Source organism: Mustelus asterias, chromosome 9 (assembly GCF_964213995.1).
Source record: "Mustelus asterias chromosome 9, sMusAst1.hap1.1, whole genome shotgun sequence".
NCBI classification, from domain to species: domain Eukaryota; kingdom Metazoa; phylum Chordata; class Chondrichthyes; order Carcharhiniformes; family Triakidae; genus Mustelus; species Mustelus asterias.
In genome coordinates, this window is record NC_135809.1 from 5230819 (window position 1) to 5374997 (window position 144179).

A 144179-nucleotide genomic window follows, 5' to 3' on the forward strand; every position below is an offset into this window, starting at 1 on the left:
TTCCCCCTTTTACCTTAAACCTATGTCCCCCAGTAATTGACATTTCTACTCTGGGAAAAAGACTCTGACTATCCATTCTATCCGTGCCTCTGATCATTTCCTAAACTTCTACCAGGTTGCCCCTCAGCCTCCAACATTTAAGTGAAGATAAACCAAGTTTATCCAATCTCTCTTCATAGCCTCCTCATACCCTTCAAACCAGGAAACATCCTGGTAAACCTTTTCTGTAACCTCTCTTTCCAAAGTCTCCACATCCTTCTGATAGTGTGGCGACCAGAACTATACTTTTTGATTTTTGATTTGATTTATTATTGTCACGTATTAACACACAGTGAAAAGTATTGTTTCTTGCGCGCTATACAGACAAAGCATACCGTTCATAGAGAAGGAAAGGAAAGAGTGCAGAATGTAGTGTTACAGTCCTAGCTAGGGTGTAGAGAAAGATCAACTTAATGCAAGGTCGGTCCATTCAAAAGTCTGATGGCGGCAGGGAAGAAACTGTTCTTAAGTCGGTTGGTGCGTGACCTCAGACTTTTGTATCTTTTTCCCGAGGGAAGAAGGTGGAAGAGAGAATGTCCGGGGTGCGTGGGGTCCTTAATTATGCTGGCTGCTTTTCCGAGACAGCGGGACGTGTAGACAGAGTCAGTGGATGGGAGGCTGGTTTGAGTGATGGATTGGGCTTCATTCACGACCCTTTGTAGTTTCTTGCGGTTTTGGACACTTGGATACTTTCTGAATGTGATCACTGATTGGAAACCCAGCGGCCAGTTTGCACACAGCAAGTTCATACAAACCACATGGATCGGATAGCTGTACCAAAGGGCCAGCACAGGCTGAATGGCCTTGTTCTTTGCCATATCGTTCTACCATTGTTGACTGACTAGATTACTCGTTATTCAGATTTGTGACGCTTCTCTCTTGAGTTTAAATCCTGACAGTGCTCACGTGTTGCTAAGAATATGATTTTGTTTTAAATTTCAGGTTAGAGATTTGGCTTTAGCCTTTTGCCAGCAGCTGGAGTCAAAGTTCCTGGATCAGACATTGGGCGAACAGGTATGCAGAGGCCAATCATTACTGTCCTGTCGCTTGAGAGAGCAGGGGCAGCGGGCGGGGTGAGATTGGAACGGGACATGGTCAGTGTGGAAGCGGAGCAACTAATCATTCAGTTTGCATTTTTCTTAAAGTCATCTTCAAACTCTTAACTCTCCAAATTTCCTTTCGCTTTGCTGCTCACCTTGTCTTAGAATTATCAGTCTCAGATTTTGATAAGGTTGTAGTTCGTAAGGAAGGAAAACACTGCATTACATTAGCGCCTCATTCTCAGAACATCCCAAAGCAAAGTATTTTATTGAAGCATGCTCGCTGTCCCGATGTAGGAAAGATGGCAGCCATTTTATGCGCAGCAAGCTCCCATAAACCATGATTCTTTTTCATTTGTGGGACATGGGCGTTGCTGGCTGGCCAACATTTATTGCCCATCCCTAGTTGCCCTTGTTCAGAAAGGCACTGTTACTGTGGCTCTGGAGTCAAATGTAGGCCAGGCCGGGTAAGGACGGCAGATTTCCTTGCCTAATGGGGTATCAGTAAACCAGATGGGTTTATCCGACAATGGTTTCATGGTCATCTGTAGATTCTTAATTCAAATTCCATTATCTGCCGTGTCGGGATTCGAACCCAGGTCCCCAGAACAATAGCTGAGTTTCTGGATTCGCGATAGCCATCACCTCCCCATATGACAATGACCGAATACTCTGGTTTAATGATGTTGGTTGAGAGGTGACCAGGGCAGTGGAGAGAGTTCCTCTGCTCTTTGAAGAGTAACGCAGGATCTTTCATTTCCACCGGAGAGGGCAGCGGGGCCGGGGTTTAATATCCTCTTTGAACATTACAGCACAGGTTCATGGTGTTCCGATTATGTAACGTCTAGAAGCTCTGTGTCGGTTGCAATGTTATCCTTGTGCGCAGTGGGTTAAGTGTGGCTTCATCAGCTTGCTCCTAAATCCCACTGAAGGGCAGTCTTGTGAAATTCGGCCTTCTCGTTGGCAAACAGGTGATAAAGAATTTGCTGTTCGTGGCCAAAGTCATCTACCTCTTGGGGCCTGTTGACGGTGGAGGTGAGAAGAAGGAAGAGGAGACGGTGGAAGGCGATGAAGAAATTGAAGCTGAGGAGACTGGGGAAGAGGTAGCAGAAAACGGAGCTGCCAAAGGCACCACCCTGATGTGGCTGATCAAAAAACTCTGTATTCTTGCTAAACGAGAAGCAGCCTACACCCCAAAGATTCCTTTGAAGGTACTGTTTGCATTTCTGTGGCGCCTCAATAAGTAGAATCCTTACAGTGCAGAAGGAGGCCATTCGGTCCATCAAGTTTGCACCGAACACAATCCCATCCAGGTCCTATCCCCTTAACCCCACACATTTACCCTGCTAATCCCCCTGACACTAAGGGGCAATTTATCATGGCCAATCCACCTAACCCGCACATCTTTAGACTGTGGGAGGAAACCGGAGCACCCGGAGGAAACCCACGCAGACGCGGGGAGAACGTACAAACTCTACATTCGGGTTGTTTCACATCAGACAGAGCACTGTTATGGCCCAGGCCAGAAACTCCAAAGTGTTTTATGAAAATAGCCTAGACATTTGATTTTTGGCACGGATGAGCATCAGGTGTTTCACTCCAGGTATGATTCAAGTGACCCAGTCGGAAGCTTTTATCAAAACAGAGTTTATTTAAGAACACATTTAACATATAACAAAAAGATTTAGCATAACTTCTATCAATTACAAGAATCAGACATGATATAGTATAAACCTTAACAGCTAGCTATCTATGATGTTCCAAGTCAAACAACATCCCACAAACATACACCCCTTTCTAGACTTGTGTAATAACTCCACGGAGGTCACCAAGTTACTTTATTTACACCATACATCTGTACACAGCCAGCTCTCCAGTTGCTCCCTGCTGAATGCAGGCTGGGCACACCTGCTTTAAATAGGGAGCATGAGGCTCCCTAATTTAACCATCAATTTGGACTCATCGTGTATCTCTTTTAGGTACCAAACAAATAAACTAACTCAAATTAACTTTGGGACAAGACTCATCAGGTATCTCTTTTCATACTCTAGCAAGCCAACCTCATTAGCCTGGCTGAAGTCATCACAACTTGGCACAGAAAGCAAGTAAGCTCACGTGATGCTGGATTCTGCAGCTTTTTAACACGTGCTGTGAGTGTTGGATTAAAACTCTGAAGCTTCCCAGTCCTAGAACTTACCAAAAAGCTTCTGGAGAGAGAGAGATGGCGGCCATGATGTGGAGATGGCGGTGTTAGAGAGGGGTGGACAAGATGAGGGGTCACATGACACCAGGTTATAGTCCAACAGGTTTATTTGAAATCAGAAGCTTTCGGAGCACTGCTTCACCTGACGAAGGGGCAGCGCTTCAAAAGCTTGTGATTGCAAATAAACCTGTTGGATTATAACCTGGTGTCGTGTGACCTCTCAGCTTGAAAGAGAGAGAGAGACCGATAGATACACTGCCTGCCTCCACCAGCTTCTAACAGCAACTCTCAGACAGCAGAATATCCAACTCTATAGAAAGAGGGGTAGAGCATTGTTGCTCCTCTCCACCTCAGGCTACTGCTGAGAAGCAAAGACTTGGATTTTTCTGTGGAAAATATTGTCCCCAGGCATTAGCTGACCTGTCAATCAATCCCCACCCAGCAATTCCAAAAGGATCATAAAACCCCAGGACACTGCATTAGTCCAGATGTCCATTATATTGCTTCAGTATCGATTAGAGGACACCAGTTGCAGACAACACGGTGCCGATAAAATGCTCGGAGCTGCTTGGAAAACCTGCAAAGTGTTGTCTGCAAAGTACGGGTGGCACAGTGGTTAGCACTGCTGCTTCACAGCTCCAGGGACCTGAGTTCGATTCCTGGCTTGGGTCACTGTCTGTGTGGAGTTTGCACATTCTCCTCGTGTCTGCGTGGGTTTCCTCCGGGTGCTCCGGTTTCCTCCCACAGTCCAAAGATGTGCGGGTTAGGGAGATTAGCCATGCTAAAATTGCCCTTAGTGTCCTGAGATGCGTAGGTTAGAGGGATTCGTGGGTAAATATGTAGGAATATGGGGATAGGGCCTGGGTGGGATTGTGGTCGGTACAGACTCGATGGGCCGAATGGCCTCTTTCTGTACTGTAGGGTTTCTATGATTTCTATGTTTGCCAACTCCTCCCCTACCAGTGGGAAAGATTTCTCTCTATCCTGTTAATCCGATCCCAGGCCAGTCGGTGAAGTATGAAACTCGGCATCACTGCTTTCCTGGATAATAGGTTTAATTACAGAACGCAGCGTAATATGTAAAATAGAAACAGAAAATGCTGGATGAACTCAGCAGGTCTGGCAGCGTCGGTGGAGAGAGAAACAGAGTTGGCGTTTGGAGTCCGAGGGTCAATGGTCTCAATGTTGACTCTGTTTCTCTCTCCACCGACGCTGTCAGACCTGCTGAGTTCATCCAGCATTTTCCGATTTTAATTCATATATGCGGCACCTGCAGTGTTTTGCTTTTGTTACAGCATTATATAGTTCCACACCCTACCTCCTGTTCCCCGTGTCCCCGTAGCCTCTCTCTACACTAAAGGAGCCCGTAATGGGCACATCAGTAAAATAACATAGTCTTAGAGTCGTACAGCACAGGAAAAACCCTTCGGCCCACCAAGTCTGCACTAACAATATCTACCACTAAAGCCGCACTAATCCCATTTTCCTGCACTTGTCCCAAATCCTTAAATGTTACGATATTTCCATTGCTCATCCAGATATTTTATAACGGTTGTAAGGTTTCCAGCCTCCACTACCTTCCCAGGCATCGCATTTCAGATTCCCACCACCCTCTGATAGACTAATTAACAGACTTTTAATAGGACACAGTCTCTCTTTATGAGTGCGGTAAGCCCTTTACAAGTGATCTAACTTTATATTTAATACTTCTAAGTGCTTAACTTTTATTTTATTTTTTTACTTTATAAGTGCGCTTCACTTCTGTATCTTAACAATATAATTAACAAAATATTAACATACTCCCTATCACCGTGGGTGGCACAGTGGTTAGCACTGCTACTTCACAGTGCCAAGGACCCGATTCTCAGCTTGGGTCACTGTCTGTGCGGAGTCTGCACATTCTCCCCGTGTCTGCGTGGGTTTCCTCCAGGTGTTCTGGTTTCCTCCCACAATCTGAAAGACCCAAGTGTGGCGACTAGGGGAATTTCACAGTAACCTCATTGTTAATGTAAACCTACTTGTGACTAATAAATAAACTTAATTTTAAACTTTCTTATCAAAAATCCACAAGTGAATCTCAGCCAACGCATTTCAGTCCTCAAGGCTTGACTGACCTCTCGCTGATATCCTTTAAAACTGAGTGGAGTCACCCTGTGACGGGTTGGATTGATAGATTGTTATTTCCAGATTCCCAAAGCAAACTGCGTAGGCTGTGGACACAAGTGGGGGGTGAATCTGTAATTCCTGGTGGGAATATCACCCGAGGGAATATATGTTGTGGACTGTTGGGTAAACTTGCAAGATGCGCTGCTTTTAAACTCCTCGCCCCTTGGGGGGACCCGGGTATTTTTGAGACTAACTATGTTTCTTTTAATTTTTTTTCTCCAGAGGACATGTGTTTTTAAGTTCCTTGGAGCGATTGCGGTAAACCTTGGAATGGACGGAGTGAAACCTTATCTGCCAACAATTATTGCGCCTCTTTACAGAGAATTAAACAGTACTTACTCAGAACAAGGTAACTGTAGGGATTCTAAGGTGGGTTTAATCTGTGGGAGGCATGGTGGCACAGTGGTTAGCACTGCTGCCTCACAGCGCCAGAGGTCCGGGTTCAATTCCCGGCTTGGATCTGTGTGAAGTTGTGTCTGTGTGGAGTTTGCACTCCCCGTGTCTGCGTGGATTCCCTCCGTGAGGAGTCTAACAGCAACAGGTTAAAGTCCAACAGGTTTATTTGGTAGCAGATTATTATGCTACCAAATAAACCTGTTGGACTTTAACCTGGTGTTGTTAGACTCCTTACTGTGTTTACCCCAGTCCAACGCCGGCATCTCCACATCATTGATTTCCTCCCACAGTCCAAGATGTGCGGGTCAGGTGGATTGGCCATGATAAATTGCCCCTTACTGACAGGGCCTAATGAGGAGGGTAAATACGTGGGGTTATGGGGACAGGGCTTGGGTGGGAGTATGGTCTGTGCAGACTCGATGGGCTGAATGGCCTCCTTCTGCACTGTCGGGAGTCTGTGTGTTTTTCTTGATGTGTTTCTGGATTGGCTGGTTTTGAATGTGTTGCATTTGAAGTGTCACAGTCTTGTTATTTGGTAAGGCCACTCACTGCTACATGGGGCATCCGGTGTTTATGATTTGGTCTTTGGACGATCCGGTCTGATTGTGCGGTTTTTTAACATTGCCTTTTCAGAGCCGACACTCAGGAATCTTTCCCAGGAGATCGTTGAGTTGCTGAAGAAACTGGTGGGACTGGAAACCTTCTCCATGGGCTTTGCAGCTGTCCAGAAGCAGGCGAATCAGAAAAGAGCTTTGAGGAGAAGTCAGAAGGCCTTGCAGGTAGGGATTCAGTCAGAGGAATCGCTTCCTCGCATTCCCAATGGGATAGATTTCTTTGAGATGCTTTTTAAAGCCTTCGTCTTTATCTCAGCTATTGGCCACATTTTCCCGCCAAATCTCACTGCAACTCTCCCGATCTCTGCAACCTCTTTCACAAAGTCTCTACGCTCCTCCAGTTCTGGCCTCTGATATTCCCAGCACAGCAACAGGCCATTCGATCCAACAGTTCAGCGCTGGTGTTTATTCCACATAAGCCTCCTCCCATCTCTTCACCATCCCGATCAAAATATCCTTCTATTCTTTTTAACTCCCGTGTTTATACAGATTCCCTCAAACTCTCCATCTCAACCGCTCCCTGAGATAGCGAGTTTCACTTTCTAACCATTCTCCTGAAGTATCGATTGCATTTATTGGTGACTGTCATATATTTATGACCCCTCCTCCTGGCCTCCTTATAAAACCCTTCCGGAATCTTCTATATCAGGTCTGAGTCCTGGTTTTTGCATGAGTTCATTTCTTTCTGTCTCCCTCGGAATGAATGCCAGTGCCTCGTCTGCTCTTGTTGGGACCTTGTTATTTTTAGTTGTGTATTTGTACAGCCAGATCCCTTGCTCCCCTGCCTCATTTACCCTCATTATTTTCCAATGAGTGTAGAGACACCTTGCTCTTCCTCCCAAACTGTGTCATTTCACCGTGTCATACGTTCCCATGTTATATGGGGATGAAGTAGAAAGGGTCGAGAGCCTCAAGTTTTTAAGTGTCCAGATCACCAACAACCTGTCCTGGTCCCCCCCATGCCGACGCTATAGTTAAGAAAGCCCCACCAATGCCTCTACTTTCTCAGAAGACTAAGGAAATTTGGCATGTCAGCTACGACTCTCACCATAGAAAGCATTCTTTCTGGCGATATCACAGCTTGGTATGGCTCCTGCTCTGCCCAAGACCGCACGAAACTACAAAAGGTCGTGGATGTAGCCCAATCCATCACGCAAACCAGTCTCCCATCCATTGACTCTGTCTACACTTCCCGCTGCCTCGGCAAAACAGCCAGCATAATTAAGGATCCCACGCACCCCGGACATTCTCTCTTCCACCTTCTTCCTTCGGGAAAAAGATACAAAAGTCTGAGGTCACGTACCAACCGACTCAAGAACAAGTTCTTCCCTGCTGCTGTCAGACTTTTGAATGGACCTACCTCACATTAAGTTGATCTTTCTCTACACCCTAGCTATGACTGTAACAACACATTCTGCACTCTCTCCTTTCCTTCTCTCTGAACAGTATGCTTTGTCTGTATAGCGTGCAAGAAACAATACTGTTCACTGCATGCTAATACATGTGACAATAAATCAAACAAATCAGTTTCTCCTCCCTACCATTGGCAGCTGCCTGGACCCTGAGCTCTGGAACCTTTAAGATGCTCCTTAAAATCTACCTCTTTGACCAAGCTTTGGGTCATCAACCTTAACATTCCCCTTTGTCGCTTTGCCAGAGGAAGCGTTACCATCCTCCTTGGCTGTTACGATACAGAATTTTCTGTAACATGTACGCATGACTAGTCATCGAGATTTACAGCATGGAAACAGGCCCTTTGACCCAACTTGTCCATGCCGCCATGGACTGGGTGAAGCCGTAAAAAATTTGCATCAGAGAAAGAGGCTATTTTGTGCCAGTGCCAGCTGGAAAGAAACCTAGTCACCCATTCTAATCCCACGATGATAGGTGGAGGGATTTGAACCCGTGTCCCCAGAGAATGAACCTGGCTCTCGCGATTGCTAGTCCAGTTACACTAACCCCGTGCCTCCACCTGCTACTGCACTTAATGCTTGACATCCCACATCGTAAGGTGAGAGATTGCCATTGGTGATTAAAGAGGGTGAACCCTTGAAGAAATTGCAGGGCATTCCTCCATTGGTAACTAAGGCAGGCATAAACACGTTTATCAGCAATGGATTACCGGCCCCTATAGTAATGTTCAGATGGGGGCAGTAAAGCCATGCCTACGTAACTGGGTTAATAACACAGGAAATGTTGGTTAAAATTCCAGCACGGCAGTTTGAGAATCTGGATTAGGTTTAGAATGAAATTTTATGACTGAAATGTTGGCGAGATAAAGCTGTTGGATTGTTTTGAAAACTGATTACCCAGGGAAGGAAGCCTACCGTTTAACTGCCCTCTGAAGTGGCACTGTTTTAAATTCATTCATGGGGCATGAGTGTCTCTGGCTGGGCCAACATTTGTTGCCCATCCCTAATTTTGATTTGATTTATTATTGTCACGTGTATTAGTATACAGTGATAAGTATTGTTTCTTGTGCGCTATACAGACAAAGCATACCGTTGCCCTTCAACTGAGTGTCTTGGACATTTCAGAGGGGCAGTTACAAGTCAACCACATTGCTGTGGCTCTGGAGCCACATGTAGGCCAGACCGGGTAAGGACGGCAGATTTCCTTCACTAAAGGGACATTCGTGAACCAGATGGGTTTTTCTGACGATGATTTCATTAGGAATGATTTTTATTGAATTCAGATTTCATCATCTGCTGTGGCGGGATTCGGACCCGGGTCCTCAGAGCTTTACCCAGAGTTAAAAGCAAATTACTGTGGATGCTGGAAACTGAGACCTAAACAGAAAATGCTAGAAAAGCTCAGCAGGTCTGACAGCATCTGTGGAGAGAGAATAGAGCCAACGTTTCGAGTTAGATGGCCCTTCGTCAGAGCTGAAGTCAATAGAGGATAGGATGAGATTTATACTGTTGTGGTGGGGAGGGAGAGGGGGGCAGCTGTGAGGGCTGGATTGCCCAGAGTCTCTGGATTACTAGTCCAGTGACAGTATCACTACACCACTGCCTCTGCACAGTAAGCCACTCAGTTGAAAACAGGGTGGATAATAAATACAGGCCCTGCCAATGACGCCTAGATAGACCGGTTAATTTGTTGACTTTGCCGCGTAGAGCTACAAGAACTCAGAACAAGAGTAGGCCATTGGGCCCCTCAAGCCTGTTCTATCATTCGATAGGATAATGGAAAATGAGGGAGGCGATGGCCTGGTGGTATTATCGCTAGACTATTAATCCAGAAACTCAGCTAATGTCCTGGGGACCCGGATTCGAATCCCGCCACAGCAGTCAGTGCAATTAGAACTGAATTAAAAAATATCTGGAATTAAGAATCTACTGATGACCATGAAACCATTGTCAATTGTCAGAAAAACCCATCTGGTTCCTTTAGGGAAGGAAATCTGCCGTCTTTACCCGATCTGGCCTACATGTGACTCCAGAGCCACAGCAATGTGGTTGACTCTCAACTGCCCCCCAAGGGCAACTAGGGATGGGCAATAAATGCTGTCCAACCAGCGACGCCCATGTCCCACAAATGAATAAAAAATAAATAAAATGGCCGATCTGATTGTGGCCTCAACTCCAATCAGGAATCTGTCTAACTCAGCCCCGAATACATTCACTGACTCATTTCTCAGAGTGACCACTCTCTGAGAGAAAGAGGAAATCTGTCAGACGCCCCGCGCTCACACTAATCCCGTTTTACATTTGACTCAAACAGACGGTTGCCAATCCGGACATCGCCGCGAGGAAGAAACTAAAGAAGCACAAAAATAAGAGCGAAGCCAGGAAAAGGAAAATAGAAGTGCTTCGACCAGGCTACAAGGCGAAGAGGGCGAGGAAGCAGACGCTGAAGGACTTGGCCATCGTGGAGTGAACTGTAAAAATAACCGGGCTGTTTTAGTTCGATCGTTCGTACAAGAGGATTTTAAGGTGGAAACTGAAATAACGCTTCTGATGCCAAATGTAAATTGTCTCCCTTTCCCAACAATGTCATTGGAACTTGGCGCAGGAGTATTTAACACGAGGTACAGTTTAATGTACTGTTTATCCGAGAGCCATCTATTGACAATTTTTTCCTTGTGGATAGCACCTGTTTCTAAACAACACGCAATTGTTATTGGCTCTCAGCTATCTGGGAAAGGAGAATGAAAGCTGGATGTTGACCAGTGGCTGTCTTTCAGTATAACTGTGGACCCTCCCCAATTAAAACATTTTCTATCCTCATTTTAAACCCAAAGTCTTCTCTCCCTCACATTTGTTCACCTTTATCTCAAGTCGCTTTACTTGCCATTGCCACATATCCCTCGATATCCTTCTCCAAGGCCCCCAGCAGCCTTCTTGGAGCGAGATTACCAGAACACTTTGTGTGAAGAATCCTGCAGGATGATCAAGGCTTTTTTTTTTAAAGCTTATTTATTAGTGTCATAAATAGGTTTACATTAACACTGCAATGAAGTTACTGTGAAAATCCCCTGGCCGCCACACTCCAGCACCTGTTCAGGTACACTGAGGGAGAATTTAGCATGGCCAATGCACCTAACCAACACGTTTTTCAGACTATGGGAAGAAACCAGAGCTCCCAGAGGAAACCCACGCAGACATGTGGAGAATGTGCAGACTCCGCACAGACAGTGCCTCAAGCTGGGAATCGAACCCGGGTCTCTGGCGCTGAGAGGCAGCAGTGCTAATCACTGTGCTGCCTGAGGTTATTCTGGATTCGCTCAGCAGAGGAAATAATCCATTCGTCACTTTCAACATTTCAAAGAGATCTAGGGGTACATGCTCATAGCTCCTTGAAAGTGGAGTCACAGGTGGACAGAGTGGTGAAGAAGGCATTCAGCATATTTGGTCATTGGTCAGGACATTGAATACAGGAGTTGGGACGTCTTGTTGAAGTTGTACAAGACATTGATAAGGCCACACTTGGAATACTGTGTGCAATTCTGGTCACCCTATTATAGAAAGGATATTATTAAACTAGAAAGAGTGCAGAAGAGATTTACTAGGATGCTACCGGGACTCGATGGTTTGAGTTATAAGGAGAGGCTGGATAGACTGGGACTTTTTTTCCCTGGAGCGTAGAAGGCTGAGGGGTGATCTTATAGAGGTCTATAAAATAATGAGGGGCACAGATCAGCTAGATAGTCAATATCTTTTCCCAAAGGTAGGGGAGTCTAAAACAAGAGGGCATAGGTTTAAGGTGAGAGGGGAGAGATACAAAAGGGTCCAGAGGGGCAATTTTTTCAGATAGAGGGTGGTGAGTGTCTGGAACAAGCTGCCAGAGGCAATAGTAGAGGCGGGTACAATTTTGTCTTTTAAAAAGCATTTAGACAGTTACATGGGTCAGATGGCTATAGAGGGATATGGGCCAAACACGGGCAATTGGGACTAGCTTAGTGGTAAAACCTGGATGGCATGGACAAGTTGGGCTGAAGGGCCTGTTTGCATGCTGTAAACCTCTGACTCTGAACAAACTTCTACATTCAGTGGCGCAAGACATTAACTCTTAATTTAACCCTTTTATCTCCGGTATTAATTCAGGTAAATCTGCACTGCACCTTCTCCGAAGCCAGTGCTTCCTTCCTGAGGTGGGTTGCCCAGAACCAGATGTATTTTCTGCAAATGAGGTCTGAGCAAGTCTCTCGCGCTGACGCATCACCCCCTCCCCTGGGTGTTCCAGCCTGTTTGTAGCGTAGTCGGTGTCTTATGGACTGCTTGATATTGTTTGGATAATTTGTTGATCACACTCGAAGCTTGCGAACCTTTTGTTCAATGGCAATTGGTGATATATCTTTCACGATATTTTAACCCTGACATTTCCGTTACTATCAGTTGACGTTTGGCAGATCTCCATCATTGTTACTCAGTCATTGTCTATTAGGCTCACTCTGATAGGCTCAGCTGTTGACTAATCCCTTGGACACGGATGGAGGGTTTTAGCCAATGGATAGCGCATTCACCTCTGAGCTAGAGGATCATGGGTCCAAGTCCCACTTCAGAGACTCGGATTGGACGCATTATTCAGGTTGGGACTCACAGCGTTGCACCATTGGAGGGACAATACTGAAAGGATGCTGCACTCAGAGGAGCAATGTGAGGGAGTGCTGCACTGTCAGAGGGTCAGTACTGAGGGAGTGCCGCACTGTCAGAGGGTCAGTACTGAGGGAGTGCTGCACTGTCAGAGGGTCAGTGCTGAGGGAGTGCCGCACTGTCAGAGGGTCAGTACTGAGGGAGTGCTGCACTGTCAGAGGGTCAGTACTGAGGGAGTGCTGCACTGTCAGAGGGTCAGCGCTGAGGGAGCACCGCACTGTCAGAGGGTCAGTACTGAGGGAGCGCCGCACTGACAGAGGGTCAGTACTGAGGGAGTGCCGCACTGTCAGATTGTCAGTGCTGAGGGAGCACCACACTGGCTGAGGGTCAGTGCTGAGGGAGTGTCGCACTGTCAGAGGGTTAGTACTGAGGGAGTGCGGCACTGTCAGAGGGTTAGTACTGAGGGAGTGCGGCACTGTCAGAGGGTCAGTGCTGAGGGAGTGCCGCACTGTCAGAGGGTTAGTACTGAGGGAGTGCGGCACTGTCAGAGGGTCAGTGCTGAGGGAGTGCTGCACTGTCAGAGGGTCAGTGCTGAGGGAGTGCCGCACTGTCAGAGGGTCAGTACTGAGGGGGTGCCGCACTGTCAGAGGGTCAGTACTGAGGGGGTGCTGCACTGTCAGAGGGTCAGTACTGAGGGAGTGCCGCACTGTCAGAGGATCAGTACTGAGGAAGTGCCGCACTGTCAGAGGGTCAGTGCTGAGGGGGTGCCGCACTGGCTGCGGTCAGTGGAATAATCATTAGAATCCTATAGTGCAGAAGGAGGCCATTCGGCCCATCAAGTCTGCACTGACCATAATCCCACCCAGGCCCTTTCCCCGTAACCCCACATATTTACCCTCGCTAATTCCCTGATACTAAGGGGCAATTTAGCATGGCCAATCCACCTAACCCACACATTTCTCGGAGCGTGGGAGGAAACCGGAGCTCCCGGAGGAAACCCACACAGACACGGGGAGAATGTGCAAACTCCACACACACAGTGACCCAAGCCGGGAATCGAACCCAGGTGAGGCAGCAGTGCTAACCACAGTGCGGAATCTCCAATTATTTCTAACTTCTCACTGGAAATAAAATCAATAAACATTGGTGGAAATTGTTTAAAATCTGACTTGAGTGAACGTATGACTATCAGTGTGCTGGGGCAGTTCTTTTAATGGACTTCACACCCTGCACAGAACTGTGTCTTCGATGACTTCTTAGATGATTGGCAGCACTGTCCTCTACTCATTCCCATGGGCCTACGTGTTCTACTAGTCAACCGTGTCAAGAAAATGCAATGCAACCTTCCAGAAAGCCAACTGGACAAAATACAGCAAAACCTTTGACTGCAGCATCTCAGCAATCCTGCTATGAAACATCACTGTTGATGAAGCACATAACTGTCTCAGTGGTGCCACCTGCAAAGCAGCCTGCAGAGCGATTCTCCAAGGCTACCAACCCATCGACATTGTATGCTTAGATGCAGAGCGTACTGCCCTCCTAAAGGCATATGGAGCATCGGGGAGTCAGGGGAGGGGACCATCTGATCGAATCCCTCAATGCTGCGTGCCGCACCAAGTGGGAGGAGACTAGCAGAGCTAAACTTCACACACTCCAGCAGGAAGTACTGGAGCTAAATCCATCGTCTTCAGCAACCCAAAAGCCACCCACTCAAAACAGGCTACAAGATGAAGCCGTGTAAAATCGCCGGCTCCAACGCACCCCTCCCTGATGAGCTCAATGCATTCTACGCCCGTTTTGAGCAAGAGGTCAGCGACAGCATGCCCTCCACCCTGGAAGCCCTGCATCTGTATCTGGGGTCACCGTTGCAGATGGCAGAGCAGCCTTCTTGAATGTCAACCCACGGAAAGCGACTGGCCCGGATGGGGTACCCAGACGTGTAGTCAAATCCTGTGCAGATCAGCTGGATGGGGTATTCGCAGACATCTTCAACCTCTCTTTACAACAATCTGAGGCCGCTATCTGCTTCAAGAAGACGACCATCATCCCGGTACCTAAGAAAAGCCAAGCAGCGTGCCTTAATGACTATCGGCCGGTGGCTCTGACACCCATCATTATGAAGTGCTTCAAAAGGTTAGTCATGGCACCAATCAATTCCAGCATCCCGGCCTACCCGGATCCACTATAGTTTGCCTACTACTGCAACAGGTCCACAGCAGACGTCATCTCCCTGGCCCTGCACTCAACCCTGGAACACCTAGATAACAAGGACACCTATGTCAGACTCCTATTTATTGACTACAGCTCAGCCGTCAACACCATTATTCTCATGAAACTCATTTCCAAACACTGGCCTGGGCCTCGGCACCTCCCTCTGCGACTGGGTCCTGAACTTCCCAACTCACAGACCACAATCAGTAAGGATAGGTAACAAGACAGAGTACACAAGACAGAGTACAGGAATAAGATAGAGAATCTGGTGAACTGGTGTGACAACAATAATCTCTCCCTCAATGTCAACAAAACGAAGGAGATTGTCATCGACTTCAGGAAGCGTAAAGGAGAACATGTCCCTGTCTACATCAACGGGGACGAAGTAGAAAGAGTTGAGAGCTTCAGGTTTTTAGGTGTCCAGATCACCAACAACCTGTCCTGGTCCCCCCATGCCAACACTAATAGTTAAGAAAGCTCACCAACGCCTCTACTTTCTCAGAAGACTAAGGAAATTTGGCATGTCAGCTACGACTCTCTCCAACTTTTACAGATGCACCATGGAAAGCATTCTTTTTGGTTGTATCACAGCTTGGTATGGTTCCTGCTCTGCCCAAGACTGCAAGAAACTACAAAAGGTCGTGAATGTAGCCCAATCCCTCATGCAAACCAGCCTTCTATCCATTGACTCTGTCTACATTTGCAGCTGCCTCGGCAAAGCAGCCAGCATAATTAAGGACCCCACGCACTCCGGACATTCTCTCTTCCACCTTCTTCCGTCGGGAAAAAGATACAAAAGTCTGAGGTCACGTACCAACCGACTCAAGAACGGCTTCTTCCCTGCTGCTGTCAGACTTTTGAATGGACCTACCTCGCACTAAGTTGATCTTTCTCTATACCCTAGCTATGACTGTAACACTACATTCTGCACCCTCTCCTTCCCTTCTCTATGAACGGTATGTTTTGTCTGTATAGCGCACAAGAAACAATACTTTTCACTATGTTAATGCATGTGGCAATAAATCAAATCAAATCATCAGTTGCTCCGAGCCATATTTCCTACCACCCACTTGCCATAGCTAAGGTACCCCTGGACAAAAACACCCGAAGAAACATCCAGGGTGAATGGAGACAACACTCAGCAACACAGAAAGACATTACACCTGTCCGCTTTGACGTTTATTTTTATTCATTCATGGAACATGGGCGTCGCTGGCTGGCCAGCATTTATTGTCCATTTCTAGTTGCCAGAGGGCAGTTGAGAGTCAACCACATTGCTGTGACTCTGGAGTCACATGTAGGCCAGACCCAGTAAGGACGGCAGATTTCCTTCCCTAAAGGACTTTAGTGAACCAGATGGGTTTTTACAACAATCGACAATGGTTTCATGGTCATCCGTAGATTCTTAATTTCAGCTATCTTTTATTGAATTCAAATTCCACTATCTGCTGCGGCGGGATTCGAACCCAGATCCCCAGAACATTAGCTGAGTTTCTGGATTAATAGTCTAGTAATAATACCACTCGGCCATCGCCTTTGTGCAGAACTAAAGGTGGTCGTACAGGGCTTGAGGTGGGGCAAGGAAGCAGGATATGACAATATTGCACCAGAATTTGCAAAACATCTGGGGCCCGGAGCTCTGGACTGGCTGACCCAGTTTTACACGATTGTTGCAATTTCCAACACCATACCAAAGAAATGGCGGAGAGTAAGAAGTCATCACCAGGCCAAAACCCGGAAAAGACCCCATACTTGTAGCGAGCATCTGTCCAATCTCTTCCCTCTCAGTCCCATATAAAATCCTTGAACACCTCATCCTTCGGCGCTTACCTCCAATTGCAGAAGCGTCCTTAGTGTTGACCAAGCTGGTTTCTGTAAGGACCACAGCTCAGGGGATCAGTTACTGGGCCTAAGCACTCGCATCAAAACTAGAAGACAGGTGATCCTTGGTTGTGAAGAAGCCTTGAGCCATTCTGCACGGAGGGACAATCGGCCGAATTTAAAATGTGTAACCAGAGTCAAAGTTTGCGGATGATCGCTGTCAAGGGACTGAACTTCTCTCCGGCTGAGGGGATTAATCAGCATTGTGTGACGGTGTACCGGACTGATTGTGTGTCTGCCTTTTCTGGGACATTCAGAAATGACACTGGATCCTTTGTTTTTGAAATTCAGTTTATTGAGAAATTCAGAAAACTTGGTACAATAACAAAAAGGTTCGCGATTTTGACGCTTGTCAAATATCACTTCAGCTACGTAACACATTTACGAAACAAAGATTGTAACAAAAGATTAATTGAAGCAATAAGTGTCGCGCTGCGCGCACACACAATTCATTCCAAAGTCATCCCTCAGGCAATCATTCTCTTTGACAGTCACTAACTATAAATTAAATTATATTGTCAGGTATTAATCATACTTGGCTAAATTATTTCCAAACTCTTTAAATAACCTTTGCATTCCGTCATAAACTACAAGAATTGTTCATCTCTTAAATTTAATGAATGAGTAGTTCATGTGCTATTAAACACCAGAATCTCTTGTGGTATTACTGTAGACGCTGTCACTGGACATACTGGCACACGGAGAAATGGAGTTGTACTGTCACTGAATGGCCAGAGCTGTTTGTACATTGTCACAGGGCCCTGTTTACATAGGGAATTCCAACTGTTGTCATGGTTTCTGCTCATGCCCTGCTTCCAACGGGAAGTGAAGTTTGTGGATAGGTACTGAATATGCAAGATGTCATGCAATATAGAGTTGGGCAGTGCGGTGGCACAGTGGTTAGCAGTGCTGCCTCACAGACCAGGGAACCTGGGTTCGATTCCATTCTTGGGTGACTGTGCAGAATTTGTTCCCATGTCTGCATGGGTTTCCTCCGGGTTCTCCGGTTTCCTCCCGCGGTCCAAAGATGTGCAGGTTAGGTGGATTGGCCATGGCTAAATTGCACCTTAGTGTCCAAAGATACGTAGGTCAGGGGGGTTAGCCATGGTAAATGCACAGGGCTACGGGGAAAGAGCGGAGGGGACTGCTCTTTTGGAGAGTTGGTGCAGACTCGATGGACCAAATGGCCTCTTTCTGCACTGTAGGGTTTCTATTCTATGGAAGGGGCATGGGATTGATTTTCAGCAACTGAATCAATTCACAATTTGGGTTTTACTGTATTTGCTGTTCAGGGAACTCCTGAGCAAGAGAACATGACCTTCAAGTTAGAACCAGATCATTAGATGATGTTAGGAAGAACTTTATCATGGAAATTGGCAATGGCGCCCTCTGGGGGAGTTGTGAGACTGGGAGGACCAATCCAAAGATTCAAATTGAGGTTTACTGGCCAACTGATCAGCACCTTTTTCACATGCAGTATGAATTGGTGCGCCCTTTGAAATTTGGTGTTCTTGTATTTGTCCTGATGAGTGCAAGATGAAAAGCTTTGACAGCATATGTCTTTTTCAGCAATACTGCAATTGATAGATTTTCGTATTAAGAGCTATGGAATCGAGACAGATAAATGGAGTTAAGATACAGATCGGCTATGATCTAATTAAGTCGAGGAACAGGCTGAGATAGTCTCCTGTTCCTATACATTGTTCGACAGAGACAGGGTACGAGAACGTGATGTGGGGATACTCCATTGTGGTTTAGTGCAGTCGAAGGAAGCGTCGATTCCATTGGTGCAGTCCGTGCTATCCGTTGCACATTGGCTACACGTGCAGCTCAGGATTACCGGGAACCTGTAAAAGGGGTCAACATTTGGGGGGCACCCAGGGAGCTTGATGGAAATGTACTTGACATCTTGGTAGGTGCAGACCTTTTGGATCAGAACAATCTTCGGCAGTAGAGATTTTGTGTTGACATCCTGTAACAATACATCATTATTCATCCTCTATGGCAACGCACTGGGCCACAAATACAGCTTAACTTTTCCGAAAAATGGTTTGAAATTGGTATTAAAATTATTGGTATTCATTGAATGGCAGAGCACTGGATGGGCTGAATGGCCTCCTTCTGCGCTGTAGGATTCTATGACGGGCTGAATGGCCTCCTTCTGCACTGTAGGATTCTATGATGGGCTGAATGGCCTCCTTCTGCACTGTAGGATTCTATGATGGGCTGAATGGCCTCCTTCTGCACTGTAGGATTCTATGATGGGCTGAATGGTCTACTTCTACATCTTATCATCTTGTATGACAAGACAGAGTTATGAGGAACAGTGTGGAAAAGCTTTTGGAATTATATCTGTTAACTTAGTTAATGTGATGAAGTGGTTACCTACTCTTGGTAATGGCTATGTTACCAGGTTAATAACTCTGGGGGGCGGGGTCACCCTGGTAAATTGTGAAATTAAATTCAATAATTTTGTGGACTCGGGAGGGACAATGGACACTGAGGCGCATCCAAAATATCTTCAAGTCCAGCTTTTGGTGTCGGGGGTGCAATAACGGTTGTGGTCTTGAACTAGTAACTCAGCAGTTAGGGGTTCAAATCCCACCAGGGAAAGGTGAATTAAATGAAATTTTATGAATTAGTCTGGTGTCAGAATAATGGTTATTCTACATTGTTTTGAAATCCCAACTGAATCATTAATTATATTGGATGCTGGCCCGGTCGACACATGTTTCCAGTCCCAGGTTGTGTATATTAATAGCCCTTAGCAATGATGGTCCTGTAATGCAGCCCAGGTTACATTTACTATTGAGAACTTACAAGACATCCTGCACTTAAAACCTACATCTTTGACCAAGTCTTTGGTCAGCTGTCATATTGACATAGAATGATACAGTAGGAGGCCATTCGGCCCATCATTTAAAAAATAATAATTTGTGCAACATGGGCATCGCTGGCTGGTCAGCATTTATTGCCCATCCACGATTTCCCTTGAACTGAGGGACTTGTTAGGCCATTTCAGAAGGCAGTTAAGAGTCAAACACATTACTGTGGGTCTGGAGTCACATGTAGGTCAGACCGGGCAAGGACGGCAGATTTCCTTCCCTAAAGGACATTAGTGAACCAGGTTGCGTTTTAAAAGTTAAAAGTTTTATTTATTAGTCACAAGTAAGGCTTACATAAACACTGCAATGAAATTACTGTGAAATTCCCCTAGTTGCCACACTCCGGCGCCTGTTCGGGTCAATGAACCTCACCAGCACGTCTTTCAGAATGTGGGAGGAAACCGGAGCGCCCGGAGGAAACCCATGCAGACACAGGGAGAATGTGCAAACTCCACACAGACAGTGACCCAAGCCGGGAATCGAACCCGGGTCCCTGGTGCTGAGAGGCAGCAGTGCTAACCACTGTGCCACCGTGCCGACCCAATTACTACAATCGATAATGGTTTCATGGTCATTAGACTTTTAGTTCCAGATTTTTATTGAATTCAAATTTAACCATCTGCCATGGGTGGGATTTGAACCCAGGTCCCCAGAGCAATACCTGGGGTGTCTGGATTACTAGTCCAGTGACAATACCACGACGCCGCAGCCTTAGAAAGAGCTCTTCAATTAGTCCCACTCTCTGCTCTTTCCCCATTGTCTTGTAATATATTTTTTTCCTTTGTCAAGTATTTTTCCATTTGCCTTTAGGAAGTTGCTACTGAATCAGCTTCCACTTTTCAGACAGTGCGTTCCAGATCAGAACCACTTGCTGTGTTAAAAGAATTGACTCCATCACCCTTTCTGACTGATCTGCCTTCGAATCCTTTGGCAATGTGTAATTAGTTTGTGAAGTGTGTGGGCATATTAATGCGAGTTAGTTTTCACAGTGACCATGGGCAGGTAAGACATGAAACCGTGCCTATATTCAAAGAGCTGGTATGAGCATCAAAAACACCTTACCCGTGACATACAGAAGCCAGCACAGATGGTGGTGTTGATAGCCACGCAATAGCCGCACTCTTCATTCTCCACGTATGACACATACCTTGTCAGGGAGCACTGGGAACCAACCTGATGACAACTCAAAGACAGGACAAGAGGCAACAGGTGCAGAGCGTTCATACTGGAACAGAGAAAACGGTGATGAACATTGTACTCATATCAATATCACTGAAAAGAGAGGGATGTTGCTGAATCGATCTTGAGTCGGTTGGTACGTGACCTCAGACTTTTGTATCTTTTTCCCGATGGAAGAAGGTGGAAGAGAGAATGTCCGGGGTGCGTGGGGTCCTTAATTATGCTGACTGCTTTGCCGATGCAGTGGGAAGTGTAGACAGAGTCAATGGATGGGAGGCTGGTTTGCGTGATGGATTGGGCTACATTCACGACCTTTTGTAGTTCCTTGTGGGCTTGGGCAGAGAAGGAGCCATACCAAGCTGTGACACAACCAGAAAGCACTCATCAGGACAAACACAAGAATACCAAATTTCACTTAGGGAGTCTATAGTTCTCCATTGCTTTCTCCATGGCAACACTTCAGTCAATCTGTGTCAACTTGCCAACCAATCAGCACCCTTTTCTCCTGCAGTATAAATTGTGATTATTTGAAATTTTGTATTCTTGTTTGTCCTGATGAGTGCAAGATGGAAAACTTCAGCAACATGTCTCTTATCAGCTCGATTCAAGTTCTGTATGACCAAGCGACTGTTTATATTTTTATAAATTTATTAGTATTTCATTAAGTGCATTGTTTTTTTTATTGTGATCGATGTATATTACATAGATTACAAAGCCTGGCTCTGGGTGCAGTCACACCATGCGAGACAAACCCAGAACAGGCTGGTAAAGTTACCGCCATTATCACCAACGCCTCTACTTTCTCAGAAGACTAAGGAAATTTGGCATGTCAGCTACGACTCTCACCAACTTTTACAGATGCACCATAGAAAGCATTCTTTCTGGTTGTATCACAGCTCGGTATGGCTCCTGCTCTGCCCAAGACTGCAAGGAACTACAAAAGGTCGTGAATGTAGCCCAATCCTTCACGTAAACCAGCCTCCCATCCATTGACTCTGTCTACACTTCCCAATGCATCGGCAAAGCAACCAGCACAATTAAGGACCCCACACACCCCGTGCATTCTCTCTTCCACCTTCTTCCATCGGGAAAAAGATACAAAAGTCTGAGGTCACGTACCAACCGACTCGAGAACAGCTTCTTCCCTGCTGCTGTCAGACTTTTGAATGGACCTACCTTGCACTAAGTTGATCTTTCTCTACACCCTAGCCATGACTGTAACACTACATTCTGCACTCTCTCCTTTCCTTCTCTATGAATGGTGTGCTTTGTCTGCATAGCGCGCAAGAAACAATACTTTTCACTGTATGCTAATACATGTGACAATAAATCAAATCAAATCAAACTGCAGCAGTTCAAAAAGTTGCAGACACTCCATTGTATAAGGTATCCAGGGGAACATCTGCAGTTTCCATTGTTTGCAGGGGAACATCTGCAGATGCCACTGTATCCAGGGGAACATCTACAGTTTCCACTGTATCCAGGAGAACATCTGCAGATGCCACTGCATCCAGGGGAACATCTACAGTTTCCACTGTATCCAAGGGAACATCTGCAGATGCCACTGTACCACAGAAACATCTGTGGACACCACTGCGCTGAAGTACGTTTCTGCAGTTTTTTGAAGCTGCCTCAACCCAATCACATGAACATTCTGTGCCACATCCCCACTTTTAGAAAATTAAAATAAGACTTGAACACAGGTTGTTAATGTCACACACTATCATTTCAAGGCACTGGTGTAGTTTAACGAAGCAATGATTTCCACCATTGTATTAACAAGACACCTATTTCAATTCACATCCAATTCAAAAATTCTATCTCTCGAGTCCTCTCGCACAACCTCCTCTCTGGAGACCTGTTGATCTACAGCCCTGTCTTTGACTTAAAACAGTCCTATCTCCAGCCCGAACTCCAGCAAGAAAATCTTCTGGTGGGAGACAAGAATTATACATTCACAGAATTTGATGAACACACATGAACATTCTAGAAGAAATATTTTGCTAACCAATACATTATTACCTTGCAATCGAGTACTGCAGATGGAGAGCAAGCAGCCTTGCATCTGCTTCACAGAACTTTCAAGTATTTTTATACTGGTTAGTCTAAGCTCAATACACACACACACGCAAACAATGTGACACACTCCCCATCTGCAAAGACAAGCTTTAAGCTATTTGTGTTTAGCTGGAAGATAATTAATATTCTATAAACAAGAATCTGCAAGTCGGCAAAAAGGAAATGAGTTGCAACAAATCCCAACCCAGACAATCATTTAATAAATAAAAACACACTCACTTAATTATCTGTAATGTGATTGCTGCATTTAGCTTCATGTTTAGCTCTGGACCAACAACTGTTCACTAGCTGAACAGTAATCGGGTAAGAAAATGTAAATGAAAACAGAAGATGCTGGAAATACTCAGCAGGAGAGGCAGCGTTGTGGAGAATTTAAATTTTTAAGTTTATTTTTGGGCCAAGTGGGATTAGGTGAACAGGTCAGGATCTTTCACGCGTTGGTGCAGACTCGATGGGCCAAAGGGCCTCTTTCTACTGCACTGTAGTATTCTGTATGATTTATTAGTGTCACAAGTAGACTTGCATTAACACTACAATGAAGTTGCTGTGAAAATCCCCTAGTTGCCACAGTCCAGCGCCTGTTCGGGTACACTGAGGAAGAATTTAGCGTGGCCAATGCACCCTAACCAACATGTCTTTCAGACTGTGGGAGGAAACTGGAGCACCCGAAGGAAACCCACGCAGACACGGGGAGAATGTGCAAACTCCACACAGACAGTGACCCAAGCCGGGAATCGAACCCGGGTCCCTGGCGCTGTGAGGCAGCAGTGCTAACCACTGTACCGCCCGTGAGAGAAACAGAGTTAGCATTTTAGGTTGTTGATCTTGGAGCAGCAGTGGGAAATTTGATAGGTTCTGAACAGGCGAAAGGGCAGCAAAAGAACGACGGGGAATGTTTGTGGGCGGGTGGAAGGCAGGAAAGAACAAAAGACAAAAGAATTGGTGGTTCAGGGCCAGGGTAAAGAAACAAAACAGCTGCCCAGAGGAGGTGGGAATGGCAGAACAAACAGCTGCCACCTGAGAGCACAAACAGAATGGACAGACTGAAACAGAAACCTGCAAACAAAGCGCAAAAAAAACAAGAGGCAGAGATTATAATCTGACACAGTGCGGCACTCCCTCAGCACTGACCCTCTGACACTGCAGCACTCCCTCAGCACTGACCCTCTGACAGTGCGGCACTCCCTCAGCACTGACCCTCTGACAGCGCAGCACTCCCTCAGTACTGACCCTCTGACAGCGCAGCACTCCCTCAGTACTGATCCTCTGACAGTGCGGCAATCCCTCAGCACTGACCCTCTGACAGTGCGGCACTCCCTCAGCACTGACCCTCTGACAGTGCGGCACTCCCTCAGTACTGACCCTCTGACAGTGCGGCACTCCCTCAGTACTGACCCTCTGACAGTGCGGCACTCCCTCAGCACTGATCCTCTGACAGTGCGGCACCCCCTCAGTACTGACCCTCTGACAGCGCAGCACTCCCTCAGTACTGACCCTCTGACAGTGCGGCACTCCCTCAGCACTGACCCTCTGACACTGCAGCACTCCCTCAGCACTGACCCTCTGACACTGCAGCACTCCCTCAGCACTGACCCTCTGACAGTGCGGCACTCCCTCAGCACTGACCCTCTGACAGTGCGGCACTCCCTCAGCACTGACCCTCTGACAGCGCAGCACTCCCTCAGTACTGATCCTCTGACAGTGCGGCAATCCCTCAGCACTGATCCTCTGACAGTGCGGCACCCCCTCAGTACTGACCCTCTGACAGCGCAGCACTCCCTCAGCACTGACCCTCTGACACTGCAGCACTCCCTCAGCACTGACCCTCTGACAGTGCGGCACTCCCTCAGCACTGACCCTCTGACAGCGCAGCACTCCCTCAGTACTGATCCTCTGACAGTGCGGCAATCCCTCAGCACTGATCCTCTGACAGTGCGGCACCCCCTCAGTACTGACCCTCTGACAGCGCAGCACTCCCTCAGTACTGACCCTCTGACAGTGCGGCACTCCCTCAGTACTGACCCTCTGACAGCGCAGCACTCCCTCAGTACTGACCCTCTGACAGTGCAGCACTCCCTCAGTACTGACCCTCTGACAGTGCAGTGCTCCCTCAGCACTGACTCTCTGACAGTGCGGCACTCCCTCAGTACTGACCCTCTGACAGTGCGGCACTCTCTCTGTACTGACCCTCTGACAGTGCGGCACTCCCTCAGTACTGACCCTCTGATAGTGCAGTGCTCCCTCTTTACTGACCCTCTGACAGTGCGGCACTCCCTCAGCACTGACCCTCTGACAGCGCAGCACTCCCTCAGTACTGACCCTCTGACAGTGCGGCACTCCCTCAGTACTGACCCTCTGATAGTGCAGTGCTCCCTCTTTACTGACCCTCTGACAGTGCGGCACTCCCTCAGTATTGACCCTCTGACAGTGTGGCACTCCTCCTGTACTGACCTTCTGACTGTGCAGCTCTCCCTCAGTACTAACCCTCTTACAGTGCGGCACTCCCTCAGTACTGACCCTCTGACAGTGCGGCACTCCCTCAGTACTGACCCTCTGACAGTGCGGCACTCCCTCAGTACTGACCCTCTGACAGTGCAGCACTCCCTCAGCACTGACCCTCTGACAGTGCGGCACTCCCTCAGTACTGATCCTCTGACAGTGCAGCACTCCCTCAGTACTGATCCTCTGACAGTGCAGCACTCCCCCAGCACTGACCCTCTGACAGTGTGGCACTCCCTCAGTACTGACCCTCTGACAGTGCAGCACTCCCTCAGTACTGATCCTCTGACAGTGCAGCACTCCCTCAGTATGACCCTCTGACAGTGTGGCACTCCCTCTGTACTGACCTTCTGACTGTGCAGCTCACCCTCGGTACTGACCCTCTAACAGTGCAGCACTCCCTCAGCACTGACCCTCTGACAGTGTGGCACTCCCTCAGTACTGACCCTCTGACAGTGCAGCACTCCCTCAGTACTGACACTGACAGTGCGGCACTCCCTCAGTACTGACCCTCTGACAGTGCAGCACTCCCTCAGCACTGACCCTCTGACAGTGCAGCACTCCCTCAGTACTGCATTGGAAATGGTAGCCTGGAGTCTTTGCAATGGATCTGAAACCCCATCCTTCTCACTGAGAGGTGACGGAGTTACCCACTGGGCTGCACTAGTCACTCGGCTGCAGAGTCTAACTATAGTTTAGACCCCTGAGACTGGGGTTTGTTATTATGACTCCTCTCTGTAAATCTTCCAGTGGTTCCCTGCTGTGCAGAGCTTAACCGGGATCGAGTGTGGATCTGTGTCCAGAATGGAAGTTCCCTCACTAGTCCACAAGATGGAGATGTTTACTTTTCAATGCGTATTGGTGAGAGGACTGTAAAGCAGTCTGATTGTCGTCACGAGGGAAGATGTTTGATGGAGATATTGTGAATTGATATTTTTATTGTGGTGAGGGTTATCACCCCTCCTCCCCAGGCTGTCAATCACACTCCAATATGAGCGCCCAGGGATGGAACCTTCTTGCTCAGCCAACAGTACGAAGCTTGTTGGGCCGGGGCAAAGAGAACAAAGAACAGAACTGCACAGGAACAGGCCCTTCGGCCCACCAGGCCTGTGTCGACACATGATACCTTTCTAAATGTCGGGACACTAATCATTTCCCAACATTGAATCATAGAAGCCGTACAGTGCAGAAAGTGGCCATTCAGCCCATCGAGTCTGCACTGACCACAATCCCACCCAGGCCCTATCTCCATAACCCCACCTATTTACCCTGCTAATCCCCTAACACTAGGGTCAATTTATCATGGCTAATCAACTTAACCCGCACATCTTTGGACTGAGGGTGGAAACTGGAGCACCCGGAGGAAACCCACGCAGTCACGGGGAGAACGTGCAGACTCCACACAGACAGTGACCCAAGCCAGGAATTGAACCCGGGTCCCTTGCGCTGTGAGGCAGCAGCGCTAACCACTGGGTTGAACTATCGGGTCCTGTTCTCGGGAATCTCAATGGAGGGCCGAACTTCCCAATAAACAATGTCGGGAAGTTCCTTCGAACGTTCACCTTTGCGACTGTATATAAACGGCCTATACTCAGCAAACTTTGCTTCTTCCTTGAATTTGAGGTCAGCAGATGCTGTGTAATGGCTTCAATGAGGCCCAAGAGGTGGGCCTATTGGAGTATGAGCTCCCTGATTGAGGTCATGATTGTCTGCCTAATCGGGGAGCCTTACCTGTGTATATACTGATATACTGATGTATTTGTTATCAAATAAACCTGTTGGACTTTAACCTGGTGTTGTTAAACTTCTTACTGTATATACTGAGGAGCCATGATGTGGAGATGCTGGCGTTAGACTGGGGTAAACACAGTAAGAAGTCTAACAACACCAGGTTAAAGTCCAACAGGTTTATTTGGTAGCAAAAGCCACTAGCTTTCGGAACAGGCTGTCCTTTTGTCAGGTGGGTGGGAGTTACTGAGGAGCGTCAGGGCTACTGACACTCCAGATTCTGACTGTATATCTGAAGCACTCTTGGAAGTGGGATTGAGTTTGTAAATAAAGGGAATCTGGTGCGGGGACACTGGCCTTGGAGGATTAATTCATCACAGAATCCCAGGATACTGTAGTGCAGAAGAGGCTCTTCGGCCCATCGAGTCTGCACCGATGCATGAAAGGCCCTGACCTGCCCACCTAATCCCAGTTGCCAGCACTTGGCCCATAGCCCTGAATGTTATGATGTGCCAAGTGCTCATCCAGGTACTTTTTAAAGGATGTGAGGCATTCCACCTCCACCACCCTCCCAGGCAGCGCATTCCAGACCCTCACCACCCTCTGAGTAAAAAGGGTTTTCCTCAAATCCCCCCAAACCTCCCACACCTCACTTTCCACTTGTGTCCCCTTAGGACTGACCCTTCAACTAAGGGGAACAGCTGCTCCCTATCCACCCTGTCCATGCCCCTCATCATCTTGAACACCCCGATCAGGTCACCCCCCCCAAGTCTTCTCCACTCCAGAGAAAACAACCCAAGCCTCTCCAACCTCTATAACTTAAATTTACCTTGTTGCTGATTGCACAGAACTTCTCCTGTATCGGGTGCTGGTAGCAGAGATTGGGTCATTGTTGAGAGGCATCCCCTTAAAGGGTAGAAGCAGAGTCTGGGCCTGGAGGCAGGTCAGGGTGTGTAGGGCAGGGGGCGGGTGGGGGGGGGGGGGGGGGAAAATGAGACTGTTCCTCTGCCCTTTAAATGTGGCTCGGAGAGTGCCTCCCTATCCGTCCCCACTGTGAGATTCACCATACTCCACATGGAAGCATAAGCAATGTACTGCCCAGTGCAAGGTCACGCATGTTCAACTGTCCCACACCCCCAGCCAGAACCACTCACACTTCAGTGTCCTTCTCTGAACTGAGACTTCAGAACGGAAGGTTCTGCCCACATTGGCATTCGCTGCGTGCGGAGTTAGCTAACTCTCGCAGAAACCCACAGGAATGTGATTGAATTTTAATTTCTGTTTGAAATGGCCTGATGAGTCATTTAGTTATATTTACGAAGCTGCTTCACCATTTCCGCCTTCACATTGGCGTTAGCAATGTGCAATCCATTCTGCCCTCGCCACTGACGCCTGGAATCGGGTGAATGAATTAAACAAAACACACCAAGTCTCTGGAATTTCAAAACCTCTGCATTAAAGTTAAAATAAATGTTTAAAGTTTATTTATTAGTCACAAGTAGGCTTACATTAACACTGCAATGAAGTTACTGTGAAAAACCCCTAGTCGCCACACTCCGGCGCCTGTTCGGGTCAATGCACCCTAACCAGCACGTCGTTCGGACTGTGGGAGGAAACCCACGCAGACATGGGGGGAGCGTACAAACTCCACACAGACAGTGACCCAAGCCAGGAATCGAACCCGGGTCCCTGGCGCTAAGAGGCAGCTGTGCTAACCACTGTGCCGCCCCAAATAATTATTTAATTAATTACAGAGTGAAATTCCATGCATTCTGCTGCAATAATTTGGGGATGGTTGTCTGCTGGAGGATTGGGAGAAACAATCTGTGTCCCAACTTGCTATGACGCAGCTGCATGACATATTTCCATCTGACACACCATACCAGCATGGACTCAATGGGCTGAATAGCCTCCATAATGACGCTATGACCATCCATCCCAATGAGAACACATTGGGAATGACTGGTTCATTAGGGATGAAAAACAAAAGACACTGGTAAGTCTCAGGAGGTCTGACAGCACCAACGGAGAGAGAATAGAGCTAACGTTTCCAATCTGGAAGATACTTCGTCAGAGCTGTTATTTTTGTGACAGTGAAAGAGCTGTGGGAGAGGCCCGGGATAGGACTGGAACAGGGAATGCTCCACACATCCCGTAAAGAGAACAGGCATAACTGGGACCCCTGCGGGTGTCCAAAGCCACACCTTTTATTTGGAGGAAGTGAGAAGGAGTTCAAGGAGAAGTTGTTGAGTGAGGGAACCAGTTCAGGCAGATGGAGGAGAGCGGTGATGGATGGGGATTATTCAGACCACTGTTCGAGGAAGAAGCGAAGAGCTCTCAGGCCATCCTGGTGGGGAATGGATTTTCTTTGCCGCCCCCCCCCCAGAACACTTTCATCAGTACAGAGTAGGAGTGGAACACGAGGGAGTTTTGTGTTCTACGATTTCATGTTCTTTATTTGGAGTCCTTACAACCAACAGATTGAGGGGTTTTCCTCCATTGATCTTGAACTCAAATCCGAGCGCCAGAGTCCCCCAATGTCCAAACTCTGTTTGAGATGCCACTCCTCACCCCCCCCAATCCCAACCCATCCTCATAGATGGTGGTGTGGTTGTGGTTAACCCCTTTGTACCGAGTATCAAATGAAGAGAGAAATCCAAGGAAGATTTTCATAGAATCATTGAATCCCTACAGTGCAGAAGGAGGCCATTTGGCTCATCAAGTCTGTACCGACCACAATCCCACCCAGACCCTATTCCCATAGCCCCACATAATTTTTGATTTGATTTCATTTGATTTGATTTATTGTCACATGTATTAACATACAGTGAAAAGTATTGTTTCTTGCACGCTATACAGACAAAGCATACCGTTCATAGAGAAGGAAAGGAGAGAGTGCAGAATGTAGTGTTACAGTCATAGCTGGGGTGTAGAGAAAGATCAACTTAATGCGAGGTAAGTCCATTCAAACGTCCGACAGCAGCAGGGAAAAGGCTGTTCTTGAGTCGGTTGGTATGTGACCTCAGACTTTTGTATCTTTTTCCCGACGGAAGAAGGTGGAAGAGAGAATGTCCGGGGTGCGTGGGGTCCCTAATTATGCTGGCTGCTTTGCCGAGGCAGCGGGATGTGTAGACAGAGTCAATGGATGGGAGGCTGGTTTGCGTGATGGATTGGGCTACATTCACAACCTTTTGTAGTTCCTTGCGGTCTTGGGCAGAGCAGGAGCCATACCAAGCTCCTTGCCAAATTTCCTTATTTACCCTGTTAATCCCCCTGACTCCAGGGCCAATTCAGCATGGCCAATCAACCTAACCCACACAGCTTTGGACCGCACATCATTTTACGCAGGAACGATTGGTGGCTGGAGGTGAGAAAGGTCACTGAGATTTGGGCAAATAAATTTCAACTGAGATAAATGTGAGGTATTTGGATTTACAAAGGTAAATAAAGTCACAATATAACTTGGAGGATAAATACCGGGAAGTAGTGGAGGAACAAAGGGATCCGAGAATACAAATACACAAATCACAGGTTAATAAAGTCATAAGACAAAGCAAACCAAATGCAAGGATTTAATTCGGGAGGGTTAGAATTGGACAACAGAGGATTTATAGTGAACCTGTGGTGAACTTTGGTTAGACTATTATTGGAGTAACATGTAAATTCTCGACACATGGAGGCTTGGGAGATGTCAAACAAAAATCCAACAAACAAAGAACAAGAACAAAGAAAATTACAGCACAGGAACAGGCCCTTCGGCCCTCCAAGCCTGCGCCGACCATGCTGCCCGTCTGAACTAAAACCCCCTACCCTTCCGGGGACCCTCTATTCCCATCCTATTCATGTATTTGCCCCTTAAAAGTCACTACTGTATCCACTTCCACTACCTCCCCTGGCAGCGAGCTCCAGGCACCCAGCACTCTCTGTGTAAAAAACTTGCCTCGTACATCTCCTTTAAACCTTGCCCCTCACACCTTAAACCTGTGCCCCTGAGTAATTGACTCTTCCACCCTGGGAAAAAGCTTCTGACTAACATTACCAGAGCAGTTAGGAAAGAGTAAACAGACTCGGAAAAAAGTCACTGAGATATGACCTAGTGGAGATTTTTACAAGTGTATTCACAGGATGTGGGTGTCGCTGGCTGGGCCGCATTTATTGCCCATCCCCAATTGCTTTTGAACTGAGTGACTTAAGGGCAGTTAAGAGTCATATGTAGACCAGAGCAGGTAAGGACAGCAGATTTCCTTCCCGACCAGGTAGAAAATACAGTTCAGAACCAAGAGGAATACAAAAGGTTTAAAATTTATTGATTTGTGTCACAAGTAGGCTTACATTAACCCTGCAATGAAGTTACTGTGAAAATCCCCTAGTCGCCACACTCCAGCACCTGTTCGGGTACATTGAGCGAGCATTTAGCACGGCCAATGCACCCTAACCAGCACGTCTTTCAGACTGTGGGAGGAAACCGGAGCACCCGGAGGAAACCCACGCAGACACGGGGAGAATGCGCAGACTCCACACAGACAGTGACCCAAACCGGGAATCGAACCCAGGTACCTCGCACTGTGAGGCAGCAGTGCTGAGCACTGCGCCCACCATGGTTCCAGGGTGATGTGTAAAAACACATTAGAGAAGCGGAGAGGGATTATGAGAAAAGACTAGCAGCCAACATAAAGGGGAATCCCAAAGTCTTCTATAGACATATAAATAGTAAAAGGCTGGTAAAAGAGGGAGGAGGGCTGATTCGGGAACTAAAAGGGAATTTACACATGGAGGCTGGGGCATGGCTGAGGTATTAAATTAATGCTTTGCATCTCTCTTTAGCAAGGAGGTAGAAGCTACCCAGGACATGGTGACAGAGGAGGAAACTCTACCCCTAGAAGGTTCAAAATTGATAAGAAGGGAATAGACTGTTGTTACTGAAAGTTGACAAGGCACTGGGAGCAGATGGGATACATCCAAGGACATTGAAGGAGGTGAGAATGGAAATTGCAGGAGCGCTGGCTATAATCTCCCAGCCTTCTCTAGACTCAGGGGAGGTGCCAGAGGACTGGAGAATTGCAAACGTTACACCCTTGTTCACAATAGGTTGTAAGGATAGACCCACCATTACAGACTAGTCAGTTTAACATCAGTGATGGGGAAACTAGAAGTAATTATTCAGGACAGAATTAGTAGTCATGTGGAAAAATGTGGGTTGATTAGGAAGAGCCAGCATGGATTTCTAAAGGGGAAATCATGTTTTACTAACTTGCTGGAGTTTTTTGAGGAGGTAACAGAAAGGGTTGATGAGGGTAATGCTGTTGATGTGGTGTACATGGACTTTCAGAAGGTATTCGATAAGTGGCACATGACAGACTTTTGAGAAAAGTTGGAGCTCACGGAATAAAAGGGACAGTAACAATGTGGATACAAAATTGGCTGAATAATAGGATCATCGATACAGATGCCATCATCTCACGTGAGAACACCATCCACCAGGTACACGGTACATACTCTTGCAACTCGGCCAACGTTGTCTACCTGATACGCTGCAAGAAAGGATGTCCCGAGGCATGGTACATTGGGGAAACTATGCAGACGCTGCGACAACGGATGAATGAACACCGCTCGACAATCACCAGGCAAGACTGTTCTCTTCCTGTTGGGGAGCACTTCAGCGGTCATGGGCATTCGGCCTCTGATATTCGGGTAAGCGTTCTCCAAGGCAGCCTTCGCGACACACGACAGCGCAGAGTCGCTGAGCAGAAACTGATAGCCAAGTTCCGCACACACGAGGACGGCCTCAACCGGGATATTTGGTTCATGTCACACTATTTGTAACCCCCACAGTTGCCTAGACCTGCAGAGTTTCACTGGCTGTCTTGTCTGGAGACAATACATATCTTTTTAGCCTGTCTTGATGCGCTCTCCACTCACATTGTTTTGTTTCTTAAAGACTTGATTAGTTGTAAGTATTCGTATTCCAACCATTATTCATGTAAATTGAGTTTGTGTCTTTATAAGTTCTGTTTGTGAACAGAATTCCCACTCACCTGAAGAAGGGGCTTAGAGCTCCGAAAGCTTTTGTGGCTTTTGCTACCAAATAAACCTGTTGGACTTTAACCTGGTGTTGTTAAACTTCTTACTGAATAATAGGAAGCAGAGAGTAATGGTCAATGGATATTCTCCAGGCTGGAGGAAGGTTTGTCGTGGAGTTTCCTAGGGGTCAGTATTGGGACCCTTGCTTTACCTGATATATATTAATGATCTCGATCTTGGTGTGCAAAAGTCGGAGAATCCGGCCCATAATCTTACATCCAACTCATGAGCCCTTACCTTGTGTAAAAACCTTTTATGTGGCACTTTGTTTAGTGCTTTTTGGAAATCCAAGTCTAACACATCCATTGGGTCCCTTTGTTTACCCTACTAATTACATGCTCAAAAGCACAAATTAAGTTGTCAAACACAATTTTGATCCCTTAGAACCACAATGCCAAATCATGTAATAGTTTTCTTAGTGTCCTTTTCCCATTTTCTTAACAAGGGGAAACTGTTTCCAAGGGAGGAAGATTGTTAATCAGAAGATTAGCTGAAGGATGAGAGTTTTTCTTTAACACAGTGAGTTATTGTGATCTGGAAGGTGCTGCCTGAAAGGGCAGTGGAAGCTAATGGGTGTGGCAGAGTAGCACAGTGGTTAGTACTGCTGTCTCACAGCGACAGGGACTTGGGTTTGATTCCGGGCTTGAGACACTTGTCTGTGCGGAGTCTGCACATTGTCTATGGGTTTCCTCCGGGTGCTCCGGTTTCCTCCCACAGTCTGAAAGACGTGCTGGTTAGGTGCATTAGCCACGCTAAATTCTCCCTCAGTGTACCCGAATAGGCACCGGAGTATGGTGACCAGGGGATTTTCACAGTAACTTCATTGCAGTGTTAATGTAAGCCTACCTGTGGCACTAATAAATGAACTTTAAAAAAATTCAATAGCAACTTTCGAAAAGGAATTGAGTAAATACTTGAAGGTGGAAATATTCTCAGGGGCAGTTGGTGAAAGAGTAGGGTGGGGGGGGGTTAATTGGATAGCTCTGTCAATGGAACAGCGCACGCGTGGCGGCTCCGTCTGTGCTGTTTCATTCTCAAACATTGGGTGGGATTTCTGCTCCCTCCCCCACGGTGTATTTTCTCGTAGCGGCCTGCCATTGGCTGGTGGCAGGATCTTCTGGTCTTTCTGATGTCTGTGGGCTTTTGTATGTCCCACACCTTCTGCCGCAGGGGAATACGTCACTAGTGGTGGTGGGGGAGTGGGCAGGGAGGGGTGGGGGGGGCATTAGCTGGAGATTCCGCCAAAGGGAAGGGCTGGAAGATTTTGGCCATTACCTTTTACCAGCTATTTCTGCTTTTAGTTCCCTTAAAGTTCTTGATCCTGCGCGTTGCCTGGCATTTATACACATGGCTTAGAGCAAGCTGTTGATGAAGGGTATATACTGACTGATCCCAACTTTTAAGCTGGATAATTGAGAAAGAATTCACGCTTGAACCCTTTGGTTGTTTTGGGCTAATCTAAGATTTATGCTTCATTTCAACCGTCTTTCCTACTCTGTTGTTTCAGACAACCTGCCTGAGGCAAGAACTGTGCAAAGTCAAGGGACAACTGCTTAAGAGTTCCTGACAAGAGAACGAGATGAATAATAGACATTGACACCGCGATATGCACCCAGGTGCTCTATGTAAACGAGTATGACAGCACTAAATGATTTGCAGGTGAGTTTTACTGTGGATAATTGGGCTGTTTTGCTTATTTGATGTGGTTGTTGCCAAGAGGTGTGTACACCGTGAAAGATTGGATAGTCATGGAGGGGAACAGAATTTGTTAATTATCCACGGAGCGTTTGGGGAAAAGACCAACCCAGTATTGAACAATCCATCTCAAAGACATTCAATAATTTAATACGTCTGAATATGCTTTTCCCGCTTTGTATAAATGATTTGGATTAGATTATAGTTTTCTTTTTGCATTCTATCTTCATAAGTTATTCACTGTATATTATGGTCTGGATTAATCTGTTGGGGAAAGTTAAGCCCACCCTTGCGAAGGAGTGGAGACCAATCTCATTGCAGATAGTCTACAAGACAATGAAGGAGTGCTTAGGAGGACAGATACATTTGGAGGCCATTCAGCCCATTAGCCTGTTTCACTATTCAGTGAGATCACCACAGTTAATCAGCACAGCCGTTGTGCCATATCCCCAAGGACCTTTGGCTAAATGCTGCTTTAAAGAAAGGCATTTTGCCAAAGATTTCACCTTGCACTCATCAGGACAAATACAAGAATGCCAAGTTTCAAACAATTCTCACAACAATTTGTACTACAGGAGAAAGGAGTGCTGATTGGTTGGCAGATTGACTCTGATTCGTTAAGCCATTGCCATGGAGAAAGCAAAGGGGAACTATAGGTTCCCCAAGCTCCTAAATAATTCAGGAAAGGCATAAGGCTTGAACATATTCCTTTTGTTTGATTTTGATTCGATTTGATTTATTATTGTCACATGTATTAGTACACAGTGAAAAGTATTGTTTCTTGCGCGCTATACAAAGCATACCATTCAGAGAGTACATAGGGGAGAAGGAAAGGAGAGGATGCAGAATGTAGTATTACGGTCACAGCTAGCTTGTAGAGAAATATCAGCTTAATATATGATAGATCCATTCAAAAGTCTGACAGCAGCAGGGAAGAAGCTGTTCTGGCAGAGAACGCATCCCCTCAGTATGAATGGCTGTCACTTTTGGCAAGTGTAAATGATCCATGTTATGAACTCAACGGATTATCTTAAATTGGTGTTTGTGTTGCTGTTAACGCACTCAGGATTGTTCAGTTTAACCTTTGCTGAACAAAAATCTCAGATTTAAAATTAGCAATCGATCTGGCATCAATTGCTGTTTGGTGAAGAGAGTTCCAAACCTCTCCCATCCTTTGTGCATCAAATTGTTTCCTCATTTCAGGAATAAAATGCCTGGTTCTAATTTTTGGTCAATGTTCCCCAGTGCTGGACTCTCCAAAGAGTGGATAGAGTTTCTCCAGAGTCACCCATATGACCCCCTTAACAGTTTGAAAGTTTTTGATCAAATTACCCCTTATCGTTCTGAATGAATTCCAGGGAATGCAATCCTAGTTTGTGTTAATCTCTCTTTGAAATTTAACTCTTGGATTCTAGGTTTCATTGTGGTAACTCCACATTGCATTTCCACAAAGGCAGGCGTATCCTTCCTAAGATGTGGTGCCCAGAACTGCTCACAATAACTCCAGCCGTGATCTAACCAGGGCTTTGTGTCACTGAAAGATGATTCTACCCTTTTGGATTCTAATCCTCCAGACGTGAAGAGCAGTTTTCCATATATCTTTTTGATTGTTTTCTGTACTTGCTCATGATGTTTTAATGATCTGTATACCTGGGCCCCCCCCAATTTGTTTGGACCTCCACTGCTTCTAGCTTTTCACTGTTCAGAAAGGCCTTCATTCGCACAGTGTCACAGTGGTTAGCACCACTGCCTCACAGCACCAGGGACCCGGGTTCGATTCCCGGCTTGGGTCACTGTCTGTGTGGAATTTGCACGTTCTCCCTGTGTCTGCGTGGGTTTCCTCCGGGTGCTCAGGTTTCCTCCCACAGTCCGAAAGACGTGCTGGTTAGGTGCATTGACCGTGCTAAATTCTCCCTCAGTGTACCCGAACAGGCGCCGGAGTGTGGCGACTAGGGGATTTTCACAGTAACTTCATTGCAGTGTTAATGTAAGCGTACTTGTGACTAATAAATAAACTTTAAACTTTGGTGAGGCTGAGTTTTCCTTTAACCGTTGCTAACCAACATTCTGGGTAAAATCTTATCAGCCTCACGCCGGTGGTGCAGGGAGTAGGGGGGATGGTGGGTGAGTTTTTTTGAAAATCTTGTACTGTGGAGCTACTTCAGCATGTTCGTGATCTTGCTCTCAGGGGCAGGGTGGGGGGTGGGGGGGGGGGGGGGGGTGGGGGGGAGGGCGGGTGGAGGTGGGTGGGGGCAGTGGGACCAGCATCGAGTGTCCCCCTAGGAACATCGGAACCTGAGTAGGCCATTCAGCTCCTTGAGCCCACTCCATCATTCGATAAGATCACGGTAAGAAGTCTCACAACACCAGGTTAAAGTCCAACAGGTTTATTTGGAATCACGAGCTTTCGGAGCGCTGCTCCTTCATCACCTGATGAAGGAGCAGCGGTCTGAAAGTTCGTGATTCCAAATAAACCTGGTGGATTTTAACCTGGTGTTGTGAGACGTCTTATTTGATTTTTGATTTGATTTGATTTATTTTTGTCACATGTATTAACACACAGTGAAACGTATTGTTTCTTGCACACCATATAGACAAAACATACCGTTCATAGAGAAGGAAAGGAGTGCAGAATGTAGTGTTACAGTCATAGCTAGGGTGTAGAGGAAGATCAACTTAATGCGAGGCAAGTCCATTCAAAAGTCTGACAGCAGCAGAGAAGAAGCTGTTCTCGAGTCGGTTGGTACGTGACCTCAGACTTTTGTATCTTTTTCCTGACGGAAGCATTGTTAGAGAGTTTAAAAGAGTTTGAATAAAGTTTTAGAAACATAGAACTGGAGTAAAAGATAGAATTAGAAGGTATAGAATCATAGAAACCATAGAATCCCTACAGTGCAGAAAGAGGCCATCTGGCCCATCGAGTCTGCACCGACCACAATCCCACCCAGGCCCTACCCCCTTATCCCGACACATTTACCCGCTAATCCCTCTAAACTACGCATCTCAGGACACTAAGGGGCAATTTTAGCATGGTCAATCAACCTAACCTGCACATCTTTGGACTGTGGGAGGAAACCGGAGCACCCGGAGGAAACCCACGCAGACACGAGGAGAATGTGCAAACTCCACACAGACAGTGACCCGAGCCGGGAATTGAACCCAGGTCCCTGGAGCTGTGAAGCAGCAGTGCTAACCACTGTGCTACCGTGCCGTCCCACGGTATGCTGGGCACAGCTTGCAAGAAGCCCCCTCACTCCAGCGCCATTTTGAGCTTTTACTGTATCCACCCCAGTCCAACGCAGGCATCTCCACAATACGATCATGGCTGGTCTGTAGCCTAATTTCACGTCCGAGGCCCGTATCCCCTGATAACCATGCTCTGTAAAAATGAGTCTATCTCAAACTTACACCGAACAATCAAACCAGCATCCACCACTGCTTGAGGAAGAGAGTTCCAAACTTTCCCCACTCTCTGTGTATAGAAGTGTTTTCTAACATCTCCCCTGAACGGTTTGGCCCTAATTTTTAGATTACAGCCCCTGGTTCTAGAGCCTTCAACCAATGCAAACAGTTTATCTTTATCCAATCCTTCCCTGTGGATATTTTGAAGACTTCCATCAGATCACCCCTCAGCCTTCTGAATTCGGGGAGGAAAGTCAAGTACTCGGGGACATGGGTTTAAGGTGCGTGGGGAAAAGTTTAGAGGAGATGTGCGAGGCAAGTTTTTTACACAGAGGGCGGTGAATGTCTTTTTCCGTCAGGAAAAAGATACAAAACTCTGAGGTTACGTACCAACCGACTCAAGAACAGCTTCTTCCCTGCTGCTGTCAGACTTTTGAATGGACCTACCTTGCATTAAGTTGATCTTTCTCTACACCCTAGCTGTGACTGTAACACTGCATTCTGCACTCTCTCCTTTCCTTCTCTATGAACGGTATGCTTTGTTTGTATAGCGCGCAAGAAACAATACTTTTCACTGTATACATGTGACAATAATAAATCAAATTTTAAAAAATCAAATCAATGTCTGGAACGCGCTGCCCGGGGAGGTGGGGGGAGCTGGAGCGATAGCAGCATTTAAGGAGCAACTAGACGATTACGTGGATAGGATGGGAATGGAAGGATACGGACTCCGTAAGTGCATACGGTTTTAGTTTAGGCAGGCATCATGATCGGCGCAGGCTTGGAGGGCCGAAGGGCCTGTTCCTGTGCTGTACTGTCTTTTGTTCTTTGTTCTTTGAGAGAATAAGGGCCTAATTTGTCTAATCTGTTCGCATAACTTAACCCCTGCAGTCCAGGTATTGTTCTTATAAACCTGCGTTGAACTCAATGGCAGTGAGTGACAGAATTAGAAGCAAGTTAAGCAGTCACTCTGGGGCAAATTGGTGAAACTGCCGGGATCTTGCTGTGCACCCTCTGACAGAAAGGACCCGAGGGAATCCTGTTCTGTTGCTGCTCCTTCCGATGGATTGACATTCCTGAATGAAAAGTTGAGGATTAGACATGCGTCCAGTAAGGATATTTCTGCCAATCTGCTGATGCTCAACTTTGGAAACTTGTTTTGCCGGTTTTTGGGAGGTTTATCGGAACGCCTCAATCTTCACCCAAATGTAAAGAGCGTTGAGATTGTAGACTGGCCCTCCCGGGGGCATCAATGATCTGCCCCTCCTTGTGCACTCTGATCAGAATCCATGACGAGTTTAGTCGTCTCTGCTAAAACTCCCCCATTAAACAGTTTCATCATTAAAGACCTCAATCAGTTGGGGTCTCCTCTCGGGTCGGAGCAGGGAGCCCCAGATTGTAACCCCACCCCCTCCCCCTTGCTGTACAAGACACACATCGACCCGGCCACACATCGTGAGCCAGAGTGTGTCACAGCGTGTAGCATTCTCCTGTTCACACAGTCCCCGGAGACATTTACAAATGAAGACAGCTGCAGCGATGAACAAAACAGGTTTTATTCAGCTCAAGAGTTCAGCCGGTGTAAAGTGTGGCAGTCTGACTGTACAGAATGTAACTTCAAATATGTTTCAATACCAAACAAATGCAAAAGTTAAATACACCCAAACTCCAGCCTGGAGGTCCTGGAAATACTTATTGTTCCCTTCCCCTCCCTGGCCAAATAAAACACCCCCTTAAATCCTCCAAAATACTCCACTGGAAACAAAATCGAAACGCAAACTAACACAACAGAAAATATGAACATAAGCCGAGTGAGAAATACCAGTTGGTGTTTTTTATATTTACAGGGTCAGAGGAAAGGATTTCTGCAAAATCTCCCTAATGGGAATGCAGTAAGTCCAACAGCAAACACGGCCTAGGAATGGGAATGTGCTGTGTCTGCCTTAGAGACTGTCTGGCCATCTGAGGGTCCAATATGGGGGGGGGAGCAGGGATGGTGCTGCACTCTGTATCCTCACCCTGTGACCCCCCGCCATGCTGGTCCAGGCTACTCTATGACACAGGCCTCAGACTGGCCCCTTACACACGCGTAAATTGGGGGCTTCATGTTCACTTGAGGCCTCCTATGCAAAATCCATGAGCAACTGATCTCCATGGGGAATGGGTATGCGTTCCGTGTCCCCCACACAGCAACTGATCCCCGTGGTAAAGGAGCCACAAGACACAGTCACTGGAAAGGAAGTTTGAATGTTTGTAACATACCTCGTTGTGATTAAGTTCAATTTTTCAATCAAGTTAAATTTTAAGTCCTTCGCTCACCTCCCACCCACTCCCCCTACTCCCTGTGTCAGGCAAAATCCAATTTCTGCGCTGCAGAATCTGACTGGACAGAAGGAGGCCATTCAGCCCACCATGTTTAAACTATCTCTCTGAATGAGCTACCCATTTAATCCCACTCCCTCTGCCCTTTCCACATGGGGCAGCACGGTGACATAATGGTTAGCACTGCTGTCTCACAGCGCCAGGGACCCGGGTTCGATTTCTGGCTTGGGCCACTGTCTGTGCAGAGTTTGCACGTTCTCCTCATGTCTGCGTGGGTTTCCTCTCACAGTCCAAAGACGTGCTAGTTAGGTTGATTGGCTGTGCTCAATTAACCCTCGTGTCAGGGGGTTAGCAGAGTAAATATGAGGGGTTACGGGAATAGGGCCTGGGTGGGATTGTGGTCAGTGCGGTCAGATGGGCTGAATGGTCTCCTTCTGCACTGTAGGGATTCTATGATTCTATTCTATGATCCCAAATTCCTCTCTTTCTGATATTTACTCACACTAACAGCACCTCTGAACCCATGACCCCCAGTACCCAGCGGGACCAGGGCGGCAGACACATGGGAACACCACCACCTGCAAGTTCCCCTCCAAACCATTCATGATCCTGACTTGGAAATATATTGGCCATTCCTTCACTGTCGCTGGGTCAAAATCCTGGAACTCCCTCCCTAACAGCACTGTGGATGTACCTACACCACAGAGACTGCAGCGGCTCAAGAAGGCAGCTCACCATCACCTTCTCAAGAGGCAACTAGTGATGGGTGACAGATGAACCTTGCCAAGGATGCCCATATCCTGAGGGCTAATTACAAAAGAAACCAACTCTCTCTTCAAAGACTAATTACTGATAAAATGCAAATGATGTAAATTTGCATATTCTAAAAGATACAAGCAGTCACGGAAATTCTACAATAAAAATACAATACTGAGGATACCGGAGGTCTGAAATTAAAACAGGAAATGCTGGAAAAGCCCAGCAGGTCTGGCAGCATCCGCGGAGAGAGGAACTGAGTTAACGATTCGAGTCAGGATGACTCTTCTCAGTAATTCTAACTCAGTCGATGTATTTGGATATGAAAAATTGTCCAATAGAAAGTTAAAATGAATCATGCCTCGTACTAAACCTGGTGAAAACAGATAACATTGGAACCAGGATTATTCTCGTATATAATGCCCTGCGCAATAATGTCCCTCATTACGACTCTTCTTTGCTGATGACTAGTGGCTGGAGTGCGAATCCATTGTTACTTGTTGCCGAGATGAGGGTTATCCAAACAGTGCAGGAGTAATTGGGGTATCAGGATTAAGGCTGGTATATTTGTCCAGAGGCACTGAGATTGGCTCACTGGCGCAGAGTAGAGCTTTGGAATGTCCGGAACTGGTCGCTCAGCCGCTTCCCGGATAAACCTGCGGAGGAACGGCTGGATTTTTAAAATACATCCAGCATCCCTCCCACTTCCTTCTTCCCTCAGTCAGTCAGTCGGCACCACCTCTCTCTGGGCACTGTCCATCTCAGTAAAACGACCTGCGTTCCCGGGCCGCGTGATAGGCCTTCGTTGTCCGACTGTTGATGAAATCTGACTTTGTGAATCCAGCCTTCGAGGAAAGAAAACGCATTCTCAGTAACTTACAGGGTAAATAAGAAAGAACTTCCATCCTCATGGCATCTTTCTCAACTTCAGGCAATCCCAAAGAGCTCTACAGCCAATGAAATACTTTTTATTCTGTAGTGTAGTCATTGTTGTAATGTGGGAAACGCAGCAACCAATCTGCACGCGGCAATGTGATGGTGACTAGATGATGTGCCACGAGGAGGCTGATTGAGGGGTAAATATTGGCCGGGACGCCAGGGAGATCTCTGCTTTGAAATAGGACCATTGGATCTTTCGTGGGTGCAATTTAACGAGTCATCTCAAATACAGCATCACTGGCATCGCAGCACTCCCTCAGTACTGGCACCAATTATCAGCTTTGAGGATGGTGGAGAGAAGGGTGTTGTGTTGGAGAGGGAGGAGCCTTGGTGCGGGCAACTCAACCAACATAACACAAAATGGAATCTCTGAAGGTGGTGGGATAGGAGCGGATTAGGGATGGTGGGGGTGGTGGCTTGTGTAGCTTACCCCATTCCCACTGGGTCAGGCAGATTAACATTGCCCCTCTGAAACTGAGCGAGGTATTTGAGACCATGAACGTAACTGGAAGGAGAATGGGCATGTTCTATTGTGTGAAGGTTGACCTTCTGTACCTGACCTTCTGAGTGGCTTATGAGGCGATCTGAGAGGGCATAGAGTCATAGAGCTTTACAGCAAGGAAACAGGCCCTTCGGTCCAACTTGTCCATGCTGCCCTTTCTTTTTAACCACTAAGCTCGTCCCAATTGCCCGTGTTTGGCCCATATCCCTCTATACCCATCTTACCCATGTAACTGTCTAAACACTTTATAAAAGACAAAATTGTCCCCGCTCTGCTACTACTTCTGGCAGTTCGTTCTAGATACTCACCACCCTCTGAGTGAAAAGAATTGCCCCTTTGGACCCATTTGTATCTCTTCCCTCTCGCCTTAAACTTATGCCCTCTAGTTTTAGACTCCCCGACCTTTGGGAAAAGATATTGACTATCTAGCTGATCTATGCCCCTCATTATTTTATAGACCTCTATAAGATCACCCCTAAGCTTCCTACGCTCCAGGGAAAAAAGTCCCAGTCTATCCAGCCTCTCCTTATAACTCCAACCATCAAGTCCCGGTAGCATCCTAGTCAATCTTTTCTGCACTCTTTCTAGTTTAATAATATCCTTTCTATAATAGTGGGACCAGTTGACTGTCTGTGTGGAGTTTGCACATTCTCCCCGTGTCTGCGTGGGTTTCCTCTGGGTGCTCTGGTTTCCTCCCACAGTCCGAAGATGTGTGGGTTAGGTTGATTAGCCATGATAGCCCCTTAGTCTGTCAGGGGATTAGGAGGGCTATGGCGATAGGACCTGGGTGGGACTGTTATCACTGCAGGCGCGATGGGCCAAGTGGCCTCCTTCTGCACTGTAGATTCTATGATTCTATGACCAGGTAGTCATCAAGGGTCATCCAGACAGGGTGGGCTTGGAGTCACGTGCAGACACAGAGCGGATAAGGATGGTTTGTTGCCATCCCAGAAGGAGGTTAGTGTACCAGTTTGATTTTTAAACTAATTTCAAGGTCATTTTAACCCACTTAGCCTGACATTCCTCGAGGTTTTGCTCTGGTTTCACTGATCTCCTGCTGTAGTCCCATTGGCACCTCCCCACCTGGTGAAGCCAGGAGACGTGGTGCTGGTGAACTTTCCTAGTTCCCTTATAAAGGTGCCCACCTCCTTGCAAGGCAGCAGATGGGAAAAACTGTTCAATATTGTCATAACCAGTGCTACTGGATTTGCATTTTAACGTATGCAAGCCCGGGTTGGCAACATTTTACTGGTGCCAGTCATTTCCCAGTTTTACTGATTTTCCTTTGGGGTTTATGGAGGGGATTCCGGAGCTCGGGACCCAGTCAGCCAAGGGCACGGCCACCGATGGTGGAGCGATGAAAGTCAGGGAGTCCGGTATTGGAAGAGCACAGAGATCTCGGACGGTTGTAGGGAGGTTACAGAGATAGGGCGGGGTGAGGTTACGGGGGGGGGTTGAATGCAAGGAGAGTGATTTGATGTGTCAATCGGATGCATAGAATCATAGAATCATTACAGTGCAGAAGAAGGCCATTCAGCCCATCGAGAATGCACTGACCACAGTCCCACCCAGGCTCTGTTCCCGTAACCCCACACATTTACCCTGCTAATCCCCTGACACCACGGTCACTTTAGCATGGCCAATCAACCTAACCCGCACATCTAGGTGGATTGGCCATGCTAAATTGCCCCTTAGTGTCAGGAGGACTAGCTAGGGTAAATGCATGGGGTTATGGGAATAGGCCCTGGATGGGATTGTGGTCAGTGCAGACTCGATGGGCCGAATGGCTGTACTGTAGGATTCTATGATTCTAATAAGTGTTGTTGGAGTGGCTCTCATCCAGGCAAGTGGAGAGTATTTCATCACACTCCTGACTTCTGCCTTGTAGATGGTGAACAGGCTTTGGGGAGTCAGTGGTTACTCGGGTGGGTTTCTGGGGCACCCGGAGGAAACCCACACAGACACGGGGAGAACGTGCAGACTCCGCACTGACAGTGACCCAAGGCCGGAATTGAACCCGGGTCCCTGGCACTGTGAGGCAGTAGTGCCAACCACTGTGCCACCGTGCTGCCGGTTGTGGGGGGTGGGGGGGAGGTTGACTCAACGTGACCTGACCTCGGGACTCTGGCTCTGGTGGAGGTGTGAAAGAGGCAGTTGGATTGCAGCAACATGACGCAAAGGAAATCCACTTCACCTCAGCACTGCCCACAGTGAAAACAACCCCGGTATAAACAACCCCGGTAAAAACAACCCCGGTAAAAACAACCCCGGTATAAACACCCCCGGTAAAAACAACCCCGGTAAAAACAGCCCCGGTATAAACACCCCCGGTAAAAACAACCCCGGTAAAAACAGCCCCGGTATAAACAACCCCGGTAAAAACAACCCCGGTGAAAACAACCCCGGTATAAACAACCCCGGTAAAAACAACCCCGGTGAAAACAGCCCCGGTATAAACAACCCCGGTATAAACAACCCCGGTAAAAACACCCCCGGTAAAAACACCCCCGGTAAAAACACCCCCGGTAAAAACAGCCCCGGTATAAACACCCCCGGTAAAAACACCCCCGGTATAAACACCCCCGGTAAAAACAGCCCCGGTAAAAACACCCCCGGTATAAACACCCCCGGTAAAAACAGCCCCGGTATAAACACCCCCGGTAAAAACACCCCCGGTATAAACACCCCCGGTAAAAACAGCCCTGGTAAAAACACCCCCGGTATAAACAGCCCCGGTATAAACAGCCCCGGTAAAAACAGCCCCGGTATAAACACCCCCGGTATAAACAGCCCCGGTATAAACACCCCCGGTAAAAACACCCCCGGTATAAACAGCCCCGGTATAAACACCCCCGGTAAAAACACCCCCGGTATAAACAGCCCCGGTATAAACAGCCCCGGTAAAAACAGCCCCGGTATAAACAGCCCCGGTATAAACAGCCCCGGTATAAACAGCCCCGGTATAAACACCCCCGGTATAAACACCCCCGGTATAAACAGCCCCGGTAAAAACAGCCCCGGTATAAACAACCCCGGTAAAAACACCCCCGGTATAAACAACCCCGGTAAAAACAACCCCGGTAAAAACAACCCCGGTATAAACAGCCCCGGTATAAACAGCCCCGGTAAAAACAGCCCCGGTATAAACAACCCTGGTATAAACAACCCCGGTAAAAACAGCCCCGGTAAAAACACCCCCGGTATAAACAGCCCCGGTAAAAACAGCCCCGGTATAAACAGCCCTGGTAAAAACACCCCCGGTATAAACAGCCCCGGTATAAACACCCCCGGTATAAACAACCCCGGTAAAAACACCCCCGGTATAAACAGCCCCGGTAAAAACAGCCCCGGTATAAACAGCCCCGGTAAAAACACCCCCGGTAAAAACACTCCCGGTAAAAACAACCCCGGTATAAACAGCCCCGGTATAAACAACCCCGGTATAAACAGCCCCGGTATAAACAACCCCGGTATAAACAGCCCCGGTATAAACAGCCCCGGTAAAAACAGCCCCGGTATAAACAACCCCGGTATAAACAGCCCCGGTATAAACAGCCCCGGTAAAAACAGCCCCGGTAAAAACAGCCCCGGTATAAACAGCCCCGGTAAAAACAACCCCGGTATAAACAGCTTGATCAGTTACCTTTTTATAGGCAGCATGAAGATCACGATGTAACCACAGGCTGTACAGCAGATTGGAGGCAGCTTTCCCAGCGGAGGTGGAAACATTACTGAATAAAAAAGAGGAGAAATGATGTTCCAGATCTGGCTGACAGAGGATTTCCAGCACAGAAACAGGCCATTCAGCCCCACTGGCTCATGTTGCTGCTGCGTATGAACCTCCTCCCAAACTGATTAAAGAAATTGACAAAAAACCTTTGACCTGGACTCTTTAATCCGCTCACTATTCCAGCTACTCCGTTCCAGCGAGGTGTGGGAACAGATGGGCCTGTTCGGGAGGAATTACTGGATAAGAAAAGAGTGATGTCCATCTGGTTCTGATAGTCACTTGATACAAGGATAACGGGCAAATCATAGAATCCCTACAGTGCAGAAGGAGGCCATTCAGCCCATCGAGTCTGCACCAACCACAATCCAACCCAGTCCCTATCCCCATGCATTTACCCTAACGAGTCCCCCTGACACATGGCCAATCCACCTAACCCATGAGTGATTGCATTTTGTTGCAACTCACAGCTACAGTTCAATATCTAACACGTTTCCCTCTCTTTAGCTCTGATGAAAAGTCAAATGCACTCGAAACATTAACTCTGTTTCTCTCCCCTACAGATGTTGCCAGACCGGCTGAGTTTTCCCAGCATCCTCTGGTCTTTTTTCATTGAGTGGTTAATTGGCTCAAGATTCAAAATCCATTACTCACCAAGAGGAGACGCTGCCTCGGAGAGCTGCTGGCCGGGGGGGGGGGGGCAGCAGCAGGGGTGTTGCGATTCTCATATCCCAGCAGTGTCATCAGGAGTGGTGGCCACCAGAGGGACGGCAGCAAGGCCGAGAGGGAGGCACTGGATCTGGGATACATGTTGAGTAGGGGCTGAGTTGATAGGGTCCAGTGAGGGGGTAAGGGGCTGGAGGAGGCATGTTTGGAAAGGGTGGGGGGTTAGTTTGCAGTCGGGGTAGGGAGAGGGGGGGCTCCGATGGGCAGCTTTCCCATCAAGGAGGCACCTCTCCCTTCCCCCCATCCACCCCTACCGCCCCCCTCAATGGCGGAGAACCCTGGCAAACATTGGTCCAAAGTTGCCTGTTGCCCCTGCACTGCATTAACACTCTGGGTGGAATTTTACAAGACTTTTTCTAAGTGTCCAGCTAGGCTGAAAATTGGGAGAGTTCCAGATCCATTTTTGGGCGCCCAATCTTATGCACTGTGTCTCTGAAAAGATGGGCTCATCAGTTTCTAGCCAGAAAGGCTGTGGGCGGGGCTGAACTCACCAGACAGCCTGTAGAGGGAGCTATTGCGCATGTGCAGACCTCTGATGCTGCACACGCGCAATATCAGTAGCGGGGGTCTGACAGGCAAAGAGAGAGCTGTCAGGCCCCTGCTGCTGCAGGCAGCCTCAAAGAGCAACTCCCCCCCTCTCGCAACCGCGGGGGCCCGTGGCCCGAGATGCAGCCCCCATCACCCCCGTGCCACCCAGACCAATCGTGGCCCCCCCCATCCCTTCCCCACCAATCACAGGCAGAGAGATTCAATTGGAAACAATGGGAATAAAATTTGGGAAAGGTTTAAAAGGAACTGTGAATGCTGATTGGCTGTTGCCCAATTTACAATACTGCTCAAAATCAAAATGACCGCAATATCTGGTGCGTGTCAGACACATGTGAAACATTAAGACCCGCGCACATTCCTGTGTGGTCTCGCTCCTCAGTCCCACTTACCCGTCAGTGTTGCTGATGCTTACGACTTTCTGCAAGCCCCCATTCTGCACAAAGCTGCGAGTGTGATGCGGGTTATACTGGATCAGGTTGTTCAGCACGTAGCAGGTGAAGGACAAGGTCTCATTGGGCATCGAGGTGTCCTGCTCCGATTCCGGGAGGATCGATATTAGATCCGGCATGATCAGATTGGCTGCAGCAAGAGGGGGAGAAATGAGGAAAGGCTAAAGTTTCCCATGCGGTGTATACCTGCGCGGGTGAGATCACTGTCAGTGACTGCTTCCCCGCACACAGCAGATTCTGACCCCCAGCTGACCCCGTGTTAGGGCCCCATGAATCCATTGTCAGACAACATCTGAATTATAGAAACTGGATCCCATTTTGTGTTGCTGGGATCAATATAGAGTGGGGTCATACCATGATGGAAATACGCTGTCCGCCATCTTGGTTAGGTATCCAGGGTACTTGCCCGAAACTGGCCTTTGATGTGCACTTGTCCCTCGCTCCTCTGTGAGATTGGATTGTGCACAAATTACTTTGGGTGGTTATTTTTTGCTTTGCGCCACTTTCCTCGAATGGTGTCTAGACCAATGCCCTCTGTGGCCGAAGATCGCTCCGCACCCACATGGGCAGGGTTCTCCACCAGCCCCCCAACCATCCCCCACACCGAGGCATATGTTACCAAGGTGGCTCACCATTGGCGAACCGTGGAATCCTCTGGTCCCACTGCTGTTGACAGCATGGCTGGGGGGGGGGGGGAGTGCGACGTTGGCGGATCCGGAAGATCCCGCCAACAGGAACGGCTGGAGAATTTCAGCCCTGAGCGTGTGGGTTTCCTGTGCTTTCACCAGTTCTGAATGGGCTACAGACTCCTCGTCCAAACTAAAGGTGCCGCTCAGATTCACATTTCTAATGATGATCAAGGTCAAGCGGTTTTTGTTTGTGATTTCCCCACACCTGGTCAGAATTCTCCAGCCGTTCACACTCCATCCCTGCTGCCAGCGAGGATGGAGAATTTGGTGCTCAGCCCAATCTCCGTTCACTGCGGCGGGGCTGGAGAATCCCAGCCGCAGGTGAGGTCGAGGATCCGGCCCACTGTTTTCCGCTTTGTAAGTCGGCACACGGAGCTGTGAGTGGCAGCGTTCCACTTACCCAACTCCTCATGAACCTTGCGGTTCCGTGACATGTTCCTCAATAAAGACACGGCAGCTTTCTGCACATTGGGCTCCTTCGAGTACAACATCCGTCTGATGTGCTGGAGCCCGTTTTCTTTCGATGTGATGGTCTCGGAAATGGTGAATCCCATCTAATAACGACCAAAGACGCTCGATTAAACCCTTGATACCAAACGGAACATTGTCTAATAATGAGAAAGCTTCCTATCTCATACAGGGCTGGTACAATGCAGACTGACTACAGTGAATCATTAAATAAAGTAGAATAAATAATACATTTTGGGGTAAATTCCACCTGTCGATAAGCCGGTGTACCATCAGTTTTAAGGACCGTACCTCAGTAAGTCGTGTGGCACAGTGGGTATCTCTCTTGTCTCAGTCCCAGAAGCTCTGGGTTCAAGTCCAGGAAAGGATGTCCCGAGGCATGGTACATTGGGGAGACCATGCAGACACTACGATAACGGATGAATGAACACCGCTCGACAATCACCAGGCAAGACTGTTCTCTTCCTGTGGGGGAGCACTTCAGCAGTCACGGGCATTCAGCCTTGGATCTTCAGGTAAGCGTTCTCCAAGGCGGCCTTCACGACACACGACAGCGCAGAGTCGCTGAGCAGAAACTGATAGTCAAGTTCTGCACACATGAGGACGGCCTAAACCGGGATGTTGGATTTATGTCACATTATCAGTAACCCCCACAGCTTGCCTCCTGGGCTTGTAGAATCTCACTAGCTGTTCTGTCTGGAGACAATACACATCTCTTTAACCTGTGTTTAATGTTCCCTCCACCCACATTGTCTGTACCTTTAAGACCTGGCTGGCTGTAGGATTCGCATTCTAATCAGTATTCTGCAACTTGATTTCTGTGTCTCTGTGCCCTGTTTGAGAGCAGATTTCCACTCCATCTGACGAAGGAGCAGTGCTCCGAAAGCTTATGGTATTTGCTACCAAATAAACCTGTTGGACTTTAACCTGGTGTTGTGAGACTTCTTACCGTGTTCACCCCAGTCCAACGCTGGCATCTCCACTTCAAGTCCCACCCCAGGACTTGAGGACCAAGGAAGGTGCATTGATCACCTGACCAAACAATTTGCGTACTAAATTCCATCTGTAAATCCTTCCGGCACATGCCAATGGCAGGCAGTGAGAGCGGGGACCTGGTCAGCCATGTGATGGAGAGAAAGTTGGAGTTTCCACACTCACTATCCACAGCTCCCTCCCTATCAGCACTGTGGGTGTACCCGCAGCATGCGGACTGTAGCGGTCTGAGAAGGTGGCTCACCACCACACCAGGGATATTAGACAATAAAAGCTGGCCAAGCCAGCCCACATCCCATGAGTGAATTAAAATAGATTACTACATTCAGGTTGCCACAGCAACTCAGACTTCCTGAGTGAAGTGTAACACTGCCCACCTCATTACCACATACCATATTTAACAACAGTAATGGTTGGAACTGATTTCACTGGGCTCGGACTGACACAGCCTTTGCTACGTCACTGTGAGAAGGTTCTTGTAAGTTAGTTAGGGGTTGTGCTTTTTGATAGAAAACATTGGACCACAGGAACACGGGAATTAGGAGCAGAAATAGGTAAATTCAGCCCTTCGAGCCGGCTCCGCCATTCAATCAGACCATTGCTGCTTTCTCCCTGCTCTCAAATCCACCTCTCCACCTGTTCCCTTTATCCCCTTATCCCTTTTTTAATTAGAAATATATCCATCTCCCTCTTGAAACCATTCAATGATTCAGACTCCACCGCGCTATGGGGCAGCGAGTTCCACAAATTCACCACCCTCTGTGAGAAGTAGTTCCTCCTCATCTCTGTTTTAAATCTACCGCCTCTCAACCTATCCCTGTGATCTCTTGTTCTAGATTGCCCCACAAGAGGAAACTTTTGGCCTATTTACTTTATCAATCCCTTTAAAATCTTATATACCTCAATCAGATCCCCTCTCATCTTTATAAGCTCCAGCGAGTACAAGCCCAAACTCTTTAATCTCTCCTCACGCGTCAACCCCAGAATCAATCTGGTGAACCTCCTCTGAAAAGAATGTGGCTTGCATACGTAGATTCAACCTAACAACAGCAGGTTTTATTGAGGAGCTGCTCTCTCTCTGCACTACATCAAACATAAAACTGAAAGTAAAACTGCAGCCTGAGCACACACCCAGATGGCATCATCATCAAATCATGTGATCAACTCTTAAAGTAACCTGCACCCTTTTTCAAATATATGACAGTTCTGCTTTACACAAGAACATAAGAACTAGGAGCAGGAGTAGGCCATCTGTCCCCTCGAGCCTGCTCTGCCATTCAATAAGATCATCGCTGATCTTTTCATGGACTCAGCTCCACTTACCCGCCCGCTCACCATAACCCTTAATTCCTTTACTGTTCAAAAATCTTGCCTTAAAAACATTCAATGAGGTAGCCTCAGCTGCTTCACTGGGCAGGGAATTCCACAGATTCACAACCCTTTGGGTGAAGAAGTTCCTCCCCAACTCAGTCCTAAATCTGCTCCCCCTTATTTTGAGCCCATGCCCCCTAGTTCTAGTTTCACCCACCGGTGGAAACAACTTCCCTGCTTCTATCTTATCTATTCCCTTCATAATCTTATATGTTTCTGTAAGATCTCCCCTCATTCTTCTGAATTCCAATGAGTATAGCCCCAGTTTACTCAGTCTTTCTTCATAAGCCAACCCTCTCAACTCCGGAATCAACCTCGTGAATCTCCTCTGCACCCCCTCCAGTGCCAGGATATCCTTTCTCAAGTAAGGAGACCAAAACTGTACACAGTACAGTTGAAACTGTGTAAACACCGATTCAGTTTTGCTGCCTAATTCTGATTTGTGAGCCGTCCCCAGCTCTCCAGCAGCAAAAGGGGGACGTGGATTTTGGAGAACCTGCCTGTAGCCCCAGAGTAAGATGAGGTACAGCTTGATCCCAGGCTGGGCAGCTGCTGTGTTTTTTATTATTCATTCGTGGGACATGGGCGTCGCTGACGGGGCCAGCATTTGTTGCCCTTAGACTGAATGTCTCGCTCGGCCATTTCAGAGGGCAGATAAGAGTCAACCACATTGCTGTGGCTCTGGAGTCACATGTAGGCCAGACCGGATAAGGACGACAGATTTCCTTCTCTAAAGGACATCAGTGAACCAGATGGGTTTTTCCGACAATCGACAATGGTTTCATGGTCGTCAGTAGATTCTAAGTTCCAGATTTTTAAAAATTGAATTAAAATTTCACCATCTGCCGTGGGGGGATTCGAACCCGGGTCCCCAGAACATTAGCTGAGTTTCTGGATTAATAGTTAATGTAAGCCTACCTGTGACAATAAATAAATAAACTTTAACACCACCAGGCCATCGCCTTGTGAAGCACTGTGATGTGTGAGGGTTGGGTTGATGCCAACTCCAGAGGTTATTGGGGATTGAACTCACCGGTCCACTGCTGGCGGTTAGATTTTGAAGCGCGCCAAGCGAAGCTTCCTGAGTGCAGTTGCTGCTGCTCCTGGCAACAAGAGAAAGGTACATCCGCACCACCAGACTGTGCCAAAGCCACTCAACCCCTCGGGGATTCCTTTTCTCTTCCAGAGACGGAATATTGACCACGTTCTCCTGCGGCGATAGATTGAGAAACTGTCATTAACCGGAAAAGAATTCACACTCCCCTCGGGAGTAAACTCCAATCAATTTCCATTTACAAACCAAGGTTCACTATGCCAGGGGGCGGCACGGTGGCACAGTGGTTAGCACTGCTGCCTCACGCGCCAGAGACCCGGGTTCGATCCCCAGCTTGAGTCACTGTCTGTGTGGAGTTTACACCTTCTCCCCGTGTCTGTGTGGGTTTCCTCCGGGTGCTCCGGCTTCCTCCCACAGTCTGAAAGATGTGCACGTTAAGTGGATTGGCCACGCTAAATTGCCCCTTGTTGTCCAAAGATGGTAGGTAAATGCATGGGTGTACGGGGATAGGGCGGGGGAGTTGGGCCCGAGTAAGATTCTATTTTGGAGAGTTAGTGCAGACTTGATGGGCTGAATGGCCTCCATCTGCATTGCAGAGATTGTATGGATTTGGAAAAAAAATGACTGAAGTGGGCTGAAAAAACTGGAGTCAAAGTTGACAGGAAAAAGAATAGCTGAACAGTGCCGTCAAAGAGATAGAATCATTGAAGAATCCCTACAGTGCACAAGGAGGCCATTCAGCCCATCAAGCCTGCTCTGACCACAATCCCACCCAGGTCCTATCCCCATAACCCCACATATTTACCCTACTAATCCCCCTGACATTAAGCGTCCCACAGTGCACATTTCTGCACGGTGGGAGGAAACCGGAGCACCCGGAGGAAACCCACACAGACATGGGGAGAACGTGAAGACTCTGCGCAGACAGTGACCCAAGCCGAGAATCGAACCTGGCTCCCTGGCACTGTGAGGCAGCAGCGCTAACCACTGTGCCACCGTGCCGTCCCAATGAAAATGATATGGAAGCTTTGTGAACTGTGAGGGGATAACACAGATCATTAGAAGGACATAGACAGCTTGGTGATACTGGCAGACAGATGACTGGTGAAGTTCATTACGGAGAAATGTGAAGTTATTCATGTTGCTGGCAGGAACATTGAGAGACAATGTGAAATTAAGGTAGGTTTAATTAATGACCTCATATTGAAGATGGTAGCAGCGATCATAATATGATGAAATTTCACATTCAGTTTGAGGGAGAGACGAATGGGTCTAAGACTATATAAGGACAATAATGAGGGCGCGAAAGCAAAGGTAGCTAAAGTGAGCTGGCAAATTAGTTTACGGGATAGATCGGATGATAGATAGATAAGTTGACAGGGTAGTTAAGGTCAGGAATGCGCTGCCTGAGAGTGTGGTGGAGGCAGATTCAATTGAGACATTCAAAAAGGAATTAAACTGTTATCTGAAAAGGAAGAGTGTGCAGGGTTACGGAGAGAAGGCGGGAGAATGGAATGAAGTGAATTGATCATTTAGAGAGCCAGTACAGACACAATGGGCCGAATGGCCTTCTTCTGTACTGTAACAACCGAATCACTGAAACAGATTATCTGGTCATTATCTCTTTTCTGATTACGGGAGCTTGCTGTGCATCATTGGGCTGCCACATGGGAGTGACTACACTTCAAAACCACCTTATTGACTGTCAAGCACTTTGGGACATCCTGAATTTGGGAAGGATCTATAAACAGAATGTATATTTCACAACCGGGTTCAGCTCAGTTAATTCAGTGTCGGCACCACCTCCATAAGTATATTTTCCCACAATTAGCTGTTGGAAGATTCTGTGACAAGTCATAACTCACATAACAGCCTCGGGAAACTATTTCGAATGGAAAGATAGATAAGGGGCAGGACGAGGGTGACGTACCTCTTTCAGCCTGGAACTCCGAGCTCCGAAGCAGCCGGCCGATTTCTTCTGTGAGGAGGGATTATTTTTCCAGGCGAGGTTCTCCGAGTAGGCGCTCGGCAGCTCATTCTCCAGTTGAAAGGACAGGTTATGTAAGATGCACATGCAGTTTTCTGTTGACTGAGAGAGGAGATTTATTGCAGCCTAGTTTCAGGAACAGGGCTGCTCGAGAATACCTGACAGCCAGAGGCACTCAAGGCTTTGTGTCTTTACACCACAACGCGAAACCTCCGAGAATCATATAATCTACAGTGCAGGGATAGAATCATTGAAGAATCCTTACAGTGCACAAGGAGGCCATTTTGCCCATTGAGTCTGCACCGACCACAATCCCTCCCAGGCCCTATCCCCGTAACAACACATATTTATCCTAGCTAGTTCCCCTGACACTAAGGGCAATTTAGCACGGCCAATCCATCTAACCCACATATCTTTGCACTGTGGGAGGAAACTAGAGCACCGGGGGAAACCCACACAGACATGGGGAGAACGTGCAAACTCCACACAGACAGCGACCCAAGGCCAGGAATTGAACCTGGGTGCGTGGTGCTGTGAAGCAGCAGTGCTAACCACTGTGCCGCCGTGGTAAATATAAAAGCAGAATATGGATCCTTCCTTCCTATTTATTCTTTCACTGGATGTGAATGCTGTGGGCAAGGATTTATTGCCCATCCCTAATTGCCCCATGAGAAGGTGGTGATGAGCTGCCCTCCTGAACTGCTACAGTCCCTGAGGTGTAGGTACACCCACAGTGCTGTTAGGGAGGGAGCTCCAGGATTTTGACCCAGCGACAGTGAAGGAACGGCCGATATATTTCCAAGTCCGGGTGTTGAGTGGCTTGGAGGGAAACTTGCAGCCAGTGCTGTGTTCCCCTCTTCCCTGAGCATGGATCCTGTGTGACAGATTGGGATGGGATCCAGTGACAGTCTCACGATCCCAGTGACTAATATCAGCTCAAGAGTATTCCTGGTCCTGGTAGTTATCTGAAGTTCCTCAATCTCAGAAACAGATGCAAAGGATCTAAAACCATTCACACATTTTTGAAGTATTGAACATATAAGAGGTAGGATTGGGTCACAGATTATAGCGGAAAATGTTTGGTATCATAACAGGTGCTGTGAAGCCCATATGAACATACATACAGACATTTGAATTAGGAGCAGGAGTAGGCCATTTGGCCCCTCAAGCCTGCTCTACCATTCAATACGATCATGGCTAATTTGTCCGTAACTTCCAGCCTATCCTGCTAATCACAGGGTGGCACGGTGGCACGGTGATTAGCACTGGGGCCTCACAGCGCCAGGGACCCGGGTCCGATTCCCGGCTTGGGTCACTGTCTGTGCGGACTCTGCACGTTCTCCCCGTGTCTGCGTGGGTTTCCTCCGGTTTCCTTCCACAGTCTGAAAGACGTGCTGGTTAGGTGCGTTGACCATGCTAAATTCTCCCTCCGTGTACCCGAACAGGCGACTGGGGGATTTTCACAGTAACTTCATTGCAGTGTTAATGTAAGCTTACTTGTGACTAATAAATAAACTTTACTATACTTATTTCACCCCCTTCTTTATCAAGAATCTATCTGGCTCTGCCTTGAAAATATTCCAGAGTTCCAGACACATTTCCAGAGAAGGATCGACAGCGTGGGGGAGGGACTTTGAGGCATCTCCCACAACTTTCTGTCTCAAGCTTTCGGTCAAATTGATTCCATTTACCTTATCGTCCTCCTGATTGTTGGCAATTGTGAACTGGATGTAGTGGACAAGGGAGTCAATTAATCCATCACACTCTCTCATTTGCTTCCGACCCTCGGGACTTGCTGAACTTAAGTTTCTGTAAAGAGAGAGAGAGAGAGTGGGAAGTGGCCCAGTAATCAACAAAAACTCAAATCTATCCAGACAGGAGCAAGCAATCATTACCCCATTCTCTCTTCCACCTTCTTTCGTCGGGAAAAAAGTCTGAGGTCACGTACCAACCGACTCAAGAACAGCTTCTTCCCTGCTGCTGTCAGACTTTTGAATGGACCTACCTTACACTAAGTTGATCTTTCTCTACTCCCTAGCTATGACTGTAACACTACATTCTGCACTCTCTCCTTTCCTTCTCTATGAACGGTATGCTTTGTCTGTATAGCGCGCAAGAAACAATACTTTTCACTGTATGTTAATACATGTGACAATAATAAATCAAATCAAACTTTACATAATGTGGGTACAGGTGACTAGTTTCCAATCTCCAAATGGCCAAAGCTGGATGGGGTGACTGAGGGCCGTAGGATCTTGCACATTCAACTTTTATGGGAACCCAGTATAAATATTTCTTTTCACAGGATGTGGGTGTCATTGCAAGGCCAGCATTTGTTGCCCATCCCTAGTTGCCCTTGAACTGAGTGTCTCCCTCGACCATTTCAGAGGGCAGTAAAGAGTCAACCACATTGCCATGGCTCTGGAGTCACATGTAGACCAGACCGGGTAAGGGCGGCAGATTTCCTTCCCTAAAGGACATTAGTGAACCGGGTGGGTTTTTACTGACAGTGGGATCTTCCAGTCCCATCCCAACGGGATTCACTGGTGCCACTGAAGTCAATGGACTTTTGCTTGTCTCACCGTGACGGAACCAGAATCTCCGGCCTCCCCGCAGTGTGGTTCTCACGGCGGGAGGTGCCATGCCATTGGCCGAAGGCAGGATCTCTGGTCCAGCCGCTGTCAATGGGATTTCCCATCGACTCCACCCCACACAGCCGGGAAAACCGCAGCGGGAATATTCCATCGGCATTGGTGTGACCAGCCTGAACAGCTAGAAAACCCCAGCCTCGATTCCAGATTTAACCCTTCAATTCAAATCCCACCAGCTGCCGTGACCGGGTTTGAACCCGTGTCTCCCGAGTAATAGCCGGGGCCTCTGGGTTACTGTCCAGTGACTTCACCCATTGTGCCACCATCTCCCAGTGAGCCAGTCAGAGAAAGCATCATTTTGTATTTTACATCATTCATTGGAAGGACTGAATTAAACAGAGAAACATAGAAACTAGAAGCAGGAGGAGGCCATTCGGCCCTTCGAGCCTGCTCCACCATTCATTTTGGTCGTGGCTGATCATCAAATTCAATATCCTGATCCCCCCTTCCCCCCATATCCCTTGATCCCTTTCGCCCCAAGAGCTATATCTAATTCCTTCTTGAAATCACACAACGTTTTGGCCTCAACTACATTCTGTGGTAGTAAATTTCACACATTCACCACCCTCTGGGTGAAGAAATTTCCCCTCACCTCAGTTCTAAAATGTTTACCCTGTATCCTCAAACTATGACCCCTAGTTCTGGACTCCCCCCACCATTGGGAACATTCTTTCTGAATCTACCCTGTCTAATCCTGTTCGAATTTTATAAGTTTCTGAGGTCCCCTCTCACTCTTCTAAACTCCAGTGAATATAATTCTAAGCAACTTAGTCTCTCCTCATATGGTAGACCTGCCACCCCAGGAATCAGCCTGGTAAACCTTCGCTGTACTCCCTCTATAGCAAGGACATCCTTCCTCAGACAAGGACACCAAAACTGCACACAATATTCCAGGACTGAATTCTGGTGGTTTTGAATAACTCAGCCAAGGACACTGAGTCACAGTGTGACACACTCAGTGATTCAGGTGTTGAGTTCTCATTGCTTATCAATAGTTATTGGCTGATGTGTTAATGACATCTGACCTGGGGTAAGCTAACAGAGGTGGCTGGGTGATGGGTGAGGAGAGTCTCTGAATAATCTGAGACAGGAACACCAGGACAACTTGACCTGACAAGGCGGACGATTTAGTTGTTGCAGATTTAGGGAGAGAACATTGGCAGCCCGGCTAAATAAACCGTGGACAAACTGACAGTCTAGACCCACTGCGAGAGAGAAAGCACCCAGACAGTCAGGCTGCAAGTGGAAACAGATTGTTTTAACCTGGTCCGGAGTCTCCAGAAATTAAATATTAATTTCCAGGATAATGTTGCCAGCAAAACCTGGGAGCAAAACCAGAAAGGCCAATAAATAAAAATGCTTTTTTCTCATTTTTTGAACAGTTCTGTATGTTATTTACACTGCGTGAAATATTTGAATATTTTGGGGGTTTGTGTTATTCTGTCATGTGTCTGTACATTTATTTGTGTGAGTTGTCTGTGTGTGTGTATGTCTGTGAGTGTGTGAGTGAGTGTCTGTGTCTATGAGAGTGTGTGTTTGCGTGTGTGTGTGGCTATTTATATGTGCGTGTCTGTATGGTTTTTAAAAATTCATTCGTGGGACATGGGCGTCGCTGGCTGGGCCCATCCCTAGTTGCCTGAGGGCAGTTGGGAATCAACCACATTGCTGTGGCTCTGGAGTCACATGTAGGCCAGACCAGGTAAGGACGGCAGATTTCCTTCTTTCCACTTAGAAAGGAAACTAGAACTAGAGGGCACAGCCTCAAAATGAAGGGGGGTCAGTTTAGGACAGAGTTGAGGAGGAACTTCTTCTCTCAGAGGGTGGTGAATCTCTGGAATTCTCTGCCCACTGAAGTGGTGGAGGCTACCTCGTTGAATATGTTTAAATCACGGATAGATGGATTCCTGATCGGTAAGGGAATTAGGGGTTATAGGGATCAGGCGGGTAAGTGGAACTGATCCACTTCAGATCAGCCATGATCTTATTGAATGGCAGGGCAGGCTCGAGGGGCTACATGGCCTACTCCTGCTCCTATTTCTTATGTTCTTATTTTGTGGGAAGGGTAAATTTCAAAGAAGGATAAGGACAATGGGAAAAGATGAAAGAGGAAAAAGGTATTTAAAGAGAGGTTGGGAGCTGTGTTGGGGAGTGACCATGTCAGACCTCTTGGAGTGTGCTCTGTGCTGGGAGAGAGCTATGAAAGGAAGCAAAGTGAAGCAGTTCTCAGCCAACCCAGAGAAATGTCTGCTTTTTCTCAGAAAGCAGGGTTTCGTTCTGAAGTGTGTTCCAATTGAGAGAAACCCCGGGGACACTTCTTCCCTACAGCAACAGTGGGTGCCTTGTGGTAATATTAGAGGACTTTAAAAGAGATTAAATATCTGTTGTGTGTTTGTTTGCAAGTCTAACCAAGTAGGAAATCCTTTTGGGAATGCTATGTAAAGCTAATTTTAACTGTGTCAATGTAATCTTGTGTTTTTAACTTTTCTTTTCTTTTGTTAATAAATATTTTAATTTAATTTTTAAAATCGCTGAAACTGTTACTGGAATTTGTGAATGCTGATTTCAGTAAATATATCGGGGGCGATTCTGTGCCTGTGTTGATTGTAAGCACAATCAGCAATGTGGTGCAAAATCTTGCAAGAATCAGTGTGCGAGACTCTCGCCAGCGAGATCTCTTTTTTCCGATTTCCCCCGCCCCCTTGTCAGTGACATAACAAGGTTCTCGGCCTTTATTTAAATATATTTTAATAAATTTGAATATAATTAGCGGGCTTCCTCACCGTACGTTCCCCCACATTTAGAATCCCCCCCACTCGCCGACGTGACGTCATGTCAGCGAGATTTATAACAGCTTTTTAAAAACGGGAAGCAGTTGGAGGGAACCGTCCGGGAGCACACGGTTAAGTACAGCCCCCAGGGGGTGGAGGGGGAAATGTCTGCACCTTGGCAGTATCACCCTGGGGACAATACTGAGTGGACCCTCTGGGCAGTTCCATCGGGGGGGGGGGGGCGGATTCCCCTCATGTGTACTGGAGACTGCCCCAGTGCATATGGGGTGTGAGTGGCGTTCTCTTGATCCTGGGAGGTGGGGGGGGTTCTGTATCCAGTGGGGGAGGGGGGTGCAGGGTTGCCCTGATGTGTGTGTGTGGGGAAGGGGCTTCTCCTTATTCCTGGGGTGGGGGGAGGGTGTATTACTTTCGGTGCAGGTCAGGGTACCCAATGTCTGTGGAGCCAGTGTTGTTGGCTCCATCAGGCCCCAGCACGATGGTGAAGACCATTGCCTCCAGATTGTTTTTTGTGCAGAGTGTCAGAATATCTGGAGAGGAATCTCGAGTGTGCAACCTCTGTGAGCACTTTGGAAAATCCTGCCCATCCTCTCGTAGGAAGACATGAATAGAAAACAGCTGCGATGGCCAGCCATCCGTCTGGGATTTCCTTTGCCCAGAAATTAACACCTGCCGGATAATAACAACAAGAGATGGGGAAAGGTTGTTTGGCCAACAGCCAGAAGGCACCCAATCAGGGAGGAATTGTCTTTTCAGTGTCCAATTGGACGCAGGAAGACAGGCTGATGCAGGACAGATAGGGTGATAATTGCAGGAAAATCTGGGGGGGTGGGGGTGGGGGGATCCTGCAGATTGATTGGTTGAGCGTCCAATAACGGGAGGCGGGGCAGTTGGATGAAGGTGGTCATGTGACTAAATCCCCAGGAATAAGGCCAACCAGAGTTGGCGAGCGTATTGTGTGCAATTTTGTTGTCCTTATCTGAGGAAGGATGTCCTTGCTACAGAGGGAGTACAGCGAAGGTTTACCCGGCTGATTCCTGGGATAGCAGGATTGTCATATGAGGAGAGACTAAGTCGGTTAGTATTATATTCACTGGAGTTTAGAAGAGCAAGAGGGGATCTCATAGAAACTTATAAAATTCTAACAGGGTTAGACAGGGTAGATTCAGAAAGAATGTTCCCAATGGTGGGGGAGTCCAGAACTAGGGGTCATAGTTTGAGGATAAGGGGTAAACCTTTTAGAACTGAGGTGAGGAGAAATTTCTTCTCCCAGAGGGTGGTGAATGTGTGGAATTCACTCCCACAGAAAGTAGTTGAAGCCAAAACGTTATGTGATTTCAAGAAGAAATTAGATATCGCTCTTGGGGTTAAAGGGATCAAGGGATATGGGGGGAAGGGGGGGATCAGGATATTGAATTTGATGCTTCTAGTTTCTATGTTATTGAGAAGGCTGGAAGCAGACACTGATTTTCCTTGGGAATGGTGAATTTCATTCTCAAAGTGTTCCCCGCTCCCTACTCCAGTTTGGGAATGAGTACTGATCAACAAGAATGAGAAAGGGGTCTTAGAAACGTTAGTGGCTGGGATACTGCCTTCAGCAAGTAGGCAGGCTGAAATGAATGCGTTTAGATTAATAATTAACAGAGAGTAGGGTGCAAACATTACAACAGGAAGTTCAGTGCCTGCTAGGTTCCATCATGAAATATTTACTTCCATGTATCCATAGAGATGAATGGGAGGAGAATTTTTTAACAACTACACCATTCAACGGTGATTTTAATGGTTGTTTTCATTCAGCCAAGGGGATTGTCCACTTCTTGACAGAAAGAGAGAAGGTACAATTTCCAAAAACCAATCACGACTTCAGGAAAGTCCGTAATCGCTTCACGGACAATCAATGTGTGTTTCAAAGTGCAATCACTGGGGTAGGTCCTCACTGTGGGATTGTACGAAATGCAGGATAGTGAAGAAAATTAAACTTCACTGGAGTTAGAACATAGAACAGTACAGCACAGAACAGGCCCTTTGGCCCACGATGTTGTGCCGAGCTTTATCTGAAACCAAGATCAAGCTATCCCACTCCCTATCATCCTGGTGTGCTCCATGTGCCTATCCAATAACCGCTTAAATGTTCCTAAAGTGTCTGACTCCACTATCACTGCAGGCAGTCCATTCCACACCCCAACCACTCTCTGCGTAAAGAACCTACCTCTGATATCCTTCCTGTATCTCCCACCACGAACCCTATAGTTATGTCCCCTTGTAATAGCTCCATCCACCCGAGGAAATAGACTTTGAACGTTCACTCTATCTATCCCCTTCATCATTTTATAAACCTCTATTAAGTCTCCCCTCAGCCTCCTCCGCTCCAGAGAGAACAGCCCTAGCTCCCGCAACCTTTCCTCATAAGACCTACCCTCCAAACCAGGTAGCATCCTGGTAAATCTCCTCTGCACTCTTTCCAGCACTTCCACATCCTTCTTATAGTGAGGTGACCAGAACTGCACACAATATTCCAAATGTGGTCTCACCAAGGTCCTGTACAGTTGCAGCATAACCCCACGGCTCTTAAACTCCAACCCCCTGTTAATAAAAGCTAACACACGATAGGCCTTCTTCACAGCTCTATCCACTTGAGTGGCAACCTTTAGAGATCTGTGGATATGAACCCCAAGATCTCTCTGTTCCTCCACAGTCTTCAGAACCCTACCTTTGACCCTGTAATCCACATTTAAATTAGTCCTACCAAAATGAATCACCTCACATTTATCAGGGTTAAACTCCATTTGCCATTTTTCAGCCCAGCTTTGTATCCTATCTATGTCTCTTTGCAGCCTACAACAGCCCTCCACCTCATCCACTACTCCACCAATCTTGGTGTCATCAGCAAATTTACTGATCCACCCTTCAGCCCCCTCCTCTAAGTCATTAATAAAAATCACAAAGAGCAGAGGACCAAGCACTGATCCCTGCGGCACTCCGCTAGCAACCTGCCTCCAATCCGAAAATTTTCCATCCACCACCACCCTCTGTCTTCGATCAGACAGCCAGTTACCTATCCAATCGGCCAACTTTCCCTCTATCCCACACCTCCTCACTTTCATCATAAGCCGACCATGGGGGACCTTATCAAACGCCTTACTAAAATCCATGTATATGACATCAACTGCCCTACCTTCATCAACACACTTAGTTACCTCCTCAAAAAATTCTATCAAATTTGTGAGGCACGACTTGCCTTTCATGAATCCATGCTGACTATCCCGGATTAATCCGCATCTTTCTAAATGGTCGTAAATCCCATCTCTAAGGACCTTTTCCATCAATTTACCAACCACCGAAGTAAGACTAACCGGTCTATAATTACCAGGGTCATTTCTATTCCCTTTCTTAAACAGAGGAACAACATTCGCCATTCTCCAGTCCTCTTTTCCAGAAAGTCAGACTCAGTCCTCTTTTCCAGAAAGTCAGACTCTACCCCCAAGCCTCTGTGTTGTTGGAAAACAGAGCTTCCAATGAAATAAATGACTAATTCAACTGCTTTGGTGGTTTTAGCTGCTGGAGAAACATTGTCCAGCATGCCAGCAAAACGCCCCACGTCTTAAATCCTCCTGAGGAGGGGCAGACATGGCCTTGGTTCAACATCTCATCCGAAAGACAGTAACTGAGACAATGCAGCATTCCTCAGTACTGCATTGGGGGCTTCAGGGCGGCAGGGTGGCACAGTGGTTAGCACTGCTGCCTTACAACGCCAGGGACCCGGGTTCAATTCCAGCCTTGGGTCACTGTCTGTGTGGAGTTTGCACATTCTCCCCGTGTCTGTGTGGGTTTCCTCCCACAGTCCAAAGATGTGCAGGTTAGGTGGATTGGCAGGTTTCTATCTCTTAGAGGAAGCCACTCACTGGGTTGGATTTGAAGTTTATTTATTATTAGTCACAAGTAGGCTACATTAACACTGCAATGAAGTTACTGTGAAAATCCCCTAGTCGCTACACTCTGGCCCTGTTCGGGTACACTGAGGGAGAATTTAGCACGGCCAATGCACCCTAACCAGCACGTCTTTTGGACTGTGGGAGGAAACTGGAGCACCTGGAGGAAACCCACACAGACACAGGGAGAACATGCAGACTCCACACAGACAGTGACCCAAACTGGGAATCGAACCCGGGTCCCTGGCACTGTGAGGTGGCAGTGCTAACCACTGTTTCACCGTGTCGCCCAATGTGTGTGAGGTGTGTATGTCTACTTCGTCCATTATTGTTCATCCTAGACAATGGCCTGTAACCATGGAGATCCAGAGTGTACCTCACAAATGTACCATCTGTCTGGCTTCTCAAAGTGCCTGGACCATTAAACCGACCCACTTTAGAGCAACAAGTGTTGTAAAAAAGGGTGCGTGGATTTGTTACCTTTGATTCAGCTGTCCTTGACGCAAGGTGTGGGGAACAGGCTGTACCGTCCTGTCCTCGCCCAGCCTGAGTCTGTCTTATATTTTTGTATTTGTTCCTATTGGCTCATTGTGGAACGCTGCCATGGTAATGTATGCCAGCAGAAGTGATGACACACCACAAAAATTCCAGCGCTTCCCTGTGTCCTGTGTCCAAATTCACCACAGTCCGTGTCACTCCAGGGAATTCACAGTCCAATCTTTATCCCTCATCCAACATTAGTGAAACATATTTTCCAGTCCATATTGTGTTGTTGTTTGTGGAAGCTTGCCGTGTACAAATTGGCTTCCACATTTCCTATATTGCAACGGCGACTGCACCTCAGAAGTATTTTAATTGGCTGCAATGCTCTTTGGATGTGAAAGAGGTTATATAAATGCAAGTTCTTTCTCTCATGTCCCTCGCTGCACAGCACTGGACTTCCAGAGGGTTTGATTGATTACAGGATCACAGAATACTACAGTGTAGAAGAGGCCCTTCAGCCCATCGAGTCTGTACCAATGCATGAAAGGCCCTGACCTGCCCACCTAATCCCACTTGCCAGCACTTGGCCCATAGCCTTGAATGTTATGATGTGCCAAGTGCTCATCCAGGTACTTTTTAAAGGATGTGAGGCATCCTGCCTCCCCCACCCTCCCAGGCAGCGCATTCCAGACCCTCACCACCCTCTGAGTAAAGACGTTTTTCCTGAAATCCCCCCTAAACCTCCCACCCCTCACTTTTAACTTGTGTCCCCTCATAACTGACCCTTCAACTAAGGGGAACAGCTGCTCTCTATCCACCCTGTCCATGCCCCTCATAATCTTGAACACCTCAATCAGGTCGCCCCTCAGTCTTCTCTGCTCCAGAAAAAACAACCCAAGCCTATCCAACCTCTCCTTATAACTTAAATGTTCCATCTCAGGCAGCATCTTGGTGAATCTCCTCTGCACCCCTTCCAGATGAGTAGGGAGGAGTCTGTAATGCACCAACAAGAGGTTTCACCAGCCAGAAGTGTGTACTGACCGCAACAAATACAAGAGCCTCTCTGGGAACAGGACTTGTCACCTCCAGAAACAAAGCTTCTCCATGCTGACCCTGCCAACTCGGGTCTACCTCACCCCTTCCTACACTGAGTTCATCCTCCCCACCAACTCGATTGGATTCAGGGATGCCTCTACCAGCTGCAGGGGATGCGGAGGCACAGTGGTATTGTCACTGGTATCACTCTGGGGACCCGGGTTCGAATCGCACCACGGCAGCTGGTGAAATTTTAAAATGCCCTGGAATTAATCGTCTGATGAAAATGAAACCATTTCTTAAAAATGTAAAAACCCATTCTGGTTCATTAATGTCCTTTAGGGAAGGAAATCTGCCGTCCTTACCCGGTCTGGCCTACATGTGACTCCAGAGCCACAGCAATGTGGTTGACTCTTAACTGCCCTTTGGAATGGCCGAGTGAGACACTCAGTTCAAGGGCAATTAGGCATGGGTGATAAGTGCTGGCCCAGCCGGTGACGCCCACATCCTATGAAAGAATTAAAAGGGGGTTCAACATCACCATGTTAATGGTTTTGAACCCCAGAGACACTTGTAACCAGTTAATCAGTGGTTTGAAAAAAATTGAGTGTTGATGTCTCTGGCACGGTCTGCACTTATTGCCCTTGAGAAGGTGATGATTGAACCGCTTCAGTCAATGTGGTGTAGGTACACCCACAGTGCTGTTAGGGAGGGAGTTCCAGGATTTTTATCCCAGTGAAAGTGAAGGAATGGCGATATATTTCCAAGTCAGGATAGTGCAGCGACAATAATCTCTCCCTCAATGTCAACAAAACAAAGGAGATTGTCATCGACTTCAGGAAGCGTAAAGGAGAACATGTCCCTGTCTACATCAATGGGGACGAAGTAGAAAGGGTCGAGAGCTTCAAGTTTTTAGGTGTCCAGATCACCAACAACCTGTCCTGGTCCCCCCCATGCCGACACTATAGTTAAGAAAGCCCACCAACGCTTCTACTTTCTCAGAAGACTCAGGAAATTTGGCATGTCAGCTACAACTCTCACCAACTTTTACAGGTGTACCATAGAAAGCATTCTTTCTGGTTGTATCACAGCTTGGTATGGCTCCTGCTCTGCCCAAGACCGCAAGAAACTACAAAAGGTCCTGAATGTAGCCCAATCCGTCACGCAAACCAGCCTCCCATCCATTGAATCCGTCTACACTTCCCGCTGCCTCGGCAAATCAGCCAGCGTAATTAGAATCGCACGCACCCCGGACATTCTCTCTTCCACCTTCTTCCGTCGGGAAGAGGATACAAAAGTCTGAGGTCATGCACCAACCGACTCAAGAACAGCTGCTGCTGTCAGACTTTTGAATGGGCTTACCTTGCATTAAGTTGATCTTTCTCTACACCCTAGCTATGACTGTAACACTACATTCTGCACCCTCTCCTTTCCTTCTCTATGAACGGTATGCTTTGTCTGCATAGCGCGCAAGAAACAATACTTTTCACTGTATACTGATACATGTGACAATAATAAATCAAATCAAGTCAGTGTGCGGTTTGGAGGGGAATCTCCAGGTGGTGGTGTTCCCAGGTATCTGCTGCTCTTATCTTCCTAGATGGTAGAGGTTGTGTGTCTGGAAGGTGCTGTTGAAGGAGCCTTGGTGAGTTGCTGCAATGCATCTTGTCGATGCACTGTGGTGAGTGTTTATTGTGGAGGATGGGTTAGGATGGGGAGCGGCTGCTTTGTCCTGGATGGTGTCGAGCTTCTTGAGTGTGGTTGGAGTTGCACCCAGGCGAATGGAGAGTGTTCCATCCTGGCTTTGTGCAATGTTCTATCATACTGAATCACAATGTAAATAACTAGCTTTTTGATACTTTCTGTAGAATAGCATACACCGGGGGTGATTACAGGCTTCTGTGCTGGGAATCATAGGTTTGAATGAAGAAGGAGCTAGTTGGATTAAATGTGATGATGTAACTGTGCTTATCCCTATAATAACTGCAGACAGAATATAACCTGCTCTTCACATCCTGTTATCTCCTGGTCAGGAGCCAGGAATTGAGCAGCCAGAACACACAGAGATTTCAACTGATGAATGCACAGTTTTATCACTCCTGTGGCCTCCAACGTACTTTGTGATTAGCTCCAACTTCCCGCTCCATATCTGTAGCTTTCCCTCTCCCAGGGATGTCTGTGTGGTTACAACACCTCCATTCCAAAGGAATAGTGAGTCACATCACAGCAATCAAGAGTGTTCACCACGGGAGGGCAAGAGTTTCCCTAGTAGCATAGGGCCATTCAGCCCATCGTACCTCTACTAGCTCTTTGTAGGAGCGGTCCAAATGGCCGTCCTCTTTCCCCACAGCCCTATAATGTTTTCCTTTATCCAAGTACTTATCCAATTCCCTTTTGAAAGTTACTGAATCTGTTTCTGCTTCCTTATCAGCCGGAACGTTCCAGATCACAGCAACAACAACTCTCTGCATTAAGTCATCCTCATCTGCTTCTTTGGTTCTTCTGCATTTATCTTCAATCTGTGTCCTGTGGTTACTAACCCTCCTGTCACCGAAATGAGTTTCTCCTTAGTCAGAACCGGAACAAAGAACAAAGAACAGTACAGCACAGGAACAGGCCCTTCGGCCCTCCAAGCCTGCACCGATCATGTGTTCCTAACTAGACCATCCGTTTGTATCCCTCTATTCCCAGTCTGTTCATGTGGCTATCTAGATAAGTCTTAAATGATCCTAACGTGTCTGCCTCAACCACCTTGCTTGGGAGTGCATTCCAGGCCCCCACCACCCTCTGTGTAAAATACGTCCCCCGCATATCTGTATTGAACCTTGCTCCCCCTTACCTTGAACTTGTGACCCCTTGTGTTCGTCATTTCTGACCTGGGAAAAAGATGATTCTGAACACCCCTGTGTAATCTTCCTGTATCCTTCTCTGCTCTAACAAGGGGTCACTGAGTGTCTTTAAGACATAGATAAATAGGTTCTTGATTAATAAGGGGATCAGGAGTTATGGGGAAAAGGCAGAGAATGGGGATGAGAAAAATATCAGCCATGATTGAATGGCGGAGCAGACTCGATGGACCGAGTGGCCTAATTCTGCTCCTATGTCTTATGGTCTTATGAGGGATCATTCCAATGTCTCTAGAGCACTGGTAGAAAGTAATACTTATGCGCCCTTTTTGAGTTTTGGCTTTTTGTGCGGGAGCATGGGGGGCCTTTGTCTGCAGCTCCAAGTCCTGTTGCCATGTGCATGGGCCTGACCAATATAAAATATCTAAACCACGCCTGTACAGCTCTTTCCCAGTCTGAGCCTGCGCGGGAGGCCCGAGATTCATCAGGTCTTGGAGATGCTGACTACAGAGCTGAAGATGAAGGTTTGTTTTAGTCTAATTACATGAACTTTTAATCATTTGGAATCTTTCTCCATGGAACACTTGGGGGGTTTTCACAGCGCACTGGTTGGGAGGCAAACGCTCTAGACTTTCCACTCGACCTAACTGTTTCTCGTTCCAAACTGCAGCAATTCACCAAAGATCCTTAGACAGCACCTTCCAAACCCACCACCACTTCCAACTAGATGGACAAGGGCAGCAGATACACGGGAACACCACCACCTGCAAGTTCCCCTCCAAGCCACTCACCATCCTGACTTGGAAATATGTCAGCGTTCCTTCACAGTCGCTGGGTCAAAATCCTGGAATTCCCTCCCTAATGGCACCGTGGGTGTACCTTCACCACACGGACTGCAGTGGGTTCAAGAAGGCAGCTCACCACCACTTTCCCAAGGGTAACTAGGGATGGGCAATAAATGCTGGCCCAGCCAGTGATGCCCGTGTCCCACAAATGAATAAAAAATAAGCTGAAGCTGATGTGAAGCAATTGACTGCGCTGCTGTATTTCCAAATGACCTTGCACTGTCAATGAATTCCTCATAATCTGCACTCCACCCACAATCCTGTCTCCAGTGCTTAGCTCTGAATTTGAATTTTATTGAACAGGAACGGACTGTGTTCTTACAGGCGGTTGACTGATCGCTGAGTCGCAAACCGTGTCGCAACTTGTTGACTGGAAAAGTGAGTCACCAGTAAGTGGAAAGCAATGAGCCCGAACTTAAACTGGAGCCAAGCAAAGCACAAAGGAAATGAGAGCAGCAGCAGCAGCTGGAGAGAGAGCAGCAGGGGCAATGATCAGAGGTCTTTGTGGGTTCACACTGCGCGGTGCAATTTCACCAAGGCTCGTCATCACGGGCCAGGTTCTCCACTGCCCAGCCACGTGTTTCCCACTGGCGGGGAGGCGGCGCGTTGTTTGCTAGCGACGGGATTCTCTGCTCCCACCGCTGTCAGCGGGAATTCCCATTGATGTCACTCCACGCCGGCGGCACAGTGGTTAGCACTGCTGCCTCACAGCGCCAGGGACCCGGGTTCAATTCCCGGCTCGGGTCACTGTCTGTGTGGAGTTTGCATGTTCTCCCAGTGTCCGCGTGGGTTTCCTCCGGGTGCTCCGGTTTCCTCCCAAAGATGTGCAGGTTAGGGTGATTGGCCATGCTAAATTGCCCCTTAGTGTCAGAGGATTAACAGGGTAAATATGTGGGGTTATGGGAATAGGGCCTGAGTGGGATTGTGGCCAGTGCAGACTTGATGGGCCTAACGGTCTCCTTCTGCACTGTAGGGATTCTAAACCCACGGGCGGGGCTGTCCACCAGCCAGAGAATCCCACCCGCGTGAACGGCCAGAGAATTCTGGCCCACGTGTTTGAATGGAGTTCCTCTGGTTGATATCCCAACTCCTCGATGCATTTACACCTTAATTACCCAAAGCCAGTGCAGAAAGTTAAGGCTAGTAGTCAACAGCGTAAGGACCCTCTCACTGAGGCGCTTTCTGTTCTACAATGCCACTCAACCTCTCTGACCCAGAAAGGGAATCATTAAAACTCTGAACCTCATTCCTGCCGCCAGTAAACTATTCTCAGAGACTTTTCAGTTTAGCGGTTTTTCCTCATTTTACATTTCTATATCTTTTCTTCTCTCTCTTAATCCAACATTTATTTCTCTTTCTGGAGTTGACTTGATTCCAATTCCCAAGATTTCCGACTCCCTCAGTCCTCTCTTTCTTTCTCAGTCCTTAAGGAGATAGATTGTTGGTTACATTGTTCTCCGAGATACCAGATATTGTGTTAACCTCTCCATGCTGTTAGCAGTCACACCCTCAGCAAATTACAGGTCCGACAAGTCGTTAGGAAGGCAAATGACATTTTGGCCTTTATTGCAAAGAGGTTGGAGTTTAAGAATAGGGAGGTTTTGTTGGAATTGTACAGAGTGTTAGTGAGGCCTCGCCTGGAATACTGTGTACAGTTTTGGTCCCCTTACCTTAAAAAGGATATAGTAACGTTGGAGGCAGCCCAACAGAGATTCTCCAGGCTAATTCCTGGGATGAGAGGGTTGTCCTATCAAGAGAGACTAAATAGTTTGGGTTTATATTCCTTGGAGTTTAGAAGAGTGAGGGGTGACTTTATTCAAGCCATGGGGCTTGACAGGGTAAATGGTGAGATGTTTTCACTGGGGGGGGGAGAATCTCGAACAAGGGGACATCGCTACAAGATAAAGGGCTGGTCATTTAAAACTGAGAAATCTCTTCTCACAGAGGGTGATGAATCTCTGGAATTCTCTGCCCCAAAGGGTAGTGGAGGCTGGATCATTAGAAGTATTTAAAGTGGATAAATATTTGATAGATCAAGGAATAGAGGGTGACGGGGAAATGGCACAGAGAAGGAGCTGAGGCCGGCACAGATCAGCCATGATAGTATTGAATGGCGGGGCAGGCTCGAAGGGGCTGGTGGCCACTCCTGTTGCTATTACTTGTGTTCTTATATTACAGCTTGAAGTAATTGGAGCTGAACCAATCTAACTAATGGGGTAAATCACGAGATGTTCCTCTCCCCCAGATTCTGGGACGAGAACACAAAAGGCAATTTCAGCTGATTCAACATTTGCACATTCTCCCCGTGTCTTAAAGATTCTTAAAGATAGGATGTATGCGCATTTAGAAAGGAATAAACTCATTAACGATAGTCAACATGGTTTTGTGAGAGGGAGGTCATGCCTCACGAACCTGGTGGTGTTTTTTGAAGAAGTGACCAAAATGGTTGACGAAGGAAGGGCCGTGGATGTTGTCTATATGGACTTTAGTAAAGCATTTGACAAAGTCCCTCATGGTAGGCTAGTGAAAAAGGTTGGATCCCATGGGATAAAGGGGGAGGTGGCTAGATGGGTGGAGAACTGGCTTGGTCATAGAAGACAGAGGGTGGTAGTGGAAGGGTCTTTTTCCGGCTGGAGGCCTGTGACTAGTGGTGTTCCGCAGGGCTCTGTATTGGGACCTCTGCTGTTTGTGATTTATATAAATGATCTGGAAGAAGGAGTAACTGGGGTGATCAGTAAGTTTGCGGACGACACAAAACTGGCAGGACTTGCAGATAGTGAGGAACATTGTCAGAGGCTACAGAAGGATATAGATAGGCTGGAAATTTGGGCAAGGAAATGGCAGATGGAGTTCAATCCTGATAAATGCGAAGTGATGCATTTTGGTGGGAATAATGTAGGGAGGAGCTACACGATAAATGGAAGAACCATAAAGGGTGTAGAGACGCAGAGGGACCTGGGTGTGCAAGTCCACAGATCTTTGAAGGTGACGTCACAGGTGGAGAAGGTGGTGAAGAAGGCATATGGCATGCTTGCCTTTATAGGACGGGGCATAGAGTATAAAAGTTGGGGTCTGATGTTGCAGATGTATAGAACGTTGGTTCGGCCGCATTTGGAATACTGCGTCCAGTTCTGGTCACCACACTACCAGAAGGACGTGGAGGCTTTGGAGAGAGTACAGAGGAGGTTTACCAGGATGTTGCCTGGTATGGAGGGGCTTGGTTATGAGGAGAGATTGGGGAAACTGGGGTTGTTCTCCTTGGAAAGACGGAGGATGAGGGGAGACTTAATAGAGGTGTATAAAATTATGAAAGGCATAGATAGGGTGAACGGTGGGAAGCTTTTCCCCGGGTCGGTGGTGACGTTCACGAGGGGTCATAGGTTCAAGGTGAAGGGGGGGAGGTTTAACACAGATATCAGAAGGACATATTTCACACAGAGGGTCGTGGGGGCCTGGAATGTGTTGCCGGGCAAGGTGGTGGAGGTGGACACACTGGGAACGTTTAAGACTTATCTAGACAGCTATATGAACGGAGTGGGAATGGAGGGATACAAAAGAGTGGTCTAGTTTGGACCAGGGAGCGGCGCGGGCTAATTGTTCCTGGTTTCTCGTTTCAAGGCTTCATTCTATGATCATCTTGCTGGTGCCAGTACAGAGTGAGACTGCGGATAGTTGGGAACCTGTCTCGGGGGCAGGGAATTCATATGGTGTTCGTGGAAGTGGAAATGACTAGGGTTGGGAAGCATTTTCCGATCGGGGCCATTGTGATCTCCTGGACTCGTTTCGATCGCCTCAGGGGGTCGGAGAGGAATTTCCCAGATTTTTTTTCCCCCATATTGGCCCTGGGGTTTTTCACTCTGGGTTTTCGCCTCTCCCTGGAGATCACATGGTCTGGAATGGGGGGGTGGGGGTAAGTTAATAGGTTGTAATGAACAAAGCATCGTAGCTGTGAGGGACAGCTCGGTGGATAGGATATTGGTATGTAGATAGGCTGGAAAATTGGGCGGGGATCCTGGATTCAGGATTCAATCCTGGACCGGGGAGCGGCGCGGGCTTGGGGGGCCGAAGGGCCTGTTCCTGTGCTGTATTGTTCTTTGTTCTTTGTGTCTGCGTGGGTTTCCTCCGGGTGCTCCGGTTTCCTCCCACAGTCCGAAAGACATGCTGGTTAGGTGGTGGATTGGCCATGCTAAATTGCCGCTTAGTGTCAGGGGGATTAGCTAGGGTAAATACGTGGGGTTACGGGGATAGGATCAGGGTGGGTTTGTTGCTTGGGCAGGTTCGATGGGCAGAATGGCCTCTTTCTGGCCTCTTTGTTTGTTAAAGTACGAGTCTTGAAAAGTGCGCTCGTGCCATTTGGTTATTTCCATTGGCTTTTACAAAAATTCAATTCCTTTTTAAGGTTATCGGTCTCTAAGGAGACTGTGACACAAGCCACAGAAAGAAACATTAGCTTAGAGCGCCAAAATCCTGGTTAAAGACGTAGGTTAAAACTTGGATAAAACCGGCCATGTCACTCAGATTTTCATTGACCTGAAAGGTTTGCTAAAATCTTGCTGCTGTTTACGCCAGCGGGATCGTACGGTCCCTGCCAGCGTTCACACACCCGCGGAGGGGGAGGACAATCCTGTCCGTTCACTCGGTTTCTCCCTCCACAGGGCGCTGCCGGAGTATTTCCAGTATTTCTCCATTTGCTGTTTCCCAGCCAATTCAAGCATCCAAACATGCGTGCCTGTCCCTTTAAGTAAATAACAGCTGTGCCTGGGAGAGTGAGCAGCCAGCTTCCCGCCCTCTCGATATTCACGCACCCACTACTTTGTGTCAAGTCATGTGTTAAAACTTGGCACACTGGCAAGTCATCGGAGCTGTTGCTACAACGAGAGACTCTCCCACGGGTGTGGTCTGCCCCTGAAAGCGAATATCTGTTATTTTCTGCTTGCTTAATTCGCCTCTGGCCAGACATTCAGACCCCTAACACCTCAGTAGATGAGGATTGTCTGTCTGTCTGTGTATAAATTCCACTATATTAACCATGGGACTGAAAAGGCGGAACTCTTTCCTCTCAAGAAAATAAAAGGCTAAGTGGGTCACTTGAGAGAAGCCATTCAGATTAGGAAAGGTTTTGATACGGTCGATTGTATATCTGTAAGCCAGCGTTTAATCTTTGCGTGCATGTATATATGTATAAAAAAACACACAGAACAAGTCTTATAGCATCACTGAGTCCCTGCAGTGCAGACAGGCTCCATTCGGCCCATCAAGTCCACACCGACTCTCCAACAGAGCATCTTACTGGGCAGCACGGTGGCACAGTGGTTAGCACTTCTGTCTCACAGCGCCAGGGAATTGGGTTCAATTCCTGGCTTGGGTCACTGTCTGTGCGGAGTCTGCACGTTCTCCCCGTGCCTGCGCGGGTTTCCTCCGGGTGCTCTGGTTTCCTCCCACACTCCAAAGACATGCTGGTTAGGGTGCATTGGCCATGCTAAATTCTCCCTCAGTGTACCCGAACAGGCGCCGGAGTGCGGCGACTCGGGGATTTTCACAGTAACTTCATTGCAGTGTGAATGTAAGCTTACTTGTGACACTAATAAATAAACTTACTCAGGCCCTATCCCCATAACCCCATGTATTTACCCTACTAACCCCCTAACCTACACCTTTTTGGCCACTAAGGAATGATTTAGCATGGCCAATCAACCTAACCAGCACATCTTTGGACTGTGGGAGGAAACCAGAGCACCCGGAGGAAACCCACGCAGACACGGGAGAATGTGCAAACTTCACGCAGTGATGCAAGGCCAGAATTTAACCGGGGTCCCTGGCGTTGTGAGGCAACAGCACTAACCACTGCGCCACCGTCCTGCCCTATCTTGTATATGGTGTGAATTCTTCGCATCAGGTAACTATTTAAACATTCAGAATCTAGATGGAGTTAGGCTTACAGAATCAGAGAATAACATAACACTGAAGAGGGCCATTTGGTTCATCATGTCTGTGCTGCCCCTTTGGAAGAGCTACACCCAAATCGTGTGTCATGTAGTTACAACCCTTTGATTTCTTTTGGGGGTGGGGTGGGCGGGGGGTTGGTGGGTGTTATCCCTGATGTCCTGACCAATATTTATCCCTCAATCAACATCACTAAACTAGATTATCTGATTATTATTGCCCTTTGTGTGGAAGCTTGCTGTGCATAAATTGCACTCGCTGGATTACGTTTCATAAGTTCAATGGCATTAAAGTACTTTGGGAAATCCAGCGGCTGTGAAATGTATGTAACCTAGTGTGGTGAACCATAGTTGGTTACCACTATGGGTACTGAACCATAGATGGTCAGCACTATGGGTACTTGTAGATATGTTACTGTTGTCACTGTTGGGGTTAGGGTTGGGCTGTTCTACCTGTTGATATTGTTCTGTGGTACACTCCAGTTGGCTCCGCCTACCTGGAGGAGTATAAAGGTCACTGCACTGCCTGGTGACCCTTCAGTCTGGGATTGTATTGTATATAGTGTGCTCCATTCTTGTTAGTAATAAAAGCCTTTATTTCCCGGGTACAATCTAGCCTCCCGAGTGATTTAATCGCGCATCACCTAGGTTGTCTATCACTGTTCTAAACTTGAGAGAATACAGGTCCAGCCTCCTCAATTGCTCCTCACACGACATTCCTGCCATCCTGAGGATCAGTCTGGTGAAACTTTGTTGCATTCCCTCTTTGCTGAGTATACCCTTCCTTAAGTCATAGAGTCATAGAGGTTTACAGCATGGAAACAGACCCTTCGGCCCAACTTGTCGATGCCACCCCTTTTTTAACCCCTAAAGCGGGTCCCAATTGCCCATGTTTGGCCCATATCTCTCTATACCCATCTTACCCATGTAACTGTCCAATTCCCTATAAAAGATAAAATTGTACCTGCCTCTACCTCTGGCAGCTTGTTCCAGACACTTACCACCCTCTGTGTGAAAAAACTGCCCCTCTGGACTCTTTTGTACCTCTCCCCTCTCACCTTAAACCTATGCCCTCTAGTATTAGACTCCCCTACCTGTGGGAAAAGATATTGACCATCTAGCTGATCTGTGCCCCTCATTATTTTATAGACCTCTATCAGATCACCCCTCAGCCTCCTACACTCCAGCGAAAAACACTCCAGTCTGTCCAATCCCTCCTTATAACTCAAACCATCAAGTCCTGGTAGCATCCTAGTAAATCTTTTCCGTACTCTTTCTAATTTAATAATATCCTTTCTATAATAGGGTGACCAGTATTGTACGCAGTATTCCAAGTGTGGCCATACCAATGTCTTGTGCAGTAAGTAGCCTCACAACACCAGGTTAAAGTCCAATAGGTTTATTTGGTAGCACGAGCTTTCGGAGCATTGCCCCTGATGAAGGAGCAGTGCTCCGAAAGCTCGTGCTACCAATTAAACCTGTTGGACTTTAACCTGGTGTTGTGAGACTTCTTACTGTGTTCACCCCAGTCCAAAGCCGGCAACTCCACAGAATGTCTCGTGAAACTTCAACAAATAAAGAGACACAAACAGTACACAATCTCACCAAGGCTCTGTATAATTTCTGTGAGACATCTTGACTCAAATCCTCTGGCAATGCCCTCAGGAGGGTGCCTTTGCTGGGGGTGCAGTGCAGAGATTCACCAGAATAATACTGGGACTCCATTGTGATGACGGTTGAGAATAGAAGATTAAGGGTGACCTAATTTGCGGCGTTGCAAATGATTGAGGGATTTGGTTGGCTGGATAGAACAAAACCATTTCCTTTCTCGGGGGGGAATCCGGAACAAGGAGATACATGTTTAAAATTAGAGCTTTCGGGGCTGATGTCAGGAAGCATTTCTTTACACAAGTGCGTGGTTACAGAGAATTGTACTCGCTAATTACTACTGGGAACTGTGTCTGCGTGGGTTTTCTCCGGGTGCTCCGGTTTCCTCCCACAGTCCAAAGATGTGCGGGTTAGGTTGATTGGCTGTGCTAAATTGACCCTAGTTTCGGGGGGATTAGCAGGGTAAATATACGAGGTTACGGGAACAGGGCTTGGGTGGGATTGTGGTCGGTGCAGATTTGATGGGCTGAATGGCCTCCCTCTGTACTGTAGGGATTCTATGATTCTATGAACAGTCGGCTGTGGGAGGACTGAGCGTGTGCGCTCGATTCCCTGATTGCTTCAGAGATTCACAAGCATGGAGATCTAAAGGTCACTGCTGGAACTCTGAGATCCTCAGGTGAAGGAAGTTGAATGGTTAGATATGCAGCCTCTCATCGCTGAGCTGATTCTCACTGTGTAGTGGATTCCCCGCCCACAGTACAAATTCCAGTGAAATCACAGGGTTAGAAAGTCTGACGGCGGTTTAAAGGGGCATGTACAGACGGATAGAAATTTCAAAAACTTCCTCCACACAGACTCGTAGAATGATATAGCACAGCCGGAGGCTATTCGGCCCATCCTGTCTGTGCCGGCTGTGAGCTATTCAATTAGCCTCACTTCCCTGCACCTTCTCCCTTACCCAGCAACTGGTTCCTTTCCAAGGATTGATCCAATTTCCTTCTGAAAGACAGCGTCTACATTTCAGGCAGCACATTCCAGATCATTACATAGAATCCCTACAGTGCAGAAGGAGGCCATTCAGCCCATTGATTCTGCACCAATCCTCTGAAAGAGCCTCTTACCTAGGCCATTGCCTGTGACCCCACCCCCTACCCTATACCCATAAGCCCGCGCATTTGCCATGGCCAATCCCCCTAACCTACACACCTTGGGACACTAAGGGACAATTTAGCACGGCCAATCCACCTAACCCGCACATCTTTGGAGTGTGGGAGGAAACCGGAGCACCCGGAGGAAACCCACGCAGACAACGTGCAAACTCCAACAGACTGTGACCCAAGGCCGGGTCCCTGGCGCTGTGAGGCAGCAGTGCTAACCACTGTGCCACCCAGAACAACTCGCTCAGAAACGATGTTTAAAACAATACTTGGGCTGGAGTTTCCTGAATGAGGCACCTACACCACATATTCAATTATTCCATGTTCCAGTTCCCACTTCAAACATTGCCAAAAAGTAAATGTCTATTGCTGCAACAATAGCCCCAAACAGGGATCTCCGAGACTCTGCTCTTAAATACCTTATCCCATCTACAGCAACTGCCTAACAAAACTTTCCTTTCAAAGTATTTATCCAATTCCTTTTCGAACGTTTCTACCGAACCTGCTTCCATCGCCCTTCCAGGCAGCGTTCCAGAAAACAACCACTTGCTGTGTGAAAAACTCCCATCTCCCACTGGTTCATTTGCTATTTATCTGAAATCCTGACCCTCTGGTTAGGGAATTATTTAGTTATTTGATCCAGGTGTGTTTCAGTTCTGGCTCAGTAATTGGCAGCTCTCTTGCATTTGAGTTAGAATTGTCGTGGGATCAAGTCCCCATGTGAGTACGTAAGTCCAGGCTGACACCCCAGTGGGGAACTGGCGGAGCCCTGCATTGTTGAAGGCGCTGTCCTCAGCTGAGAGGTTGAATCAGAGACCTGTCAGGTGGATGGTGAGGCCTCATGGCAATAATTCAGAGAGGAGCGGGCAGTGGGGAGGAGGAGAATGGCAGGTGTTATCCCTGATGTCTTGGCCAATATTTATCCCTCAATCAACATCACTAAACTAGATTATCTGATTATTATTGCCGTTTGTGTGGGAGCTTGCTGTGCATAAATTGCACTCGCTGGATTACATAAGTGGCTGCATTTCATAAGTTCAATGGCTATAAAATACTTTGGAAATGCAGTGGCTGGGAAAGGCGCCATATAAATGCATTATTTCTAGTCATTTTTAAGCTGGGCTGCATGGCCCGTCTTCATCCACATCGATATCACAATCATTCATCAAAGTCCCACAAATACCTCTCAGCATTAAAGAGCACAGACACATAGTAAATACAGAGACTGAACCTCTGACAGTGCGGCACTCCCTCAGCACTGACCCTCTGACAGTGCGGCACTCCCTCAGCACAGACCCTCTGACAGTGCAGCACTCCCTCAGCACTGACCCTCTGACAGTGCGGCACTCCCTCAGTACTGACCCTCTGACAGTGCAGCACTCCCTCAGTACTGACCCTCTGACAGTGCAGCACTCCCTCAGTACTGACCCTCTGACAGTGCAGCACTCCCTCAGCATTCACCCTCTGATAGTGCCGCATCCCCTCAACACTGACCCTCTGACAGTGCGGCACTCCCTCAGCACTGACCCTCTGACAGTGCGGCACTCCCTCAGCACTGACCCTCTGACAGTGCGGCACTCCCTCAGCACTGACCCTCTGACAGTGCAGCACTCCCTCAGCACTAACCCTTTGAGAGTGCGGCACTCCCTCAGCACTGACCCTCTGACAGTGCAGCACTCCCTCAGCACTGACCCTCTGACAGTGCGGCACTCCCTCAGCACTGACCCTCTGACAGTGCGGCACTCCCTCAGCACTGACCCTCTGACAGTGCGGCACTCCCTCAGTACTGACCCTCTGACAGTGCGGCACTCCCTCAGTACTGACCCTTTGACAGTGCGGCACTCCCTCAGCACTGATCCTCTGACAGTGCAGCACTCCCTCAGCACTGACCCTCTGACAGTGCGGCACTCCCTCAGCACTGACCCTCTGACAGTGCAGCACTCCCTCAGTACTGACCCTCTGACAGTGCGGCACTCCCTCAGTACTGACCCTCTGACAGTGCGGCACTCCCTCAGTACTGACCCTCTGACAGTGTGGCACTCCCTCAGTACTGACCCTCTGACAGTGCGGCACTCCCTCAGTACTGATCCTCTGACAGTGCAGCACTCCCTCAGCACTGACCCTTTGACAGTGCAGCACTCCCTCAGTACTGACCCTTTGAGAGTGCGGCACTCCCTCAGTACTGATCCTCTGACAGTGCAGCACTCCCTCAGCAGTGACCCTTTGACAGTGCAGCACTCCCTCAGCACTGACCCTCTGACAGTGCAGCACTCCCTCAGTACTGACCCTCTGACGGTGCAGCACTCCCTCAGCACTGACCCTCTGACAGTGCGGCACTCCCTCAGCACTGACCCTCTGACAGTGCAGCACTCCCTCAGCACTGACCCTCTGACAGTGAAGCATTCCCTCAGTTCTGACCCTCTGACAGTGCAGCACTCCCTCAGCACTGACCCTCTGACAGTGCAGCACTCCCTCAGTACTGACCCTCTGACAGTGCGGCACTCCCTCAGTACTGACCCTCTGACAGTGCGGCACTCCCTCAGTACTGACCCTCTGACAGTGCGGCACTCCCTCAGTACTGATCCTCTGACAGTGCAGCACTCCCTCAGCACTGACCCTCTGACAGTGCAGCACTCCCTCAGTACTGACCCTCTGACAGTGCGGCACTCCCTCAGTACTGACCCTCTGACAGTGCGGCACTCCCTCAGTACTGACCCTCTGACAGTGCGGCACTCCCTCAGCACTGACCCTCTGACAGTGCAGCACTCCCTCAGCACTGACCCTCTGACAGTGCGGCACTCCCTCAGTACTGACCCTCTGACAGTGCGGCACTCCCTCAGTACTGACCCTTTGACAGTGCGGCACTCCCTCAGCACTGATCCTCTGACAGTGCAGCACTCCCTCAGCACTGACCCTCTGACAGTGCGGCACTCCCTCAGCACTGACCCTCTGACAGTGCAGCACTCCCTCAGTACTGACCCTCTGACAGTGCGGCACTCCCTCAGTACTGACCCTCTGACTGTGCGGCACTCCCTCAGTACTGACCCTCTGACAGTGTGGCACTCCCTCAGTACTGACCCTCTGACAGTGCGGCACTCCCTCAGTACTGATCCTCTGACAGTGCAGCACTCCCTCAGCACTGACCCTTTGACAGTGCAGCACTCCCTCAGTACTGACCCTCTGACGGTGCAGCACTCCCTCAGCACTGACCCTCTGACAGTGCGGCACTCCCTCAGCACTGACCCTCTGACAGTGCAGCACTCCCTCAGCACTGACCCTCTGACAGTGAAGCATTCCCTCAGTACTGACCCTCTGACAGTGCAGCACTCCCTCAGCACTGATCCTCTGACAGTGCAGCATGCCCTCAGCACTGACCCTCTGACAGTGCAGCACTCCCTCAGCACTGACCCTCTGACAGTGAAGCACTCCCTCAGTACTGACCCTCTGACAGTGCGGCACTCCCTCAGCACTGACCCTCTGACAGTGAAGCACTCCCTCAGCACTGACCCTCTGACAGTGAAGCACTCCCTCAGCACTGACCCTCTGACAGAGATTAAAACACTGACCGCTGATTCACAACTGGCATGGTTATAACTGCGCTGACCTTGCCTTCTGTAACTCTGCCGTCTCTGTGTGGGGTTAAAGGGCAGCTCACCTCATACAGCCAGTGGTGTTGTAGAAGATGTCGGGGTCTATATCAAAGTTCTTGACATCCCCATCTGGCCAGCCTGAGAAGGGGATGATGATTGAGGTTGTCAGGGGGGTTAGCGCTCTTTGGATCATTTCCGCTTTCAGGTGTTCATTCGAAGACAGGTTCCACAGTAAACCTGAAGTGTTGGAAAACAAACTTAGGTGAAGACAGCTTTCCAATCTGAAATAGGGAACTACATTTACTCCTTAAACTGACACAATCTCCCTCCCCACAGCTCACAGCTTCACAAATTCGATCAAGATGCTGGAAATTCTATATTAGCAGCTAGGTCTGGACAGCTCCTGGCAGCACCAGCTCCTGGATGTGGCAATGCCGGCGTTGGATTGGGGTAAACACAGTAAGAAGTTTAACAACACCAGGTTAAAGTCCAACAGGTTTACTTGGTAGCAAAAGCCACACAAGCTTTCGGAGCCTTAAGCTCCTTCTTCAGGTGAAGAATGGGCTTAAGGCTCCGAAAGCTTGTGTGGATTTTGCTACCAAATAAACCTGTTGGACTTTAACCTGGTGTTGTTAAACTTCTTACAGCACCAGCTCCTCCAGTCTAGAATATCCCAGCACCCTCCTGACGGATTTCCCCTCTTCTTTTTCCCATCATCTCGAGACCATTCCAAACTCTGCTGTCTGAGTTTCAACTCACACCACATCTGGCACAGTGATTAGCGCTGCTGCCTCAAAGCGCCAGGGGCCTGGGTTCAATTCCTGGCCTTGGGTCACTGTCTGTGTGGAGTTTGCATGTTCTCCCCGTGTCTACGTGGGTTTCCTCCGGGTGCTCCGGTTTTCTCCCACAGTCCAAAGATGCACGGGTTAGGTGCATTGGCTGTGCTAAATTGCCCCTTAGTATCCCGGGATGCATAGGTTCGAGGGACTAGTGAGGCAAATACGTGGGGTTACGGGGATAGGGCCTGGGTGGGATTGTTGTCGGTGTAGACTCGATGGGCCGAATGGCCTCTTTCTGCACTGTAGGGATTCTATGATTCTATCTCCTTCCCCCATTACCCCTTGTTCTTGCTGATCTACATTGACTGCCAGTCAAGCAAGGGCTTAGTTTAAAGATTCTCACCCTGATTTTGAAACCACCCTCCCTATCTCTGTAATCTCTTCTGACCCCTGAACCCTCCGAGATGTCGACAATTCTCCAATTCTGACATCTTCAGTTCCATGATTTTAATCGTTCCACTGTCGGTGGCCGTGCCTTCAGTTGCCTGAGCCCTATGCTCTGGAATTCCCTCCCTAATCTTCTCCGCCTCTCTCCCTCACTTTCCTCCTTGAAGACACTTCTTAAAACAACCTCACTGACCAAGCATTTTATCACATGACCTAATATCTCCTTATATGGCCATTGTTTGACAATCCTCCCGTGAAGTGCCTTGGGCTGTTTGATTACATTAATTTTTTAAAAAATGTATTAGTGTCATAAGTAGCTTTACATTAACACTGCATTGAAGTTACTGTGAAAATCCCCCGGTTGCCACACTCCGGCGCCTGTTCGGGTAACACTGAGGGAGAATTTAGCACGGCCAGTGCACCTAACCAGCACGTCTTTCAGACTGTGGGAGGAAACCGGAGCACCCGGAGGAAACCCACGCAGACACGGGGAGAATGTGCAGACTCTGCACAGACAGTGACCCGAGCCGGGAATCGAACCCGGGTCCCTGGAGGCAACAGTGTTAATCGCTGTGCCACTGTGCTGCCGGTAATGGCACTGTATAAATATAAACTGCTGTTGTTATAAAGTCAACTTCAAAAGAGGATAATTGAGAAACTAGAAAAGGTGCAGAAAAGACTAGGATGATCCCGGACTGAGATGGGGGCCGGAATTTTACCCCAGAATCGGGACGGAGGAGGCTCACAGAACGAAATTCTCCATTGGTTTTGGGCAGGATTTTTGAAGCCTTGCCCAAGCGAGGTCATAAAATCCCGGTCGTGGGATCTATCGGAAAAGATTGAACAGACTGGAGTCATTTCAGTGGAGAGGAGAGACTGGAGCTGTGGCCTGATACCTGATCTGTAAAGTTATGAAGGGGTTCAATAGGGTCGACGTAGAGAAGATGTTTCTGCTCATTGGGGAGTCCAAAACTAGGAACCGTAACTGTAATATAGTCACTAATAAATCTAACAGGGAGTTCAGGAAGAGTGTCTGCAGATTGGAAGATAGCAAATACACTAAACCCCACTATTTCAGCACGGAGGGAGAGAGAAGTTGGGGGAACTACAGAGCTGTTAGCCTCACATAGGTAGTGGGGAAAATAATAGAATCTATTCTAAAAGATGTGATAAATGGTCACTATTAGTGTGCCAGACCAGAAACCCCCAAACTATATTAGGAAGCTGGACTGGATCCCAACAATGGTTCTATTTGGTATGAATGTGAGGATAGGATGTTTCACTCCAGCATAATTCCACTGATAAATTAGGGATCTTTTTATCAAAACAAGCTTCATTCATGACACTGTTTAAGTGTAACTCCAACAAAATGAAGCATTTTAACTCTTAATCATTAAACAATCTTCAAACATGCAAGGAAACAATTCTAATTTCTAACTTATCACTATCTCAGTTCCAGTTAAGCAATATTTCTCTTGTAGACTTAAACCCCGCTGTTGTGTGCTGGTGGCAGTTCAAAACCAGGGGACACTGTTGAGATGGTGAGGGATTTCTTCACTCAGAGGGTGGTGAATCTTTGGAATTTCCTACCCCAGAATCTCAGCCATTGAGCATGTTCAAGAGGGAGATCAACTGATTTCTCGGTGTTAAAGTTATCAGGGCATATGGAGATAGCGTGGGGAAAATTGAAGTAAATATCAGCTATAATCCAGTTAAATAGCGGAGTAGGCCCGAGGGGCCGTAAGGCCCACTCCCACTCCCACTCCCACTTCCTATGTCCCAATGGTGATGAGATTTGTTTACTCAGTAAGTGGTGAGAATATGGAATTTGATACCACACAATGTAATTAAGGTAAAGAGCATTAATAGGTTGGGGGTTCGGCATTGCGGGGGGGGAGGGTTGCAGAGGAGGTGGCAGCGAAGGAGTATAAGGACAAAGTTCTGCAGCAAGTTGTTATAACCTGCACTGTGCTGCCTGAAAGGCTGGTGGAGGCAGAGTCAACAGTAACTTTTGAAAGGAATTTAATTGGATAAGTCAAAGTGTCATAGAGGTTTACAGCATGGAAACAGGCTCTTCGGCCCAACTTGTTCATGCTGTCCAGTTTTTACCACTTAGCTAGTCCCAATTGCCCGCATTTGGCCCATATCCCTCTATATCCATCTTCCCCATGCAACTGTCTAAATGCTTTTTAAAAGACAAAACTGTACCCACCTCTACTACTACCTCTGGCACCTTGTTCCAGACACTCACCACCCTCTGAGTGAAAAAATTGCCCCTCTGGACCCTTTTGTATCTCTCCCCTCTCACCTTAAACTATGCCCTCTAGTTTTAGATTCCCCTACCTTTGGGAAAAGATATTGACTAGCTGATTTATGCTCCTCATTATTTTATAGACCTCTATAAGATCACCCCACAGCCTCCTATGCTCCAGGGGAAAAAGTCCCAGTCTATCCAGCCTCTCCTTATAACTCAATCCATCGAGTCCCGTAGGATCCTAGTAAATCAAAGTATTTGATGAAAAGTTTTTCAGGGGCTGTAAGAGGAGAATCAGGAAGTGGGACTAATTGGGTAGTTGTTTCAAAATATCCGGCACAGAGACAATGGGCCGAATGGCCTTTTCCTGTGGTGTTCGATTCTGTGATTGTATCCAAGGTGGGATTGACGTTAAACCCCGTCGGGCGATATTCAGGCTGACTTTCCAATGAACTCACCAGTGATTTGCTTCTTTGTCTCAATGTCTTTGGTTTGTCCCAGTAACTGGACTAGCTTTTGGAGCCCGCTGTGTTCCTGAACTTCGGCCTTGCTCTCGTTCTCCTCGAACACTCCGTTGCGGATGGCTCCACACACTGCCCTCTGAACCTCCACATCCTCATTGCTCAGCAGGGCGATAAGTTTCCCGATCCCATCCAAACTGTAGAGCTGCAGGAAAACACCGAGGGCTGATTTGATTGGATTTGATTGGATTTGATTGGATTTGATTGGATTTGATTGGATTTGATTGGATTTGATTGGATTTGATTGGATTTGATTTATTATTGCCACATGTATTAACACACAGTGAAAAGTATTGTTTCTTGCGCGCTTTACAGACAAAGCATACCGTTCATCGAGAAGGAAAGGAGAGAGTGCAGAATATCGTGTTACAGTCATAGCTAGGGTGCAGAGAAAGATCAACTTAATGCGAGGTAGGTCCATTCAAAAGTCTGACAGCAGCAGGGAAGAAGCTGTTTCAGCTGCAAGTTGGAGACAGTGGGGGAGTCCTTGCTGTTTTATTTATGTCTAAGCTGGGACCATGATGTAACATTACATAACGAGGCCACACCTGGAGTACTGAGTACAGTTTTGGTCTCCTTGATTAAAGGATATATTGGCACTGGAGGGGGTGCAGGGGAGATTCACTCGGTTGATTCCAGAGTTGAGAGGGTTGGCTTATGAGGTGAGACTGAGTAGACCGGGGCTATACTCATTGGAATTTAGAAGAATGAGGGGGGATCTTATAGAAACATATAAGATTATGAAGGGAATAGATAAAATCGAAGCAGGGAAGTTGTTTCCACTGGCGGGTGAAACTAGAACTAGGGGGCATGGCCTCAAAATAAGGGGGAGCAGATTTAGGACTGAGTTGAGGAGGAACCTCTTCACCCAAGGGGTTGTGAATCTGTGGAATTCCCGGCCCAGTGAAGCAGTTGAGGCTACCTCATTGAATGTTTTTAAGGCAAGGATAGATACATTTTTGAACAGTAAAGGAATTAAGGGTTATGGTGAGCGGGCGGGTAAGTGGAGCTGAGTCCATAAAAAGATCAGCCATGATCTTATTGAATGGCGGAGCAGGCTCGAGGGGCCAGATGGCCAACTCCTGCTCCTAGTTCTTACGTTGTTATTGCAAATGAGGCACAACAACAACTTGCATTTATTTAACATTTTTAAATGTAGAGAAACATCCCATGATGCTCCATGATCAGAGGAATATTGACATTGAGCCAATTAACGAGATATTAAGACAGGTGACCAAAAGCTTGGTCAGAACTCCCACCCTAACAGCGCTGTGGGTGTGCCTACATCACATGAACTGTAGCAGTTCAAGAAGACAGCTCACCACTGCCTTCTCAATGGTGATAAATTCTGGCCCAGCCAGCGACGCCCACATCCTGTGAAAGAATAAAAAATCAATGAAGGAGAAAGAGGTAAGAGAGTGAAAGATGTCCAGGGGAGAAATTCCAGAGCTTCGGGCCTGAATTTGTCACCTGTTGGACACACGCACTCGGTGGGCCCAGGAATAGACGGGAAACGTGTTCCCGGCCGCAGTCGGCTCTGGAGCGTAATTACATACTGACAGGCCGATTAACGGCAATTCTGTTTGAAACGTGCTCTGTTCAAGGCTGAGCACTGGCAGGGAGAGCAGGAAGAGGGAGGGAAGTGGGAGGGAAGTGGGAGGGAAGAGGGTGGGAAGAGGGTGGGAAGAGGGAGGGAAGAGGGAGGGAAGAGGGAGGGAAGAGGGAGGGAAGAGGGAGGGAAGAGGGTGGGAAGAGGGTGGGAAGAGGGTGGGAAGAGAGAGGAAAGTGGAAGGGATGGGGTGGGAAGAGGGAGGGAAGGGAGAGGGAAGAGAGTGGGAAGAGGGAGGGAAGAGGATGGGAAGAAGGAGGGAAGAGGGAGGGAAGAGGGAGGGAAGAGGGAGGGAAGAGGGAGGGAAGAGAGAGGGAAGAGAGAGGGAAGAGGGAGGGAAGGGTCAAAAAAAGGGTCATGTCCTGTCTTCCCCTGACTCTGCCCCACTCTGACCGAGGTCTCTGGGAGGCACTGGCTGGAATTCTCTGTCTGATCCTGCCCTGCCGTCACAGCCAGGAGAATTTGGCGCTCAGCCAAATCTCCATTCACTGCAGTGGGACTGGAGAATCCCAGTCACAGGTGAGGTCGGAGAATTCTGGCCAATGTGCCACACATCGAAAGATCCCAGATGGAATGAGCAGCATCTCCGGGTTGGGAGGATCTCAGCGCACAGCAGCTCAACTGATCCAGATCTTCAAACATTACAGGCAGGATAAGTGAACATTGCTCCCAACAAGGAAAGGGAGGTTTGCGTCTGAAGTCACTTCATATCAGAATGTGTGGAGTTTTTATGAGAGGGCATTTTCTGTGACCTGATTCTTCCAGCAACCTAACTGGCTGGACAGCCTCCACATTCTTTAAACGCCCCCCATAGCAGGTGGTAAGACTGGGGGAGATTCCTGGTCAGTGCTTGATGTGGATTGCTGCCTCTCAATCCATAATCACTCATCTCCCTCCAAAAACACAGAGATGTCAATGGCCCCTCACAGACCATGGTTAATTATGGACTGACGGTTCTCTCAGGAGATTGGACTATTTAGCAAGCTGGACACTCCCAGTGTAGTCTTGTTAAATTTGTAGCAATGCTTTCAGAGTGGTGACCAGATACTTAACGAATGAACTTTTTCATTTCTTTGTTGCTGGCAAGGCTGTCAGTTATTTGCTCACCCCTGTCGCCCTTGAAGGGGCAACGGTGACCATTTGCCTTCAGCAACTGTGTTTACACCTGAGTGACCTCCCAGGGTATTTAACGGAGAGTCAACTGCAGAGTGTGGGACTGGAGTCACCTGTACATCAGAACAGGGAAGACCGGAAGGAATAGGAGCTGGAGTTGGATATTTGGCCCTTCGAGGACCCGTCCGCCACTCGACAAGGCCATGGCTAAACTTTGACCTCAGCGCCACCTTCCCACACTATCCCCTTATTCCCTTAGTGAACCCAGAAACCTGACCTATCTGTAAGGGTGAATATCAAAAACAATAAACCGTTTGAAAGCAAGTCAACTGGCGAGACAGGAAATGTAAACTCTTTGCAAAAACAAGGTGATTTTTTATCAGTTTAGTCCATTTGGACACCATCAGATTCTCTGTGTGAAGCAAGGTGAAATCTGCGTTACCTCTTTCTTTGCATCGGGTCTTTGGTAGCATTCGTGTTGGATGAAATTAGCCCCGTATAAAACGTAATCGATGTTATCATGAGTCAGAGCAGAAACTGCAGTTTCCATTGTCCATTCACCATCATCATCTCCACTCAGACTGATAAAAAAAAATCACTTATATTAGAATGGGGGTGGCATTATGCATTTTTAAAAGATTTAACGTTTATTTATTACTGTCACAAGCAGGCTTACAGTAACACTACAATGAAGTCACTGTGAAAATCCCCTGCGCCTGTTCGGGTACACTGAGGGGGAATTTAGCATGGCCAATCCACCTAACCAGCACGTCTTTTGGACTGTGGGTGGAAACCAGAGCACCCAGAGGAAACCCATGCAGACATGGGGAGAACATGCAGACTCCGCGCAGACTGTGAACCAAGCCAGGAATCGAACCCAGGTCCCTGGCGCTGTGAGGTAGCAGTGCTAACCATTGTGCCACTGTGCCCGCCTACATTAACACCCAATTAAGGCGAATTAGAATGGAAATGGACAACCATCAGGAACAGTAGCGTCTCCAACATTGCCCCACTCCAATTTCAATCATTCGACACACTGACGCCTTGCTCCCCCAGTGACTGAGTGACTGCTTAAACATAAAGGCTGATTTTTCAATCGCAATATCCAACAAGCACACAGGAAATAGGAGCAGGAGTGGACCATACGCCCCTCGAGCCTTCTTCCCCATTCAATACAATAATCTTGCACCTCAACTCCACTCCCCCGCTCGATCCCCATATCCAGTGATTCCCCGAGAGACCAAAGCTCTGTCTACCCCAGCCTTAGATATGTTCATTAATGGAGCATCACCACTTTCCGGGAGAGAGGATTCCAAAGGTTCAACCCTCTGAGTGAACGAATTCTTCCTCATCTCACTCTTAAATGATTGGCCCCTTATCCTGAAGGAGGGGCGGGGGGGGGGGGGGGGGGGGGGGGGGAGGCGGGCCTGGGTGGAATGCTCTTTTGGAGAGTCGGTGTAGACTCGATGGGCCGGATGGCCTCTTTCTGCACTGCAGGGATTCTATGGTTCTATAGTTGCTCCAGGTGTGACCTCACCATAGTCCTGCGCAATTAAAGCAAGGCTTCCTTTTGCTTGTACTCCAATCACCATGAGGGGATCGTTTTAGCTCAGTTGGCTGGTTAGTGAAGCAGAGCGATGCCAACAGCGTGGGTTCAATTCCCGTACTGGCTGAGGTTATTCATTGAAGGCCCCGCCTTCTTAACCTTGCCCCCTTGCCTGAGGTGTGGTGACCCTCAGGTTAAATCACCACCAGTCAGCTCTCCACCCGCCCCTCAACAGTTTGTCTTCATTACTTGAGCAACACCAACCCTCTGAACATCATTCACGCGTCAATAAATGTAGGTCCTACCAGAGGGAGGGCAAGGCTAAAAGTTAAATTTATTTGTTAGTCACAAGTAAGGCTTACATTAACGCTGCAATGAAGTTACTGTGAAATTCCCCCAGTCGCCACACTCTGGCACCTGTCCAGAGGAAACCCACGCAGACACGGGGAGAATGTGCAGACTCCGCATAGACAGTGACCCAAGCCGGGAATTGAACCCGGGTTCCTGGCATTGTGAGGCAGCAGTGTTAACGTCTGTGCCAGCGTGCCACCGGTTTCATGGGCAAACTATTTTGCAGCCTGTGATTTTTGGTATCACCTCTCCATATTGGGGTTACATTGAAATATCCAGAAGTTAAAACACACTCACAACAACAACAAAAGTTTGCATTTATATAGCACCTTTCATGAAGTAACGCTATCCCACAGGAACATAAACGGAGAGAATTACAGCTTAGCCAAAGGGGGAGATACTAGGGATAGCTGAAAGGTTTTAAGGGGTGTCTCGTAGGAAGAGAGGTGAAGAGGTCCGGGGAGTGAATTCCAGAACTGAGGATCTAAGCAGCTGATGACATGGCCATGGTGGAGCGATGGGGATTGGGGATGCTCAGGAACCCAAAGTTGGAGGAGTGCAGACATTTGGAGGGTTTTGTAGTGTCACAGGGGGCAGGATTTTCGCTCATCCCGAAACCGTAAAATCCCGCTTGAGGTCAACGGGCATTTTCATTGTCCGCCCCTCGCCCGCTCCGATTCCCATGGTGGGTGGGGTGTAAAATTCCAGCAACACTGCTTACAGCACAGAAAGTGGCCATTCGGCCCAGCTGCTTTGGTGCTGATGTTTATGCCCTCCCAGGCCTCTTCATCACATTGCATCCAGATCTCTCTGAACATCATCGCCAGTGATGGTGTTGGAAGGTGTGCGTTGCAATGTGTAACACATTCACCATCCATCGCCAGAATCACCTTGTCCCCCGCGGATGGTAGGGTCCAGAGAGTGTCACAGGTTGGGACATGTGGCTAGCTTGGCCACAGCTGAGCATCACATACAGGATGTCGTTACGAGGATGACCTTTCACGTGTGTGGTGATGTCAGCTGATTGGAAGATTCCACGCCATTGGAGTGATAGCGACAGGGTTGCGGTTTGGGGGCTGAGAGGATGGGAAAAGATATCAAAACAAACTCTGGTATTTGCATCCCTGCTACAATGAGGCTGCTACATGTGGGGAAAGGTACAAGCACTGGCCTCCTGATGTTTTAGAATCCCTCCAGTGCAGAAGGAGGCCATTCAGCCCATCAAGTCTGTACCGGCCCTCCGAAAGGGCATCTTTCCCAAGTCCCATCCCTGTAACCACACACATTTACCCCACCAATCTCCCTAAACTACACATTTTTGGACACTAAGGCACAAGTTATCATTGCTAATCCCCCTAGCCTACACATCTTTGGACACTATGGGGCAATTTAGCATGGCCAATCCACCTAATCTTTGGAGGGTGGGAGGAAGCCAGAGCACCCGGAGGAAACCCACGCAGACACGGGGAGAACGTGCAAACTCCACATAGACAGTGACCCGAGGCTGGAATTGAACCCGGGCCCCTGATGCTGTGAGGTTCAGTTTTACTGAGGGAAGTGGGCTATGGGTCAAAATACTGGATGTGGAGCCTTTGGCTATCAGATTGGCTAAAAACAAGACTGTCTGGTACAAAACCAAATGTCTGACCACCCTGGGGATGTGATCATGGTGGGATTTGAACACAAGGCCAAAACGACTGTGTCAATGATTTTCCGCCATCGAGCAAATAGATTTAGTCACAATTACCCTCCTGTTTCTAGGCCTCGCCATTGTTTCCTTCTCTATTGTCACCTATCCAATCTAATCTCAAATGTTGACACAGTTTCTGCTTCAAACAGGAACTCCGGAAATGAGCCTCACACCAGCTCTCTGTGTGAAGCAGGTTCTCCTGCCCTCTGCACTAAATCCTATTCCCTTACCCCTCATGCTAAAATAATCTGTGTAAATGGTGGCAGGGTGGCACAGTGGTTGGCACGGCTGCCTCGCAGCGCGAGGGACCCAGGTTCAATTCCAGCCTCAGGTCACTGTCTGCGCGGAGTCTGCACGTTCTCCCCGTGTCTGCGTGGGTTTCCTCCGGGTGCTCCGGTTTCCTCCCACAGTCGGAAAGACGTGCTGGTTAGGGTGCATTGGCCATGCTAAATTCTCCCTCAGTGTACCTGAACAGGCGCCGGAGTGTGGCGACTAGGGGATTTTCATAGTAACTTCATTGCAGTGTTAATGTAAGCCTACTTGTGACACTAATAACTAAATAAAATAATAAACTTGGAACATCAGAACATTCAAGGATTTGGGAGAAGTGCTGGAAAATTGAAATAGTGCGAGTTCAGTGTGAGTTATTGTTGGTGCAAACCCAATGGGCTGAATGGCCTTTTCTGTGCTGTTCGGGTCTCTATAACTAGAGGAAACTCTGTTTCAATCTTTTTAAAGATTAATTTGTGGGGTTTGGGCTTTGCTGACAGGGCCACACCATTTATTACTCATCACTGACTGCTCTTCAGAGGGGAGAGAGGTGAGAATGTTTTATTTAAAGAGTATCTCAAAATTAAACACCTTCCTAGGACAGGGAAAGAATAAAGAGCAAATTGGAGATGGGCAGAGCGAGTGAGGGAGAGATAGGAGTGGCAAACAGGAGGGTATAGGAACGGGTGCACAACAATGAGGACAACAGCACCAACTTCCTGTACGATGGCAGGAAACAGGGTTGGAGAACATCTTTTTTTTGAAGTTTATTTATTAGTCACAAGTAAGGCTTACATTAACACTGCAATGAAGGTCCTGTGAAATTCCCCTAGTCGCCACACTCCAGCACCTGTTCGGGTCAACGCACCGTAACCAGCACGACTTTCAGACTGTTGGAGGAAACCAGAGCACCCGGAGGAAACCCACCCAGACACGGGGAGAACGTGCAAACTCCACACAGTGACCCAAGCCGGGAATCAAACAAAGGTCCCAGGCGCTGTGAGGCAGCAGTGTTGACCACTGTGCCACCGTACCGCCCCAGGAACATCCAGGAACATTCAACATACTGGTCCTGCTGGGAAAAAAATGTAGTAAGGATAATTGGCATAGTCAGGGTTAATATGGAATTGGGAAACTGATAGAAAGAGACTGAGACTGGAGTCAATTGTGGGCTGGAGACAGAGATCAGTATAGAAGCTAAAGGAATAGAATATAAAGGTAAGGAAGTATTGTTGCAACTGTACAAGGCATTGGTGAGGCCGCATCTGGAGTATTGTGCAGAGTTTTGGTCCCCTTATTTGAGGAAAGATGTAGTGACATTGGAGGCAGCTCAGAGGAGGTTCACTAGATTGATTCCAGAGGTGAGGGGTTTGTCGTATGAAGAGAGATTGAACAGTTTAGGCCGATATTCTCTGGAATTTAGAAGGATGAGGGGAGATCAAATTGAGGTATACAAGATGATAAAAGGTATGGATAAAGTAGACGTGGAGCGGATGTTTCCTCTTGTGGGGCATTCTAGGACGAGAGGTCTTAGGATAAGGGGCAGCAAATTTAAAACAGAGTTGAGGAGAAACTACTTCTCCCAAAGGGTTGTGAATCTGTGGAATTCGCTGCCCCAAAGTGCGGTGGATGCTGGGACAGTGAGTAAATTTAAGGAGGAGTTAGACAGATTTTTAATTGGTAATGGGTTGAAGGGTTATGGGGAGAAGGCAGGAAAATGGGGATGAGGAGCATATCAGCCATGATCGAATGACGGAGCGGACTCGATGGACCGAATGGACTAATTCTGCTTCTAAATCTTATGAAGCAAGCATGGAGTTAGTGTATCACTTGGGCTGTACCCTGTATGTATGTGTACGCAGTTAAATGTTATCAATAAACAGTTAATGTTCAAGCAAATGCGGCTCAGAACCTCATTGTGGGACCCACTAAACACACAACAATGAACGATTTGAACACAAGCTTCACAGATTGAAAATCCCACCTGGTCGCCTAAGGAATACGTTAATCCTTAATTTTATCGTGTGGTATCTGTTGTCAGATATCATAACGAACCTTGAAACATGCACAGGGGGAAAATCAAACACCCTGATGTTTGCTGTTGTATTTGCAAACATTTACTTGTGATGTAACAGGAAGCAGCATTCGCGAGGTTTCCATTTTCAAATGAACTTGCAAAACCTCAAGAGCGTCCAAATGTCTGGAAATTTGGCATGTCAGCTACGACTCTCACCAACTGTTACAGATGCACCATAGAAAGCATTCTTTCTGGTTGTATCACAGCTTGGTATGGGCTCCTGCTCTGCCCAAAACCGCAAGGAAATACAAAAGGTCGTGAATGTAGCCCAATCCATCACGCAAACCAGCCTCCCATCCACTGACTCTGTCTACACTTCCCACTACCTCGGCAAAGCAGCCAGCATAATTAAGGATCCCACGCACCCCTGACATTCTTTTTTCCTCCTTCTGCCTTCGGGAAAAAGGTACAAAAGTCACGTACCAACCGACTCAAGAACAGCTTCTTCTCTGCTGCTGTCAGACTTTTGAATGGACCTCGCATTAAGTTGACCTTTCTCTACTCCCTAGCTATGACTGTAACACTACATTCTGCACTCTCTCCTTTCCTTCTCTATGAACGGTATGCTCTGTCTGATAGCGCGCAAGAAACAATACTTTTCACAAATCAAATCAAATCAAATTGAATGTGCTCTGGGAGTATAGAAAAAGCAGCCCAATGACTGAACACAACAAGCTGCCACGAACAGCGATGTGATAACGATCAGATTTCAGTGATATCGATCGGTGGTTTAATATTGGCCAGAACCAGCTCTTCAAATATTACCTGTACTGACCCTCTGACAGTGCAGCACTCCCTCAGTACTGACCCTCTGACAGTGCAGCACTCCCTCAGTACTGACCCTCTGGCAGTGCCGCACTCCCTCAGTACTGACCCTCTGACAGTGCAGCACTCCCTCAGTACTGACCCTCTGACAGTGCGGCACTCCCTCAGTACTGACCCTCTGACAGTGCGGCACTCCCTCAGTACTGACCCTCTGACAGTGCGGCACTCCCTCAGTACTGACCCTCTGACAGTGCAGCACTCCCTCAGTACTGACCCTCTGACAGTGCGGCACTCCCTCAGCACTGACCCTCTGACAGTGCAGCACTCCCTCAGTACTGACCCTCTGACAGTGCGGCGCTCCCTCAGCACTGACCCTCTGACAGTGCGGCACTCCCTCAGTACTGACCCTCTGACAGTGCAGCACTCCCTCAGCACTGACCCTCTGACAGTGCGGCACTCCCTCTGTACTGACCCTCTGACAGTGCGGCACTCCCTCAGCACTGACCCTCTGACAGTGCGGCTCTCCCTCTGGACTGACCCTCTGACAGTGCGGCACTCCCTCAGTACTGACCCTCTGACAGTGCAGCACTCCCTCAGCACTGACCCTCTGACAGTGCGGCACTCCCTCAGCACTGACCCTCTGACAGTGCAGCACTCCCTCAGTACTGACCCTCTGACAGTGCGGCACTCCCTCAGTACTGACCTTCGGACTGACTAACTAATAAGGCACCGCTTGGAGAAAATCGACTGGCTGCCGCACACAACCCCCTACCCCATGGTTCCACTCAGGCCAATGTAGTCTTTCAAAATGTCAGCGGGTGTTGTAATTTTTAAAATTCATTTGTGGGACATGGGCGTCGCTGGCTGGGTCAGCATTTATTGCCCATCCCTAGTTGCCCGAGTGCATTTGAGAGTCAACCACATTGCTGTGGCTCTGGAGTCACATGTAGGCCAGACCGGGTAAGGGCGACAGATTTCCTTCCCTAAAGGACATTAGTGAACCAGATGGGTTTTTCTGACAATCGACAATGGTTTCATGGTCATCAGTAGATTCTTATTTCCAGATATTTTTATTGAATTCAAATTCCACCATCTGCCGTGGCGGGATTCGAACCCGGGTCCCCAGAACATTAGCTGAGTTTCTGGATTAATAGTCTAACGATAATACCACTGGGCCATCGCCTCCCATAATGTGGGGTTGTATATGGGAAAATGGGTTGAATGGCCTCTCTCAGCTGTGCATATCTTTGTGATGGCAAGTTGTATATCTAAAATCCAATTCTGAAGCATAAAATATTTCACCAAATGCAAAGGCGACACGAACTGAAACAGCAATAGGATGAGACCATTCAGCCCATTGTGCCTGTTCTTTGTCAAGCTTTTCGGTTGCTTTTTCCCTACAATCCTCCAAATTTACCCCCTTCAAGTATTGATCCAATTCCCTTTTGGATGCTCTTGTTGAATCTGCTTCCACCGCCCTTTCAGGCAGCACCTTCCAATCACAACAACTCCTGAACTGAAATGAACTTTTCCCATTCCTTTTCTTGTTCTTTTACCTTCAATCTTTGTCCTCTAATCACCAACCCTCCTGCCACAGGAAACAGTCTCTCCTTATTTAAAGCTTATTGGTGTCACAAGTAGGCTTACATTAACACTGCAATGAAGTTACTGTGAAAATCCACTAGTCGCCACACTCCGGCGCCTGTTCGGGTACACTGAGGGAGAATTTAGTCTGTCCAATGCACCTAACCTACACACTTTTTGGATTGTGGGAGGAAACTGGAGCATCCATAGGAAACCCATGCAGTCACGGGGAGAATGTGCAAACTCCACACAGACAGTGATTCAAGCTGGGAATCGAACCCGGGTCCCTGGCGCTGTGAGGCAGCGGTACTAACCAGTACGGCACAAAACCACTCAATTTTGAACACATATATCAAATCTTCTCCTATTATTTTTTGATCTAAAGAGAACAAGTCCAGCTTCCCAAGTCCCTCCACACATCCCATTTATCCCTAATATCATTCCAGTATCATAACTCCCACTTCTGCTACGGAATTATTAACTACCGTATTCAGAAATAAGAATAATTCAGCTCGAATCTTCCTCCTGAAATTGGAACAGAAAATAGCCAATACTGCTTCAGATTTCGCAAGAATGGTTATGGAAACTGCCAGGTGATTAAACTGGCCTTACTTGTCAGTGTACTCCTTCCCCATTGACACTAATTACCTTTCAGTAAGGTTTGCAAGCATTCCCTGCGATTCATAGTTTGCCTGGTAAGTGGAGTCCTGATAGTTGTCTTGGGCCTGTGCTTGGGCCTGAGCTTCCTGAGCCTGGGCTTGGGTCTCAGTGTGGACCTCAGCCTCAACCTGGGCTTCCACTGTCGGACCTTCCATTGGCGTTAACTCCTGAGTCACCACAGCGTTGTTGGCGGTAGAATAACGAGTCTGGTAAGTTGTCTGGTTCCAGTTGTATCTGTTTACTATCTGGGCCTGTCTCTTGTGAGAAACGCCATGGTAACTGGAAGCGACCACCTCTGGTCGCCCATCCAAGGCCTGGGATTGGTTACCCTCATAGATCCTTGACATGCTTTGACTGAGTCCCGGACGGAAGTTTACGACGGGGTTGGTCGGGAAACTCTCGGCGGGTTCATTCCCGGAGGACTGGGGTTCCTGGCTCACAATGACGACGTGCTTCTGGGATGTCTGAGACGAGGACCTGGTGATGGGTGTTGGCCGGGGAGTGGCAACAACCTCGGGTAGGGCGACTCTCGCATTGCTGTGCAAAACAGGCCTCGCGGTGCCCATCCGACTGCCCAACCTTTTCTCAGCATAGGTGACACGCCGACCGTAGGATATTGTGGGATCTCTCCCCACTGTGCCTCTTCTGGAAAACCTGGATTCCATCCACGGGCGACTGCGAGGCAGAACTGGACTGTTTTCGGGGGAAATCTCGATGCGACGAATTGGTTTCATTGTTTGGCTCTGCAGACCCTGGGACAAGAATCGACTAGTCCCTGATGAAAACTGTGCTGTCCCATTTCTTAGTCTTGGATTCATTGTGTAACTCTGAGGCTCTGGGCTCTGTCAAAAGGTAAAAGAAAGTCAGTTTAATACCCTTATCATTCAATGGTATTACCATCGCTGAATCCCCCCCACTATCAACATCCTGAGGGTTACCATTGGCCAGAAACTGAACTGGACCAGCCATATAAATATTGCGGCTACCAGAGCAGGTCAAAGGCTAGGAATCCTGTGGTGAATAACTCATTCCCTGAGGGCCCAAAGCATGTCCACCATCTACAAGGCATAAGTCAGGAGTGTGATGGAACACTCTCCACTTGCCTGGATGAGTGCAGCTCCAACAACACTCAAGAAGCTCGACACCATCCAGGACAAAGCAGCCCCGTTTGATTACTACCCCTTCCACAAACATTCGCTCCCCCAACCACTGATGAACAGTGATAGCCGTGTGTGCACAAGATGCACTGCAGGAATTCATCAAGGTTCCTTCGGCAGCACCTTCCAAACCACACCATTACCATCCAGAAGGACAAGAGCAGCAGATACCTGGGAACACCTGGAGGTTCCCCTCTAATCACTCACCATCCTGACTTGGAAATATATGGGCCGTTCCTACACTGTTGCTGGGTCAAATTCCTGAAGCTCCCTCCCTAACAACAATGACGTTATACCTACACCACATGGACTGCTGTGGTTCAAGAAGGCAGCTCACCACCACCTTCTCAAGGGCAATTAGGGATGGACAATAAATGCTGGCCAACCAGCGACGCCACATTCCATAAATTAATTTATAAAAAAGCACACAAAACACAAATAACAAATGGGCCAAAAATAAAAAAGAGTATTTTAAGTAAGGGAAGACTTTCTCAAGGAGTTATGGATGGGCAATAAATATTGGGATAAAGGCAAAATACTGCGGGTGCAGGAATCTGAAACAAAAACAGTAAATGCTGGAGAAACTCAGCAGGTGGACCCTTTGTTCTGGTATCTGTGCTCCCCTGATTTCCTTGGCATTTTTAGAGATTCAACTTATTGTGGAGAATTTTAACTCCATCTGTCAACACAAGACAAGAAATGGAAGCAGGAGTGGCCACCAGGCCCTCCAAGCCTGCCTCGCCATTCAATATGATCATGGCTGATCTATGCCGGTCTCAGCTCCTTCTCTGTGCCAGTTCCCATCGCCCTCTATTCCTCGATTTATCAAATATTTATCCACCTCCACTTTAAATACTTCTAACGATCCAGCCTCCACCACCCTCTGGGGCAGAGAATTCCAGAGATTCACCACCCTCTGCCAGAAGAAACTTCTACGCACCTCAGGTTAAAATGACTGGCCCTTTATCTGGTAGCTGTGACCCCTTGTTCGAGGCCCCCACCAGTGAAAACATCTCACCCTCTACCCTGTCGAACCCCTCAGGGTCTGATATGTTTGAGTAAGGTCACCCCTCACTCTTCTAGACTCTGCGGAATACAGAGCCAGACTATTTAGTCTCTCTTGGTAGGGCCTTGTCCTTGGAGAAGAGGTGAGATTCAATGGGTGACTGACCCACTCCATTCTCACCCCGACTGGGCTGGCTGCGATTTTCAGAGCACAGGCGCTCTCCCCTGTCAGTGGGAGAAGCAAGCATATCTAAGTGACGGGCACAAATCGAAGGAGGCTGACTATCAGCCAAAGGAAATTGGTAGCTATTGTTTTGATTGATAGCTAATTAACACTGGTTCATCTGTAAGTCATGATGTGGAGATGCCGGCGTTGGACTGGGGTGGGCACAGTAAGAAGGCTTACAACACCAGGTTAAAGTCCAACAGGTTTATTTGGACTTTAACCTGGTGTTGTGAGACTTCTTACTCATCTGTAAGTGCCCGCAGAGTTGGTCCAATGCTGGAACAAGTTGAGTCAGTATTCGGGTAGATAAACACAGAAATGTGCACAGTGTTTAGACTTTAACAGGCCATTGTCAGAATGTGAAGCAACCTGATATTACACTGCAGGCTAAACGCCCTTTCATTAGGACTCGGTAAAAGACACCAAACGCACTCTTAGAAGTCACCGCTCTGTGATTCACTGCTCACGAGGGAAGTTAAGTCGAGCAGCCCAAGGGGTATGTGAAAGTGGGAGTAAAACTCACATCACCCTGATAATCTGTATATGACTGGGATCAAAATATTGCAGCATTTATGAATCCTTGAGGAGGATGGTATGCAAGTTCCACTGCAGAAACAGATCACTCAACTGATTGATAAACCTCCCCCTCCCACCTCCCTTCATCTCTTCCTATCAGTATCTGCCCTTGTTCCTTTCTTCCTCATGTGTATCTCGCTTTCCCTTAAATATTCCCCGCCAATCACTTTAGCTTCCCCCCGAAGCAGCCACATCCACTTTCTCAGCACTCTCTGGGTAAAGATATTTCTCCTGAATTCCCAATTAGATTTATCAGTGACTGGCTTATACAGCCCTTAGTCCTGGACTCCCCTGCAGACAGAAACACCTTTGCGATTGTCTGCCTCATCAAAGGCATACAAGATGATCAGAGGATTAGACAGGGTGGATGGTGAGAGCCTTTTTCCTCGGATGGTGATGGTTAGCACGAGGGGACATAGCTTTAAATTGAGGGGTGATAGATATAGGAGAGATGTCAGAGGTAGGTTCTTTACTCAGAGAGTAGTAAGGGCGTGGAATGCCCTGCCTGCAACAGTAGTGGACTCGTCAACATTAAGGGCATTTAAAGGGTCATTGGATAAACATATGGATGATATTGGAATAGTGTAGATTAGAGAGGCTTTAGATTGGTTTCACAGGTCGGCGCAACATTGAGGGCTGAAGGGCCTGTACTGCGCTGTAATGTTCTATGTTCTATGTTCTTAAAGCCGTTCTTAATCTTAAAGACCTCCTTCGGATGATCCCTCCGTCTCTTCCTTTCCACACAGCCCCAGCTTGTTCAATCCCTCCTGATAGCTAGAATCTTTCCCTTCAGTATTATCCCTGACAATCATGTTCTCAATCCTTTTTATAATAAGACCATAAGACATAGGAGCAGCAGTAGGCCATTCGGCCCATCGAGTCTGCTCCGCCATTCAATGAGATCATAGCTGATCCGATGTGATAATCCTCAATTCCACTTTCCCGCCTTATCCCCATAACCCTCGATTCCCTTACTGATTAAAAATCTGTCTATCTCAGCCTTGAACATACTTAATGACTCTACAGCCCTCTGTGGTAAAGAATTCCACAGATTTACTCCCTTATGAGAGAAGAAATTCCTCCTCATCTCTGTCTTCGATGGGCGACCCCCTCACTCTGAGATTCTGCCCTCTGGTCCGAGACTCTCCCACAAGGGGAAACAACTCTCAGCATCGACCCTGTCAAACCTCTGAGAATCCGATATGTCTCAATAAGCTCACCTCTCATTCTTCTAAACTCTAGTGAGTACGTACCCAACCTACTCAACATCTCCTCATAAGAAAATCCCTCCATACTCAGGATCAATCTAATGATATGGAGACCAGAACTGCTCACAGTGCTCCGTCTAATCAAGGATCCACCATAACTTCCCCAATTCCCAATTTTTAAAGTTTAAAGTTTATTTATTATTAGTGTCACAAGCAGGCTTACATTAACACTGCAATGAAGTCACTGTGAAAATTTGATCTCTCTGTATATGGGCCTCTCCATACTTTGGATCAACTTGGCTTATATTCTCTCTTGTTCCGATGTTGCAGGGTGATCTGATGGAGGTGTTAAAAAGATTCAATAGGATAGGGAGCATCTATCTGGGAGAAACCCAGGACTGCAAATTCCCTTCACTAACACTACAGCCTTCGCTCTGTATCAGAGCTCACATCACAACCTCAGTTGGGCAGTTCAGTTATTTCATATTCAGCCCATAAAGATTAATGTCTCAGCCTCCCCTGATGTACATAACTGAGGAATCTAAGGAAAGTGGATGGGGGAGGGAAGAATGAGCAAAGGACTGACATCTTAAACAAATCTGCCCAGAGAAAGAGAGAGAGAGCAACAAAAGAACCAAACAAACAACTTGCATTTATATAGCACCTTAACTCAGCAAACCATCCAAAGGTTCTATACAGGAACAATGATCAAATAACATCAGGCACGGTGGCACAGTGGTTAGCACTGCTGCCTCACAGCGCCAGGGACCCAGGTTCAATTCCCGGCTTGGGTCACTGTCTGTCCAGAGTTTGCACATTCTCCCCGTGTCTGCGTGGGTTTCCTCCGGGTGCTCCGGTTTCCTCCCACAGTCTAAAGATGTGCGGGTTAGGTTGATTGGCCATGCTAAATTAACCCTAGTGTCATGAGGATTAGCAGGGTAAATATGAGGGGGTTATGGAAATAGGATCTGGGTGGGATTGTGGTCGGTGCAGACCCGATGGGCCAAATGGCCTCTTTCTGCATTGCAGGGATTCTTTGATTCTATAGAGTCATAGAGGTTTACAGCATGGAAACAGGCCCTTCGGCCCAACCTGTCCATGCCACCCCTTTGTTTGAACCACTAATCTAGTCCCATTGTCTGCATTTGGCCCATATCCCTCGATACCCATCTTACCCATGTAACTGTCTAAATGCTTTTTAAAAAACAAAATTGTACCCGCCTCTACTACTACCTCTGGCAGCTCGTTCCAGACACTCACCACCCTCTGTGTGAAAAAATTGCCCCTCTGGACACTTTTGTATCTCTCCCCTCTCACCTTAAACCTATGCCCTCTAGTTTTAGACTCCCCTACCTTTGGAAAAAGATGTTGACTATCTAACTGATCTATGCCTTTTATTATCTTATAGATCTCTATAAGATCACGCCTGAGCCTTCTATGCTCCAAGGATAAAAGTCCCAGTCTATTCAGCCTCTCCTTATAACTCAAACCATCAAGTCCCGGTAGCATCCTAGTAAATCTTTTCTGCACTCTTTCTCGTTTAATAATATCCTTGCTATAATAGGGTGACCAAAACTGTTCACAGTATCCCAAGTGTGACTTTACCAATGTCTTGTACAACTTCAACAAGACGTCCCAACTCCTGTATTCAATGTTCTGACCGATGAAACCAAGCATGCCGAATGCCTTCTTCACCACTCTGTCCACCTGTGACTCCACGTTCAAGGAGCTATGAACCTGTACCCCGAGATCTCTTTGTTCTGTAACTCTCCCCAACGCCCTACCATTAACTGAGTAAATCCTGCCCTGGTTCAATCTACCAAAATGCATTACCTCGCATTTATCTAAATTAAACTCCATCTGCCATTCGTCAGCCCACTGGCCCAATTAATCAGACACTGAGCCACATAAAGTGAGAGTAGGTCAGGTGACTAAAGAGCTTAAGTTTAAGGATCATCTTCAAAGAGGAAAAGTTTCGGGAGAGAATTCCCGAGTTTAGGACTATGGCAACTGAAGGCAAGGCCGCCATTGGTGCAGGGATTAAAATTGGAGATGTTCAGGAGGGCAGAGTCACAGAGATATCTGCAGATTGTAGGATTGGAGGTGGCTCCAGCATTAGGGAAGATCAAAATCAGAGAGGGATTTGAACACAACTCAGACTCTGAGACTCGGGAGAGAAAGGGAAAATGTCATTTGCTGTCTAAGCAATTGGTATAAAGTGGTTTCTAAATAGTAACACATATATTATGGGGGTAACTTTTGGAAATAGTATTACCACGTGGTTTCACAGGCTGCTAATCAGCGCAGACATCCTTCCATCACTCCCCCCAGCATTCCCCAGAGGGTAACCAGCCGTGTGGGTGTGAAAGTACATTAAAACAAACTCTTGGATGCTCGGATTTGAAGGTTGTGCCCCTTTGTCCCAGACTCACTAACCAGTGGAATAAGTTTCCCTCTGTGAGCGGTGATCATTCAGCAGTGACCTACCTTGGTATAAGCATATTGCGGCCCTGACAGCGGCAGTGTAGGATATTCAAGCCGGGTGGTTGTCATGAAGCTGGTGTAATCAGGAGCACTGAGGGTCCGCTGCACCCGATCTAGAAATAAAATGGGACTATTAGCAACTCCATCACCATAATACACACACTCACTCACACACTCACTCACACACTGTCACACATTCTCACACATACACTTACACACACACACTCACACACACTCACACACTCACACACACACACACTGTCACACATTCTCACACACACACTCACTCACACACACTCACACACACACTCACTCACACACACTCACACACACACTCACTCACACACACTCACACACACACTGTCACACATTCTCACACATACACTTACACTCACACACACACACTCACACACTTACACTCACACACTGACAAACACTCACACCAGCTCACACACACTCACTCACACACACTCACACTCACACTGTCACACATTCTCACACATACACTTACACTCACACACACTCACACACTTACACTCACACACTGACAAACACTCACACCAGCTCACACACACTCACTCACACACACTCACACTCACACTGTCACACATTCTCACACATACACTTACACTCACACACACACACACACACTTACACTCACACACTGACAAACACTCACACCAGCTCACACACACTGTCGCACATACACACATTCTCACACACACTCACACACACACTGTTGCACATACACACACATTCTCACTCACACACTCACTCAAACACACACACTGTCACACATTCTCACATATACACTTACACTCACACACACACTCACACACACACACTGACAAACACTCACACACACTCACACACACACTGTCGCACATACACACACATTCTCACACACACACTCTCACACACACACACATTCTCACACACACACTCTCACACACACACACTCACACACTCACTCTCACACACAGACACATACTCACACACAGACACACACACTCACACACACACTCTCACACACACACTCACTCACACACACACAGACACACACTCACACACAGACACACACTCACACACAGACACACACTCACACACAGACACACACTCACACACAGACACACACACACAGGTTGAAAGGTTTTGTTAACTCTATAAACCACAATGCATCTGGCAAAGCATTGTCTTGGAGTTGAAGCTTTGCAATGGGAGGGCACAGAGACTTTATACATAATAACTTGTAGATGCAGGGAGGATGTTCCCGATGGTGGGGGAGTCCAGAAACCAGGGGTCACAGTCTGAGGATAAGGGGTAAACCTTTTAGGACTGAGAGAAGGAGACATTTCTTCACCCACAGAGTAGTAAGCCTGTGGAATTCACTACCACAGAAAGCAGTTGAAGCCAAAACATTTTGTGTTTTCAAGACGGAGTTAGATATGGAACACTAAAGTAATGTAATGTAGCGTTTATTTATTAGTCACAAGTAAGACTTACATTAACACTGCAATGAAGTTACTGTTAAATTCCCCTAGTTGCCACACTCCAGCACCTGTTTGGGTCAATGCACCCTAACCAGCACGTCTTTCAGACTGTGGGAGGAAACCGGAGCACCCGGAGGAAACCCACGCAGACACGGGGAGAACGTGCAAACTCCACACAGACAGTGACCCAAGCCGGGAATTGAACCCGGGTCCCTGGCGCTGTGAGGCAGCAGTGCTAACCACTGTGCCATCCTGCCAACCTCTAGGGGGTGAAAGGATCAAAGGATTTGGGGGAGAGGAGTGGGAACAGGTTACCGAGTTGGATGATCAACCATAATCATAATGAATGGCAGGACAGGCTCGAATGGTCCAATCCTACTCCTACTTTCTATGTTTCTACGAAGAGAGAGAAACACCACAGGTGATTTCCAAATGCGAGGCGGTGTCCTAACCACCCGCCAAAATCTGCCGGGGTGGGAGACAAAAGATTATACTTCACAAACAATCACCAAATTGCTTGATTTTATTGCTAGAAACAAGGGGAAGGAATCCAGCTCCTTAATTTCCAGTGTCGGAAACCAGCAGGCAGGAGCAAGTCCCACCAAAATTCCACTCATTTTCACCTGTGTGGACTGAAGGCACGTTTGTGTAAAATAACACGGGAGGAATTCAGGACAAATGTATCAAATGTTCAGAGTGTGTGTTCCACTGCGCTATTCAGGGTCTCAGTTTGCTGTAAAACCGTGTGCAATAAAAAATAACCTGACATGGATTCTGGACGGAGCTGGACTATGGAGACAGTCTGCAACAGGATAACCTGACCTGAGGTCTAGACGGAACAGGATTGACAAGGGCAAGATTACAGTGCATGATTCAGACACACGACGCTTGCAATTAACATTCAGAACCCATTCAGCGCAGCAGGGTGTTTTGTAATGATTGTTATCAGTGGCGGTTTGGAGCTAATTTATCTCTGCTGTAATTGACGGGATTCCTGACTTGGAAGCAGCATCACCATTCTTTAATCTCTCTTCCACCTTCTTCCGTCGGGAAAAAGATACAAAAGTCTGAGGTCACGTACCGACCGACTCAAGAACAGCTTCTTCCCTGCTGCCATCAGACCTTTGAATGGACCTACCTTGTATTAAGTTGATCTTTCTCTACACCCTAGCTATGACTGTGACACTACATTCTGCACTCTCTCCTTTCCTTCTCTCTGAACGGTATGCTTTGTCTGTATAGCACGCAAGAAACAATACTTTTCACTATATGTTAATACATGTGACAATAATAAATCAAATCAAATCAAATCAATCATCACTGTTTCAGATCCTGAAACTCCCCTCCCTAACAGCACTGTGGGTGTACCTACACTACATGCAATTCCAGGAGGTGTGACACCACCAGCTTCTCAATGGGGGCAGCACGGTGGTGGCACAGTGGTTAGGACTGCTGCCTCACAGCGCCAGGGACCCGGGTTCGATTCCCGGCTTGGGTCACTGTCTGTGTGGAGTCTGCACGTTCTTCCCGTGTCTGCATGGGTTTTCTGCAGGTGCTCTGGTTTCCTCCCACAGTCTGAAAGATGTGCTGGTTAGGGTGCATCGGCCGTGCTACATTCTCCCTCAGTGTACCTGAACAGGGACCGGAGTGCAGCAACTAGGGGATTTTCACAGTAACTTCATTGCAGTGTTGATGTGAGCCTATTTGTGACACTAATAAAAAAAACTTAAAGGGTAATTAGTGAGGGACCTTGCCAGCAATGCCCCTAAGACTGGATAAATAAAAAATGAATTGTATAATCCCTGACATATCCCCAGCACACCCCAAAGTGCTTCACAGCTAATGAAGTCCTTTTGAAGTGTAATCACTGTTGTCATGTCGGAAACACAGCAGCCAATTTTCACACAGCAAGATCCCACAAACAGCAATCTGATGATCAGGTAACCTGGTTTAATCATGTTGGTTAAGGGGTAAATATTGATCAGGACACCGGAGACACCTTCCGTGCCCGTTGGGCACCGCAGGGACTGGGGTGTATTATCAACTCCTTTAAATCACATTTTAGTTTGATGTTTTAAGTTTCCTTTCTGCTTTGTCTTCTGTTTCGGGCACTTCCCTTCTTTTCAGGGACTGCCCCTTCTAATTTGTCCCTCAGTTAATTTGATCAGTTTAATTGTTTAGTCAAAAAGATTGACACCGGGGACGAGAACTCTCCAGCTTCCCGTTTGAGTCTAAAAGGAGTGGGGGCTGTGAGCACTGATAAGAGAGCAAAAACCCTCAATACCAGAGGCTGACTGAGGTTACAGCTACCGGGAGAGAGGCTGGAGCCCTTTGCTCTCGGAAATAGAAGACTGAGGGGGGACCTGATGGAGGATTCCAGAGTTATGGGAGTTGAGGCCAGCGGGATCGTCCAGTCTCTCCGACAGCGGATGTCTGCCGCAGGTTTCCTGGCAGCGCGGGGTGGATTCAATGGAAAATCTCACTGACAGCGGCGGGACCAGAAGATACTGTTCCAGGCGAAACACGTCGCGTGGAGGCCTGAGAACCTCACCCGGCCTTTCCATTTGTGATGGAAGGTCAGCAAAGCGAGATAGTCACAGATAAATCTGGTAAAGAATTCAGGAGAAAATCCTTCACCCAGTGTCTGGAAGAGGGCGCTACAGGGAGTGCTCAGAATAATTCGTTCCAAGAGGTATTTAAGGGGAAGCTGGATAAACACATGAGGGAGAAAGGAATAGAAGGAGATGGTGGGCGGCACGGTGGCACAGTGGTTAGCATTGCAGCCTCACAGCGCCAGGGACCCGGGTTCAATTCCCGGCTCGGGTCACTGTCTGTGTGGAGTTTGCACATTCTCCCCGTGTCTGCGTGGGTTTCCTCCGGGTGCTCCGGTTTCCTCCCACAGTTGGAAAGACGTGCTGGTTAGGTGGATTGGCCATGCTAAAGTCTCCCTTAGTGTACCCGAACAGGCGCCGGAGTGTGGCGACTAGAGGATTTTCACAGTAACTTCATTGCAGAGTTAATGTAAGCCTACTTGTGACGAATAAATAAAACTTTAACTTTAAGAGGGGGGTGGGAGGAGGCTTGTGTGGAGCAGAAACACCAGCACGGAGCAGGTGGGCCGAATGGCCACTTCCTGTGCTGTAATTGAGTGGCCTTGGGATTTTTACAGCTAATTCAGAGGGCAGACGGGGTCTTTAATTTAATATCATCTCTGAAAGATGGCAATTGAGGAGGGAAATTGTAAATTAGCAATTCCACAGTGGCTAAAATAACCTTGTCCTTAAAACATGAGGTAAAGCAGCAAGTAATACGTCGAATAGTTTCGCCTAAGATTTTGATTGCAAACAAAACACAGCTGACTTATTTTGATAGCTTTGGTGTTGTCACCACATTCTTTAACAACATGCTGTCCGTCGGCAATGCAGCACTGACCTTTCGGAATGTTTACCATTATGGGGTAAATCCTCTTATCCCTGATACTGAGTAAAAGTCCGAGTCGTATCCGGAGCTTCCCACCCAACATATGTTACATAGAAACATAGATACTAGAAGCAGGAGGAGGCCATTCGGCCCTTCGAGCCTGCTCCGCCATTCATTATGATCATGGCTGATCATCAAATTCAATATCCTGATCCCCCCTTCCCTCCATATCCCCTGACCCTTTTAGCCCCAAGAGCTATATCTAATTCCTTCTTGAAATCACACAACATTTTGGCCTCAACTACATTCTGTGGGAGTGAATTCCACACATTCACCACCCTCTGGGTGAAGAAATTTCTCCTCACCTCAGTTCTAAAAGGTTTACCCCTTATCCTCAAACTATGACCCCTAGTTCTGGATTCCCCCACCATTGGGAACATTCTTTCTAAATCTACCCTGTCTAACCCTGTTAGAATTTTATAAGTTTCTATGAGATCCCATCTTACTCTTCTAACTCCAATGAATATAATCCTAACCGACTTAATCTCTCCTTATATGACAGACCTGCCATCCCAGGAATCAGCCTGGTAAACCTTTGCTGTACTCTCTCTATGGCAAGGACATCCTTCCTCAGATAAGGACACCAAAACTGCAAACGATACTCCAGGTGTGGCCTCACCAATGCCCTGTACAGTTGCAGCAAAACATCCCTGTCCCAACACTTAAATCCTCTCACTATGAAGGCCAACATACCATTTGCCTTCTTAGGAGCCTTCTCCAATTAAAGTGAAGCAGGCTCCTAACAACAACCTGCATTCATATAGCACCTCTATGTAGTGGAACAGTTCAAGGTGCTTCACAAGAGCATTATCTAAACAAATCCCTGACACTGAACCCAGGTAAGGAGATATTAGCTTAGATGTCTAAAACGTTTGTTCTAGAGGTGTCTTACTGAGGAAGGTGAAGTTTCAGGTGGGAATTCTAGAGCTTGGGGCCCAGGCAGCTAAAGGCACGCCCACCTATGGTGTAGCAATTTAAATCTCATGCAATGTAACGATCGCAGGTACTGGTAAAGGTTAGCACTGCTGCCTCACAGTGCCAGGGACCTGGGTTCAATTCCCGGCTTGGGTCACTGTCTGCGTGGATTCTGCATGTTCTCCCCGTGTCTGTGTGGGTTTCCTCCGGGTGCTCCGGTTTCCTCCCACAGTCTGAAAGACGTGCTGGTTAGGGTGCATTGACCGTGCTAAATTCTCCCTCAGTGTACCCGAACAGGCACCGGCGTGTGGCGACTAGGGGATTTTCACAGTAACTTCATTGCAGTGTTAATGTAAGCTGACTTGTGACAAATAATAAATAAACTTCAAATCTACCCCAGTGAGTGGCTTCCTCTGAGAGACAGAAACCTGGACCTGAAATATCTACAGGCTGTAAGGGGGGCGGGGGTGAGAATACATCTGGTTCTCCCACTTCAGCCCATCTAACTCTTGTGCTAGATTTAACACTTTCAGTTCTATTCACACATAAAGGCTATCGTAGGTCCCATTTATCTTGCAGCTTTATTTAAACACACGGAGGGGTGCAAGTATCTCTCCCCCACCCTATCCCACCCCATCTCCTGTCACATAGATACCCCTTCCCCACCCTCCCCACCCCCTGCAGAGAGATCAGAGACCCGCTGCTACTACAGTGGGCAGACTCCCCAGACGTTCCACCCCCAGCAGGGGTCAGGGACCACACCATCTGGACAGGTAAGACACAGACATCTGGACAGGTGAGCCACATACAAATGTACACTTGGACAGGTGAGCCAGGGAAACAGGCTGCAGCTCCCTCTCCCAGCCGCCTCGTACAGAGGGGCAGAGGTGCCAACTCCTAACCTACCCGCCTTGCACCCACCCCCACCTCCCCCCCCCCCCCCACCTCACAGGATGACTGATTACCTGCCTCTCACAGGGACCGAGATTCTCCCCTCCCCACTCCCTACAGGGTGATAGAGATTCCCGAAGTCCACAGGGAAACATATCTCCTCCCAGGGGAACCAACTCTCCCTCCCACAGATACCTGGTGCTGTCTTACCTGTCCAGGTGTACATGTGTATGTGGCTCACCTGTCCAGATTATGTGCCTCACCTGTCCAGATATATGTGCCTTACCTTTCCAGGTGTGTGTGCCTTACCTATCCAGGTGTGTGTGTCTCACCTGTCCAGGTGTTTGTGCCTTACCTGTCCAGATGTATGTGCCTCTCCAGTCCAGGTGTATGTGTCTATCCCGTCCAGGTGTATGTGTTATATGTCCAGGTATATGTACCTTACCTGTCCAGGTATATGTACCTTACCTGTCCAGATGTATGTGCCTTACCTGTCCAGGTGTGTATGCTTTACCTGTCCAAATGTGTGTGCCTCACCTGTCCAGGTGTATGTGCCTTACCTGTCCAGGTGTGGTGTGTGCATGTGTATGTCTCACCTGTGGAGAGTTTCCTGTTCTTGCGGGACATGCTGAGGGTGACTTGCTGCCGGAGTCGGAAGCTTTTCTCATGTTGCTGGAGCCGGGACAGTTTGAGCCTCTCCTCGGAAGGGACAGCCAGGCTGGAGTCCTGGTCAGACAGCGGCTCCTGGCTCAGTACCGTGCGGATGAAGGTGTTCGGGCTGCTTGCCATTGCGGTGTGTGCGCGGAGCTGGCTTCCAGTTCCTGCCGTCTGTCTCCCCACACCCACAGGAGTCACTCCAGAGGGAAGGAGTGTCCAACCCACAGAACCACCCCCAACAAAGCCCATCCAGATTGCAACACTGTCACTGCTAACTTCCTCATTGCAACCTGACAGCGAATACTCCCTTCCACCTCTCACTGCAATCCTGCTCGGTGGAGTTTGCAAATCTCATGTCAACAGCCGCTGTGTTAAATGGTGGAAGCAAATTCAACAATTATTTTCAGAAGAGAATTGAATGGTCGAACATTTAGCTGGGCTAAGGGGGAAAGGTGGAGCAAACTGATCAAGCAGCGTTTTTAAGGTGCTGGCACAGACATGATTGACCAAATGTCCTCCTTCTGAGTAAGATTTGAAAGCCCACTCTCGCCTGGGTCAAAATCCTGGCACTCTCTAACCGTGGCAGCACAGTGGCACAGTAGTTAGCGCTGTTGCCTCATCGCCCCAGGGACCCATGTTCGATTCCCAGCTTGGGTCACTGTCTGTGTGGAGTCTGCACATTCTCCCCATAGGAACATAGAATCATAGAATCCCTACAGTGCAGAAGGAGGCCATTTGGCCCATCGAGTCTGCACCGACCACAATCCCACCCAGGCCCCATTCACGTAACCCCACATATTTACCCCACAAATCCCTTTAACCTGCACACTAAGGGGCAATTTAGCATGGCCGATGCACCTAACCCACACATCATTGTGTCTGCGTAGATTTCCTCCGGGTGCTCCGGTTTCCTCCCACACTCCAAAGATGTGCGGGTTAGGTGGATTGGCCATGTTAAATTGTCCCTTAGTGTTCTAAGATGGATTGGCCATGGGAAATGCAAGGCCAAAACATGTTGGCCTGGCTTGCGACACCCACATCCTGTAAGTGAGTAATAGCACAAAATGGGTGTTTGGTGCTAGGGCAGGGGGTGTGGATTAGAGGGAGTTTGGCCCTCGTATCCAAGGAGGAGGAAGAGAAACAGCAGAGGCAGCAGATCAGATTGCCTCGATCTTAATCACAAAGAAGTGGATGAATTCCTTCTACATAATGCTGGAGGGTGACAGTGGGGGAGGCGGGGGGGAAGGGGTTCAACAGAATAATTTATTTCTTATATATAACTCCAGAAACCTGGAGTTAGCTATCTTTTCAGCCTAGGATGATCAACCAGTGTTTTAGTGGATGAGAGCAGTGATCCACTGGATCTGACAGTGTTTTATTGTGTGGTAGACAGTTATCTACTGGATCGCGCAGTGTTTCATAGTGTGGTAGACAGTGATCCACTGGATTGCATGGTAGACAGTGATCCACTGGATCTGACAGTGGATCAGCCTGTATTTTATTGTGTGGTAGACAGTGATCCACTGGATTGTGTGGTAGACAGTTATCTGCTGGATCTGACAGTGGATCAACCAGTGTTTTAGTGTATGAGAGCAGTGATCCACTGGATCTGACAGTGTTTTATTGTGTGGTCGACAGTTATCTACTGGATCGCACAGTGTTTCATAGTGTGGTAGACAGTGATCCACTGGATTGTGTGGTAGACAGTGATCCACTGGATTGTGTGGTAGACAGTGATGCACTGGATTGTGTGGTAGACAGTTATCTGCTGGATCTGACAGTGGATCAACCAGTGTTTTATTGGGTGGTAGACAGTGATCCACTGGATCGTGTGGTAGACAGGTTTTGGGGATTGTGCCGTCTCATGAAAGTCTGGCTGCTCGAGTTCCGCTGTCGCTTTAACCATGTTATGCAAAGTATTTACACATTTGGACCTCGGCACGACGTTTGACTTCTGAGTCATGTGATGTGATATGATTATTACATCAGCATCGTGTATGCTTCTGATGTTAACCCTTTACAGACAGCACCTGTGGAGAGAGAGAGAGAAGCAGAGTAATGTTAATGCAGTTTCATCAGACACATCACAGAATTGTTACATCTTAGAAGGAGGCCACTCGGCCCATCATGTCTGCCGTGACTCTCTAAATGAGCATTATGATTTAGATCCGTTCCCTTGCCTTTTCCCCCGTACCCCCTGCACGTTGTTTCTATCCAATTAATCATCCAATGCCCTCTTGAATGTCTCGATTGAACCTGACTCTACCACACTCCCAGGCGGAACATTCCAGACCCCCCACCACTCGCTGTGGTGAAAAAGCTGTTTCTCACATCACATTTGCTTCTTTTGCAAAGGGTTCAAATCTGTGCCCTCTCGTTCTCGATCCTTTTCTGAGGGGCAACAGTTTTGTCCTCTCTGCTGTGTGGGACTGGATTGCGAGTTTGCAATAAGCTGACAGAGGAGTGAGCATGGGGACCCCGGATTGCAGCAGTGCATCGATCAGTGACATTTTAACGCACACGCTTCATCATTACGGCCAGCACGGTGGCACAGTGGGTTAGCGCTGCTGCCTCACAGCGTCAGGGACCCGGGTTCAATTCCCGGCTTGGGTCACTGTCTGTGTGGAGTTTGCACATTCTCCCCGTGTCTGTGTGGGTTTCCTCCAGGTGCTCCAGTTTCCTCCCACAGTCCAAAGATGTGCAGGTTAAGTGGATTGGCCATGATAAAAACAGGGGGTAATGGGGATAGGGCAGGAGGGTGGTTAAGATGCCCTGTCGGAGTTGGTGCAGAACCGATGGACCGAGTGGCCTCCTTCTGCACCGTGGGGATTCTGTGATTCTATGATTTTTATCTGATTGACTGTTACAAAAGTGTCCAAAGATGTGCGGGTTAGGTTGATTGGCCATGATGAATTCATAGAATCATAGAATCTCATAGTGCAGAAGGAGGCCATTTGGCCCATCATGTCTGCACTGACCACAATCTCACTCAGGTCCTATCCCCACCACCCCATGCATTTACCCTAGCTATTCCCCTGACACTAAAGGGCAATTTAGCATGGCCAATCCACTTAACCCACACATCTTCGGATGGTGGGAGGAAACTGGAGCACCCGGAGGAAACCCATGCAGACACGGGGAAAAGGTGCAGACTCTGCATATACAGTGACCTGAGGCGGGAATTGAACCCGGGTCCTTGGCGCTGTGAGGCAGCAGTGCTAACCACTGTGCCACCGTGCTGCCTTTAGTGTCAGGGAGATTAGAAGGGTAAACATGTGGAGTTACGGGAATAGGAACTGGGTGGGATTGTGGTCGGTGCAGACTCGATGGGCCAAATCGTCCCCTTCTGCACTATTGGGATTCTATGAAAAGTGGATTCACTTGGCTGTTTGAGACTGAACTGAAATGTGACAATTCTGTTTCATTTATCTGCACCATGAAATGTTATCCTTTCTTGCCTATCGCTGGTGAGGGTCGGCTCAATATATATTTTTAAATCTGTGACCTTCCTGAGTGTGTGTTTACATTGCTGTATTCCGCACAGTAACTGCAGACACAGCGAGTCTAGGTCTAAAGGCCCTGTTTACTTACACGCTCAATGCCCCAGTGTGACTTGCTCCTGAGTGTTTTGTGTGGCTGTCCAGATTACTCCAGTACCTTGTGTCCACATACTTTGAGGATAGGCTTACAAAACAAGCAGTGGGAATAAGGTTTCCAATTTTTCCATTGCCAACATCTCTTTCCAATCCCTAATTGCCCCTTGAGAAGGTGGTGGTGAGCTGCTTCTTGAACCGCTGTAGGGGCGGCACGGTGGCACAGTGGTTCACACTGCTGCCTCACAGTGCCAGGGACCCGGGTTCGATTCCCGGCTTGGGTCACTGTCTGTGTGGAGTTTGCACGTTCTCCCCGTGTCTGCGTGGGTTTCCTCTGTTGGAATGTAATTGCTGACAATTTTGTATTGCTTGTAATGTGACCAATGGGAACAAAATGTAAGGGTCAGCTGACCCAGTAAACCATGGAACCAATTACAGAGTGATATAATAGTCAGCTGACCAGCTGATTCACTATAAATAAGGAACTATGTAGAATTGTGGGGTGTTTGGAGTGGCCCGGGGCGAGGCCCCAAGTTTGGAGCAATGATGCTTCTTTATTAAACCCTTTCTTTGAGTTATAAGTTGGAGTAAGTTTTGTTGTATTTTCATTAGCTGCATTTTGAAGAGTTCCTTCTGAAGAAACATCCTCCGGGTGCTCCGATTTCCTCCCACAGTCCAAAGATGTGCGGGTTAGGTGGATTGGCCGTGCTAAATTGCCCTTTAGTGTCAGGGCAAATGCATGGGATTATGGGGATAGGGCCTGGGTGGAGTTGTGGTCGGTGCAGACTCGATGGGCCGAATGGCCCCATTCTGCACTGTAGGGATCTATGAAGTCCATCTGGTGTAGGTATACCCACAGTGCTGTTAGAGAGGGAGTTCCAGGATTTTGACCCAGTGACAGTCTGGTGATGACCCCTTCCCAACACTGTACTGCTGATTGAGAGCTGACCTCCCAGACCCTTATGTAACTCGGAATTATATTCTATTTGAAAATCTGTCCTGCAAAGTTCCTTGTGATGTCTCACTACATTAAAGATGCTACAGAAATGCAGGTTATTGTTTTGTTCAGGGGACAGTTGGAGTGTTGGTATTGGGTAGATTTAGATAAGGATCTCTTTGTTCCTGAACAGGAAGAGTTCGTGTGTTCCTATAGGTGTCAAGTGACATGTAAGCAGCTGGGTAAAATAACCACTGTCTATATAAACATAACAATTTCCACCCATGTTTGTACCTTCAATGTGGTAACACGCCCAGAAGTGCGTAACAGAAACATTATCAGAACAGACGATATTTGACCCCAAGTCACGGAAGGAGATATTAGGATAGGTGACCAAACATTTGCTCAAGTAAGTGTGTTTTAGGGAGCGGTTTAAATAGGGAGAAAGAGAATGAGAGAGAGGGTGAGGGAGAAAGCTCCAGAGCCAAGGCAGTGGCCGCAAACAGGTGGGCAAAGAAAGTTGGTGATGTGTGAGAGGCTGGAATTTGAAGAGCGCAGAGAGAGAGTTGTACAGTCGGAGAGTTGTACAGCTGGAAAGGGTTACAGGGAAAGGGAGGGTGGAGGAGTGGAGGAGGAGAATATCAAGTTTGAGATGCTGGGGGACTGGGAGCCAATGTAGGTCAGGATGGTGGGCAACATGGTATCACAGTGGTTAGCGCTGCTGCCTCACAGCGCCAGGGACCCGGGTTCAATTCCCAACTTGGGTCACTGTCTGTGCGGAGTCTGCACGTTCTCCTCATGTCTGCGTGGGTTTCCTCCCACACTCCAAAGATGTGCCGGTTGGGTGGATTGGCCGTGCTAATTTGCCCGTTAGTGTCAGGGGGATCAGCAGGGTAAATATGTGGGGTTACGGGGATAGAGTCTGGGTGGGATTGTTGTCAGTGCAGACTCGAATAACCTTGTTCTTCACTATAGGGATTCTAGGACAATGGATGATAAGATAGGACATGGGAAGCAGGAATCGTGTACGAGTGCTTCGAGCATCTGTATACGGACTTTGCTGATTGGAAGTTCTCCCCACAAAGGGCCTGAATCTAAAGATTGGGTGAATTAATGTTAAGTTTGAATGAGAATGTAATGTGATGTTTTCCAATTTGGGAAGAAAACATGGGTTTAAATTCTCTGCCTTTTGTTAAATTTATGTTAGTATTTCTAGTTCTCCATTCAATGTTTTTATTCAACAGAATTTAACATTATTTTTAGACCCCAGTTCAATCAGGATACTTCTGCCTCTCAAGTGACTTAACAACCATTTAATCAGTCAATTAATAGTATTCCAGTGGGACCCTGTAGGCAATTGAATAGAACATTGTGTCTTCATATCTTGCTTCAGTCAGTCTGTCATTTGCAGCTTTTCAGATCTGAAGTAACAGTGTTAAAATATTTGCCTTTGCCACATTAATCACGAGGCCTTGTTTGTGTTAAACAGCACAGATACATTTAAGACAAAGCCACATAAACCCTCGAGTGAGGAAGGAACAGAAGTGAGATGAGAGGTGGGGAGAGGTTGGTATGAAACACAGGCAGAGACCAGTTGATCGGTGCTGGAAATTCTACGTTATTAACTTCTAATCTTTGAAATCAGAACCTAAAATCAAAGGCTGTTAAATCAAAAATTCCACCCTGCATTTCCTCAGTGATCCTCCCATTGAAACTTTGTCAGAAACGCAGAATAGAAGCATAAATGGGAATTCCACAAAGCCGGAAGCAGAGTGAGAGTGGCTGATCAGGAGAGAAAATACCTGATGTCGGCACGGTGGCCCAATGGTTCGCACTGCTGCCTCACACCTCCAGGATCCTGGGTTCAATTCTCAGCCTCGGGTGACTGTCTGTGTGGAGTTTGTACATTCTCCTCGTGTCTGCGTGGGTTTCCTCCGGGTGCTCCGGTTTCCTCCCACAGTCCAAAGATGTGTGGGTTAGGTTGATTGGTCAAGTTAAAAAATTGCCCTTAGTGTCCTGAGATGCGTAGGTTAGAGGGATTAGCGGGTAAATATGTAGGGATATGGAGGTAGGGTCTGGGTGGGATTGTGGTCGGTGCAGACTCGATGGGCCGAATGGCCTCTTTCTGTGCTGTAGGGTTTCTATGATTCTATGATTTGAATTTTGACAAAGCTTGACATATCCTTGAAGGAAATTTTCTGTCGCTGAGTCTCTCCTGTAGTTCCACTCACAACAATCAAATCAACTTGACTTTGAAGCGGGCCCCTGAATGGGCCACTAACACAGCGATGGGCAACCCAGGCTAGTGAGTGGCCCTCCCTCAGCTCAGTGGGCCACAGGATTGAAATCAGGCTTGTTTTGCTAACCATGACTCCCTCGAGTAAGGCTGAATACATTTAACACGCTGAATATTTCATAATGAGTTGTAGAAAATGCTTAATCATTTATATATAAATAGAACTGTCATCAACTTCAAATGGTAAAAACAGAATTAATATTTATATTTTGTACGGCTGTCACAGTTGTGTAGAATCAGCACGCACACACAAGAACACAACACAAGGAAAGGAAGCAGGAGTGGCCACCAGGCCCTTCCAGCCTGCCCCGCCATTCAATACTATCATGGCTGATCTATGCCGGTCTCAGCTCCTTCTCTGTGCCATTTCCCCCATCGCCTTCTATTCCTCGATCTATCAAATATTTATCCACCTCCACTTTAAATACTTCTAATGATCCAACCTCCACCACTCTTTGGGACAGAGAATTCCAGAGATTCACCACTCTCTGCGAGAAGACATTTCTACGCACCTCAGTTTTAAACGACCGGCCCTTTCTGTGAGGTTATTCACTTTGGAAGCAAAAGCAAGAAGGCAGATTACTATCCGAATGGGTGTGAATTGGGAGAGGGGAGTGTGCAGTGGGACCTGGGTGTCCTTGTGCACCAGTCACTGAAGGTAAGCATGCAGGGGCAGCAGGCGGTAAAGAAGGCAAATGGCAAGTTGGCCTTCATTGCGAGAGGTTTCGAGTACAGGAGCAGGGATGTGTTGTTGCAATTATACAGGGCCTTGGTGAGGCCACACCTAGAGTATTGTGTGCAGTTTTGGTCTCCTTTTCTGAGGAAGGATGTCCTTGCTCTCGAGGGAGTGCAGGGAAGGTTTACCAGACTGATTGCGGCAATGGTGGGACTGATTTATGAAGAGAGATTGACTAGGTTAGGATTGTTTTTGCTGGTGTTCAGACGAATGAGGGGGGATCTCATAGAGACTTATAAAATTCTAACAGGACTAGACAGGGTAGATGCAGGAAGGATGTTCCCGATGGTGGGGGTGTCCAGAACCAGGGGTCACAGTCTGAGGATTCGGGGTAGACCATTTAGGACAGAGATGAGGAGACATTTTTTCACCCAAAGAGTGGTGGGCCTGTGAAATTCATTACCACAGGAAGTAGTTGATGCCAAAACATTGAATGTATTCAAGAGACGGCTAGATTGGGGCAAATGGGATCAACGGTTATGGGGAGAAAGCAACCATGATTGTGATGAATGGTGGAGCAGGCTCGAAGGGCTGAATGGCCTCCTTCTGCTCCTATCTTCTATGCTTCCATGTTTATCTTGTAGCTATATCCCCTTGTTCCAGACGCTCCCACTAGTGAAAACATATCGCCATCTACCCTGTCAAGTCCCACAGGATCTGACATGTTTGAATAAGGTCAGCCCTCACTCTTCTAAACTCCAAGAACACCTCACCTCACTTCACTTGTCCTTGCTTTATGTGTGAATCACTCCAGTCAGGCTGATAGTAAAAGAACTGAACGGATGGAAACCAGCGGAATATGGCAACCCTGTGCTGTTCCATTCTCTGCAAATAAAAGGTACATGTTCAAGCCTTGCATCTTTTTTGAATTACACTGGAACTTGGGAACCTACAGCTCCCCATCGGTTTCTCTGTGGCTTCACCATGGCCAATCAGAGTCAACTCACCAACCAACAAGCACCCTTTTCTCCTGTAGTATAAATTGTTGTGATTGTCTTAAGTTTTCATTTATTAGTCACAAGTAAGGCTTACATTAACAGTTACTGTGAAATTCCCCTAGTCGCCACAGTCCCTGCCTGTTCGGGTCAATGCATCTAACCAGCACGTCTTTCAGACTGTGGGAGGAAACCAGAGCACCTGGAGGAAACCCATGCAGACACGGGGAGAATGTGCAAACTCCACACAGACAGTGACCTAAGCTGGGAATTGAACCCGGGTCCCTGGCACTGTGAAGCAGCACTGTTAACCACTGCGCCGCCCAATTGTTTGAAATTTGGTATTCTTGTGTTTGTCCTGATGAATGCAAGATGAAAAGCTTCAGCAGCATGTCTCTTTTCAGCAAGATTCAAGTTCTGTACTACCTAGTAAATTAATGTTTATCTGTTTGTTTTCCCAATAGACGTGACCTGACCTACTGACTATCCTCAGTATTTTCTCTGCTATTTACAGAGCTCCAGTATCTGCAGTATTTCAGGGAGGTTTATATTAGCTGTTTAACTAAATGTTAAGGGGTTTCTGGGATTGTTACACTGGGTGAAAGTGAGGTGTGCTCTGAAACTGCATCATTCAAAAGGTGTTCCTCAAACCTTGGCAACTGTTGCTGAGGAATGTGCATCGCATGTCTTGACAAGCTCAGAGTAAAATAATAACTTGAGCAAACCTCAGTGTGCAGAGGGAAGAGTTACGGAGTGTTTCAGGCTGATCACTGGTGGAACAGGACATGTTTACTGACTACACATCCTTGGTCACCCAGGTTCCAGATGGGATTACACGGTAAAGGGAGAGTACTTCCCTGGAGCGGAGAAGCATCTTCTCCGGAGCCTTCAACATGTCATTGATGAAGACTAACATCTCGCCAAGGCCATCCCCACACCCCCACTTCTTGCCTTCAAACAACCGCACAACCTCAAACAGACCATTGTCCGCAGCAAACTACCCAGCCTTCAGGAGAACAGTGACCATGACACCACACAACCCTGCCACAGCAACCTCTGCAAGACGTGCCGGATCATCACCACGGATGCCATCATCTCACGTGAGAACACCATCCACCAAACACTTGCAACTCGGCCAATGTTGTCTACCTGATACGCTGCAGGAAAGAATGTCCCGAGGCATGGTACATTGGGGAGATCAAGCAGACGCTACGACAACGGATGAATGAACACCCGCTCGACAATCAACAGGCAAGACTGTTCTCTTCCTGTTGGGGAACACTTCAGCGGTCACGGGCATTCGGCCTCTGATCTTCGGGTAAGCATTCTCCAAAGCGGCCTTCACGACACACGACAATGCAGAGTCGCTGAGCAGAGACTGAGAGCCAAGTTCCGCACACATGAGGACGGCCTCAACCGGGATCTTGGGTTCATGTCACACTATCTGTAACCCCCACGACTTGCCTGGGCTTGCAAAATCTCACTAACTGTCCTGGCTGGAGACAATACACATCTCTTTAACCTGTGCTTAACCCTCTCTCCGCTCACATTGTCTGTACCTTTAAGACTTGATTCCCTGTAAAGACTCACATTCCAACCATTATTTTGTAAATTGAGTTTGTGTCTTTATATGCCCTGTTTGTGAACAGAACTCCCACTCACCTGATGAAGGGGCAGCGCTCCGAAAGCTAGTGGCTTCTGCTACCAAATAAACCTGTTGGACTTTAAACTGGTGTTGTGAGACTTCTTACTGTGGTCCCCCCCATGCCAACACTATAATTAAGAAAGCCCACCAATGCCTATACTTTCTCAGAAGACGAAGGAAATTTGGCATGTCAGCTATGCCTCTAACCATCTTTTACAGATGCACCTTAGAAAGCATTCTTTCTGGGTATATCACAGCTTGGTATGGGCTCTTGCTCTGCCCAAGACCGCAAGAAACTACAAAAGGTTGTGAATGTAGCCCAATCCATCACGCAAACCAGCCTCCCACCCATTCCCAGTGCAAAGCAACCAGCATAATTAAGCACCCCACGCACCCCGGACATTCTCTCTTCCACCTTCTTCCTTCGGGGAAAAAGATACAAAAGTCTGAGGTCACTTACCAACCGACTCAAGAACAGCTTCTTCCCTGCTGCTGCCGTCAGACTTTTGAATGGACCGACCTCGCATTAAGTTGATCTTTCTCTACACCCTAGCTATGACTGTAACACTACACTCTGCACTCTCTCCTTTCCTTCTCTATGAACGGTATGTTTTCTCTGTTTAGCGCGCAAGAAACAATACTTTTCACTGTATGTTAGTACGTGTGACAATAATAAATCAAGTCAGATCAAAAAACAATGTGTAAACAACAAACCACAAGTCTGAAGCTGGAAGATAAAACTGTGATAAGAGAAGCATCACGAACGAGAGATTCAATCACATACCAGTCTGGCATTGGGATGTCATTACAAAGCCTTTGCCCCAAGCAGCATGATGATGCAAACAGTGAGATCTGATGGAAATACATTTAATACCATGGAGTGCAGCACTGAGATTCTTATCCATCGCTCACAAAGTGTGTCCATGAGACCTGAAGAATTTTACGAATTTACTCAGTCGAATGCGTAATTCAAGCCTGCAGGGTACGGTTTCAGAAACTGGTGAGCAAGCGGCTGAAAAGCTAAAGCAAGGGCCTAGTCTTGTTGTTATAACTACAGAGAAGCTCTCAGCGATCGAGTGATTTTCACTCAGCGATGTGAGTTCTTAGATCCCGCCTCCACTACAGTTGTAAGGATTCCTGCTGAAGAGAGCATCCCACGTGGCGGGGAGGCGATGGCCGAGTGGTATTATCACCAGACTATTAATCCAGAAACTCAGCTAATGTTCTGGCGACCCGGGTTCGAATCCCGCCACGGCAGATGGTGGAATTTGAATTCAATAGAACAAAATCTATGACTGCGTGGGCAAATTCCCCTCCAATTTGATTTTCAAGTTTGCTGACGACACCACACGTAGTGGGTCGGATCTCAAACAACGACGGGACAGAGTACAGGAATGAGATAGAGGAACTGGTGCGGCAACAATAATCTTTCCCTCAATGTCAACGAAACGAAGGAGATTATCATCGACTTCAGGAAGCGTAAAGGAGAACATGCCCGTCTACATCAATGGGGACGAAGTAGAAAGGGTCGAGAGCTTCAAGTTTTTAGGTGTCCAGATCACCAACAACCTGTCCTGGTCCCCCCATGCCAACACTAATAGTTAAGAAAGCCCACCAATGCCTCTACTTTCTCAGAAGACTAAGGAAATTTGGCATGTCAGCTACGGCTCTCACCAACTTTTAAAGATGCACCATAGAAAGCATTCTTTCTGGTTGTATCACAGCTTGGTATGGCTCCTGCTCTGCCCAAGACTGCAAGGAACTACAAAAGGTCGTGAATGTAGCCCAATCCATCACGCAAACCAGCCTCTCATCCATTGACTCTGTCTACACTTGCCGCTGCCTCGGCAAAGCAGCCAGCATAATTAAAGACCCCACGCACCCCGGACATTCTCTCTTCCACCTTCTTCCTTCGGGGTAAAGATAAAAAAGTCCGAGGTCACGTACCGACCAACACAAGAACAGCCTCTTTCCTGCTGCTGTCTGACTTTTGAATGGACTTACCTTGCATTAAACTAATCTTTCTCTACATCCTAGCTATGGCTGTAACACTACATTCTGCACTCTCTCCTTTCCTTCTCTATGAACGGTATGCTTTGTCTGTATAGCGCGCAAGAAACAATACTTTTCACTGTATGTTAATACATGTGACAATAATAAATCAAATCAAATCAAATCAAAATCTGGAAATAAGAATCTACTGATGACCATGAAACCATTGTCGATTGTCAGAAAAACTCATCTGGGTCACTAATGTCCTTTAGGGAGGGGAATCTGCCGTCCTTACCAGGTCTGGCCTACCTGTGACTCCAGAGCCACAGCAATGTGGTTGACTCTCAAATGCCCTCAGGCAACGAGGGATGGGCAATAATTGCTGACCCAGCCAGTGACGCCCATGTCCCACAGATGAATTTAAAAAACTGGGCAATTTCCCATGGCCAATCCACCTGACCTGCACATCTTTGGAATGTGGGAGGAAACTAGAGCACCCGGAGGAAACCCACGCTGACACGGGGAGAATGTGCAGGCTCCACACAGACAATGACTCAAGCCCGGAATCGAACCCAGCTCCCTGCGCTGTGAGACAGCAGTGCTAACCACTGTGCCGCTGATATAACGTAGGAAACTTAGCAGCCAATTTGTGCATAGCAAGATCCCACAAGCAGCATTGTGATAATGAGTGGACAGTCTGCTTTTGTGATTTGATTGAAGGATGAATATTGGCCAGCGATTACGTTCAACTTCAGAATAGTGGCAATGGAATCTTTTACACCCACATGTGAGAGGGCAGACAGGGCTTTGAGTTAACACCACATCTGAAAGGCTGCACCTCGGGCAGTGCAGCAACCTTTACTGAGGTATCAGCTTTGATATTTGTTCTCATGTCCTGGAGTGGAACTCAAGTCAGAGGTGAGAAATGATGAAATTCCGTGTTTGTGATATGAATCCAACTCACCAGACAGGCAGTGAACACAGGGGCAGTTAGACTTGAATCATAGAAACCCTACAGTACAGAAAGAGGCCATTCGGCCCATCGAGTCTGCACCAACCACAATCCCACCCAGGCCCTACTCCCATATCCTTACATATTTACCCACTAATCCCTCTAACCTACGCATCTCAGGACACTAAGGGCAATTTTTTTTAGCATGGCCAATCAACCTAACCCGCACATCTTTGGACTGTGGGAGGAAACCGGAGCACCCGGAGGAAACCCACGCAGACACGGGGAGAATGTGCAAACTCCACACAGACAGTGACCCACGCCGGGAATTGAACCCAGGTCCCTGGAGCTGTGAAGCGGCAGTGCTAACCACTGTGCTACCGTGCCGCCCATCTTCGGAGAGGCAAATCATTAACTGGGCCTTTGGTAAGGAATTCACCGATTAGTGAATGATTCATAATCTGGATAAAACAATTTACCTTCAGAAACCTCACCAATCGCATTAACAGCTGCTGCTGTTGTGCAGTTTGACAGTCGATTAACTTCAGTAAATCGTTCAATCTGGTTATAAAATATTAGGAGATAATGTTATGTATTTATATCAATTCTCCTTATTTATGCTGATGTTTTTGGATTAATAGTCTGGTGATAATCCCACTGGGGCATTGCCTCCCCTATCGTCAGTCAGCCCATTCATCCACATTCCTACTCTGTGCACACTGACTGGGTGGAACAGATCTTGGAATCCATAGAATCCCTACCATGTAAAAGGAGACCATTCAGCCCATTGAGCCTGCACTGCCTCTCCGGAAGGGCATCCCATCCAGAGCCCCTCCTTCACCCAACCTAGTAATCCTGTGCATTTACTGTGGTCAATCCACCTCTTTGAACACCAAAGGGCACATCTTTGAATACCAAGGGGCAATTTAGCGTGACCAATCCACCTATCCCACACATCTTTGGACACTAAAGGACAATTTACCATGGTCAATCCACCTAACCTGCACATCTTTGGACACTAAGGGACAATTTAGCATGGCCAATACACCAAATCTGCACATCTTTGGACACTAAGGGACAATTTAGCATGGCCAATCCATCTAACCTACACATCTTTGGACACTAAGGGACAATTTACCATGGCCAATCCACCTAACCTAAACATCTTTGGACACGAAGGGGCAATTTAGCATGGCCAATCCACCTAACTCGCACATCTTTGGACACTAAGGGGCAATTGAGCATGGCCAATCCAAATAACCTGCACATCTTTGGACTGTGGGAGGAAACCGGAGCACCAGAGACCTGTGCATGGATTCACCAGTGGACAGCCTTTACAGGGCTGAAGTGACTACCTGGACATCCGAGGAGACCACCTCACCAATGTATCAGAGGGTTCAGAGACCCCTGCCCAGAGCCCTCTTGCAGGGGAGAGAAGAATGCGATCAGACAGACTGGTGAAACCACTTTTCCCAATGACTCAGTGGTGGTGACAGTGACTTGAGGAACAAGCAGGATATGTAACTATTTAATGAGTTGGATGAGAGACCTGGCGCAATGTTATATAAAGGGTTAATAGATATTAAGCCAACTGGTTGTTCCTATACATCATCAGTGAGGCCAGGTCATGTGTCACTGGAACTCAGCAGGAGATCTTCTGGTTGGAACCTCATGCTTATCAATCCCTGTACATTGTTGTAAACAGTTAATGTAATGTTAATAGTTAGTGTAACTAGTTAATGTAATACCAATAGCTAATGTAACTAGTTGGTGTAATGTTAATAGCTAAAGTAACTAGTTAATGTAATATTAGTAATGTAAATAGTTAATGTAATGTTAATAGTTAATGTAGTATTAATAGTTAATGTAACTAGTTAATGTAATATTAATAATGTAAATGGTTAATGTAATGTTAATAGTGAATGTAAATAGTTAATAAATGTTTGAAAGTTCCTGGATGTCTGTTTCCAGCCTGTAACCTCTCTTAAACACACCCTGGGTCTGTTGACAATGATATTTCCTTGGCAGTGTGCCATCTTTTGAAATCTCAGCTACAAATTGTTTTGGGGAACAGTGTTTCAGACATTATTATTCAATGTCATTTTGCTAAGCTTTTCAGAACATTGAGTGGATGGGAAACGGGCAGTGCGTGGTGTATTCTTTGGGGTGGCACGGTGACACAGAGGTTAGCACTGCTGCCTCACAGCTCCAGGGACCCGGGTTCGATTCCCGGCTTGGGTCACTGTCTGTGCGGAGTCTGCACATTCTCCCCGTGTCTGCGTGGGTTTCCTCCGGTTTCCTCCCACAGTCCGAACGACGTGCGGGTTAGGTGGATTGGCCGTGCTAAATTGACCCTTAGTGTCAGGGGGACTAGCTAGGGTAAATGTGTAGGATAGGGTGGGATTGTGGTCGGTGCAGACTTGATGGGCTGAATGGCCTCCTTTTCTATAGGGATTCGATGATTCTAGAAGCTGTGGGGTTGCTGTACTCCTTTGTTAAGCAGCTAAATCCGTCTGTTTGGTTCCCATCTCTCCTCCCCAGTCTCCTCTCCGTCATTGTTGGTGTTCCTTGGCCTCCAGTGATGGGCGCATTTCTGTCATGTTCAGTGTTTCAGAGTTACTTTCCCCAAACAGAAAAGGGCCTCAGACCAGCTGTCGGAGACTGAGATAATGCCCTCTTTTGGTCTTTCAGCGTTGCATTGTTGTTGCTCTCACATCAATCCTCACGCCCCCTCGGCCACATCAGAAGGGCGTGTCAGAGTATCTGTGTGTGTGTGGGCTGGGAAAGTCATCACCAGGGGGAACCCTCAACAGGCCTCAGTGAAAACCCTCCCCCACTCTCCCTCCCCTTTGGCCCAGGAATCCCTTTGAAACCTTGTCAAACCTGTAGACGGACGTGGGCGTGGGGGTGGGTGTGGGGGTGGGCGTGGGTGTGGGGATGGGCGCGGGGGTGGGCGTGGGGGTGGGAGCGGGGGTGGGCATGGGGGTGGGCGTGGGGTTGGGCGCGGGGGTGGGCGCGGGGGTGGGAGTGGGAGTGGGCGTGGGGGTGGCCGTGGGGGTGGGTGTGGGGGTGGGCGTGGGTGTGGGGGTGGGGGTGGGTGTGGGGGCGGGCGTGGGGGCGGGCGTGGGGGTGGGCGTGGGGGTGGGCGCGGGGGTGGGCGCGGGGGTGGGGCAGGGCAGCCAATCACCTTCCTGAAACCTTACCTCAAACCAGTCTCAATTTCTCAACATGGTGGATGTTTAGCCTGTGTCGGAGCTCCCTCTGCTGTCACCTCCAACAACAGCAGCTACATGTGAAAAGAAGTTGCATTTATATAGCACCGTCCACAAGAGCAGCATGTCCCAAAGCATTTTACACCCAGTGAAGCACTTTTGAAATGCTGTCGCTGGCGTATTGGAGGAAACACAAGGGGGAAAATTGAGCACAGCAAGATCCCACAAACAGCAATGAGATAACTGGCAAGATAATCTATTTTAATGATATTGGTTGAGGAATCAATAATACTCCAGAATACTGGGGAAGAGCTCTATTATATAATCACCGGTTTGCAGTGTAGATGTCTAATTTACCACGGCAACACAGAGGTAACACCAGTTCTAAATCCAAACAGCCAATTTACATCTCCTTAAAGCACCTGTGAAGATACCATGCCTTTAGGAAATGTATTTGTTATGTTTCTTGTGCAGGATCTGTTTTAGCAGATTTTTTATTAACGATGCTGTTTTGTACATGTCCAGCAGCCCTGTGTTGTTACTGCAGCAACATAACTGCTCCTAATTGTTAGAATGTTTGTTTTAATCTAAACTAGTGCGGTTCTGTTGTTTTTAATGATTTCCCCAGGGGTTTTGAAGTGTAGGACTTTCTTTGGTTAATTGACTGGTAAAGTCATATGACTGGGTGGAGCTCGGCTTACACAGAAAATTCAGGGTGCTGTTTGGAAGCTGCAAAGAGAGGTATCCCTTTCTTTCTCTGAAGCCTGGAGACTGGGAGCCAGAGATGATATCTCCTTCTCTGGAATTCTGCTGTTTGAGGATATATCCTTCCCTGGAAACTGCTGTCTGCATCTCTGTCCAAGGGGTTAAAAGGCTGGAAATCTAGCATCCATGTAAGCATATCTGCTTTTGGTGCTAACTGATTCTAAAGAAGAAATTTATGTTAATGGGGGACACTACTAAACTGGGACAATAGAGATAGCCAGCTGTTAAGAATCATACTCTGTCATGTTTAAGTATTTTAATCATAACATTTATGCTAATTATATTTTAACTGTGTTATTAGAATCATAGAATACAGTGCAGAAGGAGGCCATTCGACCCATCGAACCTGCACCGAAACAATCCCACCCAGGCCCTATCCCCATAACCCCACGTATCTAACCCACTAATCCCCCTGACGTTAAGGGGCAATTTAGCATGACCAATCCACCTAACCCACACATCTTTGGATGATACTTAAATAAAGTTCTTTAATAAATAATTCTTTAATAAATGCTCTTAACTAAAGTTTGCTTTGATTAAAGCTTCCTAGTGAGTCACTTAAATCATACTGGAGCAAAACACCTTATCCCCATCCTTATGCCAAAATCTAAAGGGAATGTTAGGATCGAGGTTAACTTTATAATGTGCCTTGGAGTTTCAAATCTGGTCCCTGACACGTCTAAGTACTTATAAGATTTCTGCAGGTTTGTTCTCCCTAGAAGCTTCTCTGTACAGTTAGCTGCCTAGTTCCATCCATAGGCTTCAGTAACAAAGTACAGATACAGGGAGCAGTTGCCAAAATAACATAATCAAACACAGATCAATTAAACAATTGAACACTACAAACTCCACTGTTCTACCTCGAATAGTGCCATCTGAGAGGCAAACAAGGCCTGTGTTGAATATCTCATCTAAAAGTTAGCAATGCTGACACTACAGCTCCTCCCCAGTACTGCACGGAGGGATTCCATCTGTGAGTTTTGTCCTCAAACATCCAAGCGGCCCTTGAACTTAAAGCCTCTGACTCTACGCGCCTTCTGGTACAACATAACCGCAGTAAATCTCATGCCCTCTTTGCTCCACTCTGGGTAGTCTCTACCTTCAGTTCTGGAAGAGGCATTGCATCAAAGAATTTGCGAAGGGGTGGGGAGGGGATTTGGGGGGGGGGGGGGTGGTGAGGGGGTGGGGGTGGGGGCGTCAATTGAAAGTATCCCAGAGAAATGATAACAGAGAGATGAACCAAGAGATGCAGTCACCAACAAATCCATTCCATCCTAATAATATCACAGCGGCACGGTGGCACAGTGGTTAGCACTGCTGCCTCACAGCGCCAGGGACCCGGGTTCGATTCCCGGCTTTTGTCGCTGCCTGTGCGGAGTCTGCACGTTCTCCCCGTGTCTGCGTGGGTTTTCTCCGGGTGCTCCGGTTTCCTCCCACACTCCAAAGGTGTGTGGGTTAGGTGGATTGGCCATGGTAAATTGCCCCTTGCTGTCAGGGGGCCTAGCTAGGGTAAATTCATGGGGTTACGGGGATAGGGGCTGGGTGGGATTGTGGTCAGTGCAGACTCGATGGGCCAAATGGCCTCCTGCACTGTAGGGATTCTATGATCCATTCTATGAGCCAATACAGATCTACAACAAGGCATATCAAGAACAAAGTAATGTAATAGCATCCATAATACATGCAACTTTATAACATATAGTTAGGGACCAGTTCAGAAATGCCAAGGTATATTATGAGGTTAACTTAGACCCCAACTATTTTTTATTTTGGCATTAGTGTGAAGATAAAGTGTTTCACTCCAGGTGTAATTCTATTGACTCACTAGGAAGCATTTATTAAAAGAGATTATTTAACAATACAGTTCAACTATAATTTAAAAAAGCATAACTTTTACCAGCTGAAATATTTAAGCGTACAAGATACAATTCTTAACTGCTAGTCTACCTCTATTAGTTCCTGTTTAAGCAATATTTCCATAGACATAAACTGCTCTTCACATTCAGTTAGCAAAACACACTGGCTTATGTGAGTTACCAGTCCTCCAGCCTTTTAACACCTCTGGACAGAGATACAGAGAGACACCTGTCCTCTGACACACAGACAGCAGCCTCCAAAGAGAGACTTGTCTTCAAACAACAGAACTTTAGAGAGAGAGAGGGAGAAAAAAGCTCTTGCATTTTACAGATCTCTGGAGAGAGATACTTATTTTCTAACAGTTCCCGGAATTCAATTTCCAGAGAGAGGGAGAGAGAGAAAGCTGCTCCTTTCAAATTCAAACAGCAATTGCCTGCGTGTCTCTCTGTAAGCCTAGCTCCTCCATATTATTTTCTCTCCTTGTCAATCAACCTAATTAAACCCTACTCTGAAACCCCGGGGACAACCCAAAAAAATAGCAAAACTGCATTAAGTTAGATAAAAACAAGCACCCCAATAACTCGGAGCAATTATTCTTCTGCATTCTCAGCATGTGGGCTGCCCGGAGCAGACAAAGCAGCACCGTTTAAACAAAGTTGAATCTTAACATCTCCTTCACCAGAAACATGGCACAAATACAATTCTTAAAGACACAGTATCATCACACATATGCACTCCTTCATGGGATGTAGGCATTACTAACAAGGTCCGCACTTGTTGCCCATCCCTGAATGTCCTTTAACTTAGGGCACTTAAGAGTTGCTGTGGGTCTGGTGTTACATGTGGGCTCTCCAGAGAAAGGACAGCAGGCTTACATAGAACATAGAACATAGAACAGTACAGCACAGAACAGGCCCTTCGGCCCACGATGTTGTGCCGACCTTCATCTGAAACCAAGATCAAGCTATCCCACTCCCTACCATCCTGGTGTGCTCCATGTGCCTATCCAATAACCGCTTAAATGTTCCTAAAGTGTCTGACTCCACTATCACTGCAGGCAGTCCATTCCACACCCCAACCACTCTCTGCGTGAAGAACCTACCTCTGATATCCTTCCTATATCTCCCACCATGAACCCTATAGTTATGCCCCCTTGTAATAGCTCCATCCACCCGAGGAAATAGTCTTTGAACGTTCACTCGATCTATCCCCTTCATCATTTTATAAACCTCTATTAAGTCTCCCCTCAATCTCCTCCGCTCCAGAGAGAACAGCCCCAGCTCCCTCAACCTTTCCTCATAAGACCGACACTCCAAACCAGGCAGCATCCTGGTAAATCTCCTCTGCACTCTCTCCAGCGCTTCCACATCCTTCTTATAGTGAGGTGACCAGAACTGCACGCAATATTCCAAATGCGGTCTCACCAAGGTCCTGTACAGTTGCAGCATAACCCCACGGCTCTTAAACTCCAACCCCCTGTTAATAAAAGCTAACACACTATATGCCTTCTTCACAGCTCTATCCACTTGAGTGGCAACCTTCAGAGATCTGTGGATATGGACCCCAAGATCTCTCTGTTCCTCCACAGTCTTCAGAACCCTACCTTTGACCCTGTAATCCACATTTAAATTTGTCCGACCAAAATGAATCACCTCACATTTATCAGGGTTAAACTCCATTTGCCATTTTTCAGCCCAGCTTTGCATCCTATCTATGTCTCTTTGCAGCCTACAACACCCCTCCACCTCATCCACTACTCCACCAATCTTGGTGTCATCAGCAAATTTACTGATCCACCCTTCAGCCCCCTCCTCTAAGTCATTAATAAAAATCACAAAGAGCAGAGGACCAAGCACCGATCCCTGCGGCACTCCGCTAGCAACCTGCCTCCAGTCCGAAAATTTTCCATCCACCACCACCCTCTGTCTTCGATCAGATAGCCAGTTACCTATCCAATCGGCCAACTTTCCCTCTATCCCACACCTCCTTACTTTCATCATAAGCCGACCATGGGGGACCTTATCAAACGCCTTACTAAAATCCATGTATATGACATCAACCGCCCTACCTTCATCAACACACCTAGTTACCTCCTCAAAAAATTCTATCAAATTTGTGAGGCACGATTTGCCCTTCACAAATCCGTGCTGACTATCCCAGATTAATCCGCATCTTTCTAAATGGTCGTAAATCCCATCCCTAAGGACCTTTTCCATCAATTTACCAACCACCGAAGTCAGACTAACCGGTCTATAATTACCAGGGTCATTTCTATTCCCTTTCTTAAACAGAGGAACAACATTTGCCACTCTCCAGTCCTCTGGCACCATCCCCGTGGACAGCGAGGACCCAAAGATCAAAGCCAAAGGCTCTGCAATCTCATCCCTCGCCTCCCAAAGAATCCTAGGATACATTTCATCAGGCCCAGGCTTCTCTCAGTCAGCGATGGATCTCATGGTCACCATTACTGAGGCTAAATTTATATTCCAAGTTTTTTAATTGAATTTAAATTCCACCAGCTGCTGTGGTGGGATTTGAACTCATGTCCCCAGAGCATTGGCCTGGGGCCTCTGGATTACTAGTCCAGTGACATTACCACTATACCATCATCTCCCCAGCTAGGATTAAGGATAAAAATACAATAAAATCAAGGATAAAGTTGCTTTGATATTCAAAAGAAAGAAATAGTTTGCCCACGTTGAACGTAACTGCTCAGATAAGGTGGCACGATGGCACAATGGTTAGTACTACAACCTCATAGCGCCAGGGACCCAGGTTTAATTCCAGCCTCGGGTGACTGTCTGGGTGGAGTTTGCACGTTCTCCCTGTATCTGCTTGGGTTTCCTCCGGGTGCTCCGGTTTCCTCCCACAGTCCAAAGATGTGCAGGTTAGGTGGATTGGCCATGCTAAATTGTCCCTTAGTGTCAGGGGGAACTAGCTAGGGTAAATACATGGGGATATGGGGATAGGGCCTGGGTGGGATTGTGGTTGGTGCAGACTTGATGGGCCGAATGGCCTCCTTCCGCACTGTAGGAATTCTATGATTCTATTCAAACAATTTGTTCTCTGCTCAACAATTTCCCTGGAGTAATGAAGGAAGGAGAATGTGCAGAGATTTAAAGCATAGAAACCAGGAGCAGAAGGAAGCCATTCGGCCCTTCCGGGCCTGCTCCGCCATTCAATATGATCATGGCTGATCCTCTATCTCAATGCCATTTTCCCGCTTTCTCCCCATAACCTTTAGTGTCATTAAAACCTAAAAAGTTATCTATCTCTTTTCTTGAATACATTGTGACTTGGCCTCCAAGAGGAGGTAGAGAATTCCACAGGTTCACCACCCTCTGAGTGAAGATTGTTTTCTGCATCTCAGTCCTAAATGGTCTGCCTCATATCCTGAGACTATGGACACTGGTTCTAGATTTCCCAACCAGGGAAAACATCCTCCCTGCATCTAGTCTATCCAGCCCTGATCAGTAAGAAGTCTAAGAACACCAGGTTAAAGTCCAACAGGTTTATTTGGTAGCAAAAGCCACACAAGTTTTCGGAACAGGCTGTTCCTTCGTCAGGTGGGTGGGAGCTCTCAGCCCCGATCAATCAGACCTCCTTTCATCTTCCTAAACTCTCATGAATTAAGTCCCAGTCGAACCAATTCAGTGTTACAGTTGTATAAAACGTAGGTGAGGCCACATTTGGAATATTGTGTCCAATTCTGGTCTCCACACCACCAGAAGGACATGGTGGTTTTGGAGTGAGTACAGAAAAGGTTTACCAGGATGTTGCCTGGTATGGAGGGTATTAGCTATGAGGAGAGATTGAATAAACTGGGATTGTTCTCCCTGGAAAGACGGAGGCTGAGGGGCGACCTGATAGAAGTTTATAAAATTATGAGGGCATTGATAGGGTGAACAGTTGGAACCTTTCTCCAGGAGCAGAAATGACAATTACAAGGTAGAAGTTAGAAGAGTTAGAAACCCTACAGTACAGAAAAAGGCCATTCGGCCCATCGAGTCTGCACCGACCACAATCCCACCCAGGCCCTACCCCCATATCCCTACATATTTTACCCGCTAATCCCTCTAATCTACGCATCCCAGGACACTAAGGGGCAATTTTAGCATGGCCAATCAACCTAACTCGCACATCTTTGGACTGTGGGAGGAAACCGGAGCACCCGGAGGAAACCCACGCAGACACGAGGAGAATGTGCAAACTCCACACAGACAGTGACCCAAGCCGGGAATCGAACCCAGGTCCCTGGAGCTGTGAAGCAGCAGTGCTACCCACTGTGCTACCGTGCCGCCCTAAGGCCGTAAGGGGGGAAAGGTTCAGTGGAGATGTGCGGGGGGAGTTTTTTACACAGAGGGTGGTGGGGCCTGGAATGCGCTGCCAAGTGAGGTGGTTGAGGCAGACACGTTAGCGACACTTAAGACTTATCTGGATAAACACATGAACAGATGGGGAGCAGAGGGATATAAGCGGTTGGTCTAGATAGAACAACATGATCGGCACAGGCTTGGAGGGCCGAAGGGCCTGTTCCTGTGCTGTACTGTTCTTTTTTCTCTGTAATCCCTCCTCATAGGCCAATCCCGCCAACCCCGGTAAGAGCCTAGTGAACCTCCACTGCACTCCCTCTATGGCAAGTATATCCATTCTTAGGTAGGCATACCAAAACTGCACACAGTATTCCAGTTGAGAGAATCCCGGGATGGTACCAGGGATGAGGGACTTGAGTTGTATCGAGAGCTTTGAGAAGCTGGAGTTGTTTTCCGTGGAGCAGAAAGGGTTAAGGGGAGATTAAATTAATATGGAGTTTGGATGAAGTAAATAATGAGAATGTGTTTCCAGTGACAAGGGGTTTGATATGCATAAGACCATAAGACATAGGAGTGGAAGTAAGGCCATTCGGCCCATCGAGTCCACTCCACCATTCAATCATGGTTGATTTCAACTCCATTTACCCGCTCTCTCCCCATAGCCCTTAATTCCTCGAGAAATCAAGAATTTATCAATTTCTGTCTTGAAGACGCTCAACGTCTCGGCCTCCACAGCCCTCTGTGGCAATGAATTCCACAGACCTACCACCCTCTGGCTGAAGAAATTTCTCCTCATCTCTGTTCTAAAGTGACTCCCTTTTATTCTAAGGCTGTGCCCCCGCGTCCTAGTCTCCCCTGCTAATGGAAACAACTTCCCTACGTCCATCCTATCTAAGCCGTTCATTATCTTGTAAGTTTCTATTAGATCTCCCCTCAACCTCCTAAACTCCAATGAATATAATCCCACGATCCTCAGACGTTCATCGTATGTCAGGCCTACCATTCCTGGGATCATCCGTGTGAATCTCCGCTGGACCCGCTCCAGTGCCAGTATGTCCTTCCTGAGGTGTGGGGCCCAAAATTGCTCACAGTACTCCAAATGGGGCCTAACCAGTGCTTTATAAAGCCTCAGAAGTACATCCCTGCTTTTGTATTCCAAGCCTCTTGAGATAAATAAATATCTGGAGGAAACAGATTTAAAGTCCTTAGCACAGGAATGAAAGGAGAAATGATTTTTTTTACACAGTGAGTTGTTGTGATCTGGAGTGGGGTGCCTGTAAGGGTGGTGGAAACAGATTCAATAAAAACTTTCAAAAAGGAATTGGATGAATAAGAAAAAAAAATACAGGTCCATAGAGAAAGATAAACTTTTGTTTATTAGTCAGAAAAATATAGGCAATGGGGTGGCACAGTGGCACAGTGGTTAGCACCGCTGCCTCACCACGCCAGGGACCCGGGTTCGATTCCGGCCTCCGCTCTCTGTCTGTGTGGAGTCTGCACGTTCTCCCTGTGTCTGCGTGGGTTTCCCCAGAGTGCTCCAGTTTCCCCCCACAGTCCAAAGATGTGTGTTAGGTGAGTGGGGTTATGAGGAGAGAGCCTGGGTGCAACGAGGCAGGTCACTGTAGACTCGATGGGTTGATTCTATTTAGCATGGCCAACCAACCTAACCTACACATCCTGGGACACTAAAAGGCAATTTAGCATGGCCAATCCACCTAACCTGCACATCTTTGTACAGAGACACCATTCCTCATCAGGAGAAAGATGAGTGATAGTTTCTTTTCCCTTGCATTGTTCAAAACTTTTTCTTGGAAAGAAATCGCCAGCTAACAGTGAAATGAGCCAATGGAACTGTTCCCACAAATTGCGACATTTGACATGAGCAGAACGTAACTCCTTTTCAATCAGATGTTTAAAGATTGCTGCTGTGTTTTTTGTTTCCACTTGTGTACTCTACGCCCAAAACCTTTAAAATGCCAGCCTTTGTCTCCAAGGACCCTGCGTAACACTTAGCCATTGTTTTGAGAATGAGCAGGAATGTTGAACTGCCGAAGGGGAAATCTGAGCAGCGAGTTGGCAGCGTGCCAGGCAGTCACAAGAAGGATCTGGTGCCAGCAGTTGCAAACTGGCTGAATGTTTAGTGAGGCCAGGACATTGCCCAGTGCAGATACAATGGAATTCTCGGTTTGAGAATGGGATGAGGCAGCAGGAGATGGTCAGTAGTGTCTTGAAACCTGGGAAATCGCTGGAGAAACTGACACAAGTTGATTGGCATCAAACCCTTGCGTTAGCGACTGACCTTCCTAAGAATGGTGGACAGCATAAACTAGAAAGAGCGCAGAAAAGATTTACTAGGATGCTACCGGGACTTGATGGTTTGAGTTATAAGGAGAGACTGGATAGACTGGGACTTTTTTCTCTGGAGCGTAAAAGGCTGAGGGGTGATCTTATAGAGGTCTATAAAATAATGAGTGGCACAGATCAACTAGATAGTCAATTTCCCAAAGGTAGGGGAGTCTAAAACTAGAGGACATAGGTTTAAGGTGAGCAGAGAGAGATACAAAAGTGTTCAGAGGGGCAATTTTTTCACACAGAGGGTGGTGAGTGTCTGGAACAAGCTGCCAGAGGTAGTAGTAGAGGCGGGTACAATTTTGTCTTTTAAAAAGCATTTAGACGGTTACATGGGTAAGATGGGTATAGAGGGATATGGGCCAAATGTGGGCAATTGGGACTAGCTTCAGGGTTTAAAAAAAAGGGTGGCATGGACAAGTTGGGCCGAAGGGCCTGTTTCCATGCTGTAAACTTCTATGACTCTAATAATATGGAAGAGGTCACCTGTTTCAGCTTGGACAGAGCCAGTTGCATAAAAATTCCTCCCCAATGGTGCACACGACCCTCGTGGGGCACCAGCTTTTTTGACTCATTCATGGGATGTGGGCATTGCTGGCAAAACCAGCATTTATTGCCCATAGTTGCCCTTGAGAAGGTGATGGTGAGCTGCCATTTGGAACCGCTGCAGTCTGTGAACTGTAGGTACACCCACAGCGCTGATAGGGAGGCAGTTCCAGGATTTTGACTTAGCGACAGTGAAGGAACAGCCGATGTATTTCCAAGTCAGAATGGTGTGTGACTTGGAGGGAAACTTCCAGGTGATGGTATTCCCATGTGTTTGCTGTCCTTATCCTTCTAGATGGTAGCAGCTGTGAGTTTGGAAAGTGCCGACTGATTGTACACATTTGCCACTGTGTGTCAGTGGTGGAGGGAGTGAATGTTTGTGAATGTGGTACCAATTAGGTGGGCTTCTTTGTCCTGGATGGTGTCGAGCTTCTTGAGTGTTATTTGAGGTGCACCCATCCAGGCAAGTGGAGAGCATTCCATCACACTCCTGACTTGTGCCTTGCATATGGTGAACAGGCTTTGGGGAGTCAGATGTCACCACAGTATTCCTAGCCTCTGACCTGCTCCTTTTTTTATATTCATTCGTGGGACATGGGCGTCACTGGCTGGCAGCCAGCATTTATTGCCCATCCCTAGTTGCCCAGGGCAGTTGAGAGTCAACCACATTGCTGTGGCTCTGGAGTCACATGTAGGCCAGACCAGGTAAAGACGGCAGATTTCCTTCCCTAAAGGACATTAGTGAACCAGATGGGTTTTTCTGACAATCGACAATGATTTCATGGTCATCAATAGATTCTTAATTCCAGATATTTTTTATTGAAATCAAATTCCACCATCTGCCGTGGTGGGATTTGAACCTGGGTCCCCAGAACATTAGCTGAGTTTCTGGATTAATCGTCTAGCGATAATACCACGAGGCCATCGCCTCCCCTCCTGTAACAGTGTTTATGTGGTGAGTCCAGTTGAGTTTCTGGTCAATGGTTAACCCCAAGGCTGTTGACAGTGGGGGATTCAGTGATGGTAACACCATTGAATGTTAAGGGGCGGTGGTTAGAGTGTCTCTTATTGGTGATGGTCATTGCCTGGCATTTGTGTGGCGCGAATGTTACTTGTAGCCAAAGACTTTATATGACTGGTCCGGTTCAGTTTCTGGTCGATGTTAACCCCAAGGATGTTAATAGTTTCTGCAGTAACAGGTAGCAGGCCTCCTGCGTGCCTCAGATCTGAACTGAAGGCTCCTACAGTATAACTGGTGAGACTGTTACTATCTGTGCACTCTGCCAAGGGGTTAGCTTCCCGCGGGTCTGAAACAGCTGCCTACCAAAGAACCTCTGACATTCGGCCTTTAAGACTTTGCCTGTACCGTTAACATTCTTGTCCGAGCTTTCCAATCCCTCCATGGCTTCACCCCTTTCCTATCTCTAGTCTCCTCCAACCTCACAACCCTCTGAGATATCTGCACTCAACTCATTTCTACCTCTGGGCCATCCCTGAGGGTAATCACTTCACCATTGGCACCTGGGCCCCAAGCTCGGGAATTCTCTCTCTAAATCTCTCGCTCTCTTTAAATCATTCATTAAAACTGACCACTTTGACGTGAAGCTTTTGATCACCTGCCCACAGAGCCTGATGTGGCTCAATATCAAATCTTATTTGATAACCGCTCTCTGAGCTGTCTGAGGATGTGAGAGGCGATCTTATTGAACCATACAAGATTCTGAAGGGGTTTGAGAGATTAGAGATTGTATCTCTGGTTGGGGGCAGCTTCAGGATAATGGGCTAATCATTACTTCATAGAATCATAGAATCCCGACAGTGCAGAAGGAGACCATTCGGCCCATCAAGTCTACACCAACCACAATCCCACCCAGGCCCTATCCCCACAACCCCACATATTTACCCTGCTAATCCCCCTGACACTGGAGTCAATTTACCATGGCCAATGCATCTAACCAGCACATCTTTGGAGTGTGGGAGGAAACTGGAGCACCCGGAGGAAACCCACGCAGACACGGGGAGAACATGCAAACTCCACACAGACAGTGACCCGAGGCAGGAATTGAACCCGGGTCCCTGGCACTGTGAGGCAGCAGTGCTAACCACTGAGCCACCGTGCTGCTTTTTCACTGCTTCTCCCCATTGTCAGGAGATTACATGGGCTGTGGAGGTGGTGGTGGTATCGGGGGGATGGGGTGGGGTGGGCACGGTATAGAGAGACCGCAACAAGAGAGATTGCATCCTGATGCAAGGATCAGTGAGAGGGCTGCATCAATGATGGATTTTTCCTTATGTGATGACTTCAGCCAGGCTAATGAGGTTGCCTTGCTAGAGTACGAACTATCCTGATGAGTCCTGGCTGGGGTGCATTATCGATGCCGACAATCACATTTGAATTTGATGTTTTAAGTTTCCTTTGTACTTTGCTTTTTGGTTCGGGCGGGTCCCCCTCTTTTTGAGGAGCTGCCCCTTTTAATTTGTCCCTAAGTTAATTTGAGTTAGTTTATTTGGTTGGTACACAAAAAGAAATACCTGAGGAGTCCTAATCGATGGTTAAATCAGGGAGCCTCATGCTCCCTATTTAAAGCAGGTGTGTCAGACTCCCAGCCTGCATTCAGCAGGGAGCAACTGGAGAGCTGGCTGTGTACAGATGTATGGTGTAAATCAAGTAACTTGGTGACGGGACTTTCGCCTCCGTGGAGTTATTACACCTTACTTTCTGTTTCTTATTGTCTGTGTTCAATTTAATAAGTTAAACTTTTGGCATTGTTACTTTTGGAGTTTCCCCACAAGGTTTTATCTTCTGCCCTCTTCATCCTTATCTTCCCATTGGCCTTCAGTGATCCGATTTCAATGGTGCCATTTGGAGACGGGATGTCGGTTTCCAGACGACAGTCTGTCCGACTCCTCTGCACCCTTCCACTCAGCCTGAGTTATCAGTCTTCCAGCTCGACGCCCAGATTGAAATGAGTTATGTTTCCTCCAGTTCAACACGGCGGAGACCGATTCAGCAATCCCAAAAACAGCAAGAGCATTTTTACTGTGCTTTCAACAATCTCTGGATATCTCGAAGCCACTTTCCAGTCGATGCAACAGTTTGTTGATAAATAGTCACTGTTGTGATGCAAGAAACAGAGCAGCCAATTTATGCACAGCAAGATCCCACAAACAGCAGTGTGCTCCTGACCATTATTTTGGAGATGTTGGTTGAGGGATAAATATTGGGCAGGACACTGAAGAGAACCCCCGCTGCTATTCCTCAAAATACATCCATCCAGACGGTTAACCGTGTGTCCAGAAAAGTGGCACCTCCAGCACTGCAGCACTCCCTCAGTGCTGATTTAGGAATTTGCAGCCTGGATTTTTTAGTCAAGTTTCTGGACTGGGGTTTGAACTCTCAGCATTGTTTTGATTTGATTTATTATTGTCACATGTATTAGCATACAGTGAAATGTATTGTTTCTTGCGCGCTATACAGACAAAGCATACCATTCATAGAGAAGGAAAGGAGAGAGTGCAGAATGTAGTGTTACAGCCATAGCTAGGGTGTAGAGAAAGATCAACATAATGCAAGGTAGGTCCATTCAAAAGTCTGACAGCAGCAGGGAAGAAGCTGTCCTTGAGTCGGTTGGTATGTGACCTCAGACTTTTGTATCTTTTTCTCGACGGAAGAAGGTGGAAGAGAGAATGTCCGGGGTGCGTGGGGTCCTTAATTATGCTGGCTGCTTTGCCGAGGCAGCGGGAGGTGTAGACAGAGTCAATGGATAGGAGGCTGGTTTGCGTGATGGATTGGGCTTCATTGACGACTTTTTGTAGTTCCTTGCGGTCTTGGACAGAGCAGGAGCCAGACCAAGCTGTGATACAACCAGAAAGAATGCTTTCTATGGTACATCTGTAAACGTTGGTGAGAGTCGTAGCTGACAGGCCAAATTTCCTTAGTCTCCTGAGAAAGTAGAGGCGTTGGTGAGCTTTCTTAACTATAGTGTTGGCATGGAGGACCAGGACAGGTTGTTGGTGATCTGGACACCTGAAAACCTGAAGCTCTCGACCATTTCTACTTCATCCCCATTGATGTAGACAGGGGCATGTTCTCCTTTACACACCCTGAAGTTGATGACAATCTCCTTTGTTTTGTTGACATTGAGGGAGAGATTATTGTTGCTGCAGGTGACAATGCCACTCATTAAACCAAGGCTAATGACTTGACCCTTCCTGTGAATGATATCCGTCGCCACCAATTCCATCCCTTTCCTTGGCCACCGTACAGGGTTAAACCATAAACCCGGTGTCCTGTCGGATCCCAGGCTGAATCTCCGACTCCATTCCCCATCATCTCCAGCACTAACACAGGCTGCTTCATCCCTGTACCATCAGCTCCGACCCCATCCCATCTGCTAATGCTCTGGAAAAGGTGCTGGGGGAATGGGAAGTGGTTATGGGAGGATGGGCAAACGAGATAGGAGGTGCAGCGATTATGAGAGATGGAAGGGATCCAAAGAAAGGGGGAATGATTAGTGGGGGGTGGGGGGGAACTGAACTTTTTTTTAATTCTTTCACAGGATGTGGGCATAGCTGGCTAGACCAGCATTTATTGCCCTTCCTTAAGTGCCCTTGAGATGTTGGTGGTGAGCTGTCTTCTTGAACCGCTGCTGTCCAGTGCGGTGTAGGTCCACCCACTGTGCTGTTAGGGAGGGAGCTCCAGGATTTTGACCCAGGTTGATGTTGCGGGGAAGGGAAGAAATCAAGGGAGGGTGGCGAGTGTGAAACAAGGGCTATTTGTTGTTTTTCTTCTTAGGCCGTCCCTTGGGTTTGGGAATAATCTGGTTCCACTCCAGAAATGTCCGGTAAATCCAATGTGGGATCCACACGCTCTGCCACATATGGGTCAGTGCTCCTGGTAGGGTTGGGTGCATGGGTCATTTGTAGATTTGTGCGCTGCCTCTGGGACCTTATTGTCACCTCTGTGTGCGCCTGGTGAAGGTTCTCGATGGCTTTGCTACCTTTCTGAATGAGGCTGCTCTATTGTAGTCACCATCCAGAGACAGTGGGGCTGTTTGCCATCATCAGGGATGCTTCGAGGACATCCCTAAAGCACTCCCATTGTCCTCCTGGGAGTCTCTTGCCATGATCAAAGCCTGAATAGAGAAGCTGTTCCGGGAGTCTGATGTCGGGTATATGAGCGACACATATGGGCGGCACGGTGGCACAGTGGTTAGCACTGCTGCCTCTCAGCGCCAGGGACCTGGGTTCAATTCCCAGCTTGGGTCACTGCCTGTGCGGAGTCAGCACATTCTCCCTGTGTCTGCGTGGGTTTCCTCCGGGTGCTCTGGTTTTCTCCCACAGTCTGAAAGACGTGCTGGTTAGGGTGCATTGACACTGAAGTGTGGAGACTATGGGAATTTCACAGTAACTTCATTGCAGTGTTAATGCAAGCCTTACTTGTGAATGAATACATAAACATTAAAGAAAAACTTTTACTTTAAAAACTTTAATGGCTGGGAGGAGCTGGCTGTCAAAGTTTCAAAATGGCGGCAACTTGTCCATCGAGCAGCATCAGGCTTCCAATCACAACGCCTGAATGATGGGGCAAAATGCTGGCAGAGAAGGAGAGAAAAGGAAGGAAATCCTGTACTCCGGATCCAAACACCTCGTAGGAAGTTCTGCCCCAAGTGCCCAGAGATCTGGGGGTCGCGATTGAGCCTGTTCAGTCGCACGAAGTCCTATGGCAGAAACTCAAGACCCCCCCCCCGCCCCGAGTATCATAGAAATCATAGAAACCCTACAGTGCAGAAGGAGGCCATTCGGCCCATCGAGTCTGCACCGACCACAATCCCACCCAGACCCAACTCCCACATATTTACCCACTAATCCCTCTAACCTACACATCTCAGGACTTTAAGGGGCAATTTTTAACCTGACCAATCAACCTAACCCGCACATCTTTGGACATTTACATTCTGTGCCCTCTCCTTTCCTTCTCTATGAATGGTATGCTTTGTCCGTATAGTGCGTGAGAAACAATACTTTTCACTGTATACCAATACATATGACAATAATAAGTCAAATCAACTCAAATCAAATCGAGGGACAGCCACTACCTCCGCTGCATGTTGCAGTCAGGCAGAGTCAACATGGTTTTGTGAAAGGGGAATCGTGTTCGACACACTTATTGGAGGATGCAGGGTGGATAAAGGGGAACCAGTAGATGTCGTGTATTCAGATTTACAAAAGGCATTCACTAAGGTGCCACATAAAAGGTTACTGCATAAGTTGAGGGCGAGATTGAAATGAAGTTTGCATGCTGTCTGAATCAGCAGCAAAGGGTGTGGCTTTATTGTCAATTGTGATCCCTGCATCTATTCTCAGCGGTTACTGAGTTTTGCCCTCTTTGGTTCATTGTCCCCTCTTCTACATTTACACCATTAACTTTTTCTGCTCAGAGAAAGAAAAACTCTCTTAAATCAGCTGCCTAAAAGTATGAAAGGAGTCCGATACATAATCTACCGGAGAGGGACTAATTTTGTTGAAGTTGTCACTATTAGCTTTCCACTGTCAGAGCTAACTGCCACTGCGAGTTTCTGATTTTTCGGGCTTGTAATGAACACTGAGTGGCTGGTACACGCGTCTTGCAATGAGTCACTGGGTGGACAGGAAGTCGCCTGCTCGGCTGATCTTAAATAGCAGTGTGTCACTCACTTTGTGCTGATTACGTCCTGCATCAAAACAGCGCAGCGTGAGACAGTTTGCTGAAAA

At 47.6% G+C, this 144179-nt stretch overlaps 4 protein-coding genes across 5 annotated transcripts in view; 2 read left to right on the forward strand and 2 right to left on the reverse strand.

Annotated features, from left to right (window-relative positions):
- Positions 1-10827, forward strand: part of utp20 (UTP20 small subunit processome component) — a 120594-nt gene extending 109767 nt beyond the window's left edge. The window contains exons 51-55 of the mRNA XM_078221075.1: positions 982-1053; positions 2051-2290; positions 5671-5797; positions 6478-6623; positions 10185-10827. Coding sequence (XP_078077201.1) covers positions 982-1053; positions 2051-2290; positions 5671-5797; positions 6478-6623; positions 10185-10340 — 741 coding nt within the window. The 3' untranslated portion in view covers positions 10341-10827. The remainder of the gene's footprint in view (positions 1-981; positions 1054-2050; positions 2291-5670; positions 5798-6477; positions 6624-10184) is intronic.
- Positions 10828-16911: 6084 nt separating this feature from the next.
- LOC144499067 (thyrotropin subunit beta-like) lies at positions 16912-22721 on the reverse strand. Its single transcript, XM_078221128.1, has 3 exons — positions 22675-22721; positions 20536-20698; positions 16912-18560 (listed from the first exon to the last, which is right to left on the reverse strand). The coding sequence occupies exons 2-3, from the start codon at positions 20695-20697 to the stop codon at positions 18282-18284; spliced, it is 441 nt and encodes a 146-aa protein (XP_078077254.1). The 5' UTR covers position 20698; positions 22675-22721; the 3' UTR covers positions 16912-18281.
- A 16956-nt stretch (positions 22722-39677) lies between these two features.
- pkp2 (plakophilin 2) lies at positions 39678-111509 on the reverse strand. The gene is made up of 13 exons (XM_078219539.1): positions 111238-111509; positions 103869-103978; positions 97198-98051; positions 88709-88847; positions 85482-85689; positions 81609-81780; positions 56360-56477; positions 54612-54770; positions 52661-52837; positions 49196-49349; positions 48047-48236; positions 46299-46386; positions 39678-42059 (listed from the first exon to the last, which is right to left on the reverse strand). Exons 1-13 carry the CDS (start codon positions 111428-111430, stop codon positions 41976-41978), a joined length of 2646 nt encoding a protein of 881 aa, XP_078075665.1. The 5' UTR covers positions 111431-111509; the 3' UTR covers positions 39678-41975.
- A 32613-nt stretch (positions 111510-144122) lies between these two features.
- LOC144498443 (CD9 antigen-like) overlaps positions 144123-144179 on the forward strand; it is a 70252-nt gene continuing 70195 nt past the window's right edge. For both annotated transcript variants that reach the window (XR_013498698.1, XM_078219557.1), the window contains exon 1: positions 144123-144179. This exon is cut by the window's right edge and continues 74 nt beyond it. The gene's annotated coding sequence lies outside the window, so the exon portion shown is untranslated.

Excerpts from the sequence above, each read along its gene's own strand:
- LOC144499067 (XM_078221128.1), bottom strand. The coding sequence starts at position 20,697 with ATGAACGCTCTGCACCTGTTGCCTCTTGTCCTGTCTTTGAGTTGTCAT. Across the intron at positions 18,561-20,535 it reads CTGGCTTCTGTATGTCACGG|GATGTCAACACAAAATCTCT; the intron begins GTAAGGTGTTTT and ends GTATTGTTACAG.
- pkp2 (XM_078219539.1), bottom strand. The coding sequence starts at position 111,430 with ATGGCAAGCAGCCCGAACACCTTCATCCGCACGGTACTGAGCCAGGAG. Across the intron at positions 98,052-103,868 it reads CGCAATATGCTTATACCAAG|AGCCCAGAGCCTCAGAGTTA; the intron begins GTAGGTCACTGC and ends ACCTTTTGACAG. Across the intron at positions 52,838-54,611 it reads GGAGTTCCAGGCTGAAAGAG|GAGAACGTGGTCAATATTCC; the intron begins GTACGTCACCCT and ends CTATCGCCGCAG.